The sequence below is a fragment of the Caloenas nicobarica genome, chromosome 11, assembly GCF_036013445.1.
Source record: "Caloenas nicobarica isolate bCalNic1 chromosome 11, bCalNic1.hap1, whole genome shotgun sequence".
NCBI lineage: Eukaryota > Metazoa > Chordata > Aves > Columbiformes > Columbidae > Caloenas > Caloenas nicobarica.
In genome coordinates, this window is record NC_088255.1 from 21,010,680 (window position 1) to 21,150,663 (window position 139,984).

Genomic DNA, 139,984 nt, shown 5'->3' on the forward strand with positions numbered 1-139,984 from the left:
GTGTTGTCCCCAGCCCTCCTACCTGCTGTGCCCGAGTCTGTCAGGTGTCGCCAGCCGAGTGCACACTCTGCTCCCTCCTATTTATTAATACCTGCTTGTGATCTTTGAGACACCGCTCCCTGCTCCTTCCCTCCCTCCTGCCCTGCCAAGGAGCTGCCTGTGTCCCAGCACCCACTGTGCACCTCCAATGCCCTGTTGTGCTGGGTGCCCTGGCTGTAGCAGGCCTGGGGCTGTCACCGCTGTCCCCAAGGCCACCCATCCTGGGGACTGTCCTGGCCAGTCCCAGCTGCTGGCCCGCAGCCATGCCCGGGGTGCCGCTGGGGCCCGGGGTGCCGCTGTGCCCCAGCACCCACGCCAGGCACAGACCAGGGCTCTTCTTGCTGCTGGGCACATCCTGGCGACAACGTCCCACCAGGAGCTGGGTGCTCACCTCCCTGGGGCACTGCTCGGGGTCCTGCCATCACCCCCCTGTGTCCCCAAGGCTCCTGGGGGTGTCCCCCCCACCCCACATCATGGAGCAGGAGCTGTGCCCAGGGCAAGGAGGGTCGCCCGCAGCCTCCGGCCGTGGCACCCAGGTGATTTTCCGCAGGCTCCAGCCCCTGCTTACCTGCTGGGTACGGGTGTGCTGTGCTCTGTGGACTGCCCCGCTCTCCCTCAGTAGGCACAGACCCAGCCGTTATCTTGTTCCAAAGTCCCCAGCGGGCACCCGAGCCCCGCTGCACCCATCGCACCTTCCTGGGCTCCACCACGACCTGGTACTGCTATTGGTTTTGGAGCATTGCCGAGTCATGCTTGACCTGGCCCGTGAGGACATGGCAGTGGGAATCCAGACACCCGTGGGCTGCGCTGGCCGGTGTCCGGGTGTGGGGTGAAGCCGGCGGGCAGGGCAGGAGCCGGGGAGCCCTGGGTGGTGGGACGGGGCTGGCAGGTGGCATGAGCGGTGGCATCCAGGACTACGCTCTCCAGGGTCGGAGAGAGTAATTTCCGTCACCACTGGCTGTGTAGGGGACAACCGGTGGCCACCCTGGCTCTCCCCATGGTCAGCACCACCTGGGCCCCACAGCAGCCACACGCAGACACCTTGGCTGCCTTTCAGCCGTGGGGCTGAACCTGCTCCCATGTTCCCCACACCCCCAGCCCTGCTGTCCCACCCCGTGCCCATCGGTCCCACCGTGGCCGGCTAGTGGCACACCGATGCCGACACAGGCATGTGGCTGCTGCCTCCCCGTTGTTTATCCGCTCGCCTGGCACTGGAGGCCATCACAGGGCTCCTGTTTGGTAGCAACTGATAGCACTGGGTGCCATTTACTGCCTCCTTATCGCCGCTCCCGCTCCCCATCCTGCACCCCTGCTTCCTGCACCCCCACCTGCCACCCGCGCTACCCAGGGGTCTCCCTTGGCCGCCCCAGCCCCTCACCCCAGCCAGCAGGACAGGACCGCAGCTCCTGGCACCGCAGGACTCCCCGGGGAGCCCGGCCCCCCGGTGCTGAGGAGCCGCCCCGCGCTGGGTCAGGCTCAGGCCAGCGCTAAGGAGGGACCGAGGGATGACGATTGATGGCGACCCTTGCTCAGGGCGCCGTGGATCAATACTGCCCTTTGCTCACCTGCTCTTTCCCCTTCGACAACAAGAAAGGGAAGGACAGAGAACACGGGGATCACGCTTCGCTCTCCTTCCCCCAGCCCGGATCGGCCCCGCTGAGGTCACGCTGCCTTTGAGAGGTGGATTTTCTACCCTTGGCCTCGCCCAGGCTGCGGGCCACGGGCGCTGGCTGCTGCCAGCACGGGCCCCACGGGTAACCACAGCCAGCGCAGCCCTGCCAGCGCTGGGGCCACAGGGCGGCACCGCGGCCAAGCCCTGGGTGAGCTGGACACAGCCACGGTCACGCAACCGGCAGCACCTGAAGTGCCTGTCACCTGAAATCACAGAATAGAATCATTTCGGTTGGAAGAGACCATTAAGATGATCAAGTCCAACCATAACCTAAGCCGAGCACTAAACCGCATCCCTAAGAACCTCATCTTTTAAACCTCTCCAGGCATGGTGACTCCACCACCGCCCTGGGCAGCCTGTTCCAGTGCTCGCCTCACGCAGGGCCACAGTGAACTCGCCATCAGCCCCGAATCCTGCCCAAGCTCCCTCCCAGCATCGCCCCGAGCCGCCCCACAGCCACGGACCCTGAGCCCCGAGCGAAGGGAGACAGCAGAGAGGCCAGTGCCATTTTATAGACTTTTATTTCCAAATCTGGCGCTTCCATGATACACTTTTACACAGCCTGGCGGGGGGAGCATGAGCACCTCCCTGCTCCCTGCCCACAGAATCGGGAGACGGAGAGAGGGAAAATAAAATAAATTTTTTTAAAAAAAGCAAAACAACCACCAAACCCCGCAAAGAAACAAAGCCAAACCCAAGGAGGATGCTCCCCAGAGCCCAGGCCACAGCGCTACAATCAGGGACCCAGCCACAGACTGACTCCTGCTTCTGGGCCAGCCCGGCTCTGTGGGGACAGCGCCCCACTCTGTGGGGACAGACCCCCGCTCTGCTGCTCTCTTCCTTTTTGGCACTTGCTCTCCATTTGGCACCAGCACAAAGAGCCTCCATGCCCAACGTGGCAGCAACATGGGCCGTACGGTGCGGCAGGGACAGGAGCCCAGGAGATTAAACGTGTAAACGAACTTGTTCCCGAAGGCAAAGCCAGGCAGCACGGAGGGTCCCGGCTGTCCCCGGAAGGCAGGACCAGCAGGTTTTCCCTCTGCACTGCACGTAAACGTGTCAGCAGGCCCTTCTCTCCCTGTCCCTGCGAGAGGGGCAGCGCCAGCCTGCCCGTCAGGGCCGCGCTGGGGACAGGCAGCCCCTGTCCCCCAACCCTTCTGTTCCCTCCACGCTCTCCCTGCTGACTTGGGGACATCACTGAGAGGCCGTGGCCTCCCTGGGGACCTGGAGGACAGCGGCATGAGTCCTCTCCTGTAAACGTGTCGGCCTGTGCTGCAGGAAGAAGCCACGGCGGTGTGGCAGTAAGGCAGTACGGAGCGCGCTGTCACGCAGCCCCGAAAGCACCACGGGGACAGCCGAGCAGAGGCACCGCGCTCGGCAGGCGACAGGGAACGTGCCGGCCCCCCAGTCCGGCCCCCCCAGGCACAGGAGTGTCACCTCCCTGCAGGGCCAGGCCCCCGGCCGAGCAGAGAAACCAACAAGGTGGCCTGAATTTCCAGAGAGGGCAAAGTGCTGTTTTATCTCCATCTCCCAAAATCCAGGCTGCTCGGAGCTGGGGGTCTCTGCCAGCCAGAGAGAGCAGGGACATGTGCGTGTGTAAGCAGAGCCCACAGGGAACCAGCCAGATACAACTTTTGTGGGTGATGCTGGACCCGGAGACTGGAGCTACGTCACGCTCCTGCGGATGCTAAACCTCCGCAGGGTGAGCGCCGGCTCTGGGAACTGAGCAGGGTCGGGGCACCCGGCACCTCACCCGGACCCACAAACCACCAGAGGTTTGCTCTGTAACATGCAGGTTAAAGAGCACAACATCCAGTGGGTAAAAACATCGCGCTCATTTGCTGAGCGGAGGAAACCAGTGCTTGGAGGAGCAGGACCATCCTGGTACAGGATGAGACTGAAGATCAAAGCTCGTTTCCACCCCCGGTGGTCCCTAGTGCCAGATTTGCTGCCCCACTCACTCGTGGGGCAGAGTCCCGGCTCATGGATGGGGACAGCCCAAGGGGGCCCCATGGGAGGGCAGAAGGACGGCACCGAGACGTGTGGAGCTGTGCGGTGGGAGGGTGAGGGGCAGCGGGGATGGGATGAAGCGGCGCTGGCAAAGCCGTAAGGGCTGCCCTGGCACCATCTCTCCAGCGATCACAGTCCCTGGCACCCCCAGGGAAGCTGGCAAAGGGCTGTTGGTGAAAACAAATGCTCCAGGTCCTGGGAACAGACCATCCGTAAAAATAACCATAGAAATTTCTCTTCTCTCTGATTACAAAGATACAAAAAGGTAGAAAAAACCCTCCCCCACCCCCACGTCCTGGGCTCTGTTTCCATCCCCCTGCCCGTGCCCACCCTCCACGCACCCCCTGCATACAAACGGGTGGCGGAGAAAGAGCTCGGCCCCAGGGGGTCAGGGACACCCCCCTCACCCCAGCAGGCTCCTGCCGTACCTGTCACACCAGGCGGGCGACACGGAGCACGGTGGCGGCCGAGAGCCCGGAGGAGGCTCCCGGCGGGGCTGCCAGGGCTGCCGGCCCCTCGGCCCGGGGGGTAGGGGTGGGGAGGGGAGGTTTGGGGCCTCTGAGCATCATCAGTTCTGGCCCCTGCCCCCTGGGGACATCAAACCTCAGCTGGCAGCGTCCGGCTTGGCAAAGGGCCCTGCTTCTTCTGTCTCTCTTGCCGATGGCTTCAGCCCCTCAGGAATGGCCCTCGGTTCTTATTCTTCTCGGAGAAAAGAAAAACAGTGTTAAGATGCGGCATCTCCCCTGGGCTCCGCTGCCCCTCCCAGTGATGCCAGATGGGGACAGGGCAGAAAACCCTGTGTCAGGGTAGGACAACTGTTTCCCAAGTCCCTGAGGTGAGGGAAGAGGAAAGATGGGATGGGGCAGGATGGATGGGAGGGATGGGGTGACAGCAGTACCATCAGGGAATAGAGCTGGAGGGGAAGAAATGACAGACTGGGACAGGGTCCCTGGGGAGAAATGTGGCTGGGGCAGGCAGGGCTCAAGTTGTGTCCGGCTTAAAAACTACTTTAGTTTTCCCCAGAAACATCTGTATTTCAGTTTTCTGGCTAATGACCACAGGGACTAGGTTGTGTTTCATGACCTCCCTTTGCAGCTTGCACAGTGCTTTGGGCTTGTTTAGAATAGGCGGAAAAAATAAAAGGAGAAAGGGGCTCTGTTTAATTGCTTTTCAAAGCTAGATTTATTTTTATTATGATTTTCTTTGCTTCTTGAAGAAGCTGCCTTTAAGGCACAAAACAGCCTGAATTCACAGAGAACTTGTTCTGCAGCCTTATTAGCTTAAGGTAATTTTCGGAAAACGGAATATTCCATATGGAAGAAACTAGAGTTTTAGCTTTTTACTATTTTCTTTCCCATACTCCAAGCAAGCAGCTCTCTTCTAAGTGGACTGAAAACAAAATTTTCTTTGAGTGGATATAGAGGGGAAGTGGAAGAGGAGGTAAAAAAACAAAAAAAAAACAACGACTTTAAGAGGCCTGTGATATTCCAGATTTACTGTGCTTCCGTGCCCTCTCCTTCTCTCCAGCCAGCCCCACCATCGCACCCAAGGGTTCTCCTCCCTGCCCGGTCGCTATTCAGGACCAGGAGATACCGACCACTTGCCCCAGGGGTTCCCCTTACATGGCCCTTCTCCCCCCAAACCAAACCCCAATCAGGAAGAAGCCAGGCAGGTGGACAATGCCCAAGACCAGCTGAAAAAAAGCCTGGCCGAGGAAGGGCCACACTTACTCTGAGTCTGGTGACAGCTCCGAAATGCTGTGGGAGGTGGTGGAGCGAGGTGTGGAGGGGCACATGGCGGAGGGTGTCGAGGTCTGCATGGCAGAGGGGGTGGCAGTGGTCTGGGGGCCTGAGGGCGTGCTGGAAGATTGCACCGAGGACAGGACAGAGGAGTTAAAAGAAGCAAGGATAGAAGAAAGGATATCTAACTGTTCGGTGGAAGGATGTCGGCTGGGAACGGCCTCCAGGTTCTCTCTAGAAGGCTGTCTCCTCGACAGCGGCTCTAGGCTTTCCCTAGACAGCTGCCTCCGGGAGAGGCTGCCCAGGTTGTCCTGCGAGGGATGCCTGTTAGGCACTGTGTCCAGAGCTTCTCTGGAATTACATCTTCTAGAGAGAAAGTCCAGCTGCTCCCTTGAAGTTTGTCTAGCCGACACAAGCTGGTCCCTTGAAGGCTGTCTTCTAGAAAGCAAATCCAATTGTTCTCGAGAAGTCTCTCGGCTTGGCAATGTGTCTATTGGGTCTCTGGACACTTGCCTACTTGGCAATGTGTTTAGCCACTCTCTAGAGACTTCTCTTACTGGCCCACAGTCTAGCTGCTCTCTTGACCCAAATCTGCAGGGTAAAGCGTCCAGGCGGTCTCTGGAGCCCTGCCTCCGCGGCAGCGTATTCCCGTGGTCTCTCTGACTGGGCCGAGCAGTGAGCACATCCAAATTTTCCCTAGACCCGTGTCTGCTCGGGATACTTTCCAGGTGTTCAGTAGACCCATGCCTGCTGGGGATGGTGTCCAGCTCCTCCCTGGAGCCGTGCCGGCTGGGCACGGCTTCCAAACACTCTCCCGAGTTGTGTCTGCTCAGCTGCTCCCGGGACATCTGTCTCCTCATCAGCACATCAAGCTGCTCCCGCGACGAGTAGCGGCTGGCTGGCTGCGACAGGCTGCCCGCCCCGGAGTAGATCCTGCCATAGGAGGCGGCAGGGACAGCCCGGTGACCCAGCGTGGACGTCTTGTACCACGTCAGCTCATTGGTCATCCTGCCGACGGCCGGCAGGCCTTGGAGAGTTGGAGGGTATTGGAGGCGGTTCTTCAAAATCCCTGCACCGGACAGAAAGAGAAGTCAGATCTTTGTAGAACACTAAAAAGAGCATGAACACTGGGGAGGATGAGCCATAGTTCCCCAATGACATGACAACATAGATCTAATGGCCTTCAGGGCCATGTCAACCTGAGCCAGGCAAGGCCACACTTGCCCATGTGCTCCACGCTGTTACCTTTTCTTTGCCGTTGGGTCTGTGTGAGTGAGTTCTCGTCCCCGCTGGTCAAGGCCAGGTCCGGCTGATTGTTGTTGGCCGCGTCCTTGTTGATGTCAAATCCCAGTTTCCTCTCGGAGCCCCACTTCTGCAGGGAGCAGGGGTGAACCTCGCACTCGCCCAGAGCCGGCCAGTACGACATGAGGTCGTTGCCATCCACGTCTGGTGAAGGACACAGCAAAACAGGCGCAGGGGAAGAGGGAGAGAATACTTCTGTGAGAGGCAAACGAAGCCATCGCGAGCCATGGCCTTTCCCCAGGGACCTGAGCTCTCCCTGTCCCCTGCCAGAGCCCCTGCACTTGCCTTTGGGGGTGGTGTTGGCAGGGTTGGTGAGGAGGCGTTCGCTGTGTGCTGCCCGCTTGAACTGGCGCTGGAAGCGGCCCCGCAGGCGGACGTTCTCCTCGCTCTCCGAGGACGGGATGGAGAGGCTGCGCTCTTCATCCAGAGAAAGGTCACTGTCTGAGTCCGAGTCCTGGTCTGTAGGGACATGGTGTGTGTTGAGGAGGTGTTTGGAATGAAGGTGGGAGAGGCTCCTGGTGGCAGGGCCAGCCAGGCTCCAACTGCCTCCAGGAACACAGAACCATAGAATCACAGAACAGTTTGTGTTGGAAGAGACCTTCAAAGCTCATCCAGTACCACCCCTGCCATGAGCAGGGACATTTGCGCCAGCTAAGGTTGCTCAGAGCCCCATCCAGCCTGGCCTGGGATGTCTCCAGGGATGGTTCAGCCACCACCTCTCTGGCCAACCTGGGACAGGCTCTCACCACCCTCAGGGGCAACAATTTCTTCCTCATGTCCAGCCTGAATCTCTCTCCTTTAGTTTAAAACCATCACCCCTTGTCCTACTGCAACAGGCCCTGCTCAAAAGGCTGCCCTCATCTTTCTTATCAGCCCCTTTTAGGTACTGAAAGGATCATTGAGTCCAGCTCCTGTCCCTGCACAGGACAACCCCAAAATTCACACCATGTGTCTCAGGGTGTTGTCCAAATGCTTCTTGAACACTGTCAGGCTTGGGGTTCTGACACCTCCCTGGGGAGCCTGTTCCAGTGTCCAGCACCCTCTGGGTGAAGAACCATTTCCTCATGTCCAATCTAAGCCTCACCTGGCACATCTTCCTGCCATTCCCTCGGGTCCTATAACAAGGTGGAGCATGTAATCGTGCAGCCACAGCCTGCACCAGGAAGGGTTTCCTTAAGCCAGGAGTTAACTTGGGATGTGCACGATCGGCCCCAAGCTGAGCCTTACCTCCCCCAGCATCACGGTGGAACATGGCCACATCGATGTCCGTGGGGCCGGCGTGAGCCAGCAAGCTGTGATCCAGGGCTGAGCCCTGACGTGCTGCCACATTGTCTCTGAAAGACAAGAGGCTCGAAGGGTCAGAGCGGCAGGAGCCCCCAGCTCTGCCCGGGCACCCCTGCAGCCCCACACCGCTCCCTACCTGAGGTACAGCCGCTGGCTGGAGTGGGTGCGGGCAGAGCGCACGCTGCTCACCGACGAGACGGTGGAGGCCCCCAGGGTGATGCGGATGAGCCCGCTCTCCTCAAACAGTGCCGTGTTGTTGTAGGCGTTGGGGCCCTGCAAGGCAGGGAGAGAGAGGATGGGCTCTGGTAAGAAGGTGCCACAGCAACCCACGCTGTCCCACATGTATCTGCCATCCCCCCAGAGACATCCACATCAGCTCCTGTCCCAGGCTGCCATAGAATCACTGAATCATTTTGGTTGGAAGAGACACTCAATGTCATCAAGTCCAACCGCTAACCCACCCCTGGCACTGCCCCATGTCCCTGAGAACCTCATCTCCGTCTGTCCAAGCCCTCCAGGGATGGCGACTCCAGCACTGCCCTGGGCAGCCTGTTCCAATGCCCCACAGCCCTTTGGGGAAGAAATTGTTCCCAAGATCCAACCTCAACCTCCCCTGGCGCAACTTGAGGCCGTTTCCTCTGGTCCTGACGCTTGTTCCTGGGGAGCAGAGCCCGACCCCCCTGGCTCCAAGCTCCTTTCAGGCAGTTCAGAGATCAGAAGGTCTCCCCTCAGCTCCTGTTCTCCAGGCTGAACCCCCAGCTCCCTCAGCCGCTCCCATCGCACTTGTGCTCCAGCCCCTTCCCCAGCACCGTTCCCTCCTCTAAACTCGCTCCAGCACCTCTGTGTCTGTCCCCAGACCCTTGGGCTGCTCCTGCTCTCCCACCTGCGCGCTCCTCGTGGCCTCCTCGCTCTGCCCCTTCTTGCCAAGGCAGCCCAGCTTCCAGGCCTCCTGCACCTCCTCGTTCAGCACGCAGAACAGGACCAGCACCGCCAGGCCCTGCAGGGACAGACACCGTCAGAGACAGCCCCTTACTGGCACAGTCCCTGGCTCCTGCAAAGCCCAGCTTGTTGGCTTTGGTGGCCACCAGCACTGGGATACACCTAAGAGCCCCTCAACACCCGTCAGTGCTACCTCCCGTGTGGCCATGGGTAGAGGGGGGAATGGCTGGGGTGTCCTCCTGGCTGGCAGTGGCCAAGGAGTGCCTGGCAGGGTCCCCTGCAGTGACACCAGCCATGGTGGTAGCAGGAGGTCTGCAGGGCGCTGCCACGGGTCATAGCGGGGTGTCTGACACCTCCACTGCAGGCTACTCTCTTGCTCTGCCCTCTGGAAGCATGAAGGCCCCTTCCCTCCAAAGATGGTCCTTTGGATGTCACCTCTGAACCAAGCACCTCGCAGCCACCTCCTGTGCCGTGCCACCGCTCACCGCAGGGACAGCAGCCAGGACTGGTAGGAGTCACCTGCTGCCGCAACGGTGACAGTAGAAGGGACAAGGAGTACAGTGGGACACTGGGGGCAACGCGCAGGGTGCCCGCTCTCCACAGATGGCTGTGGGGACAAAAGGGACACTGTCCTGGGCTGACTCGTGCCCTCCCCGGGCAGAGGCCGGGCAGTTACCTGGAGGCTGCAGAGGACAGTGTAGAGGTAGTGGAAAGCCAGGACACTGTTGTTGACAGCCAAGAGGCCAAAGAGCCAGGTAGTGCTAATAACTAGAAGCAGAACAAAGGAGCTCCGTAACGTCATGCTGGAGAGAGAGACAGACAGACAGACAGGCACACAGACACACACCGAGAGGTTAGTGCGGCGTGTTAATCTACAGTCTAGTGCTCACAGACAGAGATCCAGAGGGGACAGCGTGCTCCTGCCCAGCGCCGCAGGCCGTCCTGGCTCCCCCAGCCCCCCGGGCCTTCCCTTCTGGATCACACATGGCAAACACAGCAGCCCAAACGTCCCAGGCCATTTGGAGCCACCGAGAGCTGAGCCAAGCTCAGGCCTGGCCCAGGAGGGAGCAGGGAAAGGTCTCACAAGGAGCATGTAGGAGAAGAAGCAGCAGAAGCTGAGAGTCGACGATCTGAGCAGATGTGAGGGGTGGCTGTGAGGGCAGGCGGTGAACAGGGACAGGCTGGTGGGACAGGAGATGGGGACGTAGGAACAAGAGGAAAGGACAAGATTTAGGAAGGGTTAATGTGGCCAGTGGGTGTGGGAGAGGAGAGCGGCTGCAAGGCTGGACGCCCAGAGGGGCAACTCTGCGATGGTAGAAGAAGAAGGATGGTCACTGAAAATGCTAAAAAGCATGAGCCACAGGAGCTCTGCTGGGAGTCTGGCCACTAATACTCACAGAACCGATTTCTTCTTGGTCTCCTTTTGGCCTGGGGAACAGGACATCTTGGCCACAAGCAGGAACATGACCCCATTCATCTGAAAGCATCGGCACCGATCAGAAGCCGTGCCAAGGGCTGGCTCTGACCTGACACCCCCAAAGCAGAGCATGGGCAGACTCCAGGTCCCCCAGGCCCACGGGAACGACCCCTCCTTTCCCCTTCATGCCTGAGCCATGGCCTCCCCCAGGTTTGGCTGGAGCAAAGAGGGGCAGAGAGAGGGTTTCTGACCGAGGAGGGAGAGAACAGAGACAGGGGCAGGCAGTGGGCAGCCAAGGAAGGGACAAGTGCCCGTGGTGCGGAGAAGGGAGGTAGGTGAGGGCTGTGGGTGAAACAGGACAGGGTTTTACCACAATGACGACAGTAATGGGGCCTGCAAAGCTCCAGACCAGCTTATCATGAATGGAAATCCAGCAGAAGTCGGGGTTCCCATAGCCCTCAGGATCCAGGCCAACAGCCAGCCCTGCGGGACGAAAGGAGACGTCAGGTCCAGCCCAGCAGCCTCGGACTCATCCAAGCCATGCTGATCCCATCCCATCCCAGTGCTGAAGGCCATGAGGAGGCTGCTCTCTCCCTGCTCCTTGCCCTGGGCACAGGCTTCCCCGCCATGGGAAAGAGCCAGGACTGCAAGTCCCAGCACCAGGGCCTGTATTTGCCTTTTCTCCTTGTGTCCCTGACACAGCCCAGCCCACGCTCATGGCCAGCAGCCAGGAGACCTAAACCATAAGCTACGAGTTGGTGAAGGGTTTGGAGGGGAAGCCGTATGAGGAGTGGCTGAAGTCACTAGGTTTGTTCAGCCTGGAGGAGACTGAGGGCAGAGCTCATGGGGCTGCAGCTTCCTCAGCAGGGGAGCAGGAGGGGCAGGGCTGAGCTCTTCTCTCTGCTGACAGTGACAGGGAATGACAGGAAGATGTGCCAGGGAAGGGTCAGGTTGAACATTAGGAAAAGGTTCTTCAGCCAGAGGGTGCTAGACACTGGAACAGGCTCCCCGGGGAGGTGTCACAGCTCCAAGCCTGACAGGATTCAAAAAGCATTCAGACAACGTCCTTAGACACGTGGTGTGAACTGTGGGGTTGTCCTGTGCAGGGACAGGAGTTGGACTTGATGATCCTTGTGGGTCCCTTCCAGCTCAGGACATTCTATGATTCTATGAGCCCTGGGACAGCAGGAGTCCCGTGCCCATGGGGCATGCACTGAAGAATTACTCCTCCCCAGGAGGCAAGATGCCAGCCCTCGATACGTAGTCCTCAGCTGCTCACCGCAGGACCCTCAGCTCTCCCCACCAGATACATGAGCCAGGCAACACCTGGGGACCAGGAGGCTGCTGAGAACCAGCGCTTTTGGCACAGCAGTAGAGCAGCAGCTCTTACCGGTGATGATGGCAGGCACTCCCCAGCCGATGGCATAGTAGAAACGCATGGCCCCAAAGTTGACGTTGCGGGCTTCGGTCTGCATGCGGTAGATATGGAGGCCCTGGACGAAAAGCCAGGCGAAGGTGGAGAGGAAGAAGCAGTGGAGGAGGATGGCAATCACAGTGCAAAGGAACTGGGGAGACAAAAGCCACTCAAAGATGGTCCTATGGTGCCAATGCTAACCACGTCATCCATGCCTCATCCCCAGTCCCACGGGCGTGTGCGTTCAAGCCCACAGACCTGGTTCTCGGTGCGGTTGATGCCCAGGAGAAAGAGCAGCTCAGAGAAAAAGAGGGTGACCGTTATGTTGGAATGGATGCCACATGTGTTGGACTTGAGGCCTTTGAGGCAGGTCAGGAAGGAGAAGGTCAGCAACAGAGCCACCAAGGAGAGAGACACCAAGGAATAGGTGACAATTGCCAATGTCTCCAGGTCACCTTCCAGTTGCTGCAGCAGCAGAGAACCAAAGGCAAACAGCAGAGTTAGGGGGAGACAAGGGAAGCCTGCTGAGCTCCCAAACTCATGACCTGCAGGACACTTTCTGCCTGTGCCTGCTTATTCTGGGACCCAGTGGCGACCAGCCCCCAGCACCGCCACAGCCCGCGGTTACCTCTCGGTGCGAGCTGTCCATCAGAACCCCAAAGGTGCCAAACTGGGAGCACTGGCAGTGCACATGGGTGGTGTTTCGGTACACAAGCTCACAGTCCCTGGCTGTCCAGAAGCCGGAGGGGTTGGTCCTGCAGCCACCAAAAAAGCAGAGCGCACTTAGGAGAGAAGGCAGACTAGTGTGGTGTGTGGGGAAGGAACCACAGAGAAGAGGGATGGCTGGCAGGGATTTTCTCCCAGCAGATACAACTGCACTCCTCCAGCTCCAGTACTGGAGCCAGAGCCCTGCAGGGACCCTGCTGTGACCCCCCCAAGCAGAAGCAAATCCCTGGGAGGGGGCAGAAACCCCCATGTCCCAGTGCTGCCCAGTCACATAGCCTGTCACGGCCAGGGGGACGCTGGGAACAATGAGGTGCCGGGGGAAAGCAGCCCTGCTGTGCTTGACTCACGGGTTGGAGTGGTTCCACTGGACGCAAAGAGGTTTGCTCCTGTTGGCCGTCTCCAGCAGGCGAAATTCCAGCACGAGAGGGTTGTCCAGGGGCCCCCGCAGGAAGGTGTGATTGCTGAACACAGACACGCTGACGATGGGAGAGTTCATCACGGGGTTCTTGGGGAGCCTGCAAGGAGCAACAGAGCTCTGCCACCACCGTGCCTGGCACCTGCAGCCATTGGGGACACCCTGCACGACCCACACTGACATCTCAGAAGGAACAGCTTTGCCCAGCCTGCACCGTGGGGTCAGGAGACGTGGGGCAGAGCAACACCAAGGTGGGAACCAAACATCGTGGACAGGCTCAGCGACTGCCAGAGGGTCAGGGCAGAGCCCAGCCAGCTTCTCTCCTCCAATGCTTGCAGAGGACCAAGGGGGCAAGGACATACCTGAGGCTGCGGCGATCCACCTGGTAGCGCGGGGGCAGCAGCCCCCCCAGGGTGCGGTACATGATGAGGATGATAACGGTGAGAGCGGGCTCGGGCTCCGGCAGCGCCTGCCTCGGGGAGGAGTTCTCCACCGTGTAGTTCCCTTCGCCCCCAGCCAGCGTGGGCAGCACCGTGGGGGCAGCTGAGGCACAACAGGGGATGGTGAGAACATGTGCGTGATGTTCTGAAGGCACCAAGAACCTTTGGGATGCGGTGAGCTCAGCAGCTCTGAGCTCTCAAGGGTGACTGGTGGCCACGGGTCTCAGCAGAGGCACGTCTTCCCTTCCAGACCCACCCGTGCTGTTCCCCAAGTGATGCTCATGTGCTCACCTTCAGCTTTCGGGGGGCTCAGCACCGAGAGCGGCAGTACGACGTGGGTGTGGGGGTCCCAGGCGGGCTGGCCGCGGAAGAGGCTGCTGTGGTAGCGGGGGTAGCGCCGGCGGATGTGGGAGCGGTTCTCCATGCGGTCGATGCTCAGCACTGTAGAGGAGCATGGAGCAAAAACCAGCTCTAGGATGTGCCACCTAGAGAGCAATCACGCTCCTGGGCACCCGGGGGTTGATGTCACCAGCAAAGAGACCATATGAGCCACAGGCTGGGTTGTAGAGATATCTCATGGCTGGGCATGATGTGAGATCCCAGCGCCTCCAGTGCTCCTTCCCAGTCTAGATCTCAGGCCACTCCTGCCATTGGAACCAGTGGCTTTTTCACTAGAGACTCAGGTTGGACTGGGGGTAACTGGGAGAGGGCAGCACACTGCTGGCTCTGCTGCTCCAGGAAGGGATGGGACCAGGACATTTATCGCAAACACCTCCCCGTGTTTGAGAGAACTGCCAAAGAGGTGAGGAGTGTGTTCAGCACCCTTGCTGGGGTGCAGCGAGATGAGAAGAAGGGGACAGGGTGTGACAGTAAAGTGGCTCCGCACCACCCCAGCCAGTCCCCAACACCAGCTGGCTCCTACTCACTGATGTTGGGGGTGATGACACCGACGGGGTTGAGGTAGGTGAGTCTCATGTTGCTGGCCAGCGTCCCCGAGTAGTCCCGCAGCTGCTCCATGAGGCTGGCACTGCCGTGCTCGCCGTGCGGCAGCATGGCCCAGTGCTCCCGGTTCTCGGGTGCCAGCACTGAGCTGCCTGCGCGCAGTAGGTTCTGTGTGGGAGAGACACAGGGGCGGGGTGAGGGCAGCACGGCCTTTGGCCCCGTCCTGACCACCCGCGGGCTGCAGCACAGCGATCTCTGCCCAAGGGCTGCACGAGGGCTCAGGGAAGGGGGCACCTTCTGCTACCATGGGCCCTCACCCTCACTGCTCACCAGCCAGTGTCCTGCATAGAATCACAGAACAGTTTGGGTTGAAGAGACCTCCCCAGCTCCCCCAGTGCCCCCCCTGCCACGAGCAGGGACATCTGCACCAGCTCAGGTTGCTCAGAGCCCCGTCCAGCCTGGCCTGGCATGTCTCCAGGGATGGTTCAGCCACCACCTCTCTGGCCAACCTGGGCCAGGCTCTCACCACCCTCAGGGGCAACGATTTCTTCATCATGCCTGGCCTGATCTCCCTCCTTTAATTTAAAACCATCACCCCTTGTTCTATCACAACAGGCCCTGCTGAAAAGTCTGTCCTCATCTTTCTTATCGGCCCCTTTTAGGTACTGAAAGGCACAATAAGTTTTCCCCGGAACTTCTCTTCTCCAGCTGAACACCCCAACTCTCTCAGCCTGTCCTCCCAGCAGAGCTGTTCCAGCCTTGGATCATTTCTGTGGCTCCTCTGGCCCCTCTCCCACAGGTCCACATCTCCCCTGCACCCCTGTTGTGCAGGCAGCAGGAAGATCTCCCTCTGCCTTCCCCTCCCCAGGTTGAGCGATCCCAGCTCGCTGCATCTCCTCATCCTCCCTGAGTTACAGCCCCCACTACACAGGTGGCCTTAACAAGTTTTGCTCCTGTGTGGTGTCACTGGGTAGCCCAGCACTCCTGACAGGGTCTCATCACCATCCTCGACCCCCTCAGAGCCCCAGGCTCAGGGGGGCTGATGAAGAGAAGCAGCAGCAGAGGCTGCCCGGGCCTGGGGGAAGGACTCACCTCATTGAAGTGGGCGTCCTGTGTGGCTGTCAGGCCAAAGCCCCGCTGCCGGCTCTCGAAGGCCATGAGGCGGGACAGCAGGCGGAACGTGATGTGCACGTCGTTGCCGAAGTAGTGGTCCATGTGGTCTGTCACAGCCCGGAGCCGGTGGGCCAGCTTCTTGGCTTCGATTGTGTTGAGCTCAGTCTCGTTCCTCTCCAAGCCCTCCAGCTGCCAGTGGGGAGAAAGGAGGTGATTGAACAATTCAGCAGTTCCTCCCTGGGAAACTGGGATGCTACAGGACCCAAGATGCTTTTGGCAAGCACAGCACAAGGCAGGGATGCTCACGGTGGTTGTCACTAGAACAGGGACCATCTTGGGCAGACAAAGAGCCTCCAGCAACACATCAGAGGATGCAGTGCCCAGTTAACCCAGTACTGCATGTGACAGAGGCCAAGGAGATGAAAGGAGAGGGCAAGCACATAGCAATGTTTTCCTGGAAACTCTCCTGGCTGCAGTTACAGCTCATCCTTGGTGAGATGCAAGCGTTTCATACACTTGCCTGGGTACGTCAAAGGGATTTGTCACTGAAGGGTCTGTGGGTTACACATGTCCCATGGGGCAGACATCCTGCCAGCTTTAAACAATTCAGCCCAGCTCAGGATTATTTGTTTTCCTCTTAAATACTGGGGCAGGATGCATTTCATTTCTGATGGGGACACTCAAGAGATGAAACGAAACCAAAGTGAACTTCAGCTCAGACCAATGCTCCCACAGGCTGGGCTTGGGGTTAGCAGATGGGAGAGAAAGGTGCTGAGCACTGTGGCACAGTGCCCATGGAAAGCCGAGCTCTCAGAAACCCAGCTGTGAGCCCTTGCTTGTACGGCTCCTGCTCTGCCGGGGCTGCAGAGCCGAGCGGGGATTACCAGCACGGAGAGCTCCTTGAAGGCAGGTGAAGTGCAGTTGAAGAGATCTGGCTCCAGCCAACCCTTCTCCTCATCACAGTGTCTGATGGCTGCACCTAAAACCAGGAGGAGGGGCAGGTCTGAAATTCAGCACAGGACACACACCTTCCCCATCACATCCTCCCGCAGGGACCCTTGCACCAGCTGACCCCAAAAAGCAGCACCAGCACGTCATGGGGGGCCTGTGACACCCCAGGGCGGTCCTCTTGCTTTGCACCCATGCAACCCACCCCATCCTTGCCCTGCATCACTTCAGCCAGCTGCTGCATCCCTCTGCAGGAGCTGGGTTCATAGTGAATCATTTTTGTTGGAAGAGACCTCCAAAATCATCGAGTCCAACTGTTAACCCACCCCTGGCACTACCCCATGTCCCTGAGAACCTCATCTCTGTCTGTCCAACCCCTCCAGGGATGGTGACTCCAGCACTGCCCTGGGCAGCCTGGTCCAATGCCCCACAGCCCTTTGGGGAAGAAATTGTTCCCCAGATCCAACCTCAACCTCCCCTGGCGCAACTTGAGGCTGTTTCCTCTGGTCCTGGCGCTTGTTCCTGGGGAGCAGAGCCCGACCCCCCCTGGCTCCAAGCTCCTTTCAGGCAGGTCAGAGATCAGGTCTCCCCTCAGCTCCTGCTCTCCAGCTGAACCCCCAGCTCCCTCAGCCGCTCCCATCACACTTGTGCTCCAGCCCCTTCCCCAGCACCGTTCCTTCCTCTGAACTTGTTCCAGCACCTCAAGGTTTTTCTTGTCTTGAGGGGTCCAAAACTGACCACAGGATTCGAGGTGCTCAGGGTTGCAGCGCACCAGGCACCATCACATAGAATTGCAAAGTGGAGTAAGTGACTTCGCAGGGTTCAGGCTGGAGAAGCACCTGGTCCCTGGTGGGGACATGTCTGTGTCCTCAGGGCACATCTGGCCACAGACGTCTGAAGCCCACGCAGCTCTGGCAGCCCGCAGTGCCTGCTGAGCTCCTGCCCCTCTCTACAGGGTCAAGTCACCCCAGGAGGACAACCGTCCTGCTGTGGGGCTGGCAAACCTGCCCCAGAGATGAGCCCCTGCAGTCGGGAGGGATGGAGGCCCCCACATCCTGCGCTATGGGTTCAGCACGTAGGACAAGACCCCAGTTGGGGCCCAAGCAATGGAGATACTAGCGATGAATGGGATTGGCTGTTACCCACCACCAAAACCGCTGCTAAAGCCGACACGGAGAGCAGTGTCCTGGGCTGGGAGCATCACCACGTCCACTTTGAGCAAGAGGAATCTCGATGACCCCAGTGTACCCAGCAGGACTGTGGATCAGGGCACAGGAGCCCACCCAAGTGCCATGATGAGGAGAGGGCAGCAGCACGGCCAGGCTGAGTCCAGGGAGCTTGGAGCAGCCGCCAGTTGCTGCTCAGAAATGCCCCAGTGACCAGCGTGCCCACTCCCACTATCCCCATCTTCACCTCCATCTCCTGGCTGTCCTCACCAAGCACCTTGCCCCCAGCTGCAGAAGCACATGGACCAGGGAGAACAAAGACACCTCCACACTGCTGGCCTTCCCCCAGCACAGAACAGAGATCGGCAGAGAACAGAGATGGGCTCAGCTGCAGATCCGGGCAGGATCTGTCCCCCAAGCCCCTCTGCCAGCCGGGCAGAGGGGCAGGACCTTGTGCTGTGCCTGCCCATCAGCTCCTGCCCTGTCCCACTGTCCTCTGCACCCCACAGCCACTCCTCCCCAGCCTCACGACCCTTTGCTCAGCACCAGCTCCTTCCCTTCACAGCTAAAACAAGCAGGGAGCAGCCCAGCAGAGCCTGCGGCCACCCCAGCCGGGGGGCAGAGCACGGATCCCCCCCAGAGCCAGCACGCAGGACAGCAGGTGGCAGGGCCTGCATGCGGCTGCAGCCAGGGTTGTGCTGGTTAATTAGTGTGCTGGTTAATTAGCGTGCTGGCAACAGGACAGAGTGCGCAGGAGCAGTGAGGCCAGGCAAAGCATTGGGAAGACACTGGGCAGCTCCAGAAGCGGCGGGGAAAGCGCAGGGGGTGTGCGGGTTGCCAGGCAGGGAGCAGAGAGGGAAAGGCACATGGCGCAGCCCTTACAGCGCAAGGGGGAAAGAGACGGGAACAACCTTACCTGCACCCCTCAAGCCTGAACACGGAGGGCGAGAGAACCAGGGAGAGAAGTGACAACAGTTAGGAGTCAAACCTGCCTCCTCCTGGGGCGAACGGCTGGAGAAGGACAGGGTTGGTATCGTCCCCTGGGGCTTGTGCTGCCCGACAGTCCCAAACACCCTCCTCACGCCTCTGCTGTCACTGGGGACAGCCTCCTCCAGCTCGGGATGTGACCACAGCCCGAGACACCCATGCTGTGCAGTGCACACCAAGGACCAGGCTGGGGAAGCCACAGCAAAGCGCTGCGGGTGCCAAGCTGCTGTGCCAGGCCTGGCCCCAGCCTCCAGCCCGCCGAAACCAAAAAGCAGCAGGAAGAAGTTGGTGACCGAGGCCGAGGGAATAGCACTGCCCCAGGGCTGGGTGATGGACCTGGACCCCACAGCCTGTTCCCAGCCCGCTCTGCTCTCCCCCAGACTGGAGCATTTTCTCCTCCAGCTTCCTCTTCCCAGCCCTCAAACCCAGAGAAACAGGACTGGGACACCACAGGAACAGAGTGACATTGCTGAGGCTGCTACAGCCCCTGGCAGGACAGGCTGCCCTCTCCCCTTCCCCTTCGCATCCCCCACTCACCCAAGGAACCTTTGGGACACAGCACCGCAGCCGAGGAACCAAACTTGGTCTGGGGCCACCACACACCTGCCTTCAGGCTTTTGGGGCAGCCGTCGTAGAGCACTGTGGAGACAGGCACCCCAAAGGGCTGGTCACAGGGGCGACAACACCAACACCAGCCCCACGGCACCGGCCCCACGTGCCCACACTCACCCTCGCAGCCGCTGGGCGTCACCTCAGCAAAGGGGCTGTCACAGCCATTGCACTGGCGGCCGATGACCCCAGGCCGGCAGTGGCACCGACCCGTCTCCTTGTCGCAGGAGCGCGAGGTGGAGCCCACAGGGTAACAGTCGCAAGGCAGGCAGGTGTCACTGCCCTTGGGGCGGTAGTGGAAGTCCTGGGGGAGATGGGGACAGTCATAGAGTCACAGAACAGTTTGGGTTGAAGGGACCTTCCCAGCTCCCCCAGTGCCCACCCTGCCATGAGCAGGGACATCTGCACCAGCTCAGGTTGCTCAGAGCCCCGTCCAGCCTGGCCTGGGATGTCTCCAGGGATGGTTCAGCCACCACCTCTCTGGACAACCTGGGCCAGGCTCTCACCACCCTCAGGGCCAACAATTTCTTCCTCCTGTCCAGCCTGAATCTCTCTCCTTTAGTTTAAAACCATCACTCTTTGTCCTATTGCAACAGGCCCTGCTGAAAAGTCTGTCCCCATCTTTCTTATCGGCCCCTTTTAAGCACTGAAAGACGCAATAAGGTCTCCCTGGAGCTTCTCTTCTCCAGCTGAACACCCCAACTCTCTCAGCCTGTCCTCCCAGCAGAGCTGTTCCAGCCTCGGATCATTTCTGTGGCTCCTCTGGCCTGTCTCCAACAGGTCCATGTGTGTCCTGTGCTGAGGACCCCAGAGCCAGACACAGTATTCAAGGTGGGGTCTCACCAGAGCGGAGCAGAGGGGCAGAATCCCCTCCCTCCACCTGCTGGTCAGGCTCCTTGTGATGCAGCCCAAGATACAACTGGCCTTTTGGGCTGCAAGCGCACATTGCTGGCTCATGACCAATCTTTCATCCCCCAGTATCCCCAGGTCCCCATGGGCACAGCTGCCCCTCACCTTGCAGTGGCATTGCCCATTGGTCTTATTGCAGTCAGGGTCAAAGCCCTTGTTCACATCACAGTTACAGGGCCCGCAGGTGGGGGTCCCCCACCAGCCCTTCGGACACTGCTGGTCCATCCTAGGGAGAGAAATACCTTTGCTATTACAACCACCAAATGACCAAATCCCCCAGGCCTTCTCCTGCCACCAGCCCAGCTGCTCAGCAGCTCCGAGGAGCTGGGTGGCACCGAGAGGTCCCTGGTCACACGGCTGGGATGAGAGGGCAGCACAGAGCCAGGATCAGAGGGAAAGGCCCTGCCTCGTGCTGTGCAGCTCACCTGTGCTCACAGTACTGCCCGAAAAAGTTCCCTCCGCACTCGCACACATAGCCCAGGGGGGAGCCTGGCTTGCGGCGACACACCGACTTGTTCTTGCAGGGGTTGAGGTGACACACGTCCACGCAGTCCCCGCCGTAGTACCCTGAGTGTGGACAGGGAGCACCATGTAAAAGAACCCTAAGAGGTGCCAGAGCACCCAGAGGTGGATTCAGGGGGCTCAGGAGGGATTGAGAAGTGTCTGACAAGGATGCAACTTGCCCAAAGGATGGACAGGAGAGCGGTCACAGGCCAGGAAAGAGCCACAGGGGGGATGGAGAGGACAGAGAGGCGCAGAGAGCGGAGGGGTGGCAGGTCCTACCTGGCTGGCAGACACAGGAGTAGCTCTGCCACTCGTCCTTGCAGACGCTGTTGGCCGGGCAGGGGCTGGAGTCGCAGGGGCTGGGCACACTGCAGCCAGCCTCCACGCGCAGGGCATGGCTGGGCTTGGGCAGCACCATCCCAGTGACGCTGTCACCCAGGCGTACACCCTGCAACACGGGTGACAAAGTCATGGTGAAGCTAGGACACACACACGAGGCTCCAGTCCTCCCGTCCCCCACAAACCCTCGGGGGCAGCTGCCCCCCATCACCCCTGCTGCCCCACAGCACCTTGGAGCCTCAGATGCTCAGAGGCAGAGTGTCACCAGCAGGATGGACACCGGCAGCAGCTGCCAGGCCTGTGTTTCCACCTCCCTATGTAACAGCTCCTCTGGAAAGGGAAGGCTCAGAGCAATGGACTCACCTGTATGCAGCCCCTCAGCCCGTTCTGCACCTCGCCAGAGCCCAGGACTCCCCCCACGTGCAGGTGTTTCACCTTCAGGCCATGCAGCTCATTCCCAACCACCACTGTATCCTGCAGAAAGAAAGGGAGGAACATGGGGCAACTGGCATCAGCCCAGCCCCAGCCTGGCCTGTGTGTGCCCAGCACCCCCCAGCTCCTGTCCTGGTGCCGGGGTCTCATGCAGCACCTACCTGGTAGACCCCAAAGTCCAGGGTGAGGGTGATGATGTAGCGCGAGTCTCTCCCGCTGCGGACGTCCCGCAGCTCCAGCTGGAGGTCGTGCCACCTCCCATCGCTGAGCCGCAGCTGGTCCAGGAGGAGGCTGGTGCTGCGCCCGGACCCCCGGCTCACCATGAAGGACAGCAGCCCCCCGGCCAGCTGCAGAGAGGGGACCAGTAACAGTGAGCAAAGACCTGCCCAACTCCAGCTGCCTCCAGCCCTCTGAGCAGAGAGAGGGGAACCCAGCCTGCTAAACGCCTCTCCCCCAACCACCCCCTGCATGGGCTGGAGCCAGTGTGGAGGGCAGGGTCCTGCTGCTCTCCTGGGGCTCAGTGCAGCAGCCGCGGTCGTACCTGGCACAGCAGGGTGGTGTACTGGCCGGCGTGGGCCTGCAGCAGCACCCCATCCAGCTGGCGCGTCCGAAACGCCAGCCCCAGGTACCACGGCATGGAGATCTTCACGTCTGTCTTGAAGTCCCAGGTCAGGACGCTGTTGCCCTGGAAATAGTGGGCATGGTGCATGGCTGGAAAGGAAAGTGGAATCATAGAATCACAGGATGTCCTGAGTTGGAAGGGACCCACAAGGATCATCAAGTCCATCTCCTGACTCTGCACAGGACAACCCCACAGTTCACACTGTGTGTCTGAGGACGTTGTCCAATCTCTTCTTGAACACTGCCAGGCTTGGGGCCGTGACACCTCCCTGGGGAGCCTGTTCCAGTGTCCAGCACCCTCTGGCCGAAGAACCTTTTCCTCATGTCCAACCTGACCCTCCCCTGGCACATCTTCCTGCCATTCCCTGGGGTTCTGTCACTGGTCACAGAGAGAAGAGCTCAGCCCTGCCCCTCCTGCTCCCCTGCTGAGGAAGCTGCAGCCCCATGAGGTCTCCCTCCCCTCAGTCTCCTCCAGGCTGAACAAACCCAGTGACTTCAGTCACTCCTCATATGGCTTCCCCTCCAAACCCTTCACCAACTTCACTGCCCTCCTCTGGACTCTCCAAGTAGCTTCATATCCTTTTGGGCACTACACAGGGAGCACTGGATGCAGGGACAACAGAGCTGGTTCATCTCTGACCCCTTCCCCTTCTTCCCACAGCAACCCCAGCACAGCCTTGCCCGTCCCCACGCTGCCTGTGCCCGGCAGTGCCCTCTCACTCACGGTGCCGACAGTCTTTGCCCCCGAAGCCGACAGGACAGAGGCAGGAGTAGGTCCCCCAGCTGACAGAGCAGGTCCCGCCGTTCTTGCAGGGGCTGGAGTCGCAGAAAGTGTGCTTGGCATGGCAGCCTGGAGGGAGCAAATCACCCACATCGGCATGGAGCTGCTCACCACCTCCCCCAGCCCATGGAGAGGGACCCCCACCTGCCAGCCCCTGCCCTGCCTGCCAGAGGGATAAGCCCAGCGCTCGGCCATGCAGCACAGGCTTTGCCTGCTCAAGGACGAGGGACAAGGCTGTTGCTGCTCCTTATGCCAGAGGAAAGATGCTGTGGAGCCAGACTGACTGCCTAGTAACTCCTAGACAAGCCAGCTCTGCACTTGGGATCAGGGGACATGCTCAGAACATTCGCTGGGTGGGGACTGGCTCATTTAGGGGGATCTGGAGGCCCCGTTCTCTGATGGGAAGCTGCTCAGCTCCAGCTGTGCTGCCGTGACCCTGGTACAGCCCAGCAGTGCTGCTGCGTGAGCAGGAGCAGCAATTCCCAGGGCAGGGGCACTGGTACCTGCAGTGGTTCCGTTGTTGGCGATGTAGGAGGCCAGGTCGATGCGTTTGCTGTCAATGTATAGATCTCTCATGCATCCCACAAAGTCCCGGTGAGTGACAGGGAAGTTTTCCGGCAGGTTGGGGACCCCTCCGAGGAGCAAGGGACCTGTGAGGTCCAGGGACCTACAAGGACAGAAGCCCAGGGCTTGAAGAGCCACCGTGACCTCAGGCTGGCCAGTTGGGTCCCCAGTGTGACGGGCTGGGAAAGGGACATCCCTGGGGACAGGCAACACAGCCAAGATCCCAAATGCAAAGGGCTGACTCTGCAGGGTACCCAAGCGCCCTGCTCCTCCCTCTATGGCAGCAGTGCCCAGCAGCCCCCAAAGAACTCACTTTTTCGAGCTGGTCTGCACACCCTCTGCGGCGCAAGAGTAGTTCCCAATTTCACTGCCAAACTGCAGGGCCACCAAGGCATCACATTCGTCCACTGTCAGGATGGCCACCTTGTCCTTGGAGGGGCCCTGCACCACTCCCAGGGCGCTGACCTTGGGCTGAAGACAAACGTAGGGCGTCACAGGCACCCCAAGACCCCAGCACCCAAAGGTTCACACGACCGCAAGGAAAGGGCCTGAGTGTGGCCCAGGCACTGCAGAGCTGCTGGAGTGTGGGTGAAGCAGGACGGACAACCCGGAGCCCAGCGAGCTGTGCTGGAGAGGGACGTGGGCAAGGATACTGCGCAGAGCAAATTCCTGCAGCCTCCAAGTGTGATCCTGAGGGACCATCTCCCCCTGCACCCACCCGAGGGCAGAAAACCACCTCCACCTTCTCTCCACAGCCTCCCACATGGGGCAGAGCCAGAGCACGGGAAAGCCAGAGCTGCACGCTCACACCTCGTGGGGACACAGCCCCACGCTCGGGGGGACAGCAGGGGCACAGGTACCTTGTTGTAGTAGCGGAGCTGCAGCGTGTGCCACTGCCCGTCGCTCACGCCCCCCGGCAGGTAGGGGCTCACCACCGTGCTGGACTCTCCTGCGGAGACAGGGACGACGACACAGGCTGAGGACAGCCGGACAGCCCAGGGATGTACCCAACCCTCCTGCAGGCACCAAACTCTCACGCACGGATGGAGAAGGGCTTCAGGAAGAGGAGCTCAGCACGCCAGCCCCTGCCTGCTGCAGCTGTGCGGCAGGAATCGCAGCCCTGGGACAGGGAGCCAGTCCCCCAGGATGTGTCCCTTGTCCAGGCTGATGGCCAGGGTGCCCTGGCACTGCGGGGCTGGGCCCTTGCCAGCCACTCGCTGCTGGTCCTTGCCCTGAGGAGACCAGCCGCAGGATGGCCACCAGGCAGTGTAGGGGAGAGGGGAGGAGCACTGAACACAGGATGGGGGGGAAGCCCCCCAGGGCTCCTGAGAGCCCTCGGGGCAGGAAGGGTGGGCCCAGCAATGGTGCGAGGCAGTGGGGGTGAGGACAACAGGATGGCAAACACCCTCCCAAGAGCCTTCTCCTCTCCAGACTGGCTCACAGCAAGGCAGGAGATGGAGCTCCCGATGATGTAATGGGGCAGAACGGCAGGGGAGACCTCAGAAGAATCATAGAATCACGGAACAGTTTGGGCTGAAGGGACCTTCCCAGCTCCCCCAGGGCCCCCCCTGCCATGAGCAGGGACATCTGCACCAGCTCAGGTTGCTCAGAGCCCCGTCCAGCCTGGCCTGGGATGTCTCCAGGGATGGTTCAGCCACCACCTCTCTGGCCAACCCGGGACAGGCTCTCACCACCTTCAGGGCCAACAATTTCTTCCTCATGTCCAGCCTGAATCTCCCTCCTTTAGTTTAAAACCACCACACCTTGTCCTATCTCAACAGGCCCTGCTGAAAAGTCTGTCCCCATCTTTCTTATCGGCCCCTTTTAAGCACCAAAAGGTGCAATAAGGTCCCCTCAGAGCCTTCTCTTCTCCAGGTTGAACACTCCAACTCTCTCAGCCTGTCCTCCCAGCAGTTTATCCCCCTTCACAGAAGGGTTTATCCCGGTTTGTACTCAGGCCCACGCTGATGCCCTTGTGCTCCTGAGCCCAGGGAGGGTCCCAAGACACACAGCCGTCCCCTGTGCCACCCACCGACTCTCACCAACACCCCTCTCAACGCCATCTCCCTCAGCACAGGCTCCATCCCGGGCAGCACCCACTCTCCCTGCTCAGCACCGGCCTTCTCGCAGTTCCCACAGCACAAATCCCAGACGGGCAGGGCCGAACCCACCTGTGGAGTACTTCAGCTGGACCTGCCCCTGGATGATCTCCACCGCCAGGAAGTCGTGCCTCTCGTTCAGGCGCCCGTTGTAGAGCAGGAGGCCACTGGGCTCCACGGTGCTGAACCTGGGGCAAGGGAGGAAAAGGGAGGGCAGGGGGTGCACAAGGAGCACGTGGAGGTCCCTGTTCTCACGTGGCACCAGAGGACAAGGACAGGGGGAGACCCAGGCCCGGCCCCGGGTGCAAGCCCAGCTGGGAAGGTGCTGGGAGCAAGATCCAGCAGATGTTTTGAGAGCATGGGTGGGCCTGGTGTGACAGCAGAGAGCTGGCTGCAGGGATGGGCAGAGGCTCTGAAGGAAGGGACGGGCTGATGCCAAGGGGACACGTGCCAATGCAGATCATAGAATATCCTGAGTTGGAAGGGACCCACAAGGATCACCGAGTCCAACTCCTGTCCCTGCACAGGACAACCCCACAGGTCACACCGCGTGTCTGAGGACGTTGTCCAGTCTCTTCTTGAACACTGCCAGGCTTGGGGCTGTGACACCTCCCTGGGGAGCCTGTTCCAGTGTCCAGCACCCTCTGGCCGAAGAACCTTTTCCTCATGTCCAACCTGACCCTCCCCTGGCACATCTTCCTGCCATCCCCTGGGTTCTGTCACTGTCACAGAGAGAAGAGCTCAGCCCTGCCCCTCCTGCTCCCCTGCTGAGGAAGCTGCAGCCCCATGAGCTCTCCCCTCAGTCTCCTCCAGGCTGAACAAACCCAGGGACTTCAGCCGCTCCTCACATGGCTTCCCCTCCAAACCCTTCACCAACTTTGTGACCCTCCTCCGGACACTCAGGTAGCTTTATATTGTTTTATACTGTGGGGCCCAAAATTGCACACAGTGCTCCAGGTGAGGTGGAACCAGCGCAGAGCCCTTTGGCTGAAGGTGCTGAGGCAGCCCCGGGGCAAGGCGAAGCCGGTAACCAGGGGTCTGGAGAGCAACACCGAGTCCCTGGCCAGGGCCAGGGTGCACAAGGGCCACCAGAGCAGGGACAGGCAAGCTAGTGGGTGCTGGTGGCCAGCGGAGGAGGGAGAGGACTCACGAGAGAGCGAGGGTGAGGTGGAAGCGCTGGCGCAGGCCCCGGAACATGATGAAGGATCGCGGTGGGAAGGAGCGAGTGGACACCTCGCAGAAAGGTGTCTCGAAGCCACCGGCCGGGCACTGGCAGTGGAATCCCCCGTCGGCACTGTTGGTGCAGGTGCCACCATTGCGGCACACGCCAGGCATGCAGCGGCCCGAGCGGCTGTCCACTTCACAGTTCTCACCTGGCGGGGCAAGATCATAGAATCACAGAATCGTTTGGGTTGGAAGAGACACTCAGGATCATCGAGTCAACTAACCCATGTCCCTGAGAACCTCATCTCTGTCTGTCCAACCCCTCCAGGGATGGTGACTCCAGCACTGCCCTGGGCAGCCTGTTCCAATGCCCCACAGCCCTTTGGGGAAGAAATTGTTCCCCACATCCAACCTCAACCTCCTCTGGCGCAACTTGAGGCCGTTTCCTCTGGTCCTGGCGCTTGTTCCTGGGGAGCAGAGCCCGACCCCCCCTGGCTCCAAGCTCCTTCCAGGCAGGTCAGAGATCAGAAGGTCTCCCCTCAGCTCCTGTTCTCCAGCTGAACCCCCAGCTCCCTCAGCCGCTCCCATCGCACTTGTGCTCCAGCCCCTCACCAGCTCCGTTCCCTTCTGATGGGCAGATGACAAGAGGCTTGGGACGCGTCCCAGCTGGGGGACACGGATGCAGCGGCCACCCAGCCACTCCCTGCTCCAGGAGTGCAGACCTCAGCCCAGGTTTGGGGCAGGAGTTTAAGGTGGCTGGGGGCATGTGAAGGATGTAACAACCCAGATGTCACGCAGGTGTTCCTCACAGGAGCCAGCAAACCAGTTACCACCGCTGGCCCTGCAGCCCAAGCCACCTGGCTGGATGGGATGCCAGCTCCAGCTGAAGGGAAAAGTTTGGACCCCAGATGGCACAGGAATGGGACAGGAGGGGACAGGCCACAGCTGGGCTGCACAGTCCTAAGGACAGAGAGGCCAGGACAAGGCAGGGGCGTCCTGGCAATGCTGGGGGGGCCTTCTCGGGCACTGCCACCACACAGCCCTGGGACAGGCATGGCAGTCCTGGCTCCGGGGTGTGGGAACAGCCCAGCACCACTGAGCTCCCCAACAATCGCTCCGAAAGTCTCACCCACAGCACCAGGAGCCTCCTCACCCTGCACGCAGGCTCTGACAGAGCAGCCAAAGCCACATGGAAACCACACAGATGAGGGACACCAAACACCCTTGCACTTAGCTGGTGTTGGTGATGGGGATGCCCAGGCCAGCTCAATGGGGTCTCACCAGCCCCTTGTCCCCTGCTGTCCGCGCAGGGACCCGCTCAGCTGCAGTCCTGCGCCCCGGGCCCTGCTCCCATTACTGACTCTATGGCACGCAAGGAGGATGAGGAGACAGCACGAAGTGACAGGGAAACGAGCTCATTAACCCTTCTGTTAATGGCTGTTCACGCTTCAAACGCTGGGGGTTAATTACCACTGACTCTGCTTATCTCCCCAGGAGTCACCAGCAGGAGAGCGGCTCCCAGGCAGCCATCTGCTGCCAGCCTCCCGGCAGGGACCACAACGGCTCCTTCCCCAGTAGCCACAGGCCACCTTCCCTCAGCCCCAGGTTGCCAGCGGCTGGACATGGGTCCCTACAGACTCCTGGGGACTCGTGGCAACAAGATACTGGCTGGTTTAGGGATCCCTCCACAGCTAGAAGCAGATCCTGCCTGGTGGAGCAGCTAGGCCCAGCCTCCCCTTCTGTTTTGGGTGGGCAGCAGCTCACCCACTGCACAAACGGCTGGACACTGGCGCAGGGTGAAGGCAGCAGCTCCCATGGTCCCAGAGCCCATCACCCCCCTGGCATGGGGCTGAGGAGCCTCCTGTGCCCCCGGGGTCCAGCTTGGTCCTCCTGCTCTGTGAAAAAGGCTGGGAGGTGGTGGCCAGAGTCCCCTCCAAGCCACCTCCCTACAAGGCAGATTTCTATGGCAACCTCAGCCCTGCACATCCAGCGCCATGGAAACACAGAGAGCCGGGAGCAGAGCAGAGCCGAACCGCCGCGGCAAACAGGGGCTCTGACACCCACCGCCCCACTGGGAAGAGCACCCTGCCATGGTGACAGCAACGTCAAGCGACCCGCTCGCCTGTGTCCCCCATGGCCCTGGGCACTCACCGCTGAAGTGCTGGCGGCAGACACAGGTGTATCCCCCCTCTTTGCGGGTGCAGATCCCACCATTCAGGCAGGGGTTGGAGTAGCAGAGGTTGATCTCTGTTTCGCAGTAGTCCCCGGTGAAGCCCTGCGGGCAGCGGCACCGCAGGCCAGTGATGGGGTGGATGGGCCGAAAGAGGGTGGAGGGAGAGGCGATGAAGGGGGCTGAGCTGTCAAACTTGAGGACAGAGATGCATTTCATGTAGTTCTGGCAGGGCTCACGCAGGCAGACATTGTCGTCGAAGGGCAGCACCTCCAGCATGGAGGCACCCGTCAGCGCCATGCGCTTCATGTACAGCTGCTCCTGCAGCTCCTCCGAGCTGAAGTAGCGCCCGCCCCGCGGCGCCAGGGCCGAGAAGCTGACGTTGAGCACCGCGCCGCCCACGTCCGTGTCGTTCTGGATGTTGAAGATGAAGATGTCCTCCTTGGGTGTCGCAAGCACGGTGGCCACCCCTTCCAGGAAGGCGGCCAGCAGCGGGGAGAGGAACCGCTCCTGCCACATGTTCTCCAGCCGCACCGTGATGCTGTTGGCCAACATCTCCTCCGTGATGATGATGACCCGCAGGACACACTGAGCCGTCACACTGTGGATCCCGTCTGTGGGAAGGAACAGGGACATGCTACAGGGCTTTGCCTGCTGCTTGGAGGGTGCCCTCCCTCCCGCCCCAGGGCACAGCCCTGCACCCCAGAGTGACCCCCAAAAGGCCCAAGTCCTTGGCTAAGAAAGCTTGGACCCACAGCTCGGGGGGACAGCAGGTGCACCTGGGCTGGGGGGGAGCAGTCGGTGTGGCTGCACCTTCTCCCTCCCATCACACTCTCCACTGAGATAACTCCCAGGTTTCCTCCCCGTCCTGATTCTCGGCAGCAAAGTGAGCTCTCAGGAACAAAGATGCTGGTGAGAAGCGGGCAGAAGGCAGTCCCAGCAGGAGGCTGGGCAAACACGGCAGGAAGGGCCCGGAGGGGGTTTTGCTTCCCTGCTGTGCCCTGTCTGCCCCCCCATGCTGCCTTTTCCTGCGCTCTCCTCCTGCCGCCTCCTTCCTCTCCTCCACGCTCTCCAAGGCCTTTGTGCCAGTCTTCCTGCTTCCCCCTTCTCACCATCTGCTCCGCAGCTCTTGCTCTCTCGGCCCATCTCCGGTTTGTTTAATTTGCTTGAATCTTTGTTTTCCTTGGAAACAAAACTCCCTCCCCTTGGGACCCTGCACCATGTGAGCCACCTCTCAGGCACCAACCCAGGAGCATGCCCACCTGCTCTCCCCCAGCACCGTGCCCATCAGCAGCATCTCGCCCCCACGCTGGGCACAGTCACGTGTGGGCAGCGCAGGCAGCAAAGCACCAGCCCAGACAGGCAATGGCACAGCCCCCACCATAGCCCCCACCCCAGCAGCTGCACAATTTGGGGACCCTGCCTCACGCCACCGACCCAGCTCCCAGAAACCCAACAGATGCCACTACCTTGGAGGGTCAGACCCTGCTGCACATTAGGAAATACTGGCCAAGATGGGAGCTGGCTTTGCCAGGAGGTATCCCACAAACCATCCTGCCAGTGTTCCCCTCGCTTCCCCAGTGCCCCCCCTGCCATGAGCAGGGACATCTGCACCAGCTCAGCTTGCTCAGAGTCCCGTCCAGCCTGGCCTGGGATGTCTCCAGGGATGGTTCAGCCACCACCTCTCTGGCCAACCTGGGCCAGGCTCTCACCATCCTCAGTGGAAAAAATTCCTTCCTCGTGTTCAGCCTGAATCCCCCCTCCTTTAGTTTAAACCCATCACCCCTTGTCCTAACGGATGTAACTGCATGGCACATCTCCTGCACACAGATGTAACCTGGGCAGCTGCTCAAACAAGCGCTGCTACCAGGACACACAGGACAGACGAAGGGACACTGCCACCAGGCAGCCCTGGCCAGTCCGTGCCACGGCCACGTGTGAAACAAGCCTGGCAAACCCAGCCAGACCCCGCTCGGCACTGCTTCACCTCCTGCAAACCAGCGCGACGTGGCAGAGGGACAGCAGGCTTCCCAGCACCCATCCAGCCCCGGCGGGGACCGCAGTGTAAATGCCAGTTCCCCAGCCCCCACCTGCAAAGCTGCCTTTACTCTTCCTCTCTTCCCATCAATGCCGCGCTGCAAAGCCTTTTGATTTCCCTTAGCCTAGTTTGAAGTTTCCAGCGCAGGAGGATTTAAAGATTGAAATGTCTCCCTTTTTCCCCCCCCTGCTCTCTCTCTCTTCTACTCTTCAGAAGGTGAAAGCTTTCTGGAGACCCTGCAAATTCCCATGCTGGGGCTGGTGCTCTGGAGATAAGGCTCGCAGTGGGCTGGGGAACGGCGAGGCCGGTGCGGTCACCCAGGAGCTAATTTCCTGGAGAAAGGGGGCCTGCTTTCTTCTGAAATCAAACTGCTCCAGCCTCAGATAGAAGCAAGGTGAGAAACCACCTCTCTGTGTGACACCCTGCCAGCTCCGACATGGACGGCAGCACAAGCAGCAGTCACCAAACAGCCCTGGCCAGCACCCGGCTGGGTGTGCCCGAGGATTTAGACACAGCTGGGCTCAGTGCAAGGAACCTGCACTGTTACCTGTGTTCATTCCCTGAGGGACCTTCCCTCTGGAAGAAGCTCACAGAATCACAGAGCAGTTTGTGTTGAAGGGCCCTCCCCAGCTCCCCCAGTGCCCCCCTGCCATGAGCAGGGACATCTGCACCAGCTCAGGTTGCTCAGAGCCCCGTCCAGCCTGGCCTGGGATGTCTCCAGGGATGGTTCAGCCACCACCTCTCTGGCCAACCTGGGTCAGGCTCTCACCACCCTCATGGTAAAAAATTCCTTCCTCATGTCCAGTCTCATGGGCTGGCAGGAGCACCCAGCCCTGGGGAGGCAGGAGCGAGTGCAAAGCGACAAGCTTGGCTCAGCTGTGTAGGGTAAGATGCTCCCCAAGCCACCAGCAGCTTGGCATCCCTCCCCGAGGGACCGCCTGGTGGGGCAGCACCCCGGAACGCCACCACTGTGACACCAGCTCCCTTCTCTGCGGGAAGCCACGCCACGTCCCCGCTCCCTCTCCTCTCCTTTTGTCCCCTGCTCGCAGTTTGCCTCTAAGCATCAGCTGGGTTGGAGCCTGGCTGCCTCCCGCTCTCCTCCCCCTGGCTCACGGTTCACCCAGAAGCAGCCGCGACCGCGGGGGACAGCTCTTGCTCTCCCTGAGGGCTGCTCGGTGTCCAGCCGCAGGCAGGCAGACATCTGCCTGATTTATGGCTATTAGTAGGCCTTGGTTGATGCGATGCTGAGTCCTGGGGCAGGGCTGAGTCCAGCAATGCCTCTGAGGAAGAATCACAAAATCATTTCGGTTGGAAGAGCCCCTCAAGATCATTGTGTCCAGCCGTTAACCCAACCCCTGCACTACACCACATCCCTAAGAACCTCATCTACGCAGCGCAGGCTGCAGGGTGCCCAATGCCTGTGGCATTGCCCAGCCCACTGCAGGGAAGCACAAATGCCCCTTTCCCGGTTCCCCACAGCAATGGGGGGCCAGCCCTGGCCCCTCAGCCCTCTCCGGTGAGCTCCCCCATTACACATCATCCCACCCCAGCATCACACCCAGGGCTGCCTCCCGCTCCGCTCTGTGCAAGGGGAAGCAGATGGTTAAGAGAATGACCTGCTGCAAATGGGGGAGGAGAAAAAAAAAAGCTACCAAAAGAAAGCTTGAAGCTGGCTGGAGGCACTGACCCCCATGGGAGGCATTTTAATCACGAATGCTCAGCCTTTCTGATTAAATCCTGTGGCTGGAGAGCTGGTGCCTGGTGAATATTCATTCAGCAGAACGGAGAGCCCTGGAAACATGCCTACAGGGAAAGGTGCAGAGAGAGGGACACGAGGGGCTCTAACCCCAGTGCTGGGCAGCACCGGGTCATCGTGTTAGCACTTCTGAGACTGATGATTACCAGCTTCAAAAGCAGCAAAGCTACAGAAGGAAGAGCTCAGTGCAGAGAGCGGGATGGGCAGCAGATTCCTCCCGGGGGGCTGTGTTGTCAGCCTGGGAATGGAGCTCCAGGCCTGTGCTGGAAACCCCATGTGGGGAGCAGGGCTGCCAACCACTGCCCAAGGGTCTCCTGGTCTGCTCCCCCTCTGGATGCCGGGGCAGCACCCCAGCCCGCCCGCCGTGCAGCACGAGGCATGGGCTCCAGCCAACGCTCCCACCCTAGAGCCCCTTGCCCTACAGCAAACATTTTGGCCTTCAGCCTCCCCAGGAGCTCTGGGGATCAGGAAGAAGTCAGCTCAGCTCAAACAGCATCCCTGACACAGCCCCATACCTCACCAGCGGGGACCAGCAGCTCAGAAATCAGTGCATCACCACCATCATCTTCTGAGCAGCAGAGCCAACATCCAAGAGAGCAAAAGCCACCGGTCTGACCGCAACACCCCGAGCGGCCACCCCAGGGCTGGTGAGGGTGCTGTGGGGACAGACAGGGTAGTGAAACACCTCCGGGTGGAGCAGCCAGGGAAGGAGGAGACACGTATGGGTAAGGTGAATGTTCCTCACCGCTTCTGAAGGGCTTTGGCAGACCTCTCAAGATTCTGATGATACTTAACAGCTTAAGAGACCTCAGAAGTAAATCAGACTCCCCTCAACCAGCACATAGTATGAATGTCACTCTCTCAGTAGCTCTAAAGACAGGGACTAAAATAAAACAACCAAGAAGACTCCCACCCTAACTCCGCGGTCAGCACCTCCACCTGTGACAGACCTAACGGGATAGGAAGCTCCTGAGATTGGGTTCCTCAAGAGAAGAGCGACACGCGAGTTGTGACGGGCCAGGGCAGCCCTGGGACCCTTACCCAGCTTGAGAACACAGCTCTGATGCGTTCAGATGCAGGAGTCAGGACAAATGTGCTCTGGGGGGGTGTTCCCTGCCAGGCCGGGAATTTAGGTGGCCACATGGATCCTGTCAGCAGGGCAAGCCCTGGGCTGCAGGGGAACAGGGGCAGCAGAGCGGCCACCGCTGAGCCTCTGCCCTTGCCACCAGCCTGGCCCAGGGAAACCAGTGCGGAATGGTTCGAAGTCAACATGACGTCAGCTTCCTACAGTGCCCCGATCTCACACTGTGCTGCCGGCCACGGACACAGCCCCGCCGCCCACTGTCCTGCATCATCGGCGGCCAAGAGCAGTTTTTAGCAGCTAGAGGGGCCCAGTTTTGGGGGTGTCAGTCCCCCTGGAAAGGTGCTGGTTTGTGGTGGCCCAAGTCTCCCCTGCCTCCTCCAAGGGGCTAAGCTCACAGAAGAGCCTCTTGCCCTGTGATTTAGGGGGATCCAACCTCCCAGAAAGAGACCACAAAGCTGGCAGGTGGGCAGGGAAGCTGCTCCCTCCCTGGGGCACGCACCCGGGTGCCACTGTTGCCTTCCCCCAGGAGGAAGGTGCTCCGGCGCCGTGTTGAGCCCAGGCAAACAATGCAGCCGTGAAAACGTCCTGGCTGCCAGCTCTGCAAACCTCCCTCCCCCTGCACACAGCGACAGCACGGGGCTGGCGGGGCTTCGAACAATACGGACAGAAAAACCAGACCGCCACAGCCAACATTCAAAGCCAACAAAAGGCTTGTTTTCCAGCGTCTCGCTTCTCTTTCTTCCCCTTCCATCTCCTCCCCTCCTTCACGAGCGCATCTCTCCCTGTCTTCCCCCTGGAAGATGAAGACACTCTAATTGCAACGGCCCCCTCGCCGCGAGGCGGCTGGATGCAGGACCTGGGATGCGATTGTCTCCTGCCTTTGTGCAGGGTTAAGTGTGCGAGGAGGCAGGGCTTGCAGAAACACACTGGGGCAGAAGCTGGAAAGGTCAAAACTGTCCCCCCCAGTCTCCAGTGATGGGCATGTGTGCGCCTGCACCCGCTCTGAGCCAGCCCCGCGGGTACAATTAACCCCCAAGGAGCCCCAAATCCACCGACGGGCTGGTGCTGGCCATGCGCTTTGAACCGGTCTCTTCTTAAAGCCCTTGCTCCATCTTTTGAAAGAAACCCTCCCCTTGCTGAATGAGCCAGATAGAGAGAGTGAGAGGGTAAAAAGGGAGGACAGCTGGTAGCCGAGGGACACGGGAGCATCACGATTTAACGTACGGCTCCCCAGGCACTCTCGGTAATTTGGCATTTGGCCCCTCCAAAGAGGGCTCTTGCCCTCCCTCCCCCCGAGCCGCTCCTCGGCTCAGTGATGGACGGGTGCCTCCATTTCAGATCACGCATCCGCCAGCAAAGAAAGGCTGATAGTGAAGGCAAAGCCCGGGCGGTGGGCAGCTCCAGGTCCAAACCCCACTTGCTCACAGGTCTCTCTTTGCCCTGCCCTCGGCCTGGCTGGAGGGGACCCCAACGCTCCCCAAAGCCACCCCAGCAGCTACCGCTCACATCCGCATTTGGATACTCCAGCAAGACACACGATGTGAGAGTTTCAAGCCCTGCGCTCTGAGGTTTGTCACAGCCGTCCCTTGCAACACTAAGCTGGCTGCAGAAAGGTGGTACCAGGCTTTAGAAGTCACACCAGAAAGTGCAGGTGTTGCTGGGTGCCACAGCCTGGATTCGGACAGAACGGTTTGCTACCAGCAGACTGGTATTTTTAAGGGGACTCCCTCTGCGCCGAGTTCAATCCCTCCTCCGAGCGCAGCCGGGGAAGCGCTCGGTCCCAGCGGGGAGAAGAGCCACCCGGGCTTGGGAGCAAAGCGGTGCGTGAGCCCCTGGGCCAGCAGCTTGGCCACCCCAGGAACTGGCTGCTGGCCCAGCCAGCACCCTCCAGCACATGTCACGGCCTCGCTGGCGACGGCACCTCCGAAGGTGTCTCACCAGCAGCTACAAGCCATCCTCAGCGCTGAGTAACGATGCTTTGTTCTCGCAGACCACCCCTGGCCCCAGCCCCCTTACACAGCGTGCCCCCACTGCCACCTTTCCCAGTCCCCCCAGTATTCCCTGACTGGGAATCCCAGTCCAAATCTTCCTGCCATTCCCCAACTCGCCCCCCGGATGCAAAATGAGCTCCCCGGAGAGGACCACACAGAGCCCCCCAGATGTACTGTACTAAAGGTTTAATGATTTCACGATCTTCACACCCTACCTGTGACGGTCACCAGCATGGAGGCCACGAGTGGACGGTTGTTGTCCAGCTTACGGCTCAGCCTCAGCTCCCCGCTCGATTGATTTACGATCAACAAGTGCAGTTCATTTCCCCGCTCAAAGGTGTAGAAGAGGCGGTCGGACACATCTGGGTCATAAGCTGGGACTTTCCCTATGACCCCCGAGGGGAAGGTGTTGGACTTATTGGACACGTAGTTATTGAACAGGATCTGGAAATTCTTGAGAACGGGGCTGTTGTCATTCTGGTCAATGAGTTTGATGTGGACCGTGGCTCTGCTGACCAGCGGGGCAGAGGTGGCTTGCACTACAATCACATACTCGGGTTTTGTCTCATAATCCAGGTCTATCAATGCTGTGAGCTCTCCAGAAAAGATGTCCATCTGGAATATCTCGGGGATGTTGCCTTCCACAATTTGGTACATGATCTGGGCGTTGGGTCCCTCATCCGGGTCGACAGCCGTGATTTGGGCCACAACAGACCCTACGATGCTGTTCTCCTTTACCAAGACCTCAAACTCTTCAGCGGGGAAGACAGGGGCGTTATCGTTCACATCCTGAACGGTGACCTGGATGTGGACAGGAGTTCGCTGAGGAGGGATGCCCCTGTCCACAGCGTACGCGGTCAGCTCGTACACAGGGACATTCTCACGGTCCAGCCTGCGGACGGTGCGAACGATCCCCGAGGTGGGCTCGATGGTGAAGTCTCCGTCCCCATCCTCCCCGTTCTGGAAGGTGTACTGCACTCGCCCGTTGGTGTGGGCATCCCGGTCGGTGGCAGAGATCTGGAGCACGCTGGTAAAGGGAGGTGCGTCCTCAGAGATCATGCCCTGGTAATGAGGGCTGACGAACTGGGGGGCGTTGTCGTTAACGTCATTCACCATGATTTCAACATAGGTGGTGTCCGCTTTCTGGGGGATCCCGTTATCCTTGGCAGTGATAGCCAACGTGTAGGTGACCTGGTCCTCATAGTCCAGTTCTGCCTGGAGAGTGATGGCCCCGGAGTCCGGATCGATGCGAAACTGCGGGACGTTGTCTTCTAGGTAGTACGTGATGCGGGCGTTTTCCCCCACGTCATCATCTGTGGCGCTGATCACCACCACCGTGCTGCCCACGGGACGGTCCTCGTTGATGCTCACGGAGTAGTGGGCGCTCTGGAACACGGGCCGGTGCGTGTTGGCATCAGTGATGTTGATGTGGACGTGGCAGTTGTCACGCAGGGTGCGGTCAGAGGCCGTCACCGTGAGCACGTAGCGCCGCTCCTGCTTGTAGTCCAGCGGCAGGGACAGAGTGATGAGCCCCATCCCGCCTTGCGTGCTGATGGAGAAGCGGTTCCGCGTGTTGCCTCCCGTGATCTGGTAGGTGATGGCACTGTTCACGTCCCGGTCGATGGCTGTGACACTGAGGACGCTGGTCCCCACGGCTGCATCCTCGTTCAGGCGGATGAAGTACTCCTTCTGGGTGAACTCGGGGCGGTTGTCGTTGACATCCATGACAGTAATGGTGACGCTGGCAGAGGCGGATAGAGACGGAGAGCCGTGGTCCCGAGCCTCTACCCCAAAAAAATAGTGCTCAACTGACTCCCGGTCCAAGGACCCACTGACCGTGATCCACCCCGTGGCACTGTTCACCACAAAGGGCGTATCGGCCGAGATCCCCGTCAGTTTGTACTCCAGGCGCGAGTTCTCGCCGTAGTCCGCGTCCACGGCCTGGATGTGGATGACGGAGTGGCCAAGGGGAGCATTCTCCAGGACAGAGATTTGGAAAGGGGTGCTGACAAAGATGGGAGCGTGGTCGTTGATGTCCACCACCTGGATGCTGGCCATGCCAGTGTTATTGGACAGGGGAGGGCGCCCCGCGTCCTGAGCCCGGATCCTCAGGGCGTACTCCCGCTCCACCTCAAAATCCAGCGGGGCCACCACCTGTATCTCCCCGGTGACGCTGTCAATAGAGAACTGGCCCCGGCTGTTCCCGCTGATGATGTTGTAGTGGACCAGCGCATTGTTGTCCTTGTCCAGGTCCGTAGCGGTGACGCGCAGGATCTCGGTGTGGGGCCGTATGTCCTCCCTCACCTGCACGATGTAGCGCTTCTCGCTGAACTGCGGGGTGTTGTCGTTCTCATCCAGGACCGTGATGTAGACCTTGACCGTGGCAGAGCGGGGCCCCGGTTCCCTGCCCTGGTCATCGGCCTCCACCACCAAGGAGTATCTCTCCATCTTCTCCCTGTCCACGGGCCCGCTGGTGGTGATAAGGCCGGAGCGGGGGTCGATCTCGAAGACGGCGTGGGCAGCCCGCTCGTTGACGAAGCGGTAGCGGATGTTGGCGTTGGGCGGGGAGTCGACGTCGGTGGCCCGCAGCTGCAGGATGGGGTACCCCTCCTCCACGTTCTCCCGGATGGTCTCCCGGTACTCGCCCTGCTCGAAGACGGGGTCGTGGTCGTTGCGGTCGGCCACGGCGATGGCCACCATGGTGGTGGCGGAGAGCCGGGGCACGCCGTGGTCGGTGGCCGTCACGCGGAAGTAGTGCAGGTCCATGCTCTCCCGGTCCAGCGCCTCGGTGGTGGTGATGAGCCCGGCCCGCGGGTCGATGCTGAACAGCTCCCGCGAGCGGCTGTTCATCAGCGCGTCCATGGAGTACACCAGCCGCCCCGCCTCGCCGCCGTCGGGGTCCTGGGCCGCCACCGCCGCCACCACCGTCCCCGCCGGCTGGTTCTCCGCCACCTCCGCCTGGTAGTTGTACTGGGGGAACAGCGGGTGGCGGTTGGGGGCGGCGCGCCGGCCCCGCCGGCCCGGGGCCGCAGCCGGGCAGGGCGGCGGGGCGGCGCGGGGCGGGCAGCGCGCCGGGGAGCGGCGGCGCAGGGCGGGCGGCCCCGGCAGCGCCCGGCACGGCACGGCGGCGGGGCCGCCCCCGCGGGCCGGCGGAGCCCAGCCCGGCGCGGCGGCGGCCCCCAGCCCGGGGGGGAACAAAGGGAGCAGCAGCAGCGGCAGCAGCAGCAGCAGCGGCGGAGGCGGCTCCCGGCGCCGGCTGCGGCGGCTCGGGGCGGCCAGCGGCTCCTCCGCCGCCATGGTGCCTCGGCGGCAGCCGCCCGGGCCGGGCGCACGGCGGCTGGGCTCGGCGCCGCCCCCGCCCCGCGGCGGCGATGGCCGCCCCCGCCCCGCTGCTGCGCCGCCGCTGCCGCTGCTGCTGGGGCCGGAGGTGGCGGCGGCGGCTCCTCCCGCAGCCCCAACATGGCTCCCGCCGCCCCGCCCCGCCCGGCCGCCATCTTGAGGGCGGGCAGGACCCGCGGCTGCCCCGCCCGGCCGTGCCGCCGCCGCCGCCCCGGGGGCGCCGCGCGGGAAGCGGGGCGGGCGGCGGGAGGGACGCGCTCCGTGGAGGTGCTGAGCGAGCTGGGAGAAGGGAACGGAGCTGGTGAGGGGCTGGAGCACAAGTGCGATGGGAGCGGCTGAGGGAGCTGGGGGTTCAGCTGGAGAACAGGAGCAGAGGGGAGACCTTCTGATCTCTGACCTGCCCGAAAGGAGCTTGGAGCCAGGGGGGGTCGGGCTCTGCTCCCCAGAAACAAGCGCCAGGACCAGAGGAAACGGCCTCAAGTTGCGCCAGGGGAGATTGAGGTTGGATCTGGGGAACAATTTCTTCCCCAAAGGGCTGTGGGGCATTGGAACAGGCTGCCCAGGGCAGTGCTGGAGTCACCATCCCTGGAGGGGTCGGACAGACGGACATGAGGTTCTCAGGGACACGGGGCAGTGCTGGGGGTGGGTTATGGTTGGACTGGATGATCTCGAGGGTCTCTTCCAACCACAATCATTCTGTGATTCTGTGTCCCTCTCATGGCACAGCTTGGGCTGGATGAGCTTTGAAGGTCCTCGCCAACCCAAACTGTTCCATGATTCTGTGGTCGAAGTCGGCTCCAAGTGCAGCTCAGCACATGCCGGAGAGCAGCTCCCCTGGTGCTCACACAACGCTGGGGGCTCACACCTGGTGGGTGTGGATTTCTAAGCCTCCAGAGAAGCTGACGTGTTTATAGACTCCGTAGGATTCCTGAACATCAGTAACCTGCCGTGATTGACTTCTCAGCCGCCCCAAAACGCCTCCAGCTTGGCTGGTCCAGCACCAGCGCTGACGGGGCTGTGGCCGTGCCGGCCGTGCCCTGGGGGTATTTATGTTCTCCCCACCTGAGCCCTCCTGGTACCATCAGAGCAGCCCCAGCCCCGTGCAAAGCTCACCCAGAAAACCTCAACTAATAAAGGGTGGCTGGATTATACATCGCACCTCCTCAAAATGGGGATTTGCCATCAAGGAACCCAATCAGGAGAGAGGCGATGCTTTTAAAAATTATGAAGGCTTTCGAGTTTATTCCTTCTAATTACCCAGCTGACAGCTCAGAGGAGGAGGAGAAAATCATCAAGGTATTACTGCCACAAAATAGTGGTAATTGGATCATTCCAGGCAATAAAGCGGAGGGACAGGTCACAGACAGCATGTCGCTCCCCCCGCGCCGGCCCCCCAACACCCCTCAGTGCTGCACCGCAATAAATACACACAGATACGGGAGGTACCGCGTCAATAGCAGCGTGTTATGGCGAACACAACACAATCACGTTATCTGTGCCTGTCACCCGTGTGTGGAGCAGGAATCGCTGAGCAGCCTTGGGGATGAGGGGTTTACACACCGCGGTTTGATTCCCTGCGATGTGCAGAGGCTTTTCCCAGGCAGTGGGTGCAGGGACCCCCTGGGACCCCCCATGGCCAGCTGTCCCCTCTGGCCCCGCCAGCCCTGGCTGCGGTGACAGCACAGAACCACAGAATCATTTTGGTTGGAAGACACCAATTGTTCCCCCAGCCCTGGCACTGCCCCATGTCCCTGAGAACCTCATCTCCGCCTGTCCATCCCCTCCAGGGATGGTGACTCCAGCACTGCCCTGGGCAGCCTGTTCCAATGCCCCACAGCCCTTTGGGGAAGAAATTGTTCCCCAGATCCAACCTCAACCTCCCCTGGCGCAACTCGAGGCCGTTTCCTCTGGTCCTGGCGCTTGTTCCTGGGGAGCAGAGCCCGACCCCCCCTGGCTCCAAGCTCCTTTCAGGCAGGTCAGAGATCAGAAGGTCTCCCCTCAGCTCCTGTTCTCCAGCTGAACCCCCAGCTCCCTCAGCCGCTCCCATCACACTTGTGCTCCAGCCCCTCACCAGCACAGGGGTGGTGCAGATGGGGTGACGCTCGCTGTGTAGCTGGGACATGGGGTGAGCAGCCCCCAGGGACAGCGATGGCTCAGGGATGCTGACGGAGGCTCATCCCCCGTGGCAGCCAAGGCTGGCTCCAGGGCACGTGTAACCATTCACTGCACAGAGCAAGGGACACCCTGAGTGCTGTCAGCCCCCCGCATATCGCGATTTCCCACACGGTGTTCAGCGTGACACACCGCAGGGCAACAAGCCCGTGGGAGACACCAGCCAGAGCATCAGGAGCTGGCACGCAGCCCTGGCCCCATTTCTGCAGGCAGCAGTGCTTGATGCATCCCCCAGATTTGGGGGGCGCAGAGCCTGTGCCAGGCATTTACACCTCGACTCTTGGCCAGGGCTGTAACCCCCCGGCAGCAGCCAGGAGCAGAGAACAGCTTCCCCGCTGCCCTCCCACCACTCGCACCCCTGAAGCAGCACCCGTGGGGCTGAGGTTTGGGAACAGACACCTGCAGCCAAAGCGGGATCCACCAGCGCTTGGTACAGCCTGTTAAACCCTCAGCGCATGGGCTCGCTGCCCTGCAGCTCTGCCGGGAGCCTGCTGAGCCTGCCAGTGCTTTGCAGGGGGAGAACTGCTGAGCCCGGCTCTGCCAAACCCTTCACCCGGAGCAGTGGTGCTGGGCATGCCCCCGGGGTGATGGTTGTGCCCCCTCGCAGCGGCTGCTGCCCTCCACCTCCCCTCGTCTGCCAGCAGCGTGGCAGGAAAAGGGAAAGCAAGATGCTGAGTGTGGGAAAACCATGGCGTTGGTCCCATTCGAGGGGCAGCACCCGGGTTGCCCCTGCGGGCAGCTGGCACCCAAACCATCCCTACCGCTTCGGTCCCCCGCCCGCAACAGGGCTCACCCGTAACACGACGGGGCAAGCAGGGCTACGTTCACGGAAGTCCAGTTTAAGACATTTTTATTCCTCTGCGTGTTACACTTAAGTGTTTAAGAAAATACAGGATGCCTTTTGACATTCATACATTTTTTACAGGGGAAAAATAGGTTTCTCTACGAGGGTGGTTATGAAGCTTTGGGTGTTCCCAGGCTGAAATCAGGGGGTCCTTGCCCCCCTTGGCTGCCAGGCCAACCTTCTCCATTCCTGAGCACCACTGCTCAGCCCAGAGGCCAGGCCTGCAGAGCAGAGCTCCTGCCATCACCTCAAGCTACAAAAAGATTAAAAAATACAACGCCCAGTATTTCCAGTTCAGCTTTCCAATAGCTCCTACACTAGATACTACAAAGGAAGAGCTGGAGACAGGGAGTGACCAGACCGCACACAGAAATATCTAAGAGACCCACGTTAGCGTGTGTGACTATCTGTAACAGGGAAACAGGTTAATCCCGTGTGCTAGAAACCTACAGAAAACATAAGTAAGGGTTCCCCACGCTCGTGCAGAGTCACAAACAGCTACTGGACACCAGGCTCGCGCTGCCACGTGGGGAGGGAGGGCAGCGAGGCAGAGCTGCTACGAAGCTCAAGGCAAGAAATGCACACGCTTGACGAACAGAGCGCGCCTGCCCACGCACAGCTCCGGCAACGCTGCCAGAGGCGGCAAGTGGCAGCTGTCACTTGGCAGGACACGTCTTTGCGCCGCGTCCGGGCCAAAGGCTTACCAAGGGCAGCGTCGCCCGTGTGGTCGTTGCTTCTAGGCTGCCACAGTGTGCAAGAAATTCAGATTTCAACGTCACTAGAGAAAGCGGATCGAAAAAAAGCAGCTGCTAGGGTAAGACCTCTATGAGCCTAGGTGGGCTGCTGCCCAGAGGCAAAGCTGAGGGCCAGGAGGGAGCGATGGGCTCACCAGACAAGGCGTTGGACAGCGAGCGAGCTGCCTCCCCTTGGCAGGGCCGCAGCACATTGGCACTAGCAGCAGCAAACAAAACAGATGTTACGAAAGCTTCTTCCAAGAACCAGCGGACTCCACTTGGTCACTGCAGGGAGAAGAGATGCACATGGAGAAGAAGTGACACTCTAAGGCAAAGGCCTTTCACTTGGGGACCTTGGGACAGCAGCACAGCCAAGCACCCCCCCACCTCGGCTGCTGAAGCCCCTCACCGCTCTCTGCCCTTCCCGCGAACACCGGCTGCCTAAACACCTCCTGCCCGAGTCCTGCAGACAAACCACGCGCCAGCGCCCAGCCCGTTCCGCCTGTCCCCGAGCACCAGGCCCCGGGGACGCCCCGTGCCCTTCCTGCCGCTGGCGTCTCTAAAGGGCCAGTGAACATCGTCCCAACCTGAGGGGTACAAGGTATGAGCTGTACGGGAAAGGGATGGGGAGAAAGTGTCAACAAGAGACGTCGTCGATCCAAGTGGTTCCAACTCCAGTCCAAGCCGAGGGGCGGTTAGCTGGTACCGGAGGAGATTTCCGGGAACTCCTTGTAAATCTCCAGGATGATCAGTTTGTCCATCTGGCACTGCTGGCCCTCCTCCTCCTCGCCCAGGATGCGCTGCAGGATGCCCTGCAGGTCGGCCAGGCGGTGCTGGTGCTGCAGGTAGGGCGTGGAGCGGATGATGGCGTGCATCAGCGAGAGGTACTCCATCCTCAGCTGCCGGGCGACAAAACACAGAGCACAATGAGAGACTGAAAATGAGATAAACAAGCGTGCCAGCCTCCATTAGTGTGAGCACGGGAACAGCTGCTGCTGCCCCACCAGCCAGAGCGACTCCAGAGACACCTGCTTTTCCTTAAGGCTCATTAGTAGCTATGGAAAACTCCCATTTTTCCCACAGCAGCCCAGTGCTGCTCTTCACCCGCTCTCAAACATCCCCTGCTTCTTGCAATACCGAAACAGAGAGATCCCTCCTACTACCCCTGTCCCCAAAGGTCCCTGCTCAGAAGGGCGCAGACCACCAGAAGCTTGGCAGATCTTGCTTCAAAGACGCCTTTCTACTGCTGTGTGCCAGGCAGGATAACGCCCCCCCTTCCTCCTCATCCCCCAGGGTGGATGTGAGCACCCAGAAATGTTGTGCCAACCCCAGATCTCCACCCTTGGCCGCACCAGCCGGCCCCTTGGGGTGCCAGGAGCTTTGGGACTGTGCTCCCTTCCCCGGTGCCCACGGGTTCCTGCGAGCACCTTGTCTCCTGGGGAGAGATCCGCGATCTGCCGCACCAGGATGTCGATCAGGACCATCATGTCCGTGTGGTAGAAGATGCTGGCCGTGTCCTTGCTGGCAAAGATGTCCTGCAGAAACTTCAGCACAGAGTGTGGCGGCTGAGGCTGGTGCTTGAAGATACAAACTGGATCATCTGGGGGAGGCAGAGAGACTGTGCTGAGCCACACACCCCCAGTGCCCGTCTCATATTCAGTGCTCACCCCTTTGTCAGACCCTTTAGAGGAGGCTGCCACCGGGCTTGGCCAGCTTTTGTGCCGACAGACCTCACCGCCTTGCACAAAGCTGTGTAATCAGGATGGCAGCTCTGCAGGGTGTCAAGCCCAGACCCAACTCATTAGCATTAATCATTGTTTATGTTTCACCTACCATCCCAGGTGAGAGCTCATTAGCACACCCCCTCCCAGTGCCTCCCCTTCTTGCTCAACAGGCTTCTACTGATTTTCTCCCTGGTTTATTAAGTTTGGTCCGACAACCCCTCTGAAAACCCTGTCCCAGAAATGAGTTTTCACCAGGGAGACCAGGCTGGTACCATCCTGCAGCAAGAAAAGAAACCCCTCCAAGTGTAAATGAGCCGTCACGTCCTGTTCTCTTCCAAAACATAGAATCATTTGTTTGGAAAAAACCCTCAAGATCATCGAGTCCAACCATTCCCCCTCCCCTGGCACTGCCCCATGTCCCTGAGAACCTCTTCTCCGTCTGTCCAACCCCTCCAGGGATGGTGACTCCAGCACTGCCCTGGGCAGCCTGTTCCAATGCCCGACAGCCCTTTCTGGGAAGAATTTTCTTCCTGATATCCAATCTAAACCTCCCAAGAGGGGCTCTGTGCCACTGCAGTCCCCCAGCAGTTGTCAGGAAGGCAGGGACAAGAGAAGCATCTTCATTAGGTTGTGCCCCCCCTCTTTCTTCCCCCCGCCCTTGCAGGAAGGTGATCCCTGCAGGGAACCTGTCAGGGAAAAGGCTAAACAAAGGCTTTGGGAGGAGACCACACAGAAGAGCACTGAGATGGAAGCTGATATAGGTCGGAAACAGTGATTTGCAACCCCAAAGAGAACTAAAGCCAGAGTAAGATGAGCCGCGAGCATTGCAGGATGAGTTATTTACCAGCAAATCAAGAAAATGAATCTCCGGCAGCAAAGCCCCTGTGCTCCAGAAGGTATTAGAAAGCACAATAGTGGCACACGGCGCAGGCAGAGACCTGGCACTGCTCTGCCCACGGAGAGCTCCAGCTTTCTAGCAATCTGCTTGGCAAAAGCTCTCCATGTGCAGTGGATCTCACTGTCTGGCTGGAGCAGACACAAAGCTAAACCTGCCGGCAATTCTGAAATGGGCAGTTCCGCTCGAAGCAGCATTTTGGAAGGCAAGAGCTCCCTCTGGATCTGTCCCCTGGGGCAGACAATTGCCAGCACAGGCTGAGGTTTGTGTGCCAGCGCTGATGGAGCCCTGTCTGCCCAAGGACAGAAGTGGCCCAGGACCAGATTTTCTCCCAGACAGGAGCTTGCCTGCCTTGCAGCCGGCCGCGCCGTGAGACGGGGCTGATCTGCCCCAGAATGACACAGGAAAGGCAGCCCCGAGGCCTCTCCTCTCTGCCCAGATGCCACCAGCACCACTTTATTCATTGCACAGCTCCATCCTCAGCAATGCAGCCTGTCACCCTCATAGACTCACCAGGAGGAAGAAATTTTTTCCCCTGAGGGTGGTGGGAGCCTGTCCCAGGTTGGCCAGAGAGGTGGTGGCTGAACCATCCCTGGAGACATCCCAGGCCAGGCTGGACGGGGCTCTGAGCAACCTGAGCTGGTGCAGATGTCCCTGCTCATGGCAGGGGGGGCACTGGGGGAGCTGGGAAGGGCCCTTCAACACAAACCCTCCTGTGATTCTGTGAAGCAGCACGTCCTGCCTGAGCCTGCAGCTCCTCAGCCACCTGCCTCCCCAACACAACCCAGCCCGTAACGAGCTCCGGCCTCATTGTCTCGCTGCACCCCCATTAGCTGCACCCCCTGCCAGGCAGGTAACAGCACCGCAAACACTCACCTCCCCTGTTCAGCAGCAGCAGCAGCTTCTCTGTGAAAGTCTTGACATTGGAGTGCTTGCTTATTGTAGTCATGATCACGTTGTGTTCTGGAACTAAGGAACAAACCTGTTCAGCACATCCCTTTGTTTCCTGAAGGCCATGGTAATAAAAATATCTAGTGGAGGATTCCTGTTTTGCACCAATGCTCTGGGGAGCTTTGGGGAACGACAGTCTATCAGGGCTATGAAACATTTCAGCCCCGCAGAGCAGGTGGGCAGGGAGAGGGAAGGTGAAATAAATGCAGCAACAGTGCATGAAACACCTGGGACTGCGTGTGCCTGATTCACATGTCAGCTCCCGTCCAGCCAGGCAAATACTGTGAAATCCCTTGCAAAGGTTTCATGTTGTGGAACATCACCTCTGCTCACAGAGCTCCAAAGCCGAGGGCTCCGCTCCCTGGTACCTTCACGGTCTGTATCACCAAGTGCCCTGCTGGGATTTGTTACCTTCTCATAAGAAAGGGCGACCAGACCCCAGGAGCAACCAGAAGGGAAAAGTTGTTCTTCCCAGCACTCGGCATGGGGCTGTGCAAGGGGAGAGGCTGAGGACGACTTCTAGGAAATGTCCCCTAGCTGCTCTGGGGGTGATTTTTTTGTAATTAAAATATGTTCACCCTAGCAGACCTCGTGCATGTGTGCACATGCTCAGAAGCATCCCAGCAGTGCAGCACGGCTGGTTCTGTGGCACAGGGCTGGCAGCCTGCTGATATTTCACAGGCTGCAAAGTGCTTTAGGATCCTTTACACTGAAGGGCATCAATACGTGTTTTCAGGAGAGTTTTTGAACTAATGCTGCGCCACCGAATGGTACGACAGATGCACCTTGCAGAGAGAGGAATAAAAATGCAATCCACTAATATGCAACCTGAACAACATTTAACATGTTCTTAGTATCAGAGTAAAGTCACTGCTCTTGGCTACAGCCCAGGTGGGCAATAACCCCCCAGAAACACGTTGTCTGTCGCACGTTAGTGCCCAATTACTGCAGCCAGAGGTACCTGGGTAACTGCGGGAAGGGGTAATGGATAAGCAGCAGAGGCTACGCTTCATCAGCCTCTGTGCTATCAACTTGCACTTGAAATTACAAACTTTCACACACATTTTAATGAAGCGCAACTCAACAGGTAAATTACTGGACATGTCCTTGCTGCTTTATCCTCCCCCTTCCTCTCCACAAAACCAAGGGTAAAGCCATGAAGCAGAACAAGATGAAGTAATTAACTAAAGACAATTGGAGCAACAGGAGGTTTTGGGTTAAGGAGTGGCTTCTCTTAGCAGGATGTGGAACTGCTCTCCCATCGTCCAACAACGGGCAGCGAGAGGGCAAACACCCTTCTCTGGGGACCAGATGTGGCGTCTGTTCTCGCCGGGAGGGGGACAGAGGACAAGGACACTCAGGTGACACCGCAGCTCAGGCCAGTGTTGAAGAGCCCGTCCCCAACACACGGGCACCGAATGAGCTTCCAGAGGTGCAGCGGGATGAGCGGGTTTGTCCAGACCTACAGAAGGCAGAGGACTTTCTGGACTGCCACCGAGAAACGCCTGCTGAAGGATTTTTCTTTTCCAAATCATCTGTGCCTACGAGTTAAACTCCGCTCATGTTCTGCAAGTGCAGCCCAGGAGCTGCTTTGATCATGGAAGTACAGAGAGAGAAATCCGCTGGGCTCCGCGGAGCTGCTGCGCCCCAGGGCTCGGTTGGTTGGACATGGGCTCTCAGACCATTTTTTCCTCCAGGGTTTTGCACGATATTTAAGCACAGTGGATTTCCAGAGGCCAGGGGAGCTGGAGCGGCTATCGCAGCACCATGAAGACCCAGTGAGGGTCTCCCTCCCTCGTTCCAGCCCCCCCCAAGCCCTGCCCAGGCACGGCAGCACCAAACCCACCTGGAATGTGGAGATTGAAGGCCAGAAGGACGTTGACAAATAAGTCGGGCAGCTGGTCGGTAGCGTCTGAGGGCAGCCCGTCCTCGATCACATCCAGCAGGAACTGCACAAACTGAGAGTTGAGATGTTCTGCGCAAGGAGAAAGAGGGGAATTCACAGCACAGGGAAAACAAACCCAGCAACCAGGGACCACGCAAGCCACTTCTCTGGGCTTTTATGCTTAAAAACCATTAGCAGAGTGTTGGTGTCAGCCTCCAGAGAGTTAACAACCCTGCAAGGGGACTAGACCGACCACTGAGTATCTTTGTGTGAGAGACAAGTGGCTCAGAGAACTATCCACAGCACAGGGGAACACTGAAAATTGCTCCCCCACTCGCAACTTTTGGAGTAAATCAAACACCAAATCCTGCTCTAGCCGTTGTTGCAGCATCACTGCCGCCAAGGAAGGCTTCGGGTAGGAAGAGATCTGTATTCTTGACCACTGGTTTAATCCATCTATTTAAAAAATAAAAGAAGTAATCATCCAAATCATTAGTAATAACCCATTTTTCAATTTAGCTCTTAGGAAAGCTCAGGAGCTTGCGCAAATAAGTCCATCCACAGGAAATAATTGCCAGGGTTACATGAGGAGAGAAAAGCAAGAGGTGTGAAGGCTCATTTCACAGTCTGTACTGCACCGGCTTAAATCTTGTATTGTTTACCAGGGTTTTAAGGTGAAGCTGCTGAGGAGATGCTTATAAAAAATCTCTACTGCATCTCTAGGAAAACTGAGCCCAGAGTTTCCCAAATACAGGAACACGATATGGGCTGGGGAAGAAGCAGGCAGAGGTTTCTGGCTGGAGGCTGGAATGAAAGGACAGAGGATGAAACAGGCAGATCTGGCACAAAGTTTGCACTTTGTTATTGACCGCAATATCCTTAATCATCTCTGTTTTTCCCCAAGAGCTGGAAGCACCCAGGACTGCACCGTCCGGTGAGAAGGGAGACAGGGAAGAGGCCACGTTGTGCAGCTGACAGCTCCAGTGGGTGTTCACGGAGCGATCTGGGCTCTCTGCCTCCCCAGCAGACAGAACGGCTCCGAGGCAAATAAGAGCTGTGTGTTTTCACGCAGGGCAGAGGCAAAACAAAATGCCGCTTAGTCACGGTGATGGGCAAATCCACCTTTTCTGCAGCATGGCATCAGCCCTGCGCTGCTTCAACTCAGATTCAGGCTGCTCGAACCCAGATTTGCGCTGCTCTCTCTGGAAATCTAGCATCTCAGCAGCCAGGCTCTACTGGTAAAGAGCAGACCCTGCTCTTGTGCTTTGCCGAGCTGTCCCCACCAGGAAAGGTCCCAGCACAGCCCACGTGTCCCCCCATGGGCTCTGCTGTCCTGTCAAGCCCTAACCACGAGCTGCTCTTACCGTAGTGATGGTACGGCAGGGGCTCCCCCATGGAGAACATCATGGCCAGCACCAGCGCAGAGTAGCACATCTTCTGGTGATCTGCAAGATCGAGGTCCTGCCTTTAGTACTTCTGGGGATGTGAAAAAATGTTTCCCAGCTGCAGCTGGGAAGCCACACGTATAATACAGACATTTAACACTGATTAGACTGCTCCTCGCTCCTGTATTTACTGAGCAATAAGGGTGTTTATTCCCCCTGTTTAAGCACACCACGCACCTTCTGTGCCACGTGTTTCCAAAGCAATTTATAAATAATCACAACAAGAATTCTTGATTTTTTTTTTTTCCAGTTAAGAGGATCTGGGCAAACTCGATCCGAATAATTAAAAACCTCCCCTGCACAGTCCCAGGACGCATCCCGTAGTTATGTAATTACTGAACCCAGAAAAAGCATCCATCTGGCCACCTCGAAACGCCGCCTGTTCCCAGCGCCGCCGCCCCCGGATGGCAACGCTGCTCATCACCGTGTCCGCGATCGCCACCGCGGCTCTGCCTGGAGCTGCGAAAGGTCCCCGGGGAGCCCAGATCGCTGCTTGCGACTCAGGCGGCGCATCTGCCCACCTGCCAGGCCACCCGCGGCCCCGGCGCTGGTACCTCCTGCTGGTTCGACACAATTTTCGCTGGCAGCGGCTCTACCTGAACGCCCCGCAGAACCGCAGCCTTTCCTCAACTCTAATTAACGGATACACCTCAACAGATATTTGCAGAAGGAAAAAAAAAAAAACCAAAAGTCATGGCATGGGGTCTGTGTCATCATCAAATGTGGCCTCTGTCCAGTTCAGCAAGTCTGGAGACTATAGGAAAAGGAGGATTATTTTTATGAATTAGGTTACCACGCATACTGGCTAAATAAAGTTCAGCTACATTTGCCAGAAAGAGCCTAGGGGTGCTTGTTACAAGGAAACTCAGGGCGTATTTATAAAAAAACTGACCCAAACTACTTTTCATTAGAGTACAAAAAAAGTCCCTTCAATGTACGATGCTCCTCCCAACAGTGCTGCTTCCCACACAATACTTGCTGGTTCCAGTGCCCCCTCCAAACGTTTTGCTTCTCTATGCACAAATCCATCCACCTCCGAGCACCTGCACCCTGCACTTTGGTTTGGACTGCACAGGCTGATGCATTCGCCGTCACCGCTCACTCCTGGGCTGGGCCAAAGGACTTGCAACACTCGGCGGCTCTCAGATTTACTGTATGCGCGGGGGAAAAAACGCTAAACAAAGGACATGCAGACTTTGTCAGAGCTCCACAAGATGCCTGAGTTCTCAAATACCAAATGCTTTGAGTAAAAATAGCTCATTTGGGGCTTAACCAGAGCTACTACAGCATGAACAAGGTGAAGAGTTTGTAGGAGAGCGCTCTAGACCGTGTGGCAGCAAAGGGAAGCTGAGACTGCTGTTTACTCTTGGTAAACAGAGAGGGAGGATATTCAATGACTTAAATATCATTCAGACTTATATAAGAAGCTCTCAGCTACAAGGTGTCAGCGATGCCAAAGCTCACTGCAGCAGAAAGAGAATCTGGCAAACTGTTCCCCACACGATTTTTCATGTTTTCCTCCCCGGCTTCAGGAGTTGGGTACCGGAGGCTGCAGGAGGCAGACACAGGGACCTGCTGCTCCCAGCAAGGCTTTCATGAGCAAAACACCTTCTCTCATCACATCAAAGGCAATGAAATAATGATCTGAGAACCAGAAGCCAGCAATAAATATGTGGTTGTAGCAAATATGGAGGAAGAGCTTAATTAGAGCTGGGAGTGGGGAGGGCAGTTTTACGTGTCCTTGGCCCATCTGCCATGAGCCGATGTCCGTTCGTCTCGGTCGACAGCAGACTCCACTACTAGGTGGCAAATCTTCTTGTATTTGCCTGAGGATGCTGAATCAAAGGGTGCTGAAAAGCAGCCAGAAAGCTGAACTCGGGGCAGATTAACCCAGTGAACTCAGCACAGATGCTACAAGTTTTTGGAGTGTCTCAGCTGCAGCGAGACTCGTCCAAGACTCACCATGCTGAAGAACAGAGTCACTGCCAGTCAAAGCACAACTTTTAATCTTTTTTTTTCCTTCCAGAGCAGCACCAGTGGCTGCAAGAAAGTAAACAGCATTAATACAACTCTCCTGAAGCAGAGGGACTCTGCTGACAAGGAACTGATGAGCATCGCTGAAGTGGCCGTGAAGGGCAGGAGAGATGCGGCTGTTTGCTCACCAGCCTGCACTTCCGAAGCCTGCTGAGGTGCCACTAAGAAAGCTGCTATTATGTGTGAAATGTATTTCTCAGAGGCTTTCAAAGACCTTGCTTCTAACCTCTAAATGCAGCAGTGCAAAACGCAGGCGCTGGCAGCAGACACAACCGTCTGCACTGAAGTGAAAGGAGCCCGACAGCTGAACACTGAGCTGCTTCTGGGGAGAAAGTCACAATTATAGGCTGGATTATCCCCCTCTGTTTTCTTTGGAATTGTTCTGGCTAATTCTGGCTCGCTGTGGCTTATTATAAGCTCTTCTAACACTGATGGATGCGCAGGCCAGCGGCAGCAGAGGGAAGCGGCTGTCCGGGAGCAATAAGACCCAAGCATCTGGCAGCAGAACTGGCCAGCGGCCAACACGCCTGCATCAGCCCCAGGGTAAAGCGCCTTCTCATCAAAGGCGCCCAGCAGCCACGCACGGAGCTTCTGCCTCGCCTGCTCTTCAGGAACAAGCCGGGGGGGATCCCACAGAGCTGCTGCAGCCAGTTCGACGCTCCCCAGTTGCTGAGTGCTGGCACCGATCACTCCGGTCCCCGCCATCCGCGGGAGGGATTAGCTATTCTACAGTATGTCACGGATCAGCTGCTATTCCCCGGTTTTTAGTACTGAAATAAGCGCCAAGTTGTTCTAGGATTCAAGGTCGTGTTGTCACACAAGGTACTGCTCGCCATGAGCTGGCAGGACATGCAGCAGTAAGCACCAGAACGGCGGGAGGGAACCGCTAATGAAACCACCTCTGAAGGACGGACACGTCTGGGTCAAGGACGGTCACCCCTCCGCGCCAGGAGGACGGGATGCCACACAGAGGAAATCTGCACAAGCGCCTGCCGTAAGCTGAGCATGAGGAAGGCAGCAGGGGATCAGGACACCGGTGCATAGGCTCCTGTGACCAAAAGTGGCCTGTCAGCAAAGGAAAAGCAGCTTTTCACCCTTCGCCTGTCCTGCCCATGTGTTACAGCAAGGAGGGAAAAACCCTTCACCGTGAAATGATGCCAGGGAAAGAAAAGATGCTGCAGAGCTGTGGGCTGGCAGTTCAGAGGACACAGCGGAGCCACTTTTCACCCGCTTACAGAATCACAGAACGGTTGGGGTTGGAAGGGACCTCTGGAGATCATCCGGCCCAAGCCCTGCTCACGCAGGGTCACCAGAGCACATCACACAGGATCGCACAGGCGGGTTTGAACGTCTCCAGAGAAGGAGACTCCACAACCTCTCTGGGCAGCCTGGTCCAGGCTCTGGCACCTCAAAGTAAAGAAGTTTCTTCTCACGTTCAGATGGAACCTCCCGCGTTTCAGTCTGTGCCCATCGCTCTGGCTCACCCTGTGTGTGCGTCTGCATGTCCCGCGCCAGCTCCATCGGCAGCACCGAGTTCACGAGCGTCGAGATGACTGCAGCATCCAAGCTGCACATGGCTCCGAAGCACTTCAACAGCAGCAGCCGTAACGGCACCCTGTGCTCCTGCAAAAACAATTCATTGGATGAAACGGTGTCCCAGATGAGGGCTCAGTCTAAGGCAGAAACATAAATGGCTAGAAATTCCTGCTGTTGGGCAGGCACAGACCTTCCCAGGCTGATGCTGAACCTAGAAGCTCTACTTGCTTGTAACTACAGCATAAGAGTTGTTTTCTGATAACGTTCACAATGGGCTGGCTACAGGTTGTTGGCACAGGCGGTCAGAGAGCACCCGGCAGCCAGAGCTCAGATCTGAAATGCCCCAGTTCATCCCCTAAACGTGATACAAACCAACAACCTACACCCATCCCCAGCAAACAGATTTAGCTGGGGATCCCTCAGCACACCGAGGTTTTGCAAATGCTGCTTTGAAGGAGGTTTCCTGACTACACAATATTTGCAAATCCTCAGTGTGTGATGGTTAATGAACAGGATGGGAGCAGCTCCTCCACTGTGGAGCTGTCGGGTTTGTGCTGGGAGCAGAGAGTATAACCAGAAAGTTTTGGGACACGCAGGGAATTCCAGCAAAGATGATGCTGAACCTGCAGCTCCCGCACAGGAGCTCTGGTGCTGGGGTAACCTCCGTACTCCAGCCTCAGCCAACAACTCCGGGGTTCAGAAAACACAAGTGAGCCAAGCCCTGGCACGACAGGAGACCCACCTGCTCTCCACCTGGTCAGGCTTCCTCAAAATCCTGGTCAAAGAGCAGGCAGGGAAAACCAGCAGGCTCCAGTATGCCCAGTCTGCCTTCCCAGTGCTCTTGGATACGCTACAGCCCCCGATGCTGAGCTCTGAGTTCAGACACACGAGTGCCAGATGAAAGCTAAATGCCACAAGGCTCGATGTGCTGTAGTTGGGGACTTAGGGACAAGATGGGGACAGGTTTCTAATCCCCCCAGAGTCCTACAACAGCACGTTGCAGGAAGGAGAGGGGAAAAGCAACACCGCAGAGGTGTTGAAGGCGACACTTCCATTCCTTCCGCTGAATACTGATTTCCTTCCTTGCTCCCAAGGCTTCTGCTCACAACCCACTTTCCTGAGCAAAGCTATTTACTGATGCACAGCAGCCACAGCCTGTCAGCTTTCCCAAGGCATCCTCAGAAATCCTTCCTCTAGATATTAGCGACGCTGATTCTATCCCTCAGCGGAGATAATAAAAGCAGCGCCAGCAAACATTCCAAGTCTCGAGCATCCTCTGCTCTGCCATACGACTCAAATCCACAGCACTGACATTCGCCAGCACGCAAAGGGATGTGCTGCAACTCCAGCTCCTTCGCAGACCTGCCCCATCCAGGGGGAACATCATAGATATATTCCTCATAGCAACCCTGCTCCTTTACATCTTCAGGGAGATCTCAAAAAAAAGAGAGATATGATGTGTTCTGCCACCTTACCATCTGGTAATACGCCACGAGGGACAGGACCGATTCAAACTCATTCTTCTTGCACATTTTCTTGCAAACTTCTGGGTCTGCGTCTGTCTGGAAGCAGAAATGAACAGGTCAGCCCAGGGACACACCAGAGCAGCAAGGTGCCCGCCAAAGAAAGCCCAGAGACAGCTCGAGAACCACCACCCCACAGATTCGACATCAAAGGGAATTATTGAGAAATATCTCTGCCATGCAGCATGTTTTGGGCTGAAAATATCTACAAACCCCAGGACCTGAGCAGCACCTCGATGAGCACATCATGCAGTTGCACAGGGCAGCTCCAGCACCGTTCCTATTCTGAGAAGAATTGTACATCTCCTCCCACCCCTAAATTAGGAGGAAACGGTTGCACAAAATCCCCCTCATATGGCACGAGCTGTATGATGAGTGATAAAGACACTGGGATTTATTACATACAAAAAAATATCAGTTCTGCTTATGTCAGAAGTGGAGAGGAATACAAAATAGGTGCCAGAGCAAACCCCACACAGGAACCCACAAGACAGACCATGTCACTGCACTGAGGAGCAGCTCCCACATCATCACACTCCCCGTACACAGATGGGCTTGTACGTGCTGGTGACAGCATGGGGACACTATGTCCCAGGGCTGCTCGCTGTGCGGATGTGCCTCTCCTGTATGCACAGACGTGGCGAGATGCTTCATACTTTCTCACAAAAAATACCTTTCAAGCTCACTTTCAAGGTAACTGAATAATTTTGTTTGCATTTAATTTGCCTCACCCTGTGGGTACTTCCCAGCCACAGAGGATGTTATAAACAGAAGAGGTTTTAAATGAGCCTGGGAGTGCAGACTTGTAGGTTTTCTGTGGGAGGCTGGGTTTTTCTGGAGGTGAAGGGTTTATATTCTGTAAATACTACAGCTACTGGGAAGAATGCTCTAGAATCCTTTGCAGAACAGCTCTAGAACCCATGCAGAACTGCTCTATAGCTCTTTGCAGAACAGCTCTGTAAGATGGACAGGAAGGCAGCTCAAGAGCGGCCGCAGATCCCACACAACAGGCCGGGGCTTCACGTTGACAATAAAGGATGCGCAAGAAACCCATGTCCTCTGAAACAGCAGATCCAATGGCAGCACAGGGGCGAAGGAGCCAGAAGAAGGGAGCTTCACCACCGCTGTCTGCTCTGCCCGTGCAGAGGGACGCGCACTCACCAGGATGCGAAGCAGCTCCTCCAGGTAGCAGCAGATGACGTTCTCATCCTCGTAGAGCGCCCAGCTGCGCTGCTGAGCGTCGTCCTTGTGCCGGGCCAGGTCGGCGAAGATCACCTCCAGCCGCTGCTCGTCGTGGCAGATCTGGCCCGAGGGCAGCCCCGCACTCAGGTTCTGCGCGACAGCGAAACCGCGGGTTAGTGGGTCCTGACAGCTGGGGGTTGTGTGGGTGCCTGTTTCCTCTAATCTGTGTCTCGGGACTGGCAGTTGACCTCATTCAGTCAAGAGCTGGCAGCAAAAAGACAGCAAGTTCAAGGCACACGCGTTATTTCAGCGCTCTTACTTTTGGGTCCTCTACTCGCCTCCTTTCCTTGCACAGCTAATGCAGTAAATGAACCAAAATAGGTACCAGAACTGGTGCGTGGTCAGAAGGTCTTTAAATCCAAGCTGCTACCATCCTGCTGGATGGTCATCTGTCTTCCGAGGCTGTTAGAGAACCCGAGAAACCTCAGCTCACACAAACCCACACTCCTTTTTCCTTATTGCATTCAGTAACTTAAGGCTGATCCAGAGAAGCCAGCATTCCCAAAGCCGCGGGAACTGGTGCCCGAGTCCCTCCAAGATCACAGAATTGTGACCTCCCAGCACACGGGCAGGTCACAAACTTCCCACTTTGCCACAAACCAGTGGGTGCTGGCAGAACGGTCACTGCCTGCCCCGGCGGGGGCAAACGCTGCCGTAAGGGGAATTAACATCTCCTGTAAGAGGGGAGCTTCAGGCAAGAAGCTAACCCAGATGACCACAGCCCTCTGCACGTTTCGTAACCCCCTAAAGGAAAACCCAAACTGCTTGGCCAGAGCACGACGCTCAGTACCAGCTAAACCCTTATTTTCCCTTCCCAGGGGGTAGCCGAACAACGCCGCGTCTTTCACAAAAGCAGCTCACCAAGAGCACGGCGCGACCCAGCCTCACCAAACCCACAGGTATTTATAATACTCTGTTACCCCCCCACGAAACAAATAAACCGCGGGCATCGGGCAGGTGCTCAGAGCCCTTCAGAGAACACGCCATAACTCTTACATGTTAGTATTTTTCTTCAGGGTATTTGGGGGGTGAACTAATTAGAATTTCAACTCAGTGCTTCAATTATATAATAAAAAAGGATTCTTGTTGTCGCTGCTCATTACATAATTTTTGGCAGGCAGGTAACGAAGGCAGGAGCGTTGCTGGGTTAACACAAGCCTCTGTGCGCTCTGAGTACTTTGGGGAGCTGTGGACAGCCCCGCAGAAACCCAGGTAACCGGCTGCGAGAGAGGACGGCAGCTTTCAGGAGCTGAGCACAAATGCAAGAGAAATCCCACTGAATGGTGATTTATTACAGGAGCAAATACGTTAATTACGAGGCTCGCTTGGTTTTGCCATCCCGTCGTTTTTTTAGGAAGACCTACCACACCGCAGTGTCACCTGCCTGTCCCTGTGCGCCCCAGCTGCGTTCCCCATGTACGTATCTTACTCGCACCCTCCTCGCCCGAGCAGTGCAGGGCTGGTCCTACCTCAGCCCACGGCTGGAACGTCTTTTTGGATGAGCATTTTAACGAGTACTCATTTTAATGAGCACTCTATTCAGCCTCTTATCGCTAATCTGCTTCCCCCAGTCCTTCATCTGCAGCCCTTATGGCTCCGCCGAGCATCAAGCTCCTAATGGACTCGGATGAGATCAACCCATTAACGAGCTCGTCAATCCCACCGCTGTAACGATGCGCTCTCAGCACCATCCTCAGCCCTCCCATCCCTGGTCAGGGCTCTGCTTATTAAACATCTCGGCAGCTACTCCAACCTGCAGCCTCGTCATAAGGTCCTTTCCAGGAATCCACCGGAGAGCCCACGAGCAGGAGGAGGTTTCGGTATTTCTAACAACGCCACTTTGCGTTATCTTGCTGCTTCAAGTAGTTCCCTCCGCCCAGCCCAGCAGAACAAACCGCTGCAGGAATTTTGTTCCTCCTGAGATGCCCGAACCCATTTTTGGGAACCTTGTCGCACCCACGCTGCTCAGAGGTGGCCACACCTGCCCAGGTGCCGTCCTCCCGAGCTCTTCCTCACCCCTCCTCTGCCTCCTCCCCACCATCCCACGTGCTGGATACATTTAAAAGAGGTACAGATGAGGTTATCAGGGACATGGGTTAGTGCCAGAGTTAGGTTATGGTTGGACTTGATGATCTTAAGGGTCTCTTCCAACCAAAACAATTCTGTGATTCTCTGGATCACCAGTGCTGTGGACACACCTACCAGCAGTTTCCCTCCAGATGAGCTCAGATCTGCCTTGGGTAAACCATACGGCAGGTTTTCAGACACATTTCAGGGGAACTGCTCTGGGAATTCACCCCTTCTCTGCCAGCAAACCATCCCCACTACAGCACCATCACAAAAACCCAGCGGCTGACGCCGTGCTCGGCACTCAGACCGCCGGGATCCTCGGGAGCCGCTAAACCAGGTGGGACACGGTGCAAGAGAGATTCCTGACTTGGGCCAGCCCAGCTCTCCAGGACAGACCCAACAGCCCCTCTCTGGGCAGCAGCAGGTCTGGGCACCCGGGGACACAGCCCCGCGGTGGGACAGGTCGGCAGTGTCCCCTTCATAAAGGCTCCCCCAGCAATTATCGCTAATGAAAGGCCTTGCCTAAGCACTAACGCATTCCTCCCACCCTCCCGATTCACTTTTGTTATAGTATTTCACAGAGAAGGATCCCTGCCTAGGCAGGCTGACAGTCCAGCCTAAGGAGGCAGCCTTGAAAGCACTCGCCCCGGTGACCCCGCTTGTCCCCAGTGAGCAGAGGGACAAAGCTCCCGCGGGAAAAGCCGAGCCCCAGAGCAGCGCTTGCCTTGTCAAAAGCAATTCTCCTTTAAGCGAAGCCGAATCGATGAACCAACGGGAGCCGCACGCGAGAGGCGGCCCAGGGGGGCTTGGGGGAAGCGGCGGGAGCTTGGCCACATCAGCCATCGGGCTTGTCACGGCTCCTTGGGGACAACAGGCGGCCACCAGGCACCGGTCACAGCCCAGCACCATGAGGGAAACCCCTCCAGAAATACGCCACCTCCCGCGCCAACTTCCCAACTTGACCCTCCATCTCTAACACATCCAGGAACCGCTCGACCCCACCAGCCTGGGCCCATCGCTGAGCTCAAACTGAATTATACACCTTTGGCAGCGGTTTTCAAGCTTCAGTTTAAGGCAGAGATGAGTCTGAGTCACAAGTGCAATACAGCAATGCTAATTTAATAAAAAGCAGATAAGTGATTTCTAAGTGCTCCCTCCCAAGGTGTAGCTAGCTTGTGCATTAGGCAATTTTGCTCACCTCACACTCTGCTTAATAAATTCTCAAATCAGCCTCCCAAGACAAGACATCTACAGTACTACCCCCTCCCCTCAGACAGGAGATAATTCAGCAGAGCTGAAGGCAATCACATATCACCGATACACACTAATCTCAGCGATTCTCTAGATGCTTGGAAATAATCAGGTGGCATCTACGTTATCTTTAGTTACGTCCAAATTTCAAACGAGCTCCCACAAAAGCCAGCTCTGGTTCAGACGGTCACTGCAGCGATGCCTTCGACAAGAGGTTTAGAATCACAGAACGGTTTGGGTTGCAGGGCCCTCCCCAGCTCCCCCAGGCCCCCCCTGCCATGAGCAGGGACATCTGCACCAGCTCAGGTTGCTCAGAGCCCCGTCCAGCCTGGCCTGGGATGTCTCCAGGGATGGTTCAGCCACCACCTCTCTGGCCAACCTGGGACAGGCTCTCACCACCCTCAGGGGCAACAATTTCTTCCTCCTGTCCAGCCTGAATCTCCCTCCTTCAGTTTAAAACCATCACCCCTTGTCCTATCTCAACAGACCCTTTGCACATCCTGCCCAGTCACCACGTCACTCGTCAGGAACTGGTTCAAGGACAAGAAGGGGGGACATTTCCACGGCCAGGTCAAATCCTGACCCGGGGAAGCCAACTCAGCACGTTTGCTCCTGCAGATGAGGCTTCTCCAAGCAGTTCGGTACCTCTGAGGCATTTTTCCTAAGGTGTGAGCACCTCGGCAGCCTCCTGGTCTTTGCTGTTCCCCCAGCACAGCCTTATGTCAGCTCTTGAAAAGCAGGAGCACGAGGTGTCCCAGCAGAAGAGGCTTCTGTTCTCTCAAAAACACGTTCCTGGGCAGACTCCCCGGCGGCGGCGAAGGTAAATAAGAGGGAAGTGCCACCGCATTTCAACCCTCAGAAGGCACTGGGGATAGCAGCGAGGTAATGGATTCTGGAATTGATCTAGTGAACCAGTGATCTGACTTCAAATTAGGACTGGAATAGAAAATAGAAAGGATATAAGTAACTAAGGAACGTGATACAAAAGGTTGAAGCGGGTACGCTATCTGCTATGGGTAAACCAAACTTCAAATCAAAGCTGATCTCTCATGCTGTTCTAGAGGGTGGAAGGAAAACCTTGAAAAATATACAAAAGAAGGACTGACCACGTATTTGTGTGGGCTGGGGCGTAAAGGGATTTCAGAAGCTACGAATTAATGAAAAAGCAGCCCTTGACCTAGAACTGACGACTCAGCAACAATTCCACACAGAAACCCCTGAGATCACGGAACAGTTTGGAATAATGAACACCACAAAATCAGCTATGATAATTTGTACCAGTAAACTACACCAGTGAAGCTACGGCGGTGCAGCCACCCCATGGCGACGTGTGACTGTCCTTTCGGTTGTTAGAGCTGGTCCTTCTGCACCAGGTGAACAACCTCGTCTGGGACCGGGCACCGACGTATCCACACAGCCACATCTTCTGCGTGGGACACTCAGGAAAAACAACCACTGCAAATGCAACGTTTACACCCGAGCACCGTGTGAGCCCACCCAGACTGTCCTGAACACCGCTCAGGGTCGGTACCGAGTGTCACAGGCTGGGACAGGTCTCCAGACTGTACCAGCCACCTTTAAGTCCTGTGGATGTCCTAGATGACAGAAACCACATCAATTATGGGTAGATCCATACTCGCCCCTGCACCAGCACCGGAATTTCTTCCCATCTTTTCCACTGCTGGTCTGCAGTGGTGGCCGTGAAATTGGGGTTTGCAAATCCCCCCTGCAGAAACCTGGCACTCGCTTCTGTGGAATTAAGCTTATTGTATCTCGAGAACAGGTATTAAAGATAAAAATAATACACAAAGCTCATCCAAGGTCCAAATAACAGAAACCTGAACTTCTTAGCATGCGAGTTGGAGCCAGAACATTTGCTTTGAACAGCAAAATTTTTGTGCTGAATCTCGATCGCCCATCAACACGGTTTTGTTACTGAAGTGGGAAGCAATTAACCGTTGGGTTATGGCCACAAACTGAGACGTGATGATTGCTTCTAGGACCCTCTGTTCAGCGCAGACAGTTAACCAGATTACGATCTGATCTAAAATTTGAATGCCATTAGTTTTCCGTATTCCAGTGCCTCTGAACAGTTCATTATCATCCTGCCATTAGCGAAGGAACTCCAATCTTAGATGCTTATATGAAATGTTCTCCTCGGGGCTGTATTCAGCAAGTGGGAGCGGCAATTTATTATCCCTCCAACTGAAGCTGCCCAGGTGCACTTTGCTTTTTCAATGACTGCTGCAAGAATCAGCCTTTTGTTTCTCTCCTTGCGTGTCTGCAGCAGAACAAGGAGGAATAGACAACTGTTTTGGCATAAGGTTTATTTCGAACAAGCTCAAGATAATGCTCTTCTTCGAGTGGCTGAAAAATTACTCTTCCGTGTTTTTTTTCAAAAAAAGCAGGGCTGAGGTTCGCATTGACGGAAAACTAGTTTTCTTCACTTTGATAAAAGACCAGGTCAGATATATGAAAAGTTTTGGGTGCTCCATTGTCAAAAGAGACAAGAATCCCTGGGGATTTACAGCATGCATAGGCACACTGAGTCTACAGAGGACGTGCAGCACCGTAGAGGAAAACAAGTTTATACAATGCGTTAGTTTATAAAAGGTTTCTATAAAGAAGCACTTATCGCAAAAGCTTAATTTTCCTCAGCCTCTGTTTGTCACATTCATAACCGAAAATACCTCTTCAAAAAGGCACCGTTCATTTATTTCTCCGATTCTATGCTGCCACAGCGGTTCTCCATAAGCTTTCAACACCTCCTGTCAGAGCTTCCTCAGGACACTCCAAGTCCCGCCACATCCCTTCCCACCGCTGCGCTGTCCCCAGCGCTGCCCCTGGGACCTGGAAGGTTGTCACCTCCCACCTGCTGTGCTCCTGTGGTTCAGATCGCTGCCATCCATCTCATCGCCCTCCACCCAAACCGCAGCGTCACCCAGAACACTCACCCCTCCACCAGAGCCCACCAGTGCTCCCCAGAACCATGGGCCTTCTCAGCTGGTTCCACCCCCCACCCTCAGCTCCAAACTCAAGGTTCTGCCCTACATCTGCAGCTCATTTGGAGAATAAACTCCTCTGTTTGCCACTTCCCTGCTAACAGTGCTCAGAGCTGGTTTAAAGCCCTGGTTCCCTTGGCTAGATGTCTAGCCCATCAAGCATCTCTCCTTCTGTTTAAGATCTTGGATATTACAAAAAAATTCTTCCTGGAAAGGGCTGTCAGGCATTGGAACAGGCTGCCCAGGGCAGTGCTGGAGTCACCATCCCTGAACAGACAGAGATGAGGTTCTCAGGGACATGGGGCAGTGCCAGGGGTGGGTTATGATTGGACTCAGTGATCTTGAGGGGCTTTTCCAACCAAAATGATTGTGTGATTCTATCTCAGCTCTCATCTCAAATGTTAAGAGAGCTCATGGAGCTCGTAACACCATCTGCCCAATGCCGGGAGGTGGTTTGCAGCAGCTCCCCAAGCATTACCTTACTCTCCACCACCGAGATGAGAATCTGCTCCATGATGCCGCTGGTTGCTGGAACGGAGCTCTGGATGTGGCCGATGACCACGCCGATGGCCACGCGGGACAGCTCGTAGCTGAGGTGGGTGTTCCTGCGCACCAGCTCGATCAGTTCGGCACCTATTGTCTTGGGCACGGATGCCACCAGCCCACTGGGTTCTGGTTGCACCGGCTCCACCACGGCTGCCTTCTTCTCCTCCAGGCAGAGGGAGCTGAAAGCGTCCAGGCTTGCAGGGGTGGCCGGGGCAGCTTTCTTCACCTGAGAAGCCTTCTCCCCATCCACAGTGTGGGACCTCTGGGTCCTCCCTTCAGCCGGGGGTGCCGGGGCAGCCCTCTTGCTCTGGGGCGATTTGCTGGCCCCGTCCTTTGGGGAAGTCCCGTAGCGGGAACCGGCGTCCAAATTGCGTGTGATGGTGGTGTGGACGCTGCGGCTGGGGACAGGGGGAGGCGTGTTGGCAGGGCTGGAGGTGGCCGTGGGGAGAGCGGTCTCTGACGCAGAAGAAGCGGTGTACAAGGTGTCCAGGGACGTCGTGCTTATGGAGGAGGCACTAGAAGCTGACCCAGGGATGATTTCAACAGCGTCTGAAAGGGAACAATTAAAAATGCCTTAGCAACAGCATCAAAGGGAAAAAAGAGAAAAAAACCAAATTGCTACAGCACAGTCCATTAAAAGGCTCATTGTGCATGCCACCAGAGCAGTTTAACTCCTCTTCCTGTCTTACTTATCTCAAAGCAAAATTACACCAGTTCTCTCTGGAGCATTCCCACACAATCACCTCTTTAGAAACGGGAAAACTGCTCTATTGAGATGAATACCCTTCAAAGGGCTCAGTGTCTTACGCAGGGGAAGGGAGGGAGAGACAGGACTAAGGGACAGAAAAGTCTTTCCTTCCTGGTTTAAAGGAGGGTTCTTTTTCTGCGTTCAGGATGTAAGCCCTCACTTTGGAATTATGGCATCTGAGAATTGCAAGACACCGAAGGCTTCACACGCCGGCCTGCAGCTCCCTCTTGCAGGAACCTCAGAGGCCATGCCATGGTCAGCCCTGCGGGGAAGGAAACGTTTGGCTGACACCAGCTCCCATCTCTCCCTTGCGGGACTCCCCAACATTTGATCTCCAGCCCTGGAGCCCCGCGAGCATCCACCACTTCCACAAGCCTCCAGGTTATTCGCTCTGCTGTATTTCTCCCCCTCCTCTCGTTCTGCCTAGCTCCAGTGGTGGTTGCTGTCCAACCTCCCAAGGAAAAAGATCCACTACGAGCAAAGAGATGTTGAGATTTCTCTCCCCTTTAACCTGATGTACTATATAATTTTGGTAAAGCTTATCCATTTGTTTCGAGGAAGCAGAAATGTATGCAAGTCCTTCCCTGACTATGGAAACAGTGACTTGGGCAAACACTTGTTTACCTTCATCTAGAGCATCAGGAGAGCAGCTGATGTTGGGGAGGAATGTGCCCCGCTGAGAGGCAGCGTCCCCCACACCAGAGCAAGGGCTGTGGGACAGACACATCAGACACCTTTGCTGCAGCTCTGCAGGCAACTCCAACCCCTCCTGCCGTGGTGGTTCTGGGAACCCTCCAACGACTCCATCCGCCACTCGGTGCTGTGACCATCACAGCGCGGGAGAGCGCTTGGGCGAGCTGACAGCAGCTCAGCAGGGCGGCCGCTGCCTCTGCCAGAGAACCGTGCTGAAGATGGAGAAGCTCCTGCCTTCAGCCCGTGGTCCTGCTCCGAGGGGCAGGGAACACCTCTGCCTCACTGCGAGATGGCCATGGTGTCTGTGGGAGTAAATCGCCAAGGTTGTGTGCTGGCCAGATCAGCCACACAAGCAGGCAGGGAATTTGCTCCTTGGAAAGCACGATGTTTCCCAAGGGCCACCAACGATGGAGGAACAGGAGGACACTGTACCTGGCAGCCATCCCCAGGTGCCCAGACCCTCCTGGATCAGAGAATCACAGAATCACTTTGGTCAGAAGAGACCCTCAAGATCATCAAGTCCAACCATTCCCCCAGCCCTGGCACTGCCCCATGTCCCTGAGAACCTCATGTCCGTCTGTCCAACCCCTCCAGGGATGGTGACTCCAGCACTGCCCTGGGCAGCCTGTTCCAATGCCCCACAGCCCTTTGGGGAACAAGTTGTTCCCCAGATCCAACCTCAACCTCCCCTGGCGCAACTTGAGGCCGTTTCCTCTGGTCCTGGCGCTTGTTCCTGGGGAGCAGAGCCCGACCCCCCCTGGCTCCAAGCTCCTTCCAGGCAGGTCAGAGATCAGAAGGTCTCCCCTCAGCTCCTGTTCTCCAGCTGAACCCCCAGCTCCCTCAGCCGCTCCCATCACACTTGTGCTCCAGCCCCTCACCAGCTCCGTTCCCTTCTCTCAACTCGCTCCAGCACCTCAAGGGCTTTCTTGGCATGAGGGGCCCAAAACTGGACACATAGAGGGCGTTAAAAAAACCCAACAAACTGAAATCAGAGAGAGCATGAAGGAGCACTGGCCACCAGCCCACAATCGTTAGCATTAATACCTATATAAATTCAAGATATATATAAGGATGTCCTCCTAAGCACAAAGCAAAAGCATCCAGGCACCATCACTGTTGTATCACCCAGTGTCCGTTTTGTGCCCAAGATCTGGAGAGCGGTCTGTCCTTACTTTTAACGGGACCGGCGATCTGCGCGTTCTTGCGTTTCTCTGGAGGTGGGGGGGTGATGGGAGCTGCACGCCGGGGCTGTGGCGGGATCTGTAAGGAAAGGTTTCAGAGCAATCAAAGGAGGTTGACAATAAAGACATTTTCTGTTATGAAACCTTCTTTCTCATGTGCGTGTGTAGATTTGTCCTTACATCTCTCTCATTATTTGGGGAAATTTTCTCAGGAGGACAGATATTAATAGGCAGCTTCCTCGAAGAACAAAGCAGGACTCACGCCTGCTTCATCCCCTCCCTGCAACAGGCAAAGCAGCCCTTGTTTAATTGCCGTGTTTGGCTGCACTCAGCACACACATCGTGTAGACCTGTCAAGCATTTACTCCTCCTTTATTCCAAACGCGAGCCCACACACTCGCCGTGACTCCACATTGCTCTCAACAGCTCCACAGAGGCTGCAAACAGAGCCCGTATTTAGACACTCTTCTGGAGAGATCCATTACATCAGCTACAAATACCCATGCAGAAAGACAAAGCCAAGGACTGGAGACACATAGATGCCTTTTCCATGCTTTCAGAGCTATTTCCACTCATGCAGGGAGGGAGAAAATCGGGCTAGACCCTCTGTGCAATCCTACACTATAGCAAGACCCGCTGGCAAAAGCTTTTGCCAAGGAGTTGCATTAACTCTCAACATCTGGGATCTCTCCTGCAAGTCTCCTCCACCAGCAACGCCGAGCCAGCAGTGTACGAGCTGCAGACCCGGATTCCTTTACTTGTCTTTTCCCGTTGGATCCAGACACTGTGATCTGGCATCGCTTACACCAGTGCAGTGTTACCACAGGGTTAACCTCTGATTGGCGAGACACCGCTGAACGCAAGCTGGGCGGGAGCACATTGCATCAATACTCAAAATCCTCACATCCCACAGCCAGGAGACTCTTAGGACTTGCGCGGTTCAGCGCCTGCTGCCCAAAACACATTCTTATTTTTATGGAATATTGCAATCACTGCCTGCAGCAAAACCGCCCAGGGCAGCGCGGGATGGGAACGGAGATGATGGCCAGAACATCTCAGGTAGCCCAGGTTGAAGCCAGCTGGAATCTACCTGCCATAGTGACATCCAGACCATCACATGGTGCCAGTTGCCCAGGTTTCTTTAGCCCCGGAAAAGAAGTTTCTCTGTGACCTGCCCTGTAACACCAGCAGCACTGTCAGTCCCTGCAACGCAAACCTGAAACACGCCTCTGAAAGGTCTCTATTTTAAATGGCTCAGAACAAGGAGAATGAAAAAAATGTGCTTTTCTTTTTCTTCCCTGGATCCAGGAAGGGTAGAAACTTCCTCTGAAATGGAAGCAAAGCTATTCCTGGGAATAAGACACCTTCAGGAGCCACCTCAAATGTCCAAGACTCGATGCCAAAAGCTGACACTACAGTGCTCCCCAGACGAGTGAAGACGCAGCAGTTTGCACAGCTTACCAAGGCTTTGAAAAAGGATCTCTCAGTCCTTTCCTCCCACCCAACACATCCAGCCTTTTACTGTGTCACATAACAAGTCGCTCCCTTACAAGCGCCTTTAGCTGGTGGATTAGCAGGAGATCCTGCTGCAGCCTCCCAGCCTGAGCTCTGCTGCTCTTGTCAATCCCTCCCACATTGTTCTCTGGGTAAAACGCTACGTGATACTTGCACACGGCTTCAAAAAATGACCTGTGTCAGTCCAAAAAGAGAGAATGCACAGCTGAGAGAGGCCAAACAGCTCAGGAGGGGTCTCTGCATTGCATGGCTGGAAGGCTGGTCCCAAATCCGGAAAGCTCAGTGGTGCTAAAAGCAGAGTCCTCTCCGCAGAACGGTGGAGATAGCGGCACAAGTCGGAGCCGCTCGGCACGGCCACGATCAGCGACGCAGCGGGATTCAGCAGCCAGACGCGCTCAGAGCTCAGCACCAGCGTGATGTGGTTTGGACACAGCTCGGGTTGGCATTTGGGAGTATTTCCATGGCTTCACTGGCCCTTCCAAATGTACGGTGCAAGTTTAACACAGCTATTACAGACTAGGGTTTAAATTAATAGATGCACGGCTGATATTAGCTCAGAGCCCTGCCCCTGCCAGCCTCGTTTAGACATGAGGCATCGCGTGAATTTCCTCGAGCTGAGAGCTGCCGCACGGTCCTGAGCCACGAGGGACAACTGATGGATGTCCCCTCCCTCCGCCCCACGGCGCCAAGAGGGGGATGTGCAGCATCAAAACCCCCAAGAGAAAGGGAGGAAAGGGGAGAAAAACATCCTCCAGCTGCCGTGGGGAAGGTGATGGTGCAGGAACCCTTGCAGCTCTGATCCCTCCTGTCCATGGGAAGGAGGGACCTTGTCAAGGGTTCAGAGAGAAGCACCTACATGTGTTAAAAACCTTCCTTTCCCCAAGCGTCTACAAGGGGGCTGTGAATTTCCCAAACCCACAGATTTTACACGTGTGCTTCCCGTTTTGCAGGGACTGCTGGCAGCGGCTCTGCTCCCAGCGCTGCTGGAGACAAGAGCTGACTCAACCACAACCCTCCCACTCCTCCTGGGGGAGGCACAGACCATCGTCCCTCCTTCAACCCCAGCTCCTGGGAATTGTGCTAGTGGAGTAGGAGCCTTTAAACAAACGAAAAAAACAACCCCAAACAAACCAAACCAACAATCCCTCGCCCACCACCTCCTCTCAGCCAGCTCTGCCAAGAGACGCTGGTCCACAGCACCAGCTCCTGCAGCCGAGCATCACAAGCCCACGGAGTGTTCCCAGATGCCACGCACCGACTAAAAACTCTCTGAGAGCCCAACCTCCTCGCTTGGCAGCTGGTACGTGACTGTCCCAGCTCCCGCTAACGACGGTGGAGCTGACAAGAGGCTCACCACAGGTGCAGCTATAGAGTCCTTCAGCCAGCTCAGCCTCTGGGAAGCAAAGCCACCGACAGGAGATTTGCACTTCAAATTTTTGCATAAGTTTCCAGATGCAAACGCTGAGCATGCTAGAAAATCCAAAGCAATGAAAAGCACATCCCAAGACCTCTGCTTCTCTGGAGCTGGCGAGAAAGTTTAGATTTCAGGAGGTCTCCTCTTAGGCAGCTGCATGACCCGTGGCAGAAGGCAACGCTGCTTCCTGCATTTCGTATTTTCAAAGCACACAGGAAATCCCCCAGTCGAGCTGTTAAAATCTCAAGGAGCCCTTTGAGCACAGGGCAACGCTGGGAGCCCTTCAACTGCATCCTCAGTGCCACTCAGCCAGAAACAGGTCCTTGTAGCCAAGGAATCTGGCGAGCGACTAAACCGCAGACCAGATAAAGACGGGAATCAGCACGGCGAACGGGCTGTAAGATACTGCATTGGCTTTGCCCATAATGCACAGGCTTGAGAATGGAGCTGCTCTGGCTGCCCAGAAAACAAACACCAAGAGAAAAATGGGGTTTGGAGGGACTGCCATGTTCTGCGTGAGCCAGAGCAACCGCTCATCTCTGCAGACTCGCAATTCTTCAAGTGTAAAACACGCCTCATCTGCTAGGAGTGACAGCGTTTGAGTAGCTCATAAACGCTTATTCCAGGGAGATGAAGAAAAACTACAGTGCACAGGTTATCTGCAGGAGGAAAAAAAAAAATCTCCGTGCTCATCCTTGCATGGAGCCTTCAGCCCTAACACCCGGCTCTGCCTGCACAGCGCGATCGGCCGCATCGCTCGTCCCAACAACCGCGGCACCGTCCTGGTGCTGTGCAGTAACCTTGGAACTGTGCGTCACCAAGATAAAAGAAATTCGCTCTAAATCATACTTCCTGCAATTTACTTCTAATTCATCATGACATGGAACATTCAGACAAAGCAGGATCTTTGTGTGTTGTTGTTGTTTTTATATTTTGAGCAGTACACATAGACAGCCACAGCAGATAAATGCTTAAGGACCAAAGACCTTGTGCGGATTTAACAAGGGGGAAACAAAGTGGCACTGAGCACTCGGGGCGGGTTCTGCTGCTCACGTCAAAACTGGTTCTGAAAGTATCCTCTGGGGAGCTTGCAGCTCTTTGAGAAAGTTGTCAAGAGACAGTCATGCAATCTAGAGTGGATCTCACCTATCTCCACAAAACCACAGACCCTCAAGGATCCCCAAAATCAACACAAATGTAAATGGCAGAGCACTGGTTCTAGATTTCTTAGAGACAGCACGAACTTACATCACGGTAATCCCAGGTGAGCAGCACAAGTGCTTGATTTGTGCCTTCAGCTGCAAAGGCATTTTATTGACCAGGACAAGCGACGTCACACCAGCAAAGGAGGAACCTAGAAAGTGTTAAGCTGCTGTTACCTGGTAGAGACCTTCATCCTCCTCCTCGAACTCGGTGTTGGGCAGGCTGTGGTGCCGCTCGTAGCCGGTCCGGCACACGCCGTTGGGCTGCCGCGCCACGTCCAGGTGGTGGTCGCTGGAGGACTGTGTCATCACCGTCCCCTGCGGCGTGGGGGAGTGACCCTTGCGGGACACGGTCTCCTTGCGGTGATGGATCAGCTTTCTGAAACGGGACGGCAGCGTCAGGAACAGCAAAGCTGAAGGGAGCGACCATGCTGCAACATTTACATGATGTATTTCAACGATTTATTGCATTTGGGCTATATATACCAGAATGGGTTATATTACTCTGAACACCAACTACAGTTTCATTAACAACTAAGGAAGCACTTCTGGGGGAGGAAGGAAGAAGCTTTGCAAGAGTCCATGATTTATTCATCAGTTTGCTGGAGAAAAATGCCTCTTCCTCAGGGGAGAGCAACATATTGCATTGCAAGCTTCAGAAATTGCCTGCACTTTAGAATCACTGTTCAGCTGAGATTAAACCAGCGTGCTCCAGTGCAGAGTGTGAGGTGTCAGAGAAAAAAAAAGAATTTTCTCCTCACAAGCAATTACTCGAGAACAAATTAAGGACCTTGTGCCACATGCCAACAACCTCTACAATTCCTGGCTGGTAGAGAGGAGAAAATACATCTGAAAAAGTTTGGGATTTCTCCTCTAAGCCTACAGTGCAGCTGAGAGTTTGCTCCTCTTCACATGCACAGGGGTGGTGAGGGGAGATGGAAGCACCGCTTTGCTGGACACAGTTGACAGGAGAAGCAGCATCGGCCACCAGCTCCAACGGGCTTTGCAGCACAGGGACTCCAATCAATGACGTTCAACTTGACCCTCAAGAACAGAAGAGACCCGAGCATCAGGTTCTGCACTTACTGGAGGACATCTCTCTGCTCCAGGTTGTACTTTCCCCCGTTCTTCATGGCCGCGTTGTGCACAGCCTCAATGGCACGGTCAATAGACTGTAGAACCACATCTTGCTCCAGCACCTGAAAACAAAAAACACAAAAGAAATCCTGTACGTTACTGTGCTGCTTCAGCTGCGGTTCTTTTGCACCGGAGCTTAAGGCAGGAGAGACCACAGAACCCCCAGAGCAGGCGCTGAACCAGCCAAAGGGCCAAGAACCAGCTCCCAGAGCCAGAACCCACCTCAGCACCATCTCACTTTTCCCTCCTTCCTTCTTCCAGAGGAAACATACTTGAAGCCCTGCTTCAAACTGAGTCCGCCTGCTCAGGGTTTATGGTCGGAAAAGAAAGTCCCTGTTACAAGCACCGAAATCCAGTGATCGCTCTAGAAGAGCAGGGGCAGAGCTCCAGGACCATGCAGCAGCCTTGAATATTCAGCCGGCTGCAGGGAGCTGGTGAGATCCCACTGCAAAGCCCAGCTTATCCCGAGCTCAATTATTTCTGCTCTCGCTGCCCAGCTGTGGAGCAGACACACAGCTCTGAACGCCACAGACCTACTCAAAATCCGGTGCCCTTCAGGGTCCGCTGCCTCTAGGTTCGCATTTTTGCTCGTTTTTTTCTTGATGGTTTTTATACTTGTTTTGCAACTCGAAGTGCCTTTTCCAAATTTCCACCCAAACTGTCATAGCAACATTTATTTCTCCTGCCGGCCAGTTTAGCACTCTTCACTGCAGCTGAAATAAACACCAGCTTTGAAGCAAGAAATACCAAAGATGCCATTCCCCGGGGTTACACGGCAGGCTGGGAGAGCTGTGGCGAAGGGGCATGGGAAGGTAAAGCAGGTTTCCACAGCTGGGACGTTCTCCAAGGCTTTGTTTGTCAGCAGTTGACATGCCTTCACAAGAAAAGACCTTTATGGGAATAAGGTTGAAGGCAAAGGAGATGCTACTGAGTCCTTGCCCTGGGTCCAGCAGACCTGCAGGTCTCCTGTAGCTGGTTCCAGCACCATCCATCTGGTTCCTACACCATTCATTCGGTACCAGCACCATCCATTTGGTTCCAGCACCATCCACCTGGTTCCTGCACCATTCATTTGGTACCAGCACCATCCATCTGGTTCCTAAACCGTTAATTCGGTACCAGCACCATCCATTTGGTTTCAGCACCATCCATCTGGTTCCTACACCATTCATTCGGTACCAGCACCATCCATTTGGTTTCAGCACCATCCACCTGGTTCCTGCACCATTCATTTGGTACCAGCACCATCCATTCGGTACCGGCAGCCCCGGCCCGGGTGAGCAGGAGGAGGAAGAAAGGAGGAGGAGAGGAAGGAGACGTTTGGACTCCAGCACTCGCTGCAGCTGTTTGAACACTAACCCCCCTTCATCTTGGCTTCCTTTGCCCCCTCCCTGCATTAGAGCAACCATTTATCCAGCCAAGGAGCGGCTGGAATCTCATCAGAGATGCACCTTAATTGGCCTTCGGGGGCTGCAGAGCAGCAGAAGGCAAACCCTCCCCATCAGGGCGGAAAGTGCCTGCCCGTATAGCACTGGCATGCAGTTTTCTGATAACATGCTATGTATTATTTATGTCCTGATTAATTACTAAACCAAATGTGAATTAACAGCAACTGCAGACTGTGGGGAAAAAACAAAACCCAAAAAAACCCCAACAAACGACCACGACCTCCAAACAAGGTGGGGATGAGATGCCCCTGCTGCAACACCTTTGAAAAAGAAAAATTTAGGAGGTTTTTTTGTGGGTTTGTTTTCCCAACAAACAGAGATAGGGAAGAAAGCAACTGGGAAGAACTTCAAGAAGAAAACCGTGTGTGTTAAAATGTATCTACCAAATTTATTAAAAGTATCAGATGAAGGACAAAACCAACACTCAGAACCCAACTTTGGGATGAAGGCTCCAAGCAGCTCCATATGGCCTCGGTGGCATTAACACCTCTCACTCCAGATCTAAGGAAGGAAATGGAGCAAAGCTCATTTGAACACAGTTAAACGAGTGCTGGAAGGAAAGGTGAGTTATTTCAGAGAATACGTCTTGTTTCCTTATGACACGCTGCTGCTTTCTTCCTGGAAAGGGCTGTGGGGCATTGGACCAGGCTGCCCAGGGCAGTGCTGGAGTCACCATCCCTGGACGGGTTGGACAGATGGACATGAGGTTCTCAGGACATGGGGCAGTGCCAGGGGTGGGGGAATGGTTGGACTTGATGATCTTGAGGGGCTTTTCCAACCAAAACGATTCTGTGATTCTCTGACATCACCCCCAGTCCCCAGGAATCCACAGGCTGGAGCTGCTGCTTGCTGTGTGATGCCATTTGTTATGGACGGGGAGCTGCTTCTCTAATAAAACATCACATTTGCACACTAACGCAGCAGCGCTGTGACAACCGGCTTTTAGCTGCCGCGCTCTTTCCTTTGTCTCCTCTAGTAACAGGGCCCTGCCAAAAGGGCTGGAATAAAATAGCAGCATTAACATGCCACTTGCACTTTGTGACGTTATTGATGCTGCTCGTAAAGCGCCTCCTCCTCCCTTGCTCAGCTGAGCTCTGGGTCTTTGGCACAGGGGCTGCCTCGCATTTGGGGTTTGCAGGACATCCCGCACTGGGGGTCCCCTGCGCTATAGTCATACCTGAGCTGGTGCAGATGTCCCTGCTCATGGCAGGGGTGGCACTGGGGGAACTTCGAAGGTCCCTTCAACCCAAACTGTTGTATGACTCCATGGTGGTGGTGGAAGGTGCCGGCCATGCGTGCCCACCCTTACGGGGTGAGGGCCAGGGTGTCTCCTCGGTTGCGTGGGGTCCACAGCTACCAGGTGTGGACAAGAGGCATCGATAGGACACGTCGCCCTCTGCCCAACATACCGTGAAAACAGAGGGGTATTTTGTTGAGGTATTGACCCACATTGAGGTGGCGCCTCACCCCAGAAAGGAGCGGCCACCATCCCTCCTATCAGATATCGCTGGTTTAATCAAATAAAATGCTGCACCAGAGAAATGCCAGGCTATATAAACAGCCTGTGCAGACCAGGCTGGCTACACGGAGGAAGGGGCAGCGCAGTGACCCCTGATGATCACGGACCAGACGATTGATGGGCACCGCATCAGAGTCTCGGGGCAGCACCGGCGCCCTGCGGGCGAGTTACAGCTGCGTCAGAGCCACGAGTATCAGCCAGGAAACTGAATTTCTGCCTTTATAGCCCAGCACAGGAGAATCGCAGAAGCATCAATAAATCATTACTTCCTCTCTCCTTGCTAATAACACGAGCAAACAAAGAGTTTCCCCAGAGCCTGCTGCCAATTTCCTCCTGCCCCTGTTTGCGGGGGGGCTCCCTGTATGACGGGGGGCAAAGCCAGAACCTCAGCGCTGCCCTGGGGCGCTCTGCACGTCCCTGCTCCCACGGCAGGCAGAGAATCATAGAGAATCACAGAACAGTTGGGGTTGCAGGGCCCTTCCCAGCTCCCCCAGTGCCCCCCCTGCCATGAGCAGGGACATCTGCACCAGCTCAGGTTGCTCAGAGCCCCGTCCAGCCTGGCCTGGGATGTCTCCAGGGATGGTTCAGCCACCACCTCTCTGGACAACCTGGGACAGGCTCTCACCACCCTCAGGGCCAACAATTTCTCCCTCATGTCCGGCCTGAATCTCCCTCCTTTAGTTTAAAACCATCACCCCTTGTCCTATCTCAACAGGCCCTGCTGAAAAGTCTGTCCCCATCTTTCTTATCGGCCCCTTTTAAGCACTGAAAGGCGCAATAAGGTCTCCCCAGAGCTTTTCTTCTCCAGGCTGAACACCCCAACTCTCTCAGCCTGTCCTCCCAGCAGAGCTGTTCCAGCCTCGGATCATTTTGCAGAGAATGTCTTTCCCAGGACCAAAGCCAGGCTTTTAAGCAGCATCCTTCCAGGATGTCCTGCGGGTACCTCAGTGCAGCCAACACAAGTCACAGCCACGCACGACCAGGGCTGCGTTTGTCCCCGCGCTCGCATCACTCCCAGCGTCCCTCCCCAGGAGCAGCCTCCCCAAAAAAAGCACATGTGCACAGGACGAGTTGCACATCTCTGCTTTCCCACATATGGGCCGATGAGAGATCCCAGTGTTTGTGAAAACGCTGCGGGCGTCCTGGCTGCATGAGCTCCTCTCCTGTTCTCCCGAGGCTATCGGAAATGTCACCCCCTCCCTCTTCGTTTGGAGTCCTTCCACGTGTACCGCCGGCGTTGTTTAAACGCACTCACACAGAAGAACTTGCTCAACAGTCTAGAATAATCATACCTTTCAGAAAAGCATTTTCTCCACCAGCAGGCTGACGGCTGCGGTGGCGCAGACAGGCTGAGCCGCCCCGCGCGTGCGAGACTCCCACATTCGTGAAAGTGGCCCATTAATGCACCGCAAGCTTTTCTTCGCCTCCGCAGGGGGCTGAGCCGAGAAAACGTGACTTTTTTTTTTTTTTTCCTCCTGCCTCCCCAGTTTTTAGCGATCAAAGGCATTTGCGCTCCCGCACGTGCAGGAATCGGTGCCCTCATTCCAGCGGCAGCTCTCGCAGCCATAGGGGTGCCCGGGCAGTGCTGCCGGTTGTCACCCTCGTGTCATTGCTCCGGCTCTCGCAATAAAAGACTGACAAAGTTTTGTCTCCAGTGACAGCTCCATTTTCACGCAGCTGCACTGATGCGGAACGCTACTGAAATCAGGATATTTATCCTGCTGGTGTACACAGGCACAGGCTGGTTCTTTGTTACTCAAATCGGAGACGAACGCCACCGCTCAGGTCACACGCCACTCGTCCCCAGTCACTGCCTGTCTGTCTGCACACTGTATTCCTTCCGGATTTAAATGATCGAGGCAGCAATTTACAAAAAACAGCCAGCCTTTGTCCGTGGCAGAGCGATGGACCAGATATGGGTTCCCCCTTCTGAACCGCACAGCTCAGACAACTGGGCCGAGTCCCGTTCTTTGCATCGCTACGGGAAATTCAGTTCCTTTCTCTTCCCCTTTCTGCAGCCCCAATCAGAAATTTTTAGTCCCAAGGCTGTTAGCTAAGAGATATATATATTAACTTCTTGTCGGCATGAAGATATTGTGCCTTGCGGCACTTTAAAAAGTGTGACAAAAAAAGCAAGTGAAACAACGGGCAACTGTCCCGGTTACCGAGCGAATAAGATGAGAAAAGCTCCAAACAAACCTGCAGCATCTCTGACTCGCTAGCGAGCAAACAAAGACATGGCTGAGCTCTCCCGACAAAGAGGCAGCCCAGAAACAGAGCTGGAATTCCCGCTGACACACGACGGTGGGTTTCTAAGAGCTCGGTGTTTTTCTGCTGTGTGCTGCCAGCAGCCGCTGGAGCGGGCAGCCTGCAAAAACGGGAAATGGAGAGAAACGAGAGACGGGGAAAGGGCTTAAGTTGTGCAAATTGTGCTAAAGCAAAAGCCAGAGTTCCTGAAGAAAAAAAAAAAACAACAACAAAAAAAGAAATGTACTAACTAGGAACAGTACAGGTGGCAAGTGGCATTTGGAATAAACCGAACCCTGACGGCAGCAGAGGGATGCACAGCAACTAAATTTCAACTGATTTGTGTCCCAGGCAGCCCTGGAGTCAGAGTGAAGGGTGCGGAAACCTGCTAAGGAACAACAAAACACCTCAGCCCACCAGCACGCCGGTGCTGCCCGGGGTGGAAACGCTTCGTCCTGGTCTCCCAGCCACGCTCAGACCCTGGGTACCGGCCACGACCATCAGGATCCGCCACCGATTCCTTTCCCTGGCAATTCTGCGGCCTCCAGTAACCAGAACATGTAACCAGAACACGTCTCTCGAGCCAAAACACGCCAGGATGATAAATGCGGAGACAGAAGTATTTAAATTAAAGCAGTCAACACATACTTAAGTATCTTGCTGTTCTCTGCTGCCTTAATTCTGACTACTCCCGGGGACTCCTCTGGCTCAGCCAGGCCCAGGAACAGCCCCCAGCGCTGCCCCTCTTGGGGTCACCCCTTCAGCATCCTTCTGGCACCCCATTGCCAAGCCGACATCAGACACGACCAACGCTGCAGGGCAGGTACTTCCCAACACGGGAATCCCAAACCAACCTCCCACCAGAGCAGAACGGCGCGTCCAGCCCCAGAGCCACCCTCCAGCTGCCAGCAGCCTTCACGACTTCAACCTGGGCGCAAAACACTCATTGAGGGATTTAAACAAGTACGACAGCTGGGCTCCTGGTGAAAGATAACCCTCAAATGCTCCTTTGCTTTCAGGTGTAAAGCTAACAAAAGACGGAACGTTTTCTGAAAGAAAACAGGCATCTCCCTTGCTCCCCTACCATGGAGTTTTGGTAGCTATTATACATATCTCAGCACGTTCGTGGTAGCACTATCAAACACGGGATGCTATTCATACTTTTGGCTTATTAGCACCATACACAAAAATTGCATGAAGTTCACTGTGCTGGCTAATTATGGCAAAGCCATTTAAAGACTGTTGAGGGTGCAGGTGCAGGGCGGCAAGGGAGGGGTAGGAGAGGGGCTGAAATACTCCTGTCAAGAGGCAGAGGATGCTAATTGGCCATAGATAAAATACCCAAATATGCCAAAGTGCTTGTTAACCGAGAGCTGCTCCCGCAAGCACATTTATTCCTGGTAAAGTGGGTGCTTCTGCTGAAGCAATCGGCACCCAGACACTTAAAAATTCAGGGAGTCAGCACCATCGAGCCTTATTGGGACAATGATCAAGCTAATGCTAACTCATGCCCAAAAAGAAATGAAGATACCACTGAGATCTGCAGCGATGTCTTACAACTACAACCATTACGTATTGGATCATAAAGGCAGAGCACAAGCCAAAAAAATATCCAGAAAATTGTGAACTAAAGACCCTGCAGCCTCCCGAGTCGGTTTTTGAGTGGCAGACGGTGGGAGCAGACACCACACGACTTTTCTGGGCTGCAAAACTTAGACAGTTTCCACTGACCTACAAAAGGACCTTGAGAATTGCAAGTTTAGCTACGTTTATCAGAGGAATGAGGCTAACTTACTGTTATCTCCAGATTCAGTCCAAGAACAAATCCAGGGGTTTGTTTAGTGGGCTTTTTTCAACTTAAAAAAAGATTAAGGGGTTCAGCTGGATTTGCTGACATTTCACCTGTGAGGAAGTAAGAGGTGGGTCACGGAAGAAAAGCAATTCATTAGTGTCCCACACTATCTGCAGGGGAAAAATAGCTGCCGGCTCTGGCTGCCCGTTATAATCCCATCTCCTCTCGCAGCTTAGAGCGGCACAGGCGCCCCAGAAACACCAAAAAATGAGAACAGGAGGGGAATGTCCCCTTAGGACATTGTGCTACAGGCAGCAAAACAGCCATAATCCTGTTTTCCTCGCTTCCTCAGGCTGCGAACAAAAAAAAAAAAAAAGTGCGTTTGTTAGACTGTTCTCTTCTCATGTGCGAAACTTTCACCCAGCTCACGAGCCCCACCACAGCATCGATTTCTCACGTTTGCCTTTCCACCCGTGTCAGCATCCACCCTGCTCAGCGGTGTCAGTGAGAGAGCAAATGGCTGTATTTCGAGAAATCTTCCCAGTTCATCTCCAGAGGGACAAATCCTGCAGGACAGGAGGTGGCCAGGACCCCGCTGGTGGCACAGAGGGTCCGGAGCAGGAAGCCTTCGGTGCACAAGGCCACCACGGGGCAGAGAAAGCTGCCTGACAGCAACCAAGGGGCCACAGAACCCTCAAGCTGGGTGGTTTGCACAGCCCAGGTTGCGTCTGTCCTTCCCCACTTCTAAACCCCCCCAGGCCACGGCCAATCACTCTTTGCTGCTCACAGCTTCCTACGGCCCAGCTACGAGTCGCTTGTGTGACCCTTCGGATGTGGAGGACCACCCAAGAACCAAACACTGCAACTGTGCTTTTCCTGGAAGATTTGTTTTCTCACCCATTAATAGTGTTTAAAAGTTGACCAGAGTTTGGTCTCCTCTTGAGATCTTAAGCTTCTGAAGGAGAGCTCAAGAATACAGACAGTTCACATGTGTTCGTGAATGTCAAAGTCTCAGATGCCAACTGGGCAACACTTTAAAGAGAACCCAAGGCCACAGATAAGATGATGATTCCCAAAACTGCATGATGGAGAGGTTTCTTTCCTTCTCCGATGTAAACAATCATACTGTACATGCCCCTTGACAACAACTGCAGATTTATTTCAATGCTGCTGCTGTCTTGTCATCAAGTTAGTGGAAGACAGACACGTGAAATCAATTCACAAAAACAAATTAAAGGGATGCATTTTTCAGTGTAAGGCAATAAGCGGGATTCTGGGGCAGACAAAAACTTCATTACTTAGAAGCCAGTGCTTCAAGGGATGCTGGTTTTTTTATGTCAAATGGAAAAAGTCTTCAGCTATAAACACTGATTGGGTCAGGCTCAGGGAAATCCCTAAGCTTCTGCATTAAGTAATGAATTTTTATGATCATCTTTCTTACTTGAGGTACTGGGTTTTCAAGAAATTATTCTTTTTACATGCTGAAAAACGTGGGTTTCTCTGATACTTGAGCTTCTCCCCACATATTCCTCAGGGACAGCCAAGGCTGGGTACAGAGGGAAGGGAACCATGGACCTGCCTTGTGGCCTGTCCCTGTCTTGGGTGTGATTTATGACCTGGTCACAGCACACGTGATGTTCAAACCATGGTACCTCACAATGTTCAAACCATGGCGCGTCCTCCTGCAAACACATCCTTTCCTCGGGGGTGAGAGAAAAAGGCTATCTCCAAGCAGCCTGGAAAACCACTGAATTCACTGAGTTTACTCAAAAAAGAATTGTCACCACAGCAGACTGAGAAGCCAGGGGGGTTTGCATCTGTCTGCTCGGTGCAGAGCTTCAACACGATCTCTTCGGGCAGCCGTCTGGTTTGCACAGGAGCTGCCCCAGCTCTTGGTACAACCTCCACGGCACAGACACCGCGCGGGGCTCCACTGACAGAGTCCTCCACCCGAAAACCTGCCCACCGCTTAGAATTATAGAATCATTTTGGTTGGAAGAGACCCTCAGGATGATTGAGTCCAACCATAACCCAGCCCTGGCACTGCCCCGTGTCCCTGAGAACCTCATGTCCGTCTGTCCAACCCCTCCAGGGATGGTGACTCCAGCACTGCCCTGGGCAGCCTGTTCCAATGCCCCACAGCCCTTTGGGGAAGAAATTGTTCCCCAGATCCAACCTCAACCTCCCCTGGCGCAACTTGAGGCCGTTTCCTCTGGTCCTGGCGCTTGTTCCTGGGGAGCAGAGCCCGACCCCCCCTGGCTCCAAGCTCCTTTCAGGCAGGTCAGAGATCAGAAGGTCTCCCCTCAGCTCCTGCTCTCCAGCTGAACCCCCAGCTCCCTCAGCCGCTCCCATCACACTTGTGCTCCAGCCCCTCACCAGCTCCGTTCCCTTCTCTGAACTCGCCCCAGCACCTCAAGGGCTTTCTTGGCGTGAGGGACCCACACGTGAGCAGCTGAACATCCCCTGCATGGTCCATCCCGGCTTTCTTCCCACCCCAGAGGAGGAGGACGCAGCTCCAGGGCTGAGCTCAGCGGAGCTGGGGCAGGAACAGGGGGGTGGGTGACACCCCAAACCCCCCAGCAGCTCTGGAGGTGTCGCCCCAGGGACAAACCCCAGGGACAAGCATTCAAGACTTTTTTTATCAAGACATCACCCCAGCTTCCAGGTGATGCCCTCGTCCTTGTGGGTGAGTGTCTATTTTTGCAGCTCTTGCGTCCTCTTCTCCCTCATCCCTTTGTTTTTATTCAATATAATAGAAGGTTTGGAGCTGCGGTCTGCCCTCAGGTTTCCATACTACAAGGCACTGTCTCCACTTGTACTAGAAAAAAAATTACAAGAAATAATTAATAGCTATTACTCAGAAGAGATCTAATCTGAACTTGGAACCAGTGATTTTGCAAGAAACAACCCACAGCCTGGAATTATCTAGCACGCTTAGCCCGACAGCTTGATTTTATTTTAAATTAAACCTCTTGAGCAGCTGAACAAACTAAAATATCAGCCTACGGTGGCATTTCCAGATCGCAGGCACACAGCCCAACACCTCGCAGTCCGTTTTCACACAACTCAGCCCAGCTGGAGCAGGAACGAGGGACGAAGTAGCAGAGACGGGACGGACAGACACCCTCCCAAAATCACATCTTGTGAGCGTGACAGGCAGCCCGAGCCGGGGGAACGGGCTCACACCGCTCGGTGCTGCCCTCAGACACCTCCCTGTGCTTCTGACCGTGACACCCTTCACGTTGTTCAACTCCAAAACGGGATTAATGTTCCCAGCCCAAAGCAAACCCACCGGGACCACCCAAGCACCCCACAGTGCCGCCACCTCCAACATCGCTCATACACGGGCATCCAGGTCACAAAGGCAAACTTTATTTGATATCAAAAAGCCTAATCATTTTTAATCAAAGCGAGAACAAGATATCTTCACAACTAAGCAAAAGCATAGGCTAAATACCACTAGCGTATTTCTATTCTAATCATTCTAAACTGTGCAAGATTGCAGAACGTCTGGCTAAAATGTCAAGTCTTTAGCTACAGAAATTAGAAATGGTTATAATTCCCCTGACTGTGTAACTTAGTCTCAAGAACAAAACTTCATCTCAAAGCATTAGCAGCTCTGACACGATGGCATCTCCGTTACTGCGACAGCCTGGAGAAAAATGCTTCGTTCTTCCAGTTTCTTGCATGTGTCAAGAAATGCAGCCTCAGCTGCAAAGCGCTACCAGCTGCTCATTCTCCAAAATAAAATTTTATTTTCAGCCTAAGCGCTTATTCAGGATCTGTGTGAGTTTTGCGATTAAGCTCTCACGCCCATCAAAAGCTTCATCAGATGTGCAGCACATGACAAATAACGATGCAGGCTCCAGCGCAGGAGATGGTCCGTACGAGTCCGCACAATTGTCACCTTCTGTTCAGGAGCACCGTGCTTTAAGCTGGATTTTATGTAACCCGCTGGGATTAAAAGGTTTCCTGCAAACAGAGAGACCTCAAAATTCACTCCTTGGCAGAAACCTCTCTTCTCGTTGTGGTTCGGGAGGTGAAACCCCATTCCTGCCCAGCTAGGACTTGCTGCACCCTGGCACCGCATCTGCTCAGCCTGCAGCACAATTCTGAGTTGTTGCTAGGCTGCACAAAGCTCTCTCTTATTTTTATCACACGCCTGTTTGTTCTTGTAGAAAAAAGATACGGCAAATAGCAACCCGAGGCATCCTCAAAATGCTCATTATGCTCTCAGCTGGGTCTGTTTTCTCAGCAGACGGTCCAAAGCTGCTTGGCCATCAGCACAAGCACCTTCCCACTCCACCAGCCCCTTCCTCGCTGCCCCTGAGCTCAACGGGAAAGTGCGACCGACCAGAGAATCTAAACCCACGTTTGTAACACTTTTTCAGTTATTCCAAATAAATTTCAAGTCATTCTGAAAAGGCTATCAATAATAGTTTCAAAGCTATTTCCTAACGGCTTCGCACGGCTGAGCTGATTTGTCTCTTTGGTGCAGCAGCCAGCACATAAAACCATTCCCATGAAGTCACCAAGAAACATCCCCCTGCAACTAAGCACTTATTTTTGCACCCCTGGCATTTACCAAAACAGCATTTTACGGCTGCTGCTCCCCTCCTCAGCACAGAATATCAACACTTTGGTTGACGGGGAGCCGGGCCGAGGCCAGGCCAGCCGTGCTGAGGAGCAGAGCTGAAGCAGGCGGCTGCTCCCAGGGGTCCCACAACCAGCCCCTGCCCCACTGGGAACAGAGAAAATAAGTTTTCCCGGCCGGCCAAGTGTCACCCATCAGTTTGGCATCCCCCAGGACAGCCGCTGGCTTTGTGCTCCTTGCGCTGCGGTGGTACAGCCCGAAACCTTCATCCCAACCTGGAAGAACTCCAGGCTCCCGTTACGAAATTACATGTCTCATTGTAACGATAGCAACATCTGGGCTATTTAACCCAAAAGAAGGACTCTCGTTATTTGCTAGACTTGGCATTTGTCCCGTCCTGACACCGAGCGAACCCGCTGCTCCTAAAGCAGCTCCCTAAATTGAGCTTTTACGGCTCAATACAAAGCTCTGAAAGGCCCGTTTTCTGCAGCGCTGGCTGACTCCAGGGACACCCTCAGCTCCGATTTAACCTCCACGTTTTTCTGCCGCTCACACATCGCTGAAGCATCAGCTCACAGCTGGAAACTAAAGACCAACCTCATGCTGACAGGCACCTTTCCATTCAATCAGAAGCCACAGCACCCATGCCAACAGCTCCGCTGCGGCAGCGCTCGCAGGATTTTGCTTCAGGATCTACCCCCAGATTGGCACTCGACTCGAAACGACTCTTAATAACCCACAACGGAGCTAAAAAGGAACTACGGAAGAGCAGAATCAGCAGGAATATCAGCTGAAGTTGGGCGTTTCTAATTGACTCAAATTAACTTCACATCATCTGCATCTTCTGATGCCCTGGCTTGGCCCTAACTTGCCTCTTAGATGCATTATGTGTTTCTAAGAAGGATTTGTTTGTTGATTCCACTCCCCCACCTCCCCCGCTAACCCCCTTTTAATAGCAACGCAAGGATTTCAGTACAAAATTCTGCTGCATTTGTGACAAAAAGACATCGGCCAAGAATCAGCTTTAAATAATAAATAGGAATTATTTTTTCATCTAGAGAAGCAAAGGCATACATTTCCCATATCAAAAGCTGAGGAAAAAAAAAAACCAAAACCAAAACAACAACACAGAAAAAAAATTAAAATCCAGAGGAGCTCGGAAGAAAGCCAATGCTCCTAATAGCAGACGGCAGCAGCAGCACAAGCGTCTCCCCTGAGCATCCTCCCTACGAGGGGCTCTGGGGACTTTTGCTGCTCTTGGTTGTGACTGTTGTGCAGGTATCGCTCACCTGGCACCCATGGCTGACTCGACATCGGTGGCTCCTGTTGGCCGCTCGCTCTCGCTGCTAAACAGATAACACTAACCATTAGCTGTGTTTTCTTCCCTGTTGTGATTGGAGCAGCACTGTCTACCAAATCGCTGTCACTAATTAGTCTCAGTGCCCTTATTAAACCGAAACTGGGTGACAAATTGTTTGCGTTCTCATCCCGGATATTCAGCAAACTGTCTCAAGCAAGCGTTCAGCAAGCAGATGCCTTCTCCCGTGAATAAAAGCAGGTTTTGACTTTGGATCTGCTCTTTGGAGCTGGCAGGATGTAACATCAGAAGGAAAAAAAAAAAAAATCACAGACAGAGCATTACTGCAACTGCACAGCGACACATCAGATCCTGCTGCCTCGTGCATCATCCAGCAAGTTCTGGTGGCGGAAACTTAACAGACAGAAAAAGATGAGCGGATGCGGGGAAGGCTTTTGTGTTTCCTGCTACCAGCTCTAAGGGCATTTGGGAAAGTTACCTCTGAACGAGAGGAGAGCGCTCACAAAGTCACCTGCAATGCTGCTTAAATACTAGCGCATCGCTAACGGGCTGCCAGGAGTCAGCCTGCACACTGCCTTCGCAAAACAGAACCTGAGAAATGAAGGTAAAGTCAGTGAATAAACGCTTTTCCTGTTAATATTTTTGAAACTGGTACACGCAAGGCCGTGAGATGTGGGAAGGCTGCTCCAAAAGGCAGCCTGGGAGAGCAGCGAGATGTGCCAGCACACAAGCAAACGAAGCAGGGGACTGCAGAGAGGAGACGCGTGAGCCCCAGCCTGGAGCTATGCCACCGCCAGGTTTAAAAATCCAGGAGTTTCATAAGGTCTTTGCGCTGTAACTAAATAGCTCACGTAAATGGCTTAAGGGCTTATTGATGCGCAAGATGTCCCAGTTCGCTCCGCCAGGCTGCAGAAGAGCCCTGGCAGCGCCCAACATCCCCCTGTGCTCCCCAGGTAATGCTGGTCTCACCGAAGCGTTCTGCAAAACAGACGCTCACGTGCAGGCTGAGTTACCGCTCATCAGAAATTCAACGGCATCTGAAGGAGCGTCAGCAGCACGCTAGAATAAAGGGGTTTGTCACCATTTGCAGCCAGACATTAAAAGGCCCATTTATAACATTCACATGCGTTTGTGCGCAGTTACCCATTCACTGATGCAAAGAGTTTTCAGCATGCAGTTCCCACAGCTATCCTGAGGCCCAGAAGTGTATATATATATATATTAAAAAAACCCAAACAACCAACCCATGAAATAGCCTTTATGAAAGGCCTGTTTTGATTTCAGAAGCCGTGTTGTCCCTCAGAAGCCTCCAGCAAATGGCCCCCTATGCTGTACGAACCGTAACCAACGTCTCTCCCGTAACCCCTGCGCAGGGCTCACAGGGTCCCCTCTCTCCTCCGGGCCCAGGCAGGGCTGCAGCAGCCTGCTCCGACTTTCTGCACGTACCAGTGTCACCGACTTGGCCGCAATTAGTGTCATCATAACCCCAAGCAGCTGCTGGGGCTTCTCCCGGCCCCCAGGGATGGCACAGGTCTGCTGTCAGAGTCCTGCTGTGTTGGTGGGAGGACGGTCGCCCCCGCAGTGCCCTCACGGTGCCAGGGTAACCACACAAGCAGAAACTCTTGTGGCTGAACAGCTGGTGCGGGGATGGCCACACCAGTGCTGCTTACTTACACCAACCGGAGCTGCGAGCTGGCAGATTCCAGGTTATCTAACCATTGTGCGTGCTCCTGGGGGAACCACCATCCTCGCCGTGTCCCCAGGGCGTTTTTCTGACAGTTCTGCAGCAGTGACACTGGCCCTTCAGCCCGCTGGCTCCTGAGCCATGAGGGGGTGGCCTGGGGACCCTCACCTGGACCACATCCTCCGGGTGAAGCTGCTGAGCTTTCATTCTATCCCTGACCCGCAGAGCTGGTGCTCCCTGCGCCTCACTCCCCAGACACGACACCCCCAGGAGACGTCTCCCATCTCCCTTTAAACCCGCAATTCCCACTCTTGGCAGGAACACGATGTCCTGAGAGGTCCCCGTGTGCCCCAGCCCGCTGCAGCGGGTCAGCACGGCCGCCAGAACCACACACCCACCGCTCCCAGCCGAAAGCAGCGGCTCCCAGAAGCGCTGGAGAAAGGACCGGGAGCGGCTGAGGCAGCGCTGGGTCGCCCGGGGCTGCGCAGCTGCTCCCACGCACAGAATCACAGGATGCCAGGGACTGGAAGGGACCTCCAAAGATCACCCAGTCCGACCCCCCCACACAGACCCGCATCGGGGCCGGACTGAGGAAAAGCCCAGCTGCCTCACACCCCCACCCGCAGCCCCGGCCGCCCCGGCCCGTGCGGGGCAGAGGCGCCACCCCGGCCGGCACAGCCGCCTCCCGCGCCGGTTCGGGGCCCCGCGGCCCGGCCCACCTGCAGCCGCTGGAGGTACGAGGCCGGCGCGTAGCCCGTCTCGCCAGAGCCGGCGCGGGTGACGAGCCACCAGTGCTGGTTGCTGCGCTCCAGCAGCAGGAACGTCTCCCCGGCGGCGAACGGCAGCGAGTTGGGCTCGGCCGAGCGGAAGCTGTACAGGGCCCGGTACATGGCGGCGGCGGCACCGGCACCTCCGACCGCCGCGGCGCGGCCCGGCCCGGCCCGGCGCGACACGCCCCCGCACGTCGCGGCCACGCCCCCGCACGTCGCCGCCACGCCCCCGCACGTCACAGCCACGCCCCCGCACGTCGCCGCCACGCCCCCGCACCGCCCCCTGGCGGCGCGGCGGGGGTCGTCAACATAAAAGATCAACATTGCCTTTTAGAAAAAGGAGTTCTCTTAAAAAAATGCTTACATGTGTATGCAGTACGTTATAATACTAAGGTTATATATTGACTGAAGAAAGGGAAAGGACTCCTTTAGAAACCTCCTAATCTTGTAGGAAGACATTGCATGCAATTTATTGTGAATTTCCATTTAATCGAAATAATGCTTCTTTCTTCTTTCTCTCCCTTCCTGAAATCCCATACAAAATAAAGTATAATTAATCCAGATCTAGATCTCCATAAATATTACCAAAAAAACAAAGAAAATCAGAATCCCTTAAGGAAGGATTTTATCTAATATTTCGAGGTCTGAGCTTAGGGTAGTAAAAAAGATATGCTATCAACATGGCCTTTGCATTTTCCAAAATTCATTGTCTTTTGTTAAAACACGTGTGACCAGCTGTCGCACAGAATCCCGGAATGTCAGGGGTTGGAAGGGACCTCGAAAGCTCATCCAGCCCAACCCCCCCCGCCGGAGCAGGAGCACCCAGATGAGGTTACACAGGAAGGGTTGGAATGTCTGCAGAGAAGGAGACTCCACAGCCTCCCTGGGCAGCCTGGGCCAGGCTCTGGCACCCTCACCGGGAAGGTTCTTCTCATATTTAAGTGGAACCTCCTGTGTTCCAGTTTGCACCCATTGCCCCTTGTCCTATCACTGGTTGTCACCCAGAAGAGCCTGGCTCCATCCTCCTGACACTCACCCTTTACATATTTATAAACATTAATCAGGTCGCCCCTCAGTCTCCTCCAGCTCAGAGCCCCCGCTCCTCAGCCTTTCCTCACACGGGAGATGCTCCACTCCCTGCAGCATCTTCGAGGCTGCGCTGGACTGTCCAGCAGTTCCCCGTGCTGAGCGGAGCGCCCAGGACGGGGCACGGTATCGCAGGGCGCGCCCAGGGCCGGCAGGGGGCAGCAGCGGAGCGCGCGGGCGGCGGGACCCCGGTGCCGGGATCGAGCCCCCACTCCAGCCACCATTAAACCCCCGAAGTCAGCGAGACCCCACCCGGGGGACATCGCCCGGGTCAGGTCCCCGAGGACGGCCCCTTCTCCCCGTGGAGAACGACTGCGGTGCCCTGGCACGGAAAGGGGGCACAGCCAGAGCTGGGCATGGCCCAAACCTGTCCCCTGCAGGGACACGGTGACCCGGCGAGTGGCCGCGGGGACACGGGTGCGCTGCCCCTTGGGCCAGCAGCTCTCGGGGTCACACAGCCGCCCCCGCGCATCTCTGTGCCACAGCACCCCATTCCAGGAGAAAGACCCTCCGCGCCACCCCCAACAGCCCAGGACCCCTGAATTTTCAGCAGGGCCTGTTGTGATAGGACAAGAGGTGATGGTTTTAAACTAAAGGAAGGGAGATTCAGGCTGGACAGGAGGAAGAAATTTTTGCCCCTGAGGGTGGTGAGAGCCTGTCCCAGGTTGGCCAGAGAGGTGGTGGCTGAACCATCCCTGGAGACATCCCAGGCCAGGCTGGACGGGGCTCTGAGCAACCTGAGCTGGTGCAGATGTCCCTGCTCATGGCAGGGGGGGCACTGGGGGAGCTGGGAAGGGCCCTTCAACACAAACCATCCTGTGGTTCTATGATCCCTGTGGGTCTGGTACACACGCTGCTGCAGCCGACCCCCCTGCAGAGACACCCCCGCCCATCCCGGCCGCCCCTGCCATCCCGCTGGGATGCGGGGACAGAGAGACGCAGAAACGGAACAGTCCACAGAACCCCCGCTCCCAGCAACGCGGGATTTTAATTCATCCAGAAACCATCAACAATCAAATCCAGCCGGGGGTTACACAATAAAAGCCGGGCTCGCGGCTGCCACAGCCCCCTGCCTGCTCCCCGCAGCCCCCCAGCTTTCCCAGCGCTGCCAGCGAGGCGATTCTGGCTGAGCCTGGTGCCAGCGGCGGGGGCGGAGGGCAGGCTGGGAGTGAGCGGTTGCCCAGGCTGTGCACTGGAAACAGCTCCGGTGAGCTGGAGCAGGGGCTGGAAAGGCAACAGGTGCTTTGAGTGGGAGCTGGGAGATGCAGCTGGGGCTGAACCCTTCAGGAGCCTCTCGGGGTCTGGGCTTTGTCCCTGGTCACCGTCCTTCCCACAGTGTGCCGGTGGGCAACGGGTGGGCAGCCGGCGAGCAGCACCACGGGAGGGCAAACCTCCCCGCTTGTGGGGTTATTACTCTGGGTGTCACCCAGGTCCCATGGGACCGGGATCCCCACCGCCTGCCCACCCGGCTCTGCCAGCCCAAATTACACTGCAAGGGCTCCTGCAAACCTGGGGACACTACACCGGCAGCAAAGAGCCCCCGAGGGACCCCAGGACAGATTCCTGCTGCTGAGGAACTGGCTCCAAATTGTGAGCACCAGGTGATTTATCTCAGACAGGGAGGGGCAACGAGCAATGAGCTGCGTCATTTGTGGGTGACTTTTAAAGCCGAACTTGAGACCTCAGATAATCACGCTTGCATCCCTTGCCCTCAGAGCCGTGGGCACCAGGATCACCGTGAGCACTCGACGGGCTCGGTGCACCCCCGGCAGCCCCCGCCGAGGCCCCGGCAGCCCCCACGCACCCGCTTTCCTCTGGGGCCGCGGTGGGGAAGTGTTGCACAACAGCACTCATATGATTGAAACACAAACTCGCCAGCTCCACTTGTATAATTCTGCACTGCCTGGTCGTCAACACGTTGCAAAACAGCAGCAGGATCAATCGCTCTACTTCTAGGTGTACAAATATTATTGTATTCCCACCAGGCGTCTCTGGGTGGAAAGTCACGCAGGGTGGATGGTGCTGTGGGGACCCCAGGCCTGTGGCTCTGGGGACAACATCACCAGCGTGTCCCACGGGGACTGGGGGAGCCTGTGAGCAGGACGGGGAGGCACTGGGTGTCCTCTTGGGCATGTCCCGATGTCCTGGGCAGCCCTTCCTCCTGGAAAACCTCATTAAAAGGCTGGAGATGGGATGCCCTGACCAGATGCCTGGACACCCTCCTGTGCCACCCTGCTGAGAGCAGCGGGGCCCACCCGGGGGGGAGGCAGTGCCCTCACAGTGTCACAGGCAGGAGGGGCAGCCCTGCCTTGCTCCTGCAACCTCAGGGCACAACTGGCAGGGGGGGCGCAGTCCCGGCCCCCCGCGGACAGGGCCACATGCCCGTGCCTGCTCCAGGGATGCTGCCAGCAGCTCCTGTAGTGATGCTGGAACCTGGTGTGGCCACCAACTCTCGGGAAGGACGTTTGCAGGTGAGAGAGGTGCCAGGGTGGCCAGGGACCAGAGGCACCTCTGCAGCGCAGCAGGAGGGTGAGCAGCGTGAGGCTGTCCCAGCCTGGACCATTATGCATAGAGTCCCATTTTGGTTGGAAGGGATCGTCAAGATGATTGAGTCCAACTGTTCCCCCACCCCTGGCACTGCCCCGTGTCCCTGAGAACCTCATCTCTGTCCAGCCCCTCCAGGGATGGTGACTCCAGCACTGCCCTGGGCAGCCTGTTCCAATGCCCCACAGCCCTTTGGGGAAGAAATTGTTCCCCAGATCCAACCTCAACCTCCCCTGGCGCAACTTGAGGCCGTTTCCTCTGGTCCTGGCGCTTGTTCCTGGGGAGCAGAGCCCGACCCCCCCTGGCTCCAAGCTCCTTTCAGGCAGGTCAGAGATCCGAAGGTCTCCCCTCAGCTCCTGTTCTCCAGCTGAACCCCCGGCTCCCTCAGCCGCTCCCACCACACTTGTGCTCCAGCCCCTCACCAGCTCCGTTCCCTTCTCTGAACTTGCTCCAGCACCTCAAGGGCTTTCTTGTCGTGAGGGGCCCAAAACTGCCCCCAGGATTTGAGGTGCAGCCTCCCCAGTGCCCAGTGCCGGGGGACGATCGCTTCCCCCTACTGCACGGGGCAGCTGGGCACCACACGGGGACAGGCGGCTGTGCCAGGGCAGCTGGCGTGCGGGATGCACCGTGTCCCTGCTCTGGCATGAGGGCATCTGCTCCCTTACGGGAGAAGCCACAAAACAAGTGCTGGTTGCCAGCAGCAGGGACAGGCGCTCTGCCAGGCAGGAGCAAACCCCACTGCTGGCTCTTGCCCGGGATGCGCGCTCCGTGTCAAGCCTAAAAAACACCAGCGAGAGGCTGCGCTCCCCACAGAGCCTGGAGCATGAAGGAGCCGAAGCTGCTGCGGTGGCGGGCGGCTCTGGGACCCGCTCTGCTCCGCCTGCCCGGGTGCCGCAGGGCTCCTTGCGCAACCGGCCCGTGGCGGCGCTGGCCGGGACCCAGGTCCCTCCCGTGGCCGGGAGGAAGGAGCAGCAGCGGCTGCCAACAGCTGCGCTTCCTGGAAACCAAGACGACAGAAGGTCAGGAGAGTTTAGGGACGGTGGCCAGGGGAGAATCATAGAATCGTTTTGTTGGAAGAGACCCTCAAGATCATCCAGTCCAACCATAACCCAGCCCTGGCACTGCCCCATGTCCCTGAGAACCTCATCTCCGTCTGTCCAACCCTCCAGGGATGGTGACTCCACCACTGCCCTGGGCAGCATGTCCCAATGCCCAACAACCTTTTCCAGGAATAAATTTTTCCTGATAACCAATCTAAACCTCCCCTTGTGCAACTTGAGGCCATTTCCTCTTGTCCTGCAGACGTGGGGTTCCCTGGGGTGCAGCAGCAGCTCCTCTGCTCCCCTTTCACAGAGAGATCGCGGAGACCCCGCGGGGCCAGCGCAGCCGGTGACAGCTCGGCCGGTGGGGACACTGCTGTGGTGCAAACCCAAGGAAGACAAGAGGAGATGGGCGCACGTGTGGGACGGATGGATGCCCGCCCCCAGCCCCACTCTGACATCACCGTACAAACAGCTTAAACCCAGTCGTATTAGTGTCCAGTTACACAAACCTGAACCCAGCAGCACTAGGAACAGCGAGGGCACGGCCGCACGCAGCACCCACCGTCCCCGGGGCAGCGGCACCGCGGAGCCGTGGGGGCACAGGGCATCTCTGTCCCCCGGCAGCAGGAGCCACCGCGTCCCCAGCACGGCTCGGGGCAGGAGGATGTGCCCTGGGCATTGCTGGGGACCGAGCACTTTGCAGCACCAGGAGCACGGGGTGGGCAGGACGCACTGCTCTCCCCCGGGCAGGGGTCACAGGGACATTGGGCCACTGCCCTGCGGTGATGCTGCTGCCTGCCCACGAGGAAATATTTTGCTCTTGCTCCACAAAAAGCCATTTGTGTGTCCCTCTCTGCCAGCAGGGATTCAGCTCGGGGGATGACGTCCAGTGGCTACTCAAGAGGCAGCATCACAGGATGGGGACAGTGTGGGGACAGAGGTGTCCTGTCCTTTGCGGGGCCCGTGGGCTGTCCTTTGCCTCTTCTTGCTCCTGCCCAGCCCCAATGCCGGGGCTGCCACCTGCCAAAAGGCCCTGGCAGGTCCCGCTCGACCCCCTGTCCCCGTCCCCAGCAACTCGCCAGTAAAGCAGAGCTCAATTCACCGGAGAAACCGGCGCCGGCCACAGGAATGCGTTTCATCTCTGGCCAGCTGACCCGAGGCGATTCCCGGCAGCCGCCCCAGTTTTGGGCTGGAAGTGACCTATTTACGTAAGGCCAGCTCCCCATGAGCACGGGGCCAGCACAGCATCGCGCTCGGGGGACCACGGGGACACGACGCTGGGGGTGCTCAGGTCCAGCCAGGCTGGACCACGTGCTGCCGCTCACCCAGCCCCTGCGAAGCCCAGTACGGGGTCAGGCCCAGCACGTCACAGCAGCCCGGGGCACGGCAGCAATGGCCTCGCTCAGGCTGGGCTGGCAGGAAAAGGTGGGTCCCCTCAGAGCCTCAGGAAGCAGCGGCCAGGGAGGGGACCAGACACGGGGGAGCCGTGAGGAAGGCAGACGTGCACTCAGCATCGTCCTCCCTGCAGCAGAAGCTGCGGCATCTGCAGAGTGGGGTGTCCCTGCTGGGGCACAGGCTGCCCAGCTCCCCATCCCCTGGCCGGCTATGGGGCTGCCCCATAGAGGTGACTCTGCCAGGGCTCAGTGTTCCCCAGGACAGAGCAGGGACCCAGCCCAGCTGCTGCTTCCCAGCACTCCTGCACAGCCGGTGTGCAGCTGGGAGATTAGCGCCTGGGGAAGAGCAGAGCTGTGCTCAGGGCGTAGAATCATAGAATAGTTGGAAGGGCCCTTCCCAGCTCCCCCAGTGCCCCCCTGCCATGAGCAGGGACATCTGCACCAGCTCAGGTTGCTCAGAGCCCCGTCCAGCCTGGCCTGGGATGTCTCCAGGGATGGTTCAGCCACCACCTCTCTGGCCAACCCGGGCCAGGCTCTCGCCACCCTCAGGGGCAACAATTTCTTCCTCCTGTCCAGCCTGAATCTCCCTCCTTTAGTTTAAAACCATCACCCCTTGTCCTGTGGCCCTGCACCAGTGGAGGAAAAACAGGAACAGAAAAGCCCTTGGGTCTCTTCCACAGCCCGGCTGCTGCTCTCCCCTTATCCAGTCACTCCATCCTCTGCCATGGCACAAGAGGGGGGCAACCCCTGGACCTCCTAACAACAACACATCCTCCAAGGTCACAACCTGCTCGTCCCAGCCCCGCTCCCCGCGCAGCCCGGGCGCAGGGGCGAGGGGCGGCTGTTTGCAGAGGGGCTGCGGGATCCCCGCTCCACCCCAGCGTGTCCCCTGGCAGTGACACAATGGCCTTTCCGCAAGCACAAGGAACCGCTCCGAGGGGTTTGTGCAGAACAGCATGGAAGGAAAACAAACCCGCTCTTGAACTTTCCAAGAAAAGATGTCATTCAGAGCAACGTGCCATGTGGGTCACCCCCTCTTTAACCCCTGAGGACACAGCCTAGGATGCCCATGCTTTAGATCAATGTGCAGACGAGGGGAATCTTTTTCCTCCTGATATTTTGCTCATGAAGCTTTTAAAGCAACTAACGAACAAGGTCATTTGTGTTCCTGCTCCCCCCTCCCAGCGCTGCAGGAAGCTCCCAACCACCTTGTTGTGGCTTTGCAGCCCTGGCACAGCCCCCACTAATCCTCTGACAACATTGGCAGTTGGATTTTTGCAGCGCAGGGGCTGGGTTTGTCCCCCTGCCTTCCTGCAGCAGCGCCAATTCCACCTGGATTATTCTTATTTTTATATATGCACCCCCAAAGGCTCTGGCTGCTGGCACTGCACTGGTCTGAGACCCAGCCTAGACCCAAGCTTATCCCCTGGCAGCCTTACGGAGCGGCAGCTCCCCGCCCGTCCCCAGGGCTCTGCCTGCAGGCAGCGAAACAAAGGGGACTTGTTCTGGAGGCAGCTTGCATCACAGCAAATGCGATTGTTCTCATCGGATTGTACGAATTCCCTCCAGAGTTCCTACGTAACACAAGTACATTAGAGGACTTTATCCGAGCTAATTTCAGGCTGCAAAGTCAAACGGTGTATCAGATGAATCTGCACAGACAGGCTTATTCATATGCAGCGCCACTGCCAAGAGGCTGCTCGTTAGCTCATTAGCAGAGGGCACCGCATCCTAAGCCAGAGAACTGAAAAGGAAACATCACGTTGCAGCCACGGCTGCTCTCTGTGTTCCAGGCACTGACTCACGCCTACGGTGAACACCTTGGGGACAGCAGGACACTCACAGCACACATCTTGGGGACAGCAGGACACCCACGGCACACGCCTTGGGGACAGCAGGACACCCACGGCACACGCCTTGGGGACAGCAGGCAGAATAATAGAATCAATTCGGCTGGAGGAGACCCTCAAGATTGAGTCCAACCATTACCCCACCCTTGGCACTGCCCCATGTCCCTGAGAACTTCATCTCCGGCTGTTCAACCCCTCCAGGGATGGTGACACCACCACTGCCCTGGGCAGCCTGTTCCAATCCCCAACAGCCCTTTCCATGAAAAATTTTTTCTGAATATCCAATCTAAACCTCCCCTGGCACAACCTGAGGCCATTTCCTCTCATCCTATCAGAACCTCGCTGGTCACTGCCCCAAGCATTTTGCCTCCCCGTGCCAAGAATCACCAGCCCCATCCCACACCCGGGGCTTTTTGCAGCTGGTGCCAGGAGCAGCTCAGGGTCCCTCAGCTGCACCCAGCACCGGAGGCTCATGAAGCAGCAAAAAATGGCAAGTTAAGGATGGACAAACCCACCTCATGGGGAAATAAATCCTCACCACGTTCAGATACAAAGTAGTGAGGTGGCCACAAGACGTAAAAATGCCTGCTTAATACTGACATCGGTTTGTGCCTGAATGCTACAGAACAAACAAAAAAGGCAACCACAGACTCATGTTCTAAGAGCAAAGGTAAAAAACCTCTTCAAAAAGCCCAAGAGAGCACGGGACAGCCAGCAGAGAGACTTTGATCAGGATACTCGATAGCAACAGCTGGGGAATATGAAACTGAAGCTGCAGGGGATGGCAGAAGGTGACCTTGCAGCAGATCTGCAGCCTCCCCATCAGATCCCACCTGTCCCACGGGGAGCCGAAGGACAGGCTGGGGAGACGATCCCGGCATCACCCACCTCCCCAGAAATCTTCATTTCTACCTAAACTTGCTGCTTTACCCTGGACAACCCCAAAAAGCAGCAACACACCCGCACTTACCATGGCACTTCCACACCTGGTTTGCTTTTGCACAATCCTGATGACTTCCAAGCTTCACAAGGGGAGAAGTAATCTATCTAAAAATGGTTAAATAAATAAATGTTCCTCTTAAAAGAGGAACCAGTGGTTTGGAGTTGCTCCACTACTTAGTTGCTCACTGTCCTCTCAAACACTTCATTCCCATCTTTGTCCCAAGGAAGACTTTAAGCGGTTCAGGCTCTGCAGCTCTCCCCTCGTTGCTGCCACTGCAGCTGATCCTGGAGGAGTTTTACACATTTTGGCTTGTCTTAGATTAAAAAAAAAGTCAATAGCCTCTCCAGAAATGGGTTCCACAGCATAAGATCTAGTTTATGAGATCCTGAAACAGGAAACAGGTTTTTGGAGATAAAAGTTCTCACATATCTAAGTCACATCATTCTGGCTGAAAGGGACTTCTGGAGATCTCATAGAATCATTTTGGTTGGATGAGACGCTCAGGATCATCGAGTCCAAACGTTAACCCAGCCCTGGCACTACCACATGTCCCTGAGAACCTCATCTCTGTGTCTGTCCAACCCCTCCAGTGATCGTGACTCCACCACTGCCCCGGGCAGCCTGTTCCAATGCCCCACAGCCCTTTGGGGAAGAAATTGTTCCCCAGATCCAACCCCAACCTCCCCTGGTGCAACTGGAGGTTGCTGTTCACACGCTGTTTTTGGATCACACCAGAGAGAACTTCGAGCTTCACCTCTTCCTCAGTCACCAGCAACAACAGAAGCATCACTTACAATGAACAAAAAGAATTTTATTGGAACGTATACACACAGGGATAACAGAGGTATCTGAGTAATCAAATATGGAATGTTTAAGAAAGTTAAAATAAATAAGGATACCAAGTTTTGCCAGTGCTAGGTCCAGCACCAATGGAAGTAAATGCCCTCTGAACAAGTCTGACTCTGACGGGACCATCCCCGCAGAGCCTGTAGAGATTCCTACCACCAGAAAGTGGCCAATAATTCTGGAATACGAAGAGTCACAATAGTGCTTTCTACTGCTGTGCATTCCCACTGTTTATTCGCTACTTTCGTCTCTTATTTCTTTAATAATATCTATTAAATTCTGAAGTCCAAAAACATAACCCGTGTCTTGGCCCTCATGCACCACGCTATCTTCTCCATAGTACTTGCAGGTTGTGTGGGCAAAGTCTATCATGCGGACATCGACAGTGCTAGCGGTTGGTTTGTAGGCATATGCTCCTGCAGACTCATCCGAAGATTCCTCCGAAAGATCCTCCAAGTCCTCCGGGTCCGAGTCGACAGCAACCTCCTGCCTTTCCTTTCCATCATAAATGATCAGCAAGGAGCTCGAGTAGAAGCGGTAAGACTCCTGCTTCTCTAGGACAGACTTGAGTTCGGTCAGTTTTTTGATAACAGATTCAAAGAGTTCCCTGCGCAGGTATTTGCCGTTATGAAAGAACTGGTAAAGTGCTTCTTTAAATCCTTGGACTGAGAGTTTCCTTCCGTGGTATTTGTTCATGAACATTAGCTGGCCAGTGCCTGCCTGGTAGACCTGCACATACAAACACAGGAGAAAAGGAATAGTTGAAATTGCTGGTAATACTGACACAGAGCCTTGAAGGGGGAGGGCAGGAAAGAAAAAAAACCAACATGCTACAGAAAGCTTTTACAAGATGACATACTACTCTCTTAAAATTTTTCTTGCATAGTTACAGAAATTGCAACAACAGATCCAGCAGTGTCTGTGGAACTCAGAAGCACGGAGGAAATGGAAAATTCCTTCAGTTTAGATTTGGGCTTTTCCACCAGGAATTTAAGAATGAGGAGTTTAAGTGAAATCGGGAAAGCTGCAGCCAAGATCTCCACAGTCAAGCTACAACTTGTACCGCAGCCACTCACTCAGCTCCTGACCAGCCTCTGCTCCCCGGCACAGCAGCTGATGCCCAGAGTGCTGAGCTCTAAGTGACACCAAACACTGACAAAAAACTACAGTGTGCCCCAAAATCCTGTGTATTTAAAGATGACGGGTGATCCTGTGGGAAGATTCCTTCCTATAGGACACTCCGTACACCACACAGCTTGGTGATGCCTCAACATCTGGGTCAAGTCAGGACAGCAGGTGCCTCCAGAGTCCCTCCCTGTCTTCCAGCGCAGGAACAACGAGCAGGCCCCGCTCAGACCCAGCACACAGGATCGCTCCCATTTCTGCCTCGTGCTTTTCTCTGAAGCTAAACAGGGAGCTGAACATCACACGTTCCAACAGTGGAACAAATCCCAGCAAACACTGCTGGTGTTCCTGGAATCTACCGGATGGGAGGAGAGAGGCTCCAGAAAAGCCTCGAATACAAACAAGTTGTTTCCCGTTTGTCACTCTGGGAATACAGAAACAAGTAAACAAAAAACTGAGGTGAAAGTCCAGGCAACTCCATCTCCTTATTTGACCACGAGTCTTATCACATTTACCAAGCCACTTCTTGCCTGCAACACGCCTACTTGAAGCAGCGGAAGATCTGCAGCTTTTCCAAGTCTACAAGACAGAACCCATCGCTTCTCAACATTCTGGCAGATCTCCACATGCTTTAAGCAAAATGCAGGTACTGGCAGATCCTCCTTCCAGCGGTTTCCTACACCATCCCAAAACATTAACCGAATCAGTAATTTTACTATGCAATCTTGAATTGCCGCTGTCATGCGGGAGATTGTTTTTGCACTCAGAGAAGTGAAGCACGTGGCGGAGGCTGCTCCTGCAAGCGCTGCCACCTTCAACTGATAAACAACACCCAAAAGCCTCGTTCCTCTCACTGAAAGAAACGAAGCGCGGCGTCCCAAAGACAGCAACACATAGGCCGACTACATAACTCAAAAAAACCGACAGAGATGGGTCTCTTGCCCTCCACAGAACTGGTTTTCCGCTCACCTGCATGCCGCAGACCCGCACGCCAATGACGGCTGACGTGCTCTGCTGACACTTGCGGATCTGATTCGCCTTCTTCTCTTCCGACGCGTCGTCCCCGTGCTGGCGGGTCCCCATCTTCAGGTCCAACACACACGGTACTTCATATCGAGATGTTAGGTTTTCCAACAAGATGAATTCTGATTAGTTAAGGAACGATCCACACAATGAGGAATACAGGTTTTAAAACAGTCACCAAAGATTTTAGTGTGTCACAGTCTTAACTTTAAGCAGACCCAAACCACACCCAGTATATAGTAGTAAAAAAATTACAGTTACCCACTCCGCTTTATGCCAAGTTTATGTATCTAGTTCCAGTTTCACTGGTCTATAGAGAAGACAGGTGAATTTCCATATTAAGTGGGGAAAAAAAAAGTAACCAGGGACTTACAGATATATAATTTGGCACCTGAGGCACAGACATGGAATTATGAAGTATTTCTTGCCTAGCAAGAGATGGTTTTTTTGAGGGGGGAAATTAAGATTTTGTGTGCTTCAGTTACCAGTCAAAAACAGCGAAGCATTTTCACACCACCTCTGAGGCAGCGAAGTTAAAAAAACACTTCAGAATATTTGTAGCAATACTGTTCCAGAGATATCACAGACTTTACTTGGGTCATTTCATAATCAGCTACAGTGAGCTGGTGAGGATACTAGCCATGAAGTGCTCTCCATCGTTTTGAGTAGTTTATTAGTCAGAGATGTTCTAGTGACCCATTCGTTGAAATTCCCTCACACATGACGAATTTGTTAACCCAATTATACAGATATTGATATTTTTGCAGGATGTATTGGTTGCATCCAAGCCTGCATACAGCAAGATCTTTTTTTGGATTAAATTACCTGAATTTCCTAGCCCAGCTACTTTATTACATGCTGGAAAAGCCCGTGTTCTGGGAAGCAACGGCAATTCCTTCAAAGTCACCTAATAAATCACGACTTCAGAGCCTCTCTGGATTAAGGCTGTGCTGTACTTTAATCTGGCACATTCAAGCAATAAAAAGCAAAGCCCGACTCATTCCACTGTTTCGAGGTGTTTTCAGGAAAGGATACTATATTGATTGCGGTGTTTTGCATTTTCCTTCATTCGCTGTAACTGCTGCTGGTGACATTTCATGCTCCAAGGATTGTGGTGTTTAAACTGTGAACTGACATTTCCTTTCTTTTCTACAGTATAATACAAGACTTCAGATTTCTTCAGCCACTCAAATTCTTCTTCCAATTTGTGACTAGAAAACAGAACAAAGCAGCAAATTAGAGGCCAAGTAGAAAAATAATCACTTTAAAAAGGTTGTCCGTGGATTTAACTTTACATTTGTGCACTTTCATTAACAGCCAGCATGAGCTTTATTTTGCTTTCTGTATAACTGGACAAGTTGCCCATCAGTAATATTTCAATCTTAGTAAAACTACTTCCATATAAATTAGCTTATAGCCAAATATGTTACAAAACACATAGTAGCTCTCTTCATATATTCTTTACCACTGTTAATTACTTCCACAGAAGGAATACAAGCAGCAGCAATATGCTGTGAGCTCTACCCTTTGCTAAGGTCCCTGTTTTTGGCACAACGCATTTCAGTAGTTTACATTGGGCACAATTAACATAAATGAACGAGGGGGAAAATGTCACTAAGAGAGATAAGGCAGGATGGCTACACAAGTATGCCATATATAGTAGCACTGATTGTTTTTTTTTTTTTCATTTTTATACAACTATTGTGCTTTTGCAGTTTATTATTACTATTATTATTTGCAGAAGCTTCAAAAATAACATCAAGAAATCTTTTTCAATTGACCATAGCAAAAACATAATGAAAAGACTCAATGTGCTACCAGGCTGAAAACATACTAGTTTCACCACTGAACCTGTCTGTACTGAAAGGGTCAGGAAAAATGAAAAAGAAACAACAGGAGAAAAGAAAACGAAAGTTAAAGAGTTCTGGAAAATTCTGTGGAATTCCAGAGACCGGATCGTAATTTGACAGCAAAAGATGTTATGCTTCAACGCTCCACATTCCAGTTCCCTCAACAAACTTACCTTTTCATTTTTTCCTCTTTCCTGTGCTGTCGAACCCACTCCTTAGATATCTTCTCATTTTCTAACAACATTGTCTTTTTGTTAGTCCATCGTAACAGCTTACTTTTGGGTTCACAGTCAGAATTATCTAAGTTTTCTAAGTTATTGTGGTCCCCATTTAACGGATATGCTATTAGACATAAATTTCCATCTTCATCCTCTTCAAAGCTCACTGACACCACACCTGAGGAGAGAAAGGACACAGGCAGTTATGAATTGCTGAAGTGACAAACAAGCCTTTTAGAATGCACGATTTTACACTAAGAATATAGCAACTTTTTTTTCTCTTACCCTGGTCCTTAGTTTCTATCTCGCCACAGGCCAAACCCCATCTGCCAACCTAACAAATATCAAAAGATCTAGACAAAAATAACACCTCACAAAAGACAATTTATCATATTGACAAAACAATGAAGCAAAAGGTTCTTTTCTTTCTCTGATGCAGTCAAGTAAGAATCAAATAATAACAGGAGACAATTTCAATTAATAAAAGTTTTTATTAATTTAAAAAACCTGACTGGTCTGACCCTAAGCGAGATGTAGAACATTTGTTAACATCTTGCAGTGAAAAGTGACCTGCACATAAAAAAAAAAAAAAAAACACCCACAGCAAAAGCTTCAAGTTTTGCATGACAGCAAAGCAAAAAGCACTTATCCAAACAAGATTGGGTCAACAGATCCTCAGGGAAAAGGGAAGATGTGCAAGTAGAGCAAAACAAGGAAATTTCACATTACAACAGAAACTAGTCCAAAAGCTTCCACTTAGAATCACCACGTTTAATTACACATTTTCTTCTCCTTTTTCGAATATATTTTATTGATACGGGTTATGCAGTAGTCTTGTGAAATAAATAACAAAAACGCAGTACAAAACAAATCTGTTTGTGGTACAGAAACATGGTGAACTTTGAAAGTAATTTTTTTTTTCTCATCCCTCAAGTCTCTCTGGAGCACTGCACGGCACTTTGTCTTAGTGGAGTGCTCTGAGATGCACTCAGTGCTACATTAGCAAGTTTCAGCGGTTAATGAGGCCATAACAATTGTCTGAATTGTTCTCTATTTTATTTTTCAGTCCTCTCTCTTTATTCTCTTATCAGTCTGCACAGTTCTTGCAGCTCATCACTAGGCCAGAGGGGAGAGGTCTCGGCGAGAGATGGGCACTTCTGAGCTGGGCAGGCGGCTCCGAGACCTACGGTAGCGGGACAGGGAGCGCAGAAGCTCCGAGTGACAGTCCTGCTGCCACAAAGGACAACAGGAAAAAAGGGGACAGCCAGACAGCAAATGGCCTTTGGCTTTATCCTGGAAAAAATAACAGAAACGGACCAAGTGAGGCCCCTTACCCCTAAACCCCTCCCCGCATTGCCCAAAAAGCCATTTACACTAGTACAATTGTTCTATTACATTTTGAGAAGTATCATTCAAAGATCACAGTTTTCTTCCAGTCCAACAGAACTCATAGTCAGACATGTCAAAAAGTCTCTGTAAACAAGCAGGGAGTATTAACTTTGAAACATCTCCTCTGAAGTCTTCCACCAGTTTCATCAACAGTATGCAACACCCTTATGGTTGTTAAAATCAATGTGCTCTAAAAAGCAACTCCATTCAAAAAAAGTGCTTGACATATTATTTATTAATCACCAGGCAGCAGTTGACGGAATAGCAACGAGAAAGAAAACTGTTTCTGTTAACTAGCACAATGCTTAGAAGAACTGGAATTTCCACTCCTACATAACATCTGACTCAGCCTCATCACAGCTACTTGATCCTTGCCTACCTAAATGCCATGAATTTTCATTTCCTTAATGGCAGAAACAACACTGCAAATATTCAACAAGATACCTTACTGACACGTATTCATTGTGATCAAAATGAGAGTCAGAGGAGAAATCCAAAAAACAAGAGACCACAAACTAAGCTTACACAAAACACTGTCAACCAATTTTACCCAATCTCCATAAACAAACATTAAACAAATGAAAAAAAAAAAAAGGAATCCACAAAGAAAACAGCAGAGAATGATTGAAAACATTCACAAGCTGTTAGCTACTTACCTGTGCCTAAGGGGGATATATGGGCTATCACCAGCAGAGCAGCTCTACTCTAATGCTGTTAGTCAGCCCAAACACCATGGCAGGCATTTCCACCCTGCATCTCCACAGCCTGCCTCAGACAACATCAAAATACATGAAAAGAAAACCCTAAAATCTCTTCCACACAGAAGAGATTTCAGAGATAACAGAGAGCACAGCACACTTGCATTTACAGAAAGAAAAATTCCAACGCCATCCTAAGGTTTGGTAACTTACCCTCATATTGCGGAGTGAATTTACGCATTTCTGTTGGGAGAGTCTCATAGAACTGGTGTTCCCTCTGAATAAGGGGTTTACAGATGGTCTTGTCATTAAACCGGAGGACACAGGAGTGTCCTCCGACCTGGTGGACAAAAGGCTCGAGCAGGACACCCTTGGAATAGTGTTCCACTTCCATAGCTCCAAATGCTGGGCTCATCCTTGTAGCACATTAGACAGAAGGCGGCGACAGTAGTGAAGGCAGTTCAGAGCCAGAAGCCTCCGAGACCTGAAGGTGTTTATTCTGGTTCGAAAGTCTGTTAAAACAAACACAAGAGAGCGCCGGGCCGTCAGTAAGCAGGGCCCTGGAAAAGCAGGGCTGAGAGCCGCTGGGACGCGGTGCCGCTGGCAAAGCCGGCGGCGGATGCTCCCGGGAGCCCAGGGGAGCGCAGCTGCCGCCGCTGCGAGACTGCGGGCCCGCTCGGGGGGCAGCCGGGGAGCACCGCCGCGGCCCCGCCCCTCGGCGCACCGCAGCCAATGGGAGCCACCGCGGGGCGGGGCGTGAGCGGAGTGGGGCGGGGCCAACACCCCCGCGGGAGAGTAGCCCCGCCCTGCGTGGTCGCGCATGCGCATCAGCGGCGCTGGGCAGCGGCTGAGCCGGGATAAAGTCCGGGCACCTTTTTTTTTTTTTTTCCTTTTTAAAATTAAAACTCATTGACGATAAGTCTTGACCGAGTTGCACTTCAAGTAACACCCAACCCCCTCCAGCGTCCCTTCCCGGAGCCAGACGCATGAGCGTTCCCGGCGATCCCTCCCTCCCCCGCGCTGACGGTTCTAACCCAGCACATCCCAGAGAAATTCCCGATTAAACAGAGTTACAATTTCTCCCCTCCAGACAACGACAGCTGCCACGGAAACCTGCTCAAGTCCAGGCTGGGCACTTATTTCACTGCTTTAGTCATGACAACAAGTCAGATATTTAATATTTAATAGATGCTAACTTTTCACATGGAAAACAATACTAATAAGCCATTTCCCAAGACCTTAATGTTGCATAAATGCAGCAGAAGACAAGAGTATTTTGTGCCACCTGCCTCCAAAGGATCTGCTACTGTACCCTGTGACTACACACTGCTCCGTTCTGGGCAGCCTCTAGTTTCATCCAACTTGCACTTCAATGTGCAATTAAAGGAGCAAAGGTAAAAAAAACCCCAAAACATGGCTGTCCTGGTCTGGACATTCCAGTAAATTTTTAAGTCGAGTTGCTCTAATTTTAGACCCGAGCTTTAATGATTAACTTTTTGAAGCTAAAAACAACCTCATACTTATTTTGTCTGAAGATCATTACACGAACAATAATACACTTAATTCAAAGAGACTACAAAGTGTTCTAGGTCACAGGGCTATTTTTATTTGTCCTCCTTAGATATCTACCAGCTTTACATTAACTGGAAACGCAGAGACCTGCGGGCTTAACACAGCAGCACTAACAGGACGACGGACGCCTACGGCGTGGGCTGTACAGGAGGGCAGCAAGCGAATTAAACAACGAGGCTGCTCAAAGAAACAACAGATCGATCAGTTGAACTCCAGCTCCTGGAATGTTTACTGCACCTAAGGATAACAGATCAATAGTGTTTTACTCAGTGCACACCAGTTAGCTTTGTTTTCTTTTTTTTAAAAAAAAGGTACCAGCTTTTTTTTTTAAAATGAATTATTTAATACAGAGAACAAAACCCAGGTCCTCTCTGCAAGAATACGTAAAATTTAATCTGGAATCGTATTTCCTAAAACCAATACTATCTTCTGATATTGTATTTATACTTTAAGATGACAGCAAAATCAACAAGCTTGCCATTTCTGTTTGTAGTACTTTCCTAGTATTTCTCATACTACAGGTGCTGAAGTTTCTCATCTACCTCAACAACTTGTCAACTTGGAGGTGCACAGACAAAAGCCTCTCAGTTCCACCCTGGCCACAAAACATGTCCAAAAACCTATTTAACTACAGCCAAGCTGAGCACCATTGCGTGTGAACAGCCATGTCCCCAGGCCTGACCTCTGTCACCAGCCAGCCCAGCTCTGCAGGTGCCACAGTCAGAAGGTGGCACTGTGAGTGCTCTGGAGTCACCGATCTGCTCCATGCCACCCACTTCATGCAGGGCCAGGCAATTTTAAAGTCCCAAGAGCTTTCATCAGGATTTCCTAGAGCCAACACCACCTCCAGTCTTCTGGAATTTTGCAGGGAAAGCCAAAAGTCTGCTGGCTTTCCCTGGGAAGCACAGTTACATACGTACGAGATCCTGTGGTGACAGAGCTTGACACTGGCACAGCCACTTTTAACAGCATCACAGTACCTCAGCATTACAAGAGCCACTCTTTCCAAGACAGCATTACCATTCTGTGGCTGCTTTCCTAATTACCCCAATGTAGGGACATGATCAGCAGCTGCAGTGATTCAAATTGAGAAAGTACCTTGCAACATCCCTCAACCTCAAACACATAGTTAGTCCAAGTCCTACTGCATCAGGGTTGCATCAGGAGTTAAGCCTTGTAGATGTTTACGCTAGAGAAATTACTATCTAGCAAAAAGCATCTTCAGGGAGCTCATTAGTAGCAGCTCAGCTTGTCTGCTTTCATATATTCCCAAGTATTCTGGACAACGCTTGCACGTGGTGCACCACGTTCGCTTGGCAATGGAACTGGCAAGCACAGAACTGGACAGGACTACGCACACGACTTCATCACTTCCTGAAAAAGTAACATCTGGCAGCACATCACGCAGTTTAACTTCCCATCTGAGGGATAACAAAGCAAGTTTTTTAAAGCTCTGATATAATAAAAATATCAGTTATGAAATATCGAGGCAGGGTTATTTTCTGTAGTATGTGCCCCTGCTGAAAAAGCTGTTTTAATACAGCTCTGCAGTATAAAAACGGTGTGCATGAGGACTGCTGAACAGTGGGAGCAAGTAGCTCCTTCTATAAAGCCTTTAACTAAACTCCTTACTTGTGCAAAGCATTTACTGCTTTCTTATCAACCCATAATGCATGTAATTTGAACAAAGCAACAGTGCTCCAGAAAGCAGCAGCAAGCTTGCACAATCAGTAATTTAGATTTTAATAAATTCAGGTTTTAGTTTGCACTTTGAACAATTAATATATTTTAGCTTTTCAAGACAAGAAGAACTGTTTACCTAATAAATTCAGTTTGCTTTCATCTAATGAAGTTCTTCTCGCTTGCAAAAAACTTTTGAGTAAGATCTTAAAAGTTTGTAGTGGTAATGTTAAAGTGTGCCACAGAAATAATCAATCAGGATTTGTTTGTCATTTTGGCTCTACTTATTATCGGGAATCTTGCCACTCAGGACCTGGAGCACAACTGTAATGCCCATCAGAAATGCTCTGCACTTTTTCCTTTATAAAAATACCTTACTTCCATAAACAACCCCACAAGTCTGTCAAGTTGTTTGCACTTCCTTAGGAATAAAAACTTTGACCCAAGAGCAGCAGTTTCACGTGGCATTGATGCTGAGCAGCATAAGCACAATGCAGTTCTTCGCTGCCTTTCTTCCCATTCTATACTCAGTTTGTTTTCAATGCTCTTCAGTCAAAAAAGAGCACAGAACAGCTGTTTTTAGGCAGTTTTCCCAGATATCAAATGCAGGCTCAGTGTACCCTGCCCTTTTCCTCCTACGTGCTTTTAAGTGCCTTTGGCTAAGATCTTTTGTTCAAAGGACACATCAGCCAAAAAAAAGCAGATGTACTGTTCCTTCACATGGCAAGCATTTTAAAAGAAAAATCTGACATAACTCAAAGGAAGCAAATAAAAACTTGTCTAGACACAGCAACAGATTGAGCAGTGTCATTCTTACAGTAAGCAGAAAAAGACGTTTAAAACCTAAAGCTGTAAAACACAAGTGACGTGTAGAGACCTCTTATTCTCAGTCACATGTGACAAAGACCATTTAAAGAATATCACAATGAACTGATGTTTCAGACTTTTAATATTAATCTCAGTTGACAGCATTCTTCGGAAGGTATTACAGATTCTCAGCTTAGTCCCATACATAATTGCATTAACGAACACATCCTCTGGAGACCACAGCTCTCAATTAAGCAGCAGCTCCTTCCTTCATAACAACCTCAAAAATAACACTTCTTCCCAAAACTTTGTAATAACAGAATTACTGATGCAGATCTGCCCTCCTAACCCATCTGTTAAAACCGGGTTCTCTCAAGTGCAGACTTTTTACTTTGGGTGGTCAGTACCTGCAGTTCCAAATAGCCATAAATCAGCTTTACAGTGACATAAATAGCAAGGCAAAGCTTTCTGCCATCCTATTCTCAGGTCCTGGGGTAGTGGAAAGGGGAAGGGATGCTGTAATCCTGCTGAACCAGACAAACCTGAGCCCAAACAGGAGGAGGGGAAAAAAAAAAGTATTAGTGACCCATTAGAGAAGCCAAAGAAAAAGCTGCTTCAAGCAGAAGAATACTCAGCAAGAAATTTATTATTAATACCACCTGAAAAAGGACACAGGAAGATGCAAACAGCAATGTGGGAAGTGCACAGTAAGTCTGTGAGAGCCCAGCACCTGTTCCGTGCACAAAACTGAAAAGGTGCCTCAGGTCTGAGTTGGTAAGTCATTCCAAGGCTCAAAGAGAACGATCCTTCACAACTGAAGCAGAATAAACACATTTTAAGAACCTACAATACACTTGTCAAGCTGAAATATTTACAGGAATTTTACAAGTCCTTATGTGACCCAACTACAATTTAAGAAAGTTCCATGCTCTGTGCCACAGCTCATCTATCACTGGCACACGACAAGCCAAACACAGCTGAAATAGTGTTTAGGTTTTTTTAAAAAAATGTTCCAACATTTTTGTAAGCGTTTAACAGTCTTCAAAAATACAAAATCATTTTAAAAAACCCCTTTAGCAGTTTAAAACTACAGTGCAGAAAAGCATCCTGAAATGCCCGAGGTTCTCCTGAAGATGGTTCTTCCCCTCCACGGAATGCAGAGGGAGAACAGTCCAACACTGGTCACAAGGCAGAGGACTCCAAGTGCTACACACATCTTGGTCTGCTGTGAACTACAAGAGTATAAGCCAGCACCCTGTGTAGAAATCACTTTTTGTAAAGAGGGAATCAGGCCTATCCAGTAGAAATTTTCTCTATAATATAAGAAATGAAAGACAATGCACCGAGATGCTGACAAATGTAAAAAATGTGTACTTTTTCAGCACTTTTTTTTTTTTTGAAAGTAGCAACATTTTCATGCTATCTCCTTTGACTTTCTAAACACTGACCTCTAGTTTTGTCTTCCTTTAAATATAACTCAAACACGGCAGGAGTTACTATGAGAAATAAACACTACCACACAGGTTAAGACATGCACTTATACCTGTAAATTTAAGCCCACAGCTGCAGTGCCACCTCTTGTAGCAAATATCAGAAAGATTTTTGAATACAGCTTTAACAGATGATATTAAGAGTTACAGAACATTGATATATCTAAGCATAACATATTAAGAGAACAAACTACATTAAAAAAAAGTTGCATAACGTTCTATTATTGTTCTTCATGCACAATCATTATCCCTATCTCCTCCAAACCAGCTCTACTTTACTAGGAAAAACCCAATTCCCCAGTCCTTTTGTCTGGAAGAGTAAGGCAGGAACCAAGGTGGTCTCCAAGAGCTTCTAGATTTTCTTAACAGAAGCTGCATAGAAATCCTCAGCGGGAATTTCTTAAACCTCAGCGAGGAGGTTATGTGCTCAGTCCAATTCAAATTTCAGCATCCCAAAAAGCAACAGCTTTCAGCTTTCCCTACGCCATCTGTAATTTGTAAGCTTAACAACTACATACACAAAGCTCTGGAGAAATGCCAGTTTTACTTCTTAAGTAAAGCTATTTTGTCTCCCTAGAACCAAAATAAAGCTAAGTTACAGGTTACTAAGCATATTCAGCCAGAAAAGAGCATGCAATTCTGACCCATGCAGTTTTTCTAGGGATTGTGTCATTTAAGAACTAGCTTCTTTTCCAAGTGAAAATGCCATGGAAACTAAGAAACCTGAACCACCAAAACTAAGCTACTTAAACTTCCTATTTAGAAACTGATCCATCTTAAAAGAGTATTCTGTCACCAGCAGCTAAAACCACTAGCTGCTATAAAAAGACAATACTGGCCTTTGTCGTGGAGAAACCAAAATAGCATTCAGCCTCTAATCTTCTGAAAATATGACAGCAAGAGCTAAATTCTGTGGATTACATACATGAAAGTGTTATTCAAGATACCAAAACTCGCCAGAAATCCCAGCATTTAGATTAAAATAAATCCAAGGCTATGCCTTGGTCATTACCATGAACTTAGCAGACTGGGAACTGTATTTCTAGCCATTCAATAAAAGAACACAGTATCTTTGTGACGCCCTTGTGTTGTGACCAATTTACCACATATGAGAATTTGCTCAAGAGGACAACCGTCCAGTCCTGTTCAAAGGTCACATTCACTTAACTGCACAAAGATTTTCTCCGCCCGTATTCCCTTCAGAAATCCCAATCCCTAATACTTTTTAAACCAGAAGTACAAGCAGCCCACAGGACAAGATTGTTAAATTTAAGCTTAGATGTCTAAATCCTACAATCCAGTCTAACTCCTGAGCAAAAATTTCCAGAGGAGCACAAAGCAAAGATCACCTATAAAGAAACTGTTACGGGAAGAATGGTGCCCAAAACGCAGTCACATTTCATGCATCCCATGTATGTGTATACTCATCTATACTGTCAACCTACTTCAAATGAAGACCTTTGCTCCCTTTTTGTAGAAAAAAGTCAAAAAGTAGCTCAGATAGTCAGATTGCCCATACGCATTTTTAACTATGTTCTTCAAGTGTAGGTTCCAAGACTTCTGATGATCACAAGAGAGGGAGTTTTTGCTCCAGAACAGCTCAAGTTCATCATATGCATTGAAGATATATTTTAAAATAGTATTTATGTTTCAAAACATTTCAAACTACTGAAAACACATCTCAAATCAGGTAACACAACCCAGACTTGCATCTTAAAGGAAAGAGTTCATATGATTCAGTGACCTCTACATGCTCTTTCCCTAAAATTTACCAAAATAAGTGGGTCTTAAGACCTTGAACATACAGCTCCTTTTAGGATGACTGAGCAATTACAGAAGTTCAAACCCCTAAAATACAAAAGAATAATTTCACTGTGCTTCTTGCTAAACTGCAGCAGATTGGACATAAGTGAGTAAAGACCAGAGAGGAGTCTTATAAGACTGATGTGGCACAACAAAAGCAAGAAGTCGTGGATGTTTCCCCAGTAAGTGTCAGTCATTTTAAGCACAGTTTCTCCCTAGTAGAAGGGACAAGGACCTTTGTACAAGCACACCTGCACAGTACTACAAAAATGCTTTTTTTTTTTTTTCCAAATGTTTACATGTTTCGTCTTTCAGTGATCTCATAGTACACCATCTGGGGCCAATTACAGGCTCACCATAATAATCACTGCCAAATAATTAATCCATTTTAATCTCACACAGTTTACATATTCAAACAGCAGTGCAAAAACACTTGAAAAAAATCCTTTCAATTTCAGTAACCTATAAAAGGAAGCTTTTGCAGGAGCTTGGCTGTATTGCTCTCCTCCCTCCTGCAGACTGAAATACATTTAACAATGCAAAAGAGACAGTTTCATTAGCCCAGGTAAAGGGACACAACTACAGTAGCTCTTACTCCTTTAAACACATCTGTTGCTTTACAGGCAATTTTTATAGCAGCCAGTGACTCCACAGCACAAGGAAGTGTGGTTTGCACAACTGTCTTCAAAGAGAAACCATCAATAACCAAAAGCAAAGACTCAGACAGGATGACTGCTAAAACCCCATTTTCTCTTCAAAAACCTGCAAAATAGCACTGCCGTCCACACTGGGCTCATGTATTTCTAAAAATCAGCATACTGTCAGGGGGGAAAAAAAAAAGTCAAGCTAACGAAAGACCATTTTATTTTTTGGAAGCAAACTGTGCATAGTGATGTTAAATCATTATTTGTACTTTAAAACAAGAAATCACCATCCAGCATTTACATTTAAACATGAGAAATGTTTTATTCCAACAGAAATGGAAGACAGTGCTCCTCTCAGCACACAACTGAGCTCCATCAGCATTTCCTTCATTTCCCCTCACTCCTGAGGGACCACTTGTTTCCATGAATTCTGAAATGATTCTCCAAAAACATCTTGTTCCTTCCCCATCTAGAACTATCCCCTCAACTTTAATATTCACAGATGTCTCTTCAGAAAACTGACTGGTTATATTAAGCCAGATCCAATTGTTTTCCTAAATTAGCTCGAGCAGATTCTCAGTTGCAACGCTAGTTATTTCAGTATGAGCACATCCATCCATCCATCCATCATCCTTGTATCTTCAGTTAAATTGAATCAATCTTCTAAAAGAGCTAACACCTCAGACACACCACGATGATGTTCATCATGTCAGCAGTTTCACTCCTCACCTTTGTAACAAGGAACTACATTAATCTAATTCATGTCACTGGAAAAAAAAAAAAAAAATCAACTGCCCTCACATTCTTCCTATATATCCAAAATGTTCTTCTGGAAAAAGATGTGAAAAAGGAAAAGAGCAAATGTTAAAAGGAAGATGTAATATTCAATAAGCATAAAATTAGGCAGCACTCACGATTCCTGATAAAGTTTCTGCATTACAGCACTGCACAGCTATTCGGATATGCTCAGAGCCCTCTGTGCTTCAAGAAAATAAAACCGACATTTTTGCTGTGCTTATTCTAATACAGATTCCAGCATAAACCCCACAGACTCTTGCTTCTTCTAAGTGTGATTTTCTGAGGAAAACTGGGCACTGTTTCCAACCATCTCCAACAGACAATCTTCCATATGCACCAGACCCAGAGCCATCAAAGGCTGCAGATTGAATATCTGATAACAGCAGAGCAAGAGTACTTTCTGTACCTATTAGAAAGATCATGATTACAGCCTGTCTTCCTGAGACAGTCAGGGCTTCAAAGACTTAGCGCTACACAATTCAAGCAGTTGCAAAGGCTTTCATTGATGATTTTAAGCTCCTAAACACCCAATTAAACACAACCAATGTTAGACCTTCATTTGAACAATTTTACTTCCATTATGTCTGCAATATTCCAGACTTTGCAGGAGAAATTTCTAGCTACTTAGAGTGCATGATATTGTGTCACACAGCTTTTTGCAAAAAAGGTGGGGGAAGAAAGAATTATTATGAAAGGTACAAAATAACATTCTAATGAGATATTTCTAACAAAAGCTACAGAAACACACATCTGCAACTATACCTTATAACTCTAAAATGTAACCTCTTAATATTTGAAAGCCATCCCTATATTGTTTCAAAGATACAATAACCTTGTGCAAGACAGAAAGCCAGATAAAAGAATTAGCGAGAGAGGAAAAATCCTCTCCCCGCAATGGAAAATTTTCATCTCTTCAAGCAAGACACAGAGATGCTCAGCTGGACCTGCGTTGCCTGGAGACCAACCGCAGCTTCTTGCCAACAGGGATGAGCCAAGCATCAAATTCAACAACTGATAAGCGGATGAACTGAATGAGAGGCAGCAAGTTTTTCCACACACCAGTGTAAAAACCTGATAGCTTCCAGATAACGGTTCTAGCCCATGCTCGCTAGACACACAAGAATTATTATGAATATAAAATATCAGCCTAATCTTCAAACGTCACAGTTTAGCTCTTACCCCCACACTTCTGGGTACAGTAGACTGCATTTGAGTCAAAAATTTTAGTTGCAACCCAATTTCTGCCCTTCCAATCTTTTGATGCCGTATCTGAACTTTTGGAATATGTTCCTACCCATTACACAAGTTCTGTGTTCAAGCATTGGTGCAGAAATATTAAGGAAACCAACAAACTACATCGAAAAGGAAGAAGCTCTATGTCGCTTTGGCATTATAAAGCACATCGAATCATGCTTCACTTCACAACCCTGCCTTTGGCCACGGCCTCTCTCACCGAAGCGCAGGTCCCTGGGCAGGAAAGCATCAGACGCATTATCAAGGAGACACTTGTTTTGCCTTTTCTGGATCTGGAACTGCTCCCCAGCTCCCAGAGAAACACCTCAGCCGTCTCCCCATTTCCAAACACTGTCAGATGAGAATCACCAAAAGTAACTGACATTTAATACCAGTTACTCCAGAACTTCCTCAGACCTTATCTAATTCAATTCACTAAAAGTGCTCTGATAGTAAAGAATTAAAGATTTTAAAGAATGACTATTTAATTGATCCCTTTAGAACCCCTTATCCCCAAGTGTCAAATCTGAACTGCTCTGCTCTCACTTCACTGTTACATGTTGAGTAATGATCAATAACACACCAGCTGGCTGAAAAGTTAAACCTAACTCACATTAACTTTGTTACAGAGCTAAATACTAAGGCAAAATTTCTAATTATAATATTTGACACAGAACTGCCCCCTTACATGTTTGTGAGTCTAAAAGGCATACAGGCACTGGATGCATTCCTAAAACACCTGAGTATATGGCACACATAAGGCACTGTGTCAAAAAAAAGCAAAAGACAGGCTAGAAGAAGAGGGCAATTGAATTCCAGCATGTATCAGGAAAGATATTAGTGTTAAACACGAGTATTTTTCACAGTAAAGGCCAAGGACATATCAGGGCGTCACTACCAACAGGCTGTTATTCTATCAACAGCGATAACATTTGTTTTCTTAAGCAGTATTCCAAAGCCTCAATGGTAAGTGTTTTTGTTTAATAGTCTGAGGGCCGCAAGCCACGTTAACAAGGTATTATAAATCTGTGATGCTCAAAACAGCTCGTAATCAAGACATCATACAGTATTTCCGTTTTACACAGAAAAAGGGTATTTGCGAGCAGCCCGTCCAGTGACGCAACACCTCCCAAGCACTCTGCTTCCAGTCTGTAATGAAACGTGTGTGAAGCAGCCGCCAGACCTGCAGCACATCCATCACCCCGGCAAGACGGAAAACCGACGTCTTATGATTCAGACAGAACTGCTGAGTAACAACATGAGGCGACAACCAGCTCCGGGGTCACCCAGACACGTAAAACCGCAGAACTGCGGCCTCCGGGCGCGGTGACCCCGCGGCCGCCCCGCACGGCCCGGCGGGCGGGCCGGGCCCGGCAGGAAGCGCGCTGCGCTGTGCGAGCGCGGATGCTCCGTGAGCGGTGCTGCCCGACCCACCCCCGGGACAAACCCGCATCCCCGCGGCGATACCGGCCCTGCTGCCTCCCGCCCGGGGGGAACCAGGACAGCGCCCTGCCCCGCCCGCTGAGCCCGCCAAGGCCCCTCCTGCCGCCCGAAGCCCCGCCGCGCAGCCCCAGCGGGCAGCCGGGCGGCCGCCTCCCCGCGCACCGACCTCCCGCGGCGGGCGGGGCCGCGGCCTGCACAGGGAGGGCTCCGCCGCAACTCACACGCCAACGGCAGCCCCCGGCCACCCGCTCAGAGCCGAGGGAGGGGAAGGGCCGGAGGCGGGCTCGCTGAGAGGCCGAGCGGGGCGGCCAGCAGGCCCGGGCAGCGGCGGGACGGGCCCGTTACCTGGTGTCAGGCCAGCAGCAGCCGCGGCTTCGCCTCTTTTGTTCCTCAGAAATCAAGATGGCGGCGCGGCGCGGGCCGGCCCTCCTCCGCCAGCGCGCCCCGCCTTCCCCGCCTCCCTATTGGCTCGGCCCGCACTGCCGCGCGCTGATTGGGCGGCCGCCAGCGCCGCTGTTGCTAGGGGAGCCGGGGCGGGCGGAGGTGGCGCAGGCCCGGGGCCCGGCTCTGCATCCCGGCCTGGCCGCCCGCGGGAGCCGCGGGGCCGGCCGCCGCCCCGGGAGGCAGGGCGGGGGGGAGAGTGAGGCCTGGCCTCCCCTTCTGTGAGGAGAACACGGGACGTGGCCTCCACCTTTGTGAGGCGAACGCCTCCGCCAGAGGGGTCCCAGCCGAGCCGCGGCCCCTCGGCCCTGTGCAGGCTGGGTCCAGTTTTCTCTTCCTCGATGTTTGGAGCCGTTTGCCTTGCAGGCGGCAGCAGCCGTAGACGGGGCTCTCATTAACTTCGCCCCGGTGCCCACTGGAAAGCAGTTTGTTGGTGTGCAAGATGTGCTGTTAGTTTGGACACAAGCGCACGGGGCCAGTGGAGGAGGAATGTTGTTTTTACAAAACATGGGAGCTGGGGAAGGACCGAGAGACACAGAACTATGCATCCTTAACGTAAGACAAAGTCTCTTCGAACTAATCCTGGAATGCAAACTGATTACTCTATTTAAAAAGTTAAGGTAGGGGGAAGGGTAGCCAAAGAGCGAGGAATCCATATTTTAAATAAATCAATAAGAGGAGGGGGTTGTTAAGAGTTAGATGAACGAGACAGGTAAACTGAGGCAGGGTCGGGTGGCCTGTAAACCTGCGGGACCAGCCAGTGGGGAACAGCGGAGGGAATTTGTGGCCGGGATTTTGGGGGGGATATAAACGGGGGCTTTTTGCCCTATTCCGTGTGCCTACCATTAGGTAGAACACCCGGTCTTGCAAAATTGTTAATAAAATATGCTTTGCTGAGAGATGCTGCCTGGGGCTATTCTATTGGCAAGGTAATTGTTTCCTACACAACCAGGGCCTGGCTGCCAGGCGGCTTTTAGTGCCATTGCTCCTCACCCCGGTGGCGAGGGAGATGAAGAGCATCTGCTGAGCCCTTGAATTAGAGGAGGCTCACAGGGCTGCCCGCCTGAGCTCATGCGTTAGTTTGGCGTTTATGTTACTACACCACCAAGAATCTCGTTCAGGCGTACACAGCAAAGTCCCAGAGGCTCCCGCTACTCCGCTTTACCCCGACTGACTTTTCAGAGCCCGAGGCCTGATGTTTTAAATGCCATCTCCGCTGCTGGGGTTTGCATGCAAGCCCACCAATGCGCCCCTGAGGACAGAGCCACCATCCTTAAGGCAAAAAGACAGAATAATGAGATTATTGCAGTTTAAATTACTAAGCAACAGTCTTTCTGACAATGAACTTAGTAACGCTCTGCCATCTATTTAATCACACTAATGAGACAGAACAACTCCACTTAGATACAAATTACTATGCGTTTCATTTAAATAAAGGTCAGGGAGCTAAAAGCCGCACAAGCTGCCACGATTCTGCTGTACAACACACCCAGCAAAAGGCATCCTTTGTTCCCAGAGGGGACCCAGCCTTTCTGGCCGCGGGCTGCCCAGCCCGGGCTGCGCGCAGAGCGTCTCGCTCAAACCTCCCACGTCCGACGCCAACCGCCCGTCCCTGCGTGGGCACAGGCCTGTCCGGCTCGGGAACGGCTCCTCGGTTTGCAGATGGGAGGATCAGTTCACCAAAGAGATTCAGAGGGCAAGAGATCTCTGATTTCTCCTCGTTCTAAAGTACGAACACGTGCACATCTTATATATGAAACAATTATACTCCTTGGTTCTCTCTACTTAAAATTTGCCTCTCTTGTCCATCAGGCGGACAGTCAAAGCCAAGCAGGGCTGCCTGTTGAGATTCTCCTCATTTATGTGGCTGGTGCCATCATGATTCTCTTCATTTCAAAACTGGTTTTGTATGTGTCTGTACCCATTTAAAACTGGTGACTTTCCTTGGATATTTAAAGACTTTGTTTTAAATCCATGTCTCTCTGGGCTGAAGCTGGTTGTGAGAGCAGGTCTGTAATTTACTCGGGAGTCTGGCAGTTACGACTGGAGATTATCAACACGTGCTATAATTTTAATCTTCATTTGCAAGTCCAGAGCTCACAGCTGATGGATGTTCCCCAGCCGCAGGCACAGGGGAGCCGAGGTGCCCATGGGACCCTTCCCCATGGGTGGTTGCATGAGAGGCTGGGAATATTCCCCCGTGCTCTTCAAGCCTTGCTCCTCGCTGTGCTGCTTTCCCTTCTTCTTAATTAGGGAGGAAGCTGCTCTGGGAGTCACTGCAACAGCAACCCCGCTCTCGCTGAGACGAAGGAGGTGCAGCATTGGAGCCCCTGGAATCGGGCCACGCAGGCGAGCAGAAAGGTGCCTGTTCCTCCTGCTGCCAAAACCATTCACAAAATAAATCAGCAATAAACACCCGGCTTCCACAAATGCTTTGTGTGCACTGTGTGTGTATGTGTGTGCATGTATGTATATAAATATATATATATACCTATTTAAAGAGCTAGTGAAAAGTGCCAGACTGACACTTTAAAGGAACAAGCACATTCCGTTATTTACAGAACTGGTAAAATATAGGAAGCAGCCGAGCAAACTCCTCTCCCTTGGGCTGTGTCAAATCTGTGACCCAGAGGAAACACTCTTGGGCATAAAATTCATGCATATTCATTTTTTTTGTCTCTCCTGCTAAGGAATCGTTCTTTTTCAGAGAGCGGAGGAATGTTATGAAGTTCCCTGCTTCAGTATTATCCTTGCCATGATGCACGTTGCAAAATTCATTTATATGAAAACCGAGACCCTGAATCAAAAGATGTAAACCCCCCAAAATCCAGCCACTTTTAACCACATCAGCCTGGTTCCAGCCCAATACAGTTTTCTAACTGCATAATCCTAATCCTGTGCTCTGCCTGCACAGTGTGGCTCCTGCCATTTTTACTGTGCCTATGGTAGTTCAAATTAATGCATATGGTTCTAGTTATTATTTACTTGCAAAACATTTCATCAGATGATGTGTCTGATTCAGGACTCGAAAAGCCAGGCCACTAAAGGAGGACAGCACTTAATTTAATGAAGTAGCAGGGAAATGTCATGCCTTAAAGATGTCTTGTACGGAAATAGATTCCATGCTCTGTCCTCAGGCCTCTCTGGGTCAAAAATAATAATTATGAGTATGGAGCTGGAAGGAGGATAACGATGGGGTTTTTTTTTTTGCCAGCTGCCCGCCGGGCAGGCCTGTCCCTCGCCAGGCACTTTCTATTACTCCCGAGCAATTGCAAATTGATGGATGAGTCACGGAAGAAAAACACAACCGGACTTTGTTTACTGGGGTGGAAGCTCAGCTCTGGGATTTCTCAAGAGCTGCGGGGACGAAGAGCTGACAGCTGCTGGACAAGCCGGGGCGCGAGGGACCGCAGGTGAAGGATCTGTGATTAATGGGAAGGTTTTTCTCCACCCCGAGTTCCTTTTAACTGAGCTGACCAGACCCAGGAACCACAAGCAAAAAACATCTGTAACTTACGGTTTAAGGTTTAATTTGTTGGCTACGCTTCAGGCAAGCGGGGGGCACACGCGACCCTCGGTGCGCTGATAACGAGGATGGCAGCGCCTGGCCAGGCGGGCTGCTCACCTGCCGGGAAACGGCTGCATCATGGAACCAGGGAGTCGTTTTGGTTGGAAGACACTCTCGAGATCATCGAGTCCGACTGTTAAATGCCACGGCCCAGCCCGCCTGCGCTTGCCGGGTCTCTGCAGAATCATAGAATCATTTTGGTTGGAAGAGACCCTTAAAACGATAGAGTCCAAACATAACCTAAATCTGGCACTAACCCATGTCCCTGAGAACCTCATCTCTGCATCTTTTAAACCTGTCCAGGGATGGTGACTCCACCATTGCCCTGGGCAGCCCGTTCCAGTGCTTTGCAACCCTTTCCATGAATAAATATTTAATGATATCCAATGTGAACCTCCCCTGCTGCAACTTGAGGCCATTTCCTCTCGTCCTATGCCTTGGACTGGCTGCGTGTGTCTGTGTCCTGCTCCGCTACCGGGGGAAGATGCAGGAGAGAAAAGAGAGTAGCAACAAAGAGCTGCCTCTGAGCCAGCGACATATGCAAACCACTCCCAGCCTGTCCCGGCGAGATCTTCAGCCTCTCCAGAGAGCACAGACTCTTGCCAGACCCACTCCTGGGGGTCCTGGATGAGCCCCCCAGCCCCAGAAAGCCTGACTTGCCCACCCGGCCATGCTGAGCCCTGGAGATGGTGTCCATGGGCTGCTAACAGAGATCCGGCTTGGGCTCCCGTTGGCAAAACTCTGGTTACTGCTGAGTCCCCTCCCTCCATCAGTCCTGCCGAGGCCATCAGGACTCAGCTCAGGAACTGCCGCCATGGCAGAATTCTTGTGTTATCGTAGGATTAAACAACCATTTGCCAAGACATGCATGAAAAGAACAATACATAGATAGCAAGTGCCCGAAGGTTAGGAGAGCCAGAAGGTTTTTTCCATACAATCTTTTCTAAGTTTTCCTGTGGGGCAAGTCGGAGCCTTTAAATGCACAGGCAGCTTCCCTCAGGACCCCTTCCCAGTACGTTCCAGTAACACCTGCTTCGCACAGGATGGTTGCGAAGGAGCCACGGCCACTCTGGCGTGGTGGCATCACCCATGCGTGGTCCGCCAGCTCTTCTGGAGAGATCTGCCAGGCCGGTGGGGTGTGTGTTTGGGGCAGCTCAAAGCCCTGCCAGGGAGAAAAACCCCAAATCCACAGGTTTGGGCAAGCCCCTCGCTCCTGCCTTCCGTGTTCGTGCGGCTGTGGGCGACAGCCGGCGTTACCGCACGGGGCGGCTGATGCCATGAAGAGCCAGCGGTTTTGGTTTCCTCTTTTTGGCACTTGTACTTGTGACAGCGCTGTCCCCAGCGCCTGCCCTCCTGCTGCTTCGCTGCCTGATTCTCCTTTTTCTGAGCCCCCCTTGGTGAATAAATACCCCCGCTCCTTTCCCCGTCCCACAGGGCCGGGCAGCAGCACAAGGGTTGTTCCGGCAGGCTGGAATAATTATCTCTATTTGTGTTATTCTTTGTGGAATAATTGTGTTTATCACGGTGGTGCCAGACTCCTGTGTCTGGGATTGTGCTTTCTGCTCGGCTCCCAGGCTTTGCCCGGAGACCCTCGGTCACCAGCACACCCAGAGCTTGTCACGGAGCAGCTCGTGTTCTCACCAAAACAGCCCCGACTCCCCAGCGGGCAAAGAGGAGCATGACCAGAGCTGAAACTCCCCTGGGGAACAATTTGGGAACTTCCCAATCTGGGGGATGCTGGGGGATGCAGTCGCACCCCCGCCACACCTCCCTGCCTGGCACTGCTGAAATGTCACCGGTGCTGCTATTTAGGGCAGAGAAAAGCCAGTTCAGACATAAACATCAATCAAAAATAAGTCAGCTTGTCCTTCAGCTGCCCTGAACCTGCCACCCCCAGCTTTCGATTTCCATTTTCACTTCTGCGGCTGCTTTGCACAGCCTGGTTTAGCCCAGAGATACACCCAAAATCGTGCTCCCGCTGCATTTCTGTGGGACAGGGCCAGTCCCAGGCCCTTTTTGAGGCATTTGCAGGGGAGGGAAGGTCAGAAGCTTTGACTCAGCAGCTGCAGACATCCCTCATCAAGTCCCCCCGCCATGTGAAGAACAGGTTACAGAAAACTCCTCGTTCCCATTCAGCCAATTAAACGATTGCAAGATTTTGCACCAGTAAGTCAAACGAGAGAAATAAATGCCAGCAGAAATAGCGCCTGGGAGGGGACTGTCTGTATTTCACACCTCGCAGGGCGCCTTTTGCGCAGGAAGGAAAGGGCTGGTGACGCCTCGCTCCCCGCCGCCCCCTCGCCGCAGCTGGGGGGACGCTGGCCGCGATGCCCCTTCCCCGCAGAAGCCACGCGTGGCTCAGGACGGCACAGCCCCCGGCTGCTCCGTCCCTGCCCGCCAAGCCTGCAGCGACCGAATCACCGCAGGATTCTGCTGCAGATGCTCCGGCACCAACCCTGCGCTGGAACCAAAGCCTCCCTCCCTTTCTCCTTCCATCTCCCACGTCCCTCTCCAGTTTTCTCTCCCACGGAGGAGCCTGGATGTGTTTTTTCCTCCTATTCCTTCCCCTCTGAGCAGCCAACTCACTCCAGCCGTCAGGGAGGAGGTGATGCTGAACAAGTCAGAACATCCCCCCACGTCTCTTTTAGCTTCACCCATGAGCCTTTTCATGCCACTTCGAAGGGGAAAAACTCCACCAAGTTCTCCTAGATGAGGAGGTCCAGCTCGCCTCCTCTTTATTCATAGGAGGGCAAAATCCTTCCCCCTGGCAGAGCTTGCCCCTCTGAGGAGGTGACGGTGCTGGTGGCAGAGCCCATGGCAGCGGCTGTGAGCTTGGCTATTGCAGATTTTGTGGTCATTTCATGGGGAACTTCCCCAGCAGACTGCTCCACTCAATAGCAGATGCATCCTCCGCCAAAAAATGCTGTAATGTGTGAGCCCATGGCTGGGACCTGCACCCTCCTGTCCCTTGCTGCAGGCTCTCCGCCCGGCTATAGTTTTCCCCACCAGCTCTCCACGGCTGAAGGTGCAAACCAGAAGATACACACAAGAGTTGGGAAGGATGAGGACAAGCAGCGCTCTCTCCCAGCTGGGACGAACATGCTCCAGCAGGTCTCCAGAGCTGGCAGCAGCCAGCGTTCCTGGCCCATCGCCCCCAGAGCACCAGCACTCCAGGCGATGCCAAGTGGCTGAATCAGCATCGATCGGGAATGTCATTTCTTGTGAAATATATCCCATCTATCCCTCCCCTGCAGTTTCTCCTGCTGCTTCAGGGATTTTTCCTCGGGCTATTTTTAGTGCCGGGTTACATCACCGCCAGCTTCTGCCGCTCTGGAACAGGCACCGGCTCTGAACATCCAGGCATCAGCAACCATGAGCCACGGGGCTGTGAGGATGGGAACTTTATCACCGGGCCAGCAGATGATCAGGCTGCACTCGTGAGCTGCTGGGTGGAGCCAGGTTTGGGAGAACAAACAAGAAGGATCTGGATCCTGAGTGTCCTGCCACGAGAGCCCCCGCTGCCCTGGGGCTGGGGATGCTTGTCCGCCAGCACCGCCATTGCCCGGCTGTGCAAAACCAAGCAAGTTAATTAATCCTCTGTGCTTCTCTGCTTTCCAAAGAGAGAGTTGATGCTGACCTACTTCTTACAGAGAAATCTGCAAAGGGCTTCAATGTCCACAACGAGCAAGTGACACCAAAAGCGCTAATTATGCTGGTTGTTCCCGGTACCCAGACCACTGTGGAGCTGAAGCAGCAGCAAGCAAAAGCTGTACGTCAGGGCTTTGGAGCAAGTACCAGAGAGAGCTGCTCCTACAGGGAGGTCGCAATTTCCAGCCTGGCAACCGGCTCTTGCTTTTGGGCAAGAGCATCTCACGTGCTGCCCAGCCGCGTGCAAGGGTGGCTTGGCCGGGAGATGGCACGAGCAGCCACGTGGCAAAGGGGACAGTTCGCCTTGTACCTCTTTGCAAAGATGCTGAGCATTGGGCAGGGAGGTCCAAGCTTGCCAGGGGCAGCGAGGAGAGGTGGAGGATCTCGGCAGCGAGCCCTCAGCGTGCCTGCGAGGCTGCAGATGCTTCTCATGCCTCCCCAGGCACGCCGACACTGTCACTGTGTCCCAGGGCCTCCGGGGCCCCACAGGGGCTGCCTGAGCCACGGCGAGTTTTAATCTCTGTCCTCCCACCTCACCATCTCTGAGCTTCTCTGGTAGCCGGGGCTACAGAAACCTGTGCAGGGAACATTTGCAGAAATGAAGAAATTGGGGGCTCCAAGCTGGCTGAGCACACTCCCCAGCAGCATCCTGGCCCCCACAGCCACCCTGCACCCCAGCCGGCCAAAATCCCTCTTCCAGAAGACTCTGCCCAGAACAAGGGCTGGAGCTCTTAAGGAGGAAATTCTGAGTTAAATTCCTTCCTCCCAAGTCATTTGCAGAAGGGAACAGCATGTGCTCCCAGCACAGGGATGACGTCTTGCTGGCCTCCTGCCGCTCCTCGGCTGCTGTCACCGCGGGGCCAGGCTCTCCCAGTGAGGCGGCGGGAGGGTTTGGCTGATGGAGAAGGGCTGGAGGGGGGATGTGTGGTGCCTCTGCCCATGGAAGGGCTGGCAGGGGGTGCGTTGCCTTGCCAGAAAAAGCCCTGCATCCCCAGGAGGGAACAGGGTGCAGAAGGTCACCGGAGAGCTGCAAAAATCCCCTCCATCCTCCAAGGGAAAAGGATGAACAGAGTTATGCTGCAGATTATACATGAGCCCAGCCTAAAGCAGTTATTAGCGAAGGATCAATAACCAAACCCAGGATTAAGTCAAAGGACCAAAGACTGATTCAGTGCAACCGGCTGCAGCTGCATGGAGGCCGCGAGCCCCATGCCAATTCATCCTTGATTCCTCGGCAGGAATAATGAAACAGTTAAAGCAGCCCAAGGAAGCTGTTCTTTTTGTATTTGCATTGAGCTGCTTAAAAAGTAAACACAGCGTAAGGCCAGGCCTGCCAGCAGCTGTCACCGACCTCAAAATCAAAGATGATGTGGGCTGATCCAAAGCGGAGCAGAGTCGCGAGCAGAGCGGGCGCAGCAGCCACACCGGAGATGGGAGGAATGGGAGTGACGGCCAGCACGGAGCAAAGGCTGCTGCCCCCCTTCCCAAGCCAAATCTGTCAGCAGGGTCACAGAGCTGGCAAAATTATCTGAAAAAAAAAAAAAAAAAAAAATCCTGATCATTTTCTCTCTCTCATCGCAGAGACGAGGCCAACGCTGCCCTGATCTGGGCAATCTGTGTAGGGATTATTAAACCAAACTCTATCTGGGCCAAGGTTAATGAAAAAGCCTGCAAAATCCTCCCGGCCACAGTGTTTTGGTTCCCTCATCACACGTGGCTTGGCGCCGTGCCGATGGGGAGGCACGAGGCCGGCGGCGTGAACATGTGCCATGAGCCACCGCGAGCCCGGCAGGGCCACCCTGCTGCAGCTGGTGCCATAGAATCACAGAGTCATTTCGATTGGAAAAGACTCTAAACATCATCGGGTCCAACCATTCCCCCACCCCTGGCACTGCCCCGTGTCCCTGAGAACCTCATGTCCGTCTGTCCAGCCCCTCCAGGGATGGTGACTCCAGCGCTGCCCTGGGCAGCCTGTTCCAATGCCCCACAGCCCTTTGGGGAAGAAATTGTTCCCCAGATCCAACCTCAACCTCCCCTGGCGCAACTTGAGGCCGTTTCCTCTGCTCCTGGCGCTTGTTCCTGGGGAGCAGAGCCCGACCCCCCCTGGCTCCAAGCTCCTTTCAGGCAGGTCAGAGATCAGAAGGTCTCCCCTCGGCTCCTGTTCTCCAGCTGAACCCCCAGCTCCCTCAGCCGCTCCCATCACACTTGTGCTCCAGCCCCTCACCAGCTCCGTTCCCTTCTCTCAACTCACTCCAGCACCTCAAAGGCTTTCTTGGCGTGAGGGGCCCAAAACTGACCCCAGGATTCGAGGTGCTGCCCAGCGCCCAGCACAGGGGGACGGTCACTGCCCTGGTTCTGCTGGTGTCCACGCAGTAAAGCTGCAGCCAGTCGGCATCACAAGCAGAGCCGGGCTGGTGATGTGCAGGTCCCTCCATCCAGGAGAGTTTTCCTCACCTGCTTGCAAAGCCCCAAATCTCACATTTCTATTTGGGTGGCTTCAAAGCAGCCTTGCCACTGTGCTTTGTCCCGGGGAAGATGCAAAAGGTGCTCAGGCTCTTTCCCCCCTTTTCTTTTAGGCAAACAGAGAAGTCCTTCAGAGTGTGGATTTGTGATTCCTTTAGTTTTTCTGCCTTTCTTATCACCGAGGGCTTTGGAAATGGAGAACTGGGAGCATCACAGCATGAGCTCACACGTCCCTGTCCTGACTGGCTCCTTATCACTGGAGCAGTTTCCAGCATCTCAGCCCTGACGTTAAAACCATCATGTCTCTGGCCATAAATGCAAAGGAAAACCAGAAACCACAGCATGGCAGTAATCAGGGCAATTAGGTCTTTTGCTTCTACCGGCTTGAGCCTGCCTGGATCTGCTGGGAAACCCAGTGTCTCCAGTCCCAGCCTCTCCCCTGGGCTCTCACCAGGGTGCTGCCCTTCCAGCGCCAGCTCCTTCATAAATACTGGTTATTTCGATCACATTTCCCTCACACCGGCCAGTGACGCCAGCCCTGCTGGCAAGCGATCAGTTCCCTATTCACAGAGTCAAGAAAATGCATCAAGAATCACCCCGGACCCACAGAGATGGGCCGCTCGGAGTGTTGGAGGAGGCTGAGGGCAGGGCTGCAGTGGTGGCCCGTGGTCTGGAGATGCAGCCCCATCCAAGAGACTTGGCACCAGCCGCGGCAGGGCCAGGAGGAGCTGCTAGAAACGAGGGAAGCAGAGCCCATACCCCATCTTTTGTCTCTTCAACATCCACCCTTCAGTGAGGCACAATTATCTGTTTACTTAAGAGCAAGGGTAATTAACCACCCAAATGGTGACCGAGGAATGCCAGAGTCACAATAGTCCCTATTATAGAGCAGTCCCTCTAAATGGAGATCATTGTTCTTCCTGGCCTTAAAAACCTGGCAGGGCACCCCAGCACCTTCACCCGCTGTGACTGGCACCGAAAACGCCCAGGGAACTGGTGTCTCCCAAGGGCAGCACTGGGACACGAGGCCAGCCGGGGCCCCGCTCCCTGTGCAAACATTTCTGTGCAACGTAGGAATCCGTGCACAAGGCTTCCCAGCCCAGCACATCTCGGTGCTCATTTGAATGCTGTAAATATTTGACTTTCATTTGCAATTTAACCTCTGCCAGCTTTCAGCTGAGAGTAATTGCCAAGGAATTCTGTGACTTCACTGCACCTTGGGGAATGTGAGCTGCATCACCAGCCCCCAAGCGCCCCCAGCACCCCAGGGCAGGGGGTCGGGGTCAGCTCAATCCCTCCTGAAATTTTCAATGTCCGTAACGTCCCAGGGCTGGATTTGGATGGAGGAGGAGGAGGGGGGGGCGGAAGGTCCCATCAGCCCTGCTGACTCTGCCGTCCCAGCCTTCATCCCGCTCCCCGCCTCAGCCACACTGGGGATATTTGTGTCACCCGGCCGTTCCTGTGGCACACCGGTTGTGTCATCGAGCTGCATTTCGGGAGGGACCCATTTGGCGGACGCAGCAGCCACCTGTGTTTACCCGCTCCCATCTCGTGCTGGCACGCACGCGATTACAGATTTCAGTTTCAGCCTCCCATCTGTTTATACCAAACAACTTTGAGTGATGTGTCACCGCCTCCCGGGAGCATTGCTGTGCCCGGCACCTCCTTGTCAGAGGTGGCTGCGGGGTGACGTGATCGCAGCCTGCGAGCACCTACGCGGGGAATAAACCTCCTGCTATGGTCTCACTGCCAGCCCTGGCATGTGTACGGGGCTCTGAAGCCACGCTCAGGAAATAAGGTGAATCCTGATGAGATGTGGCCAAAGCGTGAGACGCTAAGTAGCTGCATCGTCCCCATCCCTAGGGACGGGGACCTGCCACACTGCCCAGCCGCTCACAGTGGCTGCAGAGCAAGGTGACAGCCTGGACAGTTCTGCTCTGCTGGCCCAGGACAGCAGGAGCTGGTCAGCGGAATTTTGGGGTCACAGCTTGGAGGACAGAAAAGATGCAGGTGAGCAGAAAGGGATGCTGCGATGAGATTCAGCCACAGGCACCTGCAGAGCTATTGCCATCAAAAATAAAAGCAGGAGGTAGTCCCAGACAAGCCCACTCGCGCACTCCCATTCCCACAGCCATAACCAAGCATTACACATCCCTGCCGGAAGGCTATCGGCTCACGTCATGCCTGGGCGAGAAACTGCAATAGCCGGGCACGTGCAATCAGGAGCAAATTTCATTTATAGCCCTATATAACAAGCTACGTCTGAGAGGAGATGAAAGGGAAGATGATGAGCCAACAGGGTAAACGGGGCTGATCTTTCCTGTTGGCGGGGCAGTTGGTTCATGTAAAGAGACGTTCCTGGAGGTGCTGTCCCCAGCAGCATCACTCCCAGCAGATGCAGACGGACAGCCACGTCCTACCCCAGACACATCCAGCTCCCCGCGTGCACCCCTGGGGAGAGAGGCTGGGGTTGATCAGACCCAGCTACCGAGTTTTGGCACTTCAGCTTCATCCTGCTCATCGGCTCCTGGTTTTCTCCTTCCTGGTGGTGGGGAGAGGCTGGAGGGGCCCAGCACCCCCTCACTACCATTAGCAGCGGTCCCACAGGGATCCTTCATGTCCCCACTGAGCCGACACAGGAGAGGGAACATCTCTGCCCTAAAGGCAGCATGACCAAGCTTAGCTCTAGAGAAAACAGCCCAAAGCTCAGCCCATGAACCAGCCCACATGCTCCAGCTTGGAGGGGGGGGTTAAACAGCAGCGAAGGTCCCCTTGGTCACAGCCCTGGGGACCACCAGGTCCCCTCCCCGGCTCTGCAGGCCCGCAGCCAGCGGCTCAAGCGGGGCTATTTTTAGCCTCCTTGCTCAGCCTTTCGTTTGAAAGCCACCCACGGGAAACATTTCCATTTTATCATGAAAACAGCTCCGCTGCAAAAATAAATTATAAGGACATCAAAGCACTAAAATAAAGGGGGAAAAGAAAGGCTTCCTCACACCAGGGAGCAGGGAGAGCAGAGGGGTGGGTTGGATGCAAAGAGTCAACCTAAATCTCTTTCGGAACAAAATAACAATGCAGCAAATGAGAAGAGCAAATAAAAACAAGAGAGGAGAGCTGCAGCTGTGAACGATGCAGCGAGGCCTCCCGGACAGCCAGCTCTCCTCCATCTCCCTTCCCCAGCCAGGATTTCACCAGGATCCACCCCAGGAGAAGCCTGGCTTCATGTCACCCCCACTCCAAGTATGGGCTCTGGGTCCCCAACAGCTCATGAAGCTTTGGGACCCCCTCCAGGGTCCTCGGGATCCCCCAGCACCAGCCCTCAGCTCCCTGCAGCTTTCCAGGTCACGAAGAAGCTGCTCTCATTAATCCAATCCGTCCCAGTATATCTGCTAACCCATGGAATCAGGGCCGCAATGTTTCTGGGCTGTAAAAATAGCAGCGGGAGCGGGGCTGGGCTGTGGCCGATGCTGCCGCGCCAGCTGGCAGCACCCGTGCTTGTCCTCGCCTGGCAAAATGGGCAGCAACACCCTGAGCGTGGAGTGACGCCAAGGTCGCCCCGACCTCCTCGCGATCCCCCCGTGTCTCAAACCCGCATCCTGGAGACCCCCCGTGCTCCTTCCCCACCGCCGAGATCCCGAGGAGAAGCATCTCCACTGCAAACAGTTGTACCAACGCCTGCCCGTGCCAAGCGCGGGGGCACAGGGCAGGTGGCAGAGATGTCCCCGCTGCCCGAGGGACGGCTGCGGGCAGCACAGCCCTAAACGAGGGCAGGCAGGGGACAAGCCAAGAGTCTGACCTCCGTTTGACATCCTGGCGGGTGAAACCCAAACCTCAACCAACAGTGTCTGTTACCTCATTAATAGATTATAATACGCCCGCGGAAACGAACCTTTCCCAGCCCAGCAGCGAGAGCTGTTGCAGGGGGAGGAGGCAGCTGCCCGTGTCCCTCATCCAGGATTCACTTGTGTGGGCAGCAGTCAATTTTGGGTTCAACCGTGCCGGTTTCAGTGATTCTAACTCTTCAGCCTTATACAGAAACCTCATGGGGAGAAATCCGGAGAGAAGCAAGGCGCAGGGTGGCCCTTTTCCCCTGCCTGGGCTCCCACGGCGGCCGCCGCCACCCTCACATGGGCACAGCGGGGGGGACGGCCAAAATTGGCCGTCATCTACCAGCATCCTGGGGAGAAGCCACAGAGAAGTCGCCCCCCAGGCTGGTGACGCACAGAGCAAAAGCCAAAGCCTCTTCCCTCTGTCTGGGCACATTCAGGACTCCTCCTGTGTGGGGTCCTGTGTGCCGGGAGCTGAACAGGCTGCGGGGACCAGTTCGTCACGGTTTGCCAGGCATCCCCCTGTGCTGACGCCACGGGAGGCAGCGATGTCCTGCATGGGGGGGGTGACACCGACGGATGTGCCGTCACCTCCTCGCTGTGCAGCTCAGCGAGGACCAGCCTACGCCTGCCGCTTACCCCAGGGAATGACTTGAGTCCAACACTTAATGATTTTCCAGGAAAACACTGGCACTGATGCTCCCATCTGATGCTGGAGCCAGATGATGGCTTCCCAAGAGACTCACCCACCCCAGGGTCCCTGTCCCGGGCAGGGCTGAGCCATGTCGCCCTGGCCACAGCTCTGGGTGACACCAGCTCCTGAGCATCCCATGGGATGCATCGCGGTCCCTCAGGCAGCCCTGGTCCCCAGCGGGATCCCTCACACCCTGCACCGGTGGGTTTAATCTCAGGGTCTACAGGAACGAGCATCGTCCCAGCTGCTGCCATCGGCTCTTTGCCAGCGGGGACAAGCCTGGGCACAGCCACCTGCGGTCACCGCCCTGGACAAGAGCTGCAGCATGTCCTCCTCAGGACACCCACAGCAGCCCCCTGGTCACCCTGCCAGCCCAGCAGCCCGCTCTGCCATGTCCCCAACCCCTCCTCTGGTACCTGCCCCCAGCTGCATCATTTCCCTGCTCATTTATGCCATGACCTAGCTTTCAAAACGCTCTCCAAGAGCAGAGCCAACATCCTCTTTTTTTTTTTTTTTTTAAAGTGTTGCCAATTTACCTGCTTGGGGAGTGCTGAATCACCCTGCTCCCCCCCACAGCATCAGGGCTGGCACCCCACAACTCCCTGCTCCTCTTGGCAATTAACTGTAATTGCTAGCAGGTCTCTCCTCAGCCCAATTTTTCGGTTAGAGAAATAACCCTTAGGGGGAAGAGTGCACGTCATATCATTAACGACGGCAGCAGCCTACATCCACCCCAGGTGAGAGCGCTGGGGCGGCACAGGCAGCCGCCGGAGCGGTGTGTGCGCTTCAGCCTTGCAAAATATCTTGGTCCCTGGGGAGATGGGGGAGGCGATGCCGCGGCTTGGCCGGCACGGCTCTCCTGCAGCCCTCCCCTTCGGGATCACACCAAAGAGAAACCGCCTTTGCTTTCGTCTCCTTGCACTAAGCACACTTGCTATCCGGTTATTTTAAGCATCTGGCACAAACAGCAGCACACGGGCTTTCTTTGGAGTACCAACCTGCCCCGGGAGCCAGCCAGCCCTGTCATTAGCCGAGGTGCAGATTTCGGGGGTGTGGGTGGCTTTGTTTGCTTTGGATTTTGCACATGCACTTGTTCTCCTTGGTATTTGCTGCCACAGCTCCAGCTGGGCTGTAGCCGGGAGCCCAGCTCAGCCAGCTACCCCTGCAGTCCCCACTGCCCCTGCACCACGTTCCCCTTCACTCCAAAATCCGCTAATTTCGGGCTTTGCTGGTTAAAAACACTGACGAGCAATTAATCCCTTTCTGCGAGATGGGACTTTCCCCCTTCCGCAGAGAGCAGGTGGGGAGGTGAAGCCAAACCACGCCAAGTTTCAGAACCCTGAGCGAGCAAGAAGGCGGCCGGCAGGGCGGCACGGTTCTGCTGGAAAACACGGGTCTCAGAACCCCTCCACCAGCTCAACCCCCGTCCCTGCACGGCCAAGGCTCCTCTCCACCATTAATTCAGAAAACCCAAGAGGAAAACAATTTCCAAGGCTGCTGACACAGGGTTTTCTGTGGCCCCCGGTGTCCCACCATCTCGGGTCATTCAGTCCTGGAGACACCAGCACTGTGCCTGTGTCCCAGGAGGGTGCAGAGGAGGCGCCAGGTGCTCTTGGCAGGTACCTGACCCCATGGGCAACTTTTAAATTGCTTTTAGCCAGAGTAAAGCTGCCATGGGGCTGAGCTGAGTGAGGCTGAGCCCAGCGCCCTCCTTAATGGAGAATGTTCCTGCGGCTCACGGGAGCAAACTGTCCCCATCCCAGCAGACACCAGGGGCTCCCGTACCCCTGACACGCCGTGTGGGCTTCCTGCAAAGTTCCGCAGCGCTGGGGAGTCCCTCAGCTCCTGGTGGGGTTGACACAGGGGGTGTTTCCCAGGTCCCCCACCCCGGAAAGCTGCTGGGACAGGTTGTCTTTGCAGCCCAGGACAGCCCATGCTGTTCCCACAGCAGGTGTGAATGTCACACACATGCCCCCGCTCCTCCCCGGTGTCCAAACACACATCGCCGCACCCATAAACACAGCTGGTTTGCTTATCCAGCTCCCTGTGGTCACACCTCTGCCCGCGGCAGGTGCTGGTGGCACGGTGACACCCCAGGGGTGCCACCAAGGGCAGTGACACATGTTTCCAGTGCCAGCATCCATGCCGGGGACACCGACAGCCATCTGGGCTCCCATGAGAGATGGGGTGACACTTCACCTGCTGCAATCCTGGCCACACACATGAGCTCCTGGGGATTTCTGTGTCTCATGGAATGGCCCATTTGGGTCCTCAGCCTAAGTCCTGAGAAGAATGGGCAGACATATACACACACACCACAGAATCACTTTGGTTGGAAGAGACCCTCAACATCATCGAGTCCAAGAGTTAACCCAGCCCTGGCACTGCCCCATGTCCCTGAGAACCTCATCTCCGTCCAACCCCTCCAGGGATGGTGACTCCAGCACTGCCCTGGGCAGCCTGTTCCAATGCCCAACAGCCCTTTGGGGAAGAAATTGTTCCCCAGATCCAACCTCAACCTCCCCTGGCGCAACTCGAGGCCGTTTCCTCTGGTCCTGGCGCTTGTTCCTGGGGAGCAGAGCCCGACCCCCCCTGGCTCCAAGCTCCTTTCAGGCAGGTCAGAGATCAGAAGGTCTCCCCTCAGCTCCTGTTCTCCAGCTGAACCCCCAGCTCCCTCAGCCGCTCCCATCACACTTGTGCTCCAGCCCCTTCCCCAGCTCCGTTCCCTTCTCTGAATTCATATATTATATATATTTATATATATACTCATATATTTATATGTATTTATATAAACTCCTTGTATACAAGCACCAGCAGACCCACCCATGCCAGCACCCAGCCCTTCCCGCCCCGGGCTGACGTTATCATTTATTGCCCGGTGTCAGAACACAGCGGCTTTGCCTCCCTCCCACCGCCTTGGACTTCACCCGCCTTCCCTGCCCTTCCCCAGCTCCTGCAGCTCCAGCTGACTCGCATCCCCAGCTCTATTTTAGCACAGGAGACCAGTTGTTTCCCTGTCAGAGGTCCATGTTTTTATTTAACTCCCTTTCGGCTTCCCAAATTAGCAGGGAGAGGCTCCCGCTCTGTTTGCCTTGGAAGAAGATGTGTTGCCACAAATTATTTTTGATTCAAGTAAACAAAGCCTCTACCTCTTTCTTTTTTTTTTTTTTCCCCCTGCTCTTCTTTGATGTCAGTGGCTAATCTCGGTGCTTGGAGAAGTGAGCGCGAGGGTGCTGACTGAGGCACCGGGGACACCACGGGCTCCGTGCCCTGTCCCCACACCGCTGCACAGCCCCAGCCCTGCTGCACAACACTGCTGGTGCCCCCAAGCCCCAAAACAGCCCCAGGCTGGGGACTCACCCCAACAGCAGCACCCGGAGCACCCGTTCCCAAACCCGCTCGCAGGGCTGGTGCGGTGCCAGGCTGCTCTGTCCCTCCTGCCCCGCCGATGCCAGCACAAGGGCCAGGCTCCCGCGGCACGCCGCAGATCTCTGCATCATTTCCCCCACCCAGCGTGTCACCACGGGGGTTTCCCGGACTGTGGGTGGGCTGTGGTGGGCATGTGGCTGCCATCGCCACCGGGCATCCTCCTGCCGGGCAGAGGAAACCACGCTTTGGGACTCGTGTGGAATGCACCAGCTCAACATCGCTCCCTGGTGATGGGGACAAGGGCAGGTGGCCATGCTGTGAGGGGACAGCAGCCCATTCCCAGCATGTCTGCATGGTTGTGGAATCACAGAATCAATTTGGTTCAAAGAGACCCTCAAGATCAAGTCCAAACATTCCCCCACCCCTGGCACTGCCCCATGTCCCTGAGAACCTCATCTCCGTCTGTCCAACCCCTCCAGGGATGGGGACTCCACCACTGCCCCATGAACTGGTGGGAAAAAATTCCAGCAGCTCAAAGCAAGTGGCTTAGTATCCAACTGTCACCGCACAATCTTAGTCACAAAAATGAAGTTGAGACCAATGAAATACAGAAAACCAAGTCCTATCCTGGCAGCTCTGTCCCAGTTTGGCTGTTCCCAGTGCCTGAGCCAAAGGATTAATGGTGCAGTAATTCCCCCTTAACCTGTGGGGAGCAGTGGGGGTTCCCAGTCCCATTCCCAGACAGTTGCTCACACCCTTCACTGACCCAACCCCACGGCTCCCCCCTCCAAGGGAGGGTATTTTCTTTTACTTCCTCCATCCCAAAGCTTCCTCTGCATTTGCAGCCAGGAGAAGGCACAACCTCCCTGGGGGGACAGCCAGACCTAGGGTGCAGGTATTAAATAAGGAGGTGCCAGCAGCCTGCCCTTGGCCATCATGGGCACCGCAGGGGCTGCAGCAAGCCCTGGGTGGCACAGCGTGGCACAGGGTGACAGCGGGCGGGACCCCCGCGGCAGCCCCCCGGGGCAGGGTCCCGCAGCCGTCACAGCGCCGGGGGATTTTCAGGTGACGAGTTGCGCAAGGCCCCACGTCACCGAGGGTGAGTGTTTATTCAGCACTCATCCCAGACTATTTTTGGGAGCTGTTTTGCAATGGGGCAGAACCTCCATGCCCATCGGCACGTGGGTACCTTGGGGGCACAGCCCTTCCCAGCACGGCAAGCGCCTCAGCCCCACGGTGGGGGCCAAGCGGTGACTTTGCAGCCTGGTACAGAGACCCCTGGGGGGACAGTCACCCCACCAAGCCCCCATCCCCTGCAACACACCCCCACGGGTGGCTCTTCCGTGTAGGCACACATATGGTTATTTATAGCTGGGGCTGGTGTTGATTTGGATCAAGTGGAAGATAACGAGGTTATTTTTAGGTTTATCTCTCAGCTTTGCTGGCTCAGGTGCTGCCCAGCCTGTCAGAACCTGGCGTGAGGAGGAGGGATGGAGGGATGGGACACGCAGAGGATGCAGCAGGACACGTCCCAACATGCTGGTCCCTGTCGTACCACCCTGCCTGCCTGGCAGATCCACTCCTGCCACCACCATTGGGGCAGCACGGGGAGCCCACAGCTCCAGATTCATAGGTCTCAAAAAAACCCCTGGAGCCCACCCTGGCTATGAGCCCAGAGCCTCTCCGTCCCTCCCGGCAGGGCGGACGGGCACCCACAGGGACCTGTCCCTCCCGGCACCGCCATGCCCTCACCGGGACGTGGCACATCCTTCTTGGTGGGGAAGGAGGTTTCAAGCCAAGAGCTCCAGCTTGGCAACGTCTGACTGCCAAAACAGTTGCTTTAATTATAAAGTCCCGAACGGCATCTAAAAATATTGAACACACTAACTCCCTCTGTAATGAGACACTTTGCAGGGGGACCCACCACAGGAACCAAACCAGGGGCATCAGGAGGCTTTTCCCATTGGGAAAACGCGTGGGAGCAGCCGCACTCTCCTCCAAAATGCTCCAATGAAACCTTTGGAGATTCCTCATAGCTGTGGTTCTCCTCTGCTCCAGCTCGCTGTCTGACCCCTGGGGACAGGTGGGTCCCACAGGGACCGAGTGTGGGAGGTGGGAGGATGCCCCAGGTCGGGCCAGACGTGTGCCCAGACCCATCCCACAGGGACAGAGCACTTTCCGATTATGTAGGGGTGATGATGTGACTGGGTTTGGCCTCACGGGAGGCTGCTGCTTCCCAACGCCACCCACATCCTCACGCTCATCTCCCTAAGGGCTTGTCCCCCCAAAGTGGGGTGATACTCCCATCCCAGGGGCTGGCCATTGCCACCGCGGTGGCTTTGTCCACTTTCCCAGGGATCCCTCAGTTTCTTGGAGCAACACGAACAACTCCTGCTGAACCCAGTGGCACAGTCAGCAACCGTAGAATCACAGAACAGTTTGGGTTGCAGGGCCCTCCCCAGCTCCCCCAGTGCCCCCCCTGCCATGAGCAGGGACATCTGCACCAGCTCAGGTTGCTCAGAGCCCCGTCCAGCCTGGCCTGGGATGTCTCCAGGGATGGTTCAGCCACCACCTCTCTGGCCAACCTGGGACAGGCTCCCATCACCCTCGGGGAAAAAAACTTCTTACAACCTTCGCAGTTATAGGAGCGACCCACCACCCTGCTGCAACACACGTGGTTTTAAATACCTGGTCCTGCCTGTGCAGTTCAAAGTGGGCAGGAGGTGCTGCCTGGGCACGCTGCCTGCCAGCTCTTGATTGCGTTTTGCACGCCAACCTGCCGGGTCAGCAGGGTGAGATGTTGGCGTCCTCCTCCCCTGCCTGGCAGAGGATCAGCCACGGAAAAGCTGGAGCTGCCTCTGAGCTGCTAATTTGGCAGGCGTCTTGCTTGCTCAATTAAAGGCAAACCCACCCAGAGCGGCGTCCCATGGTTGCAATGAAGTCACGCGACAAGTGTTTGGTTTCTAGTGTGCCCAGCGCCAGGGCACGGTCACCCAGCTCCTGGGGGCCGTGGGGATGAACTAAAACAACAGCCTGAAAAAGCAGAGTGATTTTTTGCAGGTGGCTGGTCCCTGCCTCATCTGACCCATCGCTTCCACCCAAATCTGGACACCTCTCACAAGCTGCCTGCCTTTTGCTGGGGGACCCACGGCATGTCAGGAGAGTACCCCATCCCCGCAGCACCCACGCAAAAGGGTGAGGAGATCTCCCACCCTCTCCCACAGCCCTGACCCCCACTGAAGCACACACAGCATGTGTCACCACGCACCTCATGCTCAGACCCTCACCCTGCTTTTTGCAACTTCTCCCTGCTTTTCTCCCACACACCATGGATGGCTTTGCCCCGGGGAGCCCAATACCCTGAGCTCTCCTGCCACCCACCCATGCCCGGGCACCCTGCACCAAGAACCACAAGCAGAAACACAGCAAGCTATGTGCAGCCAAAATGCCTGAACTCGTAGAATCATAGAACAGCTTGGGTTGGAAGGACCTCCCCAGCTCCCCCAGTGCCCCCCTGCCATGAGCAGGGACATCTGCACCAGCTCAGGTTGCTCAGAGCCCCGTCCAGCCTGGCCTGGGATGTCTCCAGGGATGGTTCAGCCACCACCTCTCTGGCCAACCTGGGCCAGGCTCTCACCACCTCAGGGCCAACAATTTCTTCCTCATGTCTAGAAATCAAGTAAATATGGGTTGTGCTAGAAGGCACTGGTTAAAGTACACAGCTCTGCACCTCACCCCCGGCCCCAGCTGCACCCCAGTATCAACCAGGAGAAGACAGAGCTGGAACTGGGGAGTGGGGAAGTGGCGAAGTGGTGTGTTTGGGAGCAGAGAGGAGCTCACACCTCGGTCCTGGACAGCCAGGAGCCCCAAATCCCATGGGCAGAGCTTACCTGGTGCCCTGCACACGAGTGTGAGGACCTCAGCCACCCCTTGTCCTCACCCCAAGGTCTGGGGTGGGGGTGTCGATATCCAAAGCCCAAGGCCCCCTGTGCGGACACGGGACGGATGAGCGGGCTCATACCCGGGACTGAACTATTGCATAAGAGCAGGAAGACATGCGGGCTGTGGGTGAAACTGTGAATAATGTTTGTGCCAGAATTCCAGGTCCAGAGCCAGCTAGACCTGGTAGCCAGGCCTGGGGGGCTGCCAGGGTGGGCATGGGGAGCCCCTGGGGCAGGACATGGCACTTGATGGAAGAGCAGGCAAGGTTCTGCCTTCTCTCAGCCTGCACTATGTAAATCCCTTGCTTGGGAAAGCAAGCCTGAAACAAGCAGATAAATATTATCTGGAAACACAAAAGCCCTGACAAATCTCCCAAAAATTTTCTCCGTGGGCTGCGGGGCGGTTGCACAACAGGAAGAAGCTGTTGATCCCGTTTGCTCGGGGCCGGCACCGCGCCAGCCTCCACCCAGAGCCGCCCGTCCCGGCTGCAAACGCAGCTGAGCCCACAGTCAGGCAGCGAGGTAGAATCACAGAACCAATTTGGTTGGGAGAGACCCTCGAGATCATCGAGTCCAACCATTAACCCAGCCCTGGCACTGCTCCATGTCCCTGAGAACCTCATGTCCGTCTGTCCAGCCCCTCCAGGGATGGTGACTCCAGCACTGCCCTGGGCAGCCTGTTCCAATGCCCCACAGCCCTTTGGGGAGGAAATTGTTCCCCAGATCCAACCTCAACCTCCCCTGGTACAACTTGAGGCCATTTCCTCTCATCGTGCCGCTGGATAGGATAGAGATAGATAATATTCCAGGTATCTGTGGCCAGGCGCATCTCCCACTAACCCAAACCAGGTTGGTGGCTCTCGACCTCTGCAGGGAGATTTGCAGGAACCCCCCCAGCCACAGCACTCTGCGTGCAAGGGTGGGAAATGCACGGACATCTTCACCCGCTCAGGTTGCTCAGAGCCCCGTCCAGCCTGGCCTGGGATGTCTCCAGGGATGGTTCAGCCACCACCTCTCTGGCCAACCTGGGCCAGGCTCTCACCACCCTCATTGCATGCATAACCCCCCTGGGAATGGGGTGCATGCACAGATGCTGCTCTAGCCCAACACCCTCTAATTTTCTCCTTTCTCTTCCCTCACATCATCCCCTCTCTGAACCAGCGCTCAGAAAGAGCCTTTGTGAGCTGGTGACAGTGTCCCCAGGAGCACAGAGGGGTTTGCTTGCAGGCCAAAGCAAGGCTCTTGCAAAACAAGTTAATGATTTAACTCCTTTCAGGGGTGACTTGCCCTTAAACTTCAAAGTCTGGACATCTTCTGGAAGGAGAGAATTTGACCCTGAGAGCACCCAGCTCCAAACACAAGACAGGAGCGCTGCGCTTTGCCCCAGGACAGGTGACACACGGCTTGGGGACATACGGAGAGGTCAGGGCTCCCCTCTGCTCCCCCAGGCTGCTGCAGCATCTCCCCATGCTGGTCACTTGCTGCCACCTGCTGCCACCTCGCCACAAGTGCTGGGGACCCGGAGTTGCTGAAAGTGGGGATGCCACGGGTGTCAAGGACGGGGATGCAAAGCGCGTGAGGATCCCCATCCTCAACACCCGTGGCCCCAACCAGCTCCACTTGCCCTCCCTAGAACAACCTTCACCTGGTTCTCCAAACAGGCCAGTGAGCTCTCTCCTGCCTAGGGGGTCAAAGCCAGGACTCCAAATATTTCCCAACCTCCCGGACACCACCGAGGGTTATTTCCCCCACAGCAGGTGGCTGTTCCAGGTAGCAGATCTGGAGGTGGCCCCCGCGGTGTCCCAGAACAGCTTGGGAACAGGGATGCAAAGCACCTAGAAACCAGCAGGGTGATGGATACTAAGAATTAGTCACATTACTCCAAATCAATGTTCTTTTGCAATAGGGTAACAGGCCCCCGAGGCAAAGAGAGAGCACTAGGGACTGTACTTTTTTTTTTTTAGTAGGGTTTTTGTCAAGCAAGATTGTGTCATTCTCACTGGAAAAATAAGGAAACTCAAGATTAACTCAGCCTGCGAGGTGGCTGCAAAACATGCAGAAAAATTATTCTCACTCGTTACTGGTGGTTCCCTGCGGGAGAAGAAGGAGACACGTTGTTTTTCACAGCTCCACCACTAACTCATTAATTGAGCTGGGGGACAGGGTGCTTAATGAACCCACAGCTGAGACCGCCCCAAGGGGGTGCACGGGGAAGCTGGGCTGGGGTATAGATGATCTGGGTGAAGACACAAAACCAAACCAACCTCAACACCAACCCACCAACATGAGGCTCGAGGGGAAAGAAAGGAGGATATAATTCTGGAAAGACCAATGCAGGATTCTGCTCTCAGGTGTGATTAATCTGTGAGCAAGGGGAGGCTGGAGAACCGGATTGCAGGAAAGGGTGACTCACGGGCTGAGCAATGTCATTGGTGGGGGGAGGTTTTGGGGAGCTGTTTTTGTTATTGTTACTATTTATTTATTTTAAAGCTGAGCTAACTGGGATGTTTGCTCTTAACACACTCGTGAAGCAAGACACCCGCTGGTTGAAGCCAGCGAAGCCTGAGCGCAAGGTTTGTCCCCAGCTGCCCGTGTTACCCAGGCACAGGAGGAGAAGCTGGCAGAGCCTGCGGGATTTTATTCACAGAATCACAGAACGTTAGGGATTGGAAGGGACCTCAAAAGATCATCTAGTCCAATCCCCTTGCTGGAGCAGCGAGATTGTTATTCTGGACACAACAAGTCTGTGAACCCACAAGAAGGTGCTGCAGGGAATTATCAACACGCTCCCAGCATCCGATGGGGATAGGACAAGCAATAAGCATCAGAGATTCCAGCTACTCGTGAGGATGCCCTGGGATGTCTAAGGCCGGTAGGGTCATTTGGGGCTGATGCAGGTGTCAACGTAGGGATGTTCTGGATGACGTCTCAAGGTTTCTCCCAGCCCTACATTACTTCTACCCCATGAAAAGGCTGTGAAACAGCACAGGCTCCTCCTTCAGGGCACGGGCACAGATTCTGAGCCCTCCTGGGCTTCCCCAGCGCTCGGCTGGCGAAGGCAGAGGTCAAGGCAAGCCAGGGTGAAGCTCCCCTGCAGCTTTATTTGCCTGTCCCTTGCAAGGACTTTGTGTTGGCCACCTGAGGAACGCAGGTCACCTGCACCGGGGCGAGGGAATGCCCTGCAAACCCAGGGGAAAGCACAAATGTTCGTGCTGTTGCTGGAAACCTGCCGGCTCACCCAACGCTCCTGTCCAGCTTTTCCCAGAATGCAAGAAAACAAGTGAAAAATCAATAGAGCGGCACAGCAGGGCTGTGTGTGGGTGCTGCTTTCCGGAGCAAAACGGATGTTTCTGGGAAAGAGCGGGGTTCAGGTAGCGGCCGATGTCACCGTCCCTGCCAGGCAACTGGCTGCAGGGAGCAGCCAAAGCCCTTGTCAGAGCAGCCTGTTCACAACTGTTTGCTGGGCATTAGAAACAAAAAAAAAAAAAAGTAGTGACCCTGTTGAAATGGCTGAAGACAAAGTTTTTCTGTAAGAAAGGAAAGTCGAGGCTCGCTCTCCGTGTCCCAGGCTGCAGGCAGAGGCAGCAGCAGGCAGCGCTGTCGGGCAGGGAATGGCAGGGAGCAAAGTGTTCCACAAACAACCCCAAACCACCCTGGAGAGGCTGGTGTTCTGAAAAGGGCCTCCCAGAAGGCAAAACAACCATAACCAAAGAAAAAAAAAAAAAAAAAAATCAAGCAAGCAACAAAACAACAATTCAGCAGATCCTGTATGTTTTCCTTACCTTTGCCACAAGTCTCAGCTAGAGGGTCCGGGCAGGGGACCCTTGTCACATCATGGGGAGCCACAGGCGTGAGGGGGACATGTGTCCCCACTGTGCCCTGGTGTGCAGGGACACAGATGGGGGGGTTGCAGGGCACCCCCCCCAGTGGGTAAGAAGGGCTGTGCCTGAGAAAAACACGTTTTGTGTCCAAGAGGATTGTGAAACATGTTGAGTCAGGGAGGGTCGGCTGGATGAGGGGCGCCCAGGGTGGGGAACACCCATGGCAGCACCCAAACCACGGTGCCAGACACCCCGAGCATCGCTCTGCATGAAACCCACCCCAAGGCAGCAGATGGAGAAAAGGAGAAAGATGCTTCTCCACTGCAGACAAACATCTGGCTGCAGCTGTGTGGAGCCGGACCCAGCCCATGTTTCAAAGGCACCCCATTGTCCCCTTCAGCAGCAGCTGGGGACATGGCAAGTGCCTGGAAACAGCTGCCACCAGCTCTGTCCCTCCTGTTCCCACCAGCACCCCAGGAACAGGGTGACGGGCACCACCATGGACCTGGATGCTCAGCAGCAGAACAGTTTGCTCAGAAGCATCGTTAGGTTGATCAGCAAGCCAGCCCTGTTGTGTTTTGCAACCTCTTCTCAGGATACAGTGAATCAGCCTTAGCAAGACCCATAACAACCAAGGGCTGACTCCTTACTCAGATTTTATACAAGC

General features: G+C 54.7%; 3 protein-coding genes across 8 annotated transcripts; all 3 read right to left on the reverse strand.

Moving 5' to 3' along the window:
* Positions 1-4,067: 4,067 nt before the first annotated feature.
* Positions 4,068-38,984, reverse strand: CELSR3 (cadherin EGF LAG seven-pass G-type receptor 3). 4 transcript variants are annotated; one of them, XM_065642381.1, is made up of 35 exons: positions 35,830-38,984; positions 28,727-29,359; positions 26,562-26,784; positions 25,484-25,599; positions 24,173-24,261; positions 23,626-23,783; positions 23,252-23,415; positions 22,692-22,817; positions 21,888-22,057; positions 21,508-21,693; positions 21,278-21,388; positions 20,855-21,023; positions 20,497-20,638; positions 20,177-20,297; positions 19,283-19,466; positions 19,091-19,192; positions 16,337-16,431; positions 15,432-15,641; positions 14,324-14,507; positions 13,689-13,838; positions 13,320-13,500; positions 12,890-13,057; positions 12,445-12,571; positions 12,075-12,281; positions 11,793-11,967; positions 10,773-10,885; positions 10,383-10,462; positions 9,662-9,788; positions 8,930-9,043; positions 8,183-8,319; positions 7,990-8,096; positions 7,048-7,221; positions 6,706-6,906; positions 5,452-6,529; positions 4,068-4,420 (listed from the first exon to the last, which is right to left on the reverse strand). In XM_065642381.1, exons 1-35 carry the CDS (start codon positions 38,909-38,911, stop codon positions 4,396-4,398), a joined length of 9,429 nt encoding a protein of 3,142 aa, XP_065498453.1. In that variant the 5' UTR covers positions 38,912-38,984; the 3' UTR covers positions 4,068-4,395. The 4 variants fall into 4 exon arrangements, with proteins under 4 accessions (XP_065498453.1, XP_065498452.1, XP_065498450.1 ...); XM_065642380.1 differs by lacking the exons at positions 4,068-4,420; positions 5,452-6,529; positions 6,706-6,906; ... (2 more) ...; positions 8,183-8,319; positions 9,662-9,788 and adding an exon at positions 18,483-18,497 and having other exon boundaries at positions 8,935-9,043; positions 11,793-11,895; XM_065642378.1 differs by lacking the exons at positions 4,068-4,420; positions 5,452-6,529; positions 6,706-6,906; ... (2 more) ...; positions 8,183-8,319; positions 9,662-9,788 and adding an exon at positions 18,483-18,497 and having other exon boundaries at positions 8,935-9,043.
* A 2,981-nt stretch (positions 38,985-41,965) lies between these two features.
* On the reverse strand, positions 41,966-86,236 carry NCKIPSD (NCK interacting protein with SH3 domain). 2 transcript variants are annotated; one of them, XR_010606793.1, is made up of 14 exons: positions 86,019-86,236; positions 70,647-70,759; positions 69,738-69,939; positions 65,421-65,508; positions 62,740-63,356; positions 55,858-56,028; positions 54,649-54,735; positions 53,122-53,260; positions 49,523-49,603; positions 48,120-48,248; positions 46,199-46,291; positions 44,131-44,303; positions 42,859-43,602; positions 41,966-42,747 (listed from the first exon to the last, which is right to left on the reverse strand). XR_010606793.1 is itself a non-coding variant. In XM_065642507.1 (13 exons), the coding sequence occupies exons 1-13, from the start codon at positions 86,187-86,189 to the stop codon at positions 43,399-43,401; spliced, it is 2,268 nt and encodes a 755-aa protein (XP_065498579.1). In that variant the 5' UTR covers positions 86,190-86,236; the 3' UTR covers positions 41,966-43,398. The 2 variants fall into 2 exon arrangements, 1 of the variants encoding a protein (XP_065498579.1); XM_065642507.1 differs by having other exon boundaries at positions 41,966-43,602.
* A 9,483-nt stretch (positions 86,237-95,719) lies between these two features.
* IP6K2 (inositol hexakisphosphate kinase 2) lies at positions 95,720-113,979 on the reverse strand. Of its 2 annotated transcripts, XM_065642864.1 has the most exons (6): positions 113,894-113,979; positions 102,292-102,590; positions 99,947-100,169; positions 98,959-99,134; positions 97,870-98,045; positions 95,720-96,504 (listed from the first exon to the last, which is right to left on the reverse strand). In XM_065642864.1, the coding sequence occupies exons 2-6, from the start codon at positions 102,491-102,493 to the stop codon at positions 96,007-96,009; spliced, it is 1,275 nt and encodes a 424-aa protein (XP_065498936.1). In that variant the 5' UTR covers positions 102,494-102,590; positions 113,894-113,979; the 3' UTR covers positions 95,720-96,006. The 2 variants fall into 2 exon arrangements, with proteins under 2 accessions (XP_065498936.1, XP_065498937.1); XM_065642865.1 differs by lacking the exon at positions 113,894-113,979 and having other exon boundaries at positions 102,292-102,725.
* Positions 113,980-139,984: the final 26,005 nt, after the last annotated feature.

Bases quoted from the DNA above. Each gene is read 5' to 3' on its own strand.
- CELSR3 (XM_065642381.1), bottom strand. From the start codon at position 38,911: ATGGCGGCGGAGGAGCCGCTGGCCGCCCCGAGCCGCCGCAGCCGGCGC. The intron at 22,818-23,251 runs GTACCAGTGCCC...TGCTCCCTCCAG, and splicing joins CAACAACGGAACCACTGCAG to GCTGCCATGCCAAGCACACT. The intron at 4,421-5,451 runs GTAAGTGTGGCC...TTCTCCGAGAAG, and splicing joins GAGCTGTCACCAGACTCAGA to AATAAGAACCGAGGGCCATT.
- NCKIPSD (XM_065642507.1), bottom strand. From the start codon at position 86,189: ATGTACCGGGCCCTGTACAGCTTCCGCTCGGCCGAGCCCAACTCGCTG. The intron at 70,760-86,018 runs GTGGGCCGGGCC...TTTTGTTTTCAG, and splicing joins CGTACCTCCAGCGGCTGCAG to GTGCTGGAGCAAGATGTGGT. The intron at 65,509-69,737 runs GTAACAGCAGCT...CTTTCCTTACAG, and splicing joins AGGATGAAGGTCTCTACCAG to ATCCCGCCACAGCCCCGGCG.
- IP6K2 (XM_065642864.1), bottom strand. From the start codon at position 102,493: ATGAGCCCAGCATTTGGAGCTATGGAAGTGGAACACTATTCCAAGGGT. The intron at 98,046-98,958 runs GTATCCTTTCCT...TTAACTAATCAG, and splicing joins AAAACACCGCAATCAATATA to AATTCATCTTGTTGGAAAAC. The intron at 96,505-97,869 runs GTGAGCGGAAAA...TTGTATGTGCAG, and splicing joins TGCGGGTCTGCGGCATGCAG to GTCTACCAGGCAGGCACTGG.